The sequence below is a fragment of the Vipera berus genome (assembly GCF_964194415.1).
Source record: "Vipera berus genome assembly, chromosome: 6".
Lineage (NCBI taxonomy): Eukaryota > Metazoa > Chordata > Lepidosauria > Squamata > Viperidae > Vipera > Vipera berus.
In genome coordinates, this window is record NC_138208.1 from 55,434,759 (window position 1) to 55,573,263 (window position 138,505).

Genomic DNA, 138,505 nt, shown 5'->3' on the forward strand with positions numbered 1-138,505 from the left:
CAAGCCTGAGGGAGAGGCAGCTGCAGCTGCAGGACTGTCTGGGCTCGGCAGAAGCCCCAGGAGCCAGCAGGGCTCCACCTGATTGGCTCCACCTGATTGGCGCTTCCAGAAGTAGCTGTGAGTTAGAGGTGAACTGAAGAAAGAGGAGAGGGAGGAGAGGAGAGGCTATAAAAGGAGGTGGTTTGGGCGGGAAAGGGGAAAAAAGACAACAGGGAAAGAGAAGGAGAGGTAAGCAGGCAGGGAGGAAACAGGGACAGAGAAGCAGCAGCAGCTGTTGCTGGAAGAAAAGGTCCCCTGGTTCGTTTTCTCCAGCCAGGAGAATGCAATCAGCACTGATGAAATGAAAAGCCGGCATGTCGGAAAGGAGGTGAGTTTATTTAGTTATGGATCAGCTGGCAGCTTGATTGGGTTACTATAAGGATTTTTGTACAGTTTTTACAGAGTTTTGTAATTCAGAGGCTTGGTTTGTGTGCTTTGGCTATTGGAATATTTTAGTCTGTATTTTATTTATTTATTTATTTATTTATTTATTTTATTGAATTTGTATACCGCCCTATTCCCGTAGGACTCAGGGCGGTTTACAGGACAGTTAAAACCATGAAATACAAAGGCTAGCAATGAGTCCAAAGTGTTGCCTTTCTTGGGTTTAATCCCTTTAAACAAATGTAATTAGTTTTACCCCCTTATCTTGAGTCTGTTTATGGCTTTTAGAAAGTTTTCTTTGAAGGTAAACAGCTTAATTTAAGACTAAAGCTATTTGCAATTGTTGGAGCCTTTCAGTCTTAAATTGCAACATTGTGACATATGACATGCTTGAGGCAGCTTAAAGAAAAAAATTCCTGAGTTTTTATGTTTCTTCATTTTGTGAACCTTTCTTGCTTTGCACTTGATTCATGTGTCTTTAAGGGTACAGGGAAGGGATTGGTGTGTGTGTGTGTGTGTGAGTGTGTGTGTGTGTGTGTGTGTGTGTGTGTGTGTTACACTGTGATAAGAGGGAAAGAGGCAGAAGGACCGACCAGCTAGCTCAGGGGTCTACAAACTTAGCAACTTTAAGACCTCTGTACTTCAACTCCCAGAATTCCTCAACCAGCCATGATGGCTGAGGAATTCTGGGAGTTGAAGTTCACAAGTCTTAAAAGTGCCAAGTTTGAAGACCCCTGAACTAGCTGGTAGTGGTGCATATTAATAAACATGGATAAATTCATCATACATTTGTCAGTGCAAAGGGAAAGTGATTCAGCAAAGGACCAGCCACAGAAGAAATTAAAACTGGTATGTTTTTCCTTTTTTTCTACAGTTTGTAATATTTTATTAGATTATAGAATAAAATACAAAAATACAAAAGCAAATATTAGGACACAATGGGAAGGAAAAAGGGGAAGAAAGTGAGGGGGAGAAGGGAAAAAGAACAGACTTCCTCTGTTGCAGTAGAAGGAAGTATTAACATTGTACCCCAACTTTTTACTTTTCCATAATATTATAGTCTAGCCATTTCTATAACAACAAATGAATCTAATGAATACTAAAACCCAAAATCCCCCCCTTTTTTAAGTCATCAAGTTTTTGACACCTTGCTAATCAGTGGTGGTACTCAAATATTGTCATGTAATCTATGAAAAGGTTGAAAAGCTCTGGACTATATATTCTGGATCCAAAGCCGTTGCACGTGGTGGCAGCACACTATAAGACTTCCAAGGTCCCTTCCAATTCTATTCTATTCTATTCTATTCTATTCTATTCTATTCTATTCTATTCTATTCTATTCTATTCTATTCTATTCTATTCTATTCTATTCTATTCTATTCTATTCTATTCTATTCTCAACAATGCATCACTCTTCCCAGATTCCTTCTTACTAAATCTCCTGATACGCATTTTCTAGAATTAAGTAGCTTCCCTAATTAGAATTTTATCTCATAATTACTAAGATTACATAATTTTAAAATGTTATTACCATCTAGTTCCACAAAAGGACTACGTGTAACACTTGTTGATGCCATTTTCACACCATAAACTTCTTCTTAGATCTAGCAAAACAGAGAAACACAATAGCAAGAAGCACTGAAATCACATTTTATTCAATTTGCAAATCAATAATTGTATAATCTGTAATGATACATTTGGTATCCTGAAAATTAAATGGTCCTACATGTGTGTGCATGTGTGTCACACAATTATACTTTATAACAAGAATTGTTGCACCAAAAATTAATTTTTGTTTTCCTTTTTTCTGATGCTTGAATGCTTATTGGTGACTTGCCAATAGTGTATATCGAGCTAAAGTGTAGGGTGGTATCAGTGGAGAGAGTTTTGACAAAAAAAATGTAAAAGTATGTGGCTCCACCTGTCTTATTGTAGGGAACAACTTCAAGCTTGAATAGATGTCAAAACTAATGTTCATCTGTGCTCTGGAATCTTGTCTTGTCAACCAGACTTTGGAAGCCAGCATTGGTTGCTCCTAAATTATGAAATATATTAGCTCCAAAGCTACAATTTTAGAATACATTTTGTCTACAACTGTAACAGACCTTTAGAAGAGGTATTGCTATGCTCTTAGTAAACATATTCTTTTAAATTATCATCAGTGTTACAAGGCTGCCTGCAATTTTCTTGCAGAGCCAGTTTGGTGCTAGTTCCAGTCCCACCTTAGGCATGAAGCCAAGTGGGTGATCTTGGGCCAGTCACTTTCTCTTATCCCTAGGCAATGGCACACTGCTACCAGAAAACCCTAGAGACTGATTTAGAAAGTCTCTGAGAATTGAATACAATTGCATGGAAGGGGCAAAACCCCATCTTTACTATGAGTCTAGTTTTAGAGGTATAGTCAGTGACCAACCAAAATTAGAATGGTATTGAACAAAGAGACATGCTCAAAGCTGCAGCCATTGCAGCATCGACGTGGTCACACAATTGTGATTTGGACACTAGGCAACTAGCTTGCACTTACAATGGCTTCAGTATATTGTGTCATGGGGCTGCCATTTGCAACCTTCCCTGCCTGCTTCCAACAAAGAGAGGGGAAACCGTTGGAAGTTGCAAATTTTGATAACATGACATCGTACCTAAAAACCACATGGGATTTGCCTAATCCATTAGAACTGGAACTCATAAATCATTGCGGTCATGTGATATTGTGCTTTATGACTGTTTTGCTAAGCAACAGAGTTCCCAGTCCTAATTACCATCATTGACTGACCACTGTAGTTTAAATTGATTCAGTTTTGTTTAGTGACTCAGCAAAGTGGAAGGATTTAATAAAATGACTAAAAATGGTTCCATCCAGAAATCCCGCATACACGGAATGTCTTTCTCCCAGACTGATTTGACCTAGCTCAGGGGTAGGCAACCTCGGCTCTTTTATGACTTGTGGACTTCAACTCCCAGAATTCCTGAGCCAGCCAAGCTGGCTCAGGAATTCTGGGAGTTGAAGTCCACGAGACATAAAAGAGCCAAGGTTGCCTACTACCAATGACCTAGCCGATTCCAGTACTTCTGGGTGAAGTTTTTATATTGCCGTAGGAGGGGGCAACTCTGTCGGCCTGACAAGTTAACCTCTGCCTTCCTAACCCCGAAAAGGCAGTGATGGGCACAGCGGAGAGGGGGAGGCGACGTCTGCAGCTGCTCCATCTTCCGGCACCTGCAGAGCTCAAAACAGCCCGAGGGACACCCCCCCCCACACACACACACACACTCACCTTAACCAGCAGAGCTTCCCCGGGCGATGGCAACCACCAGCAGCCCCAGGCGAGCTACACGCTCCGGCTCAGCCGAGGCACTTGTGCTCTCGTCCCGGTCAGACTGGACTTCCCGCTGGGAAACCGTTGAGCCCGGCTTCTGGGCACGAGGCGAGCATTCCCACCGAACTCTGGCTGGGATGGCGGCCGTTCTCGGGTACCCACCGGCAGAAAAGCCCTTTGGCGCACGGGCAGGTGGGGATTCTCCGCCCGAGGGACCTTCGCCTGCTTCGGCCACAGAATGGGGAAGGCGCAGGATCTCTCCCTCTCTCTCCCCCCCCCTCCCATCCCCGCCTTCTACTTGGGCCGCCTGCGTTTTAAGTCGGTTCCTGTGGGTCTGGACTGCGGTCTCCGAAGCTGATCGATAAATCTCGGCACTTTCCGCCCGAGCTTGACTCTGCCCGCGAAACAGGGCGGAACTCCGCAGTTCAGCTGCCCGTTCTGGCGCCTTCGTCCCCAATTCTTAGCGCGTCTGAATAGGAAAGAGCTCGTGGCCCGTGTTTCAACCAGTCCTTGGATTTCTTCAGTGCCAGGACGTTGCCAGGAAGAGATTTTTCCCCCCCTGTAACTCATATTTGAATATGCCTTTATTTATTTATTTTTATTTTATTTTTATTCCATTTATATCCCGCCCTTCTCCGAAGACCCAGGGCGGCTTACAAGCTTAGCAGTAACCTTCATTCTATGTATATGCCTGCTTATTAGGGCTTTCACACACACCCCAAGCGACATTATTACAAAGTCAGCTTAATTGCCCCCAACAATCTGGGTCCTCATTTTACCTACCTCGGAAGGATGGAAGGCTGAGTCAACCTTGAGCCTGGTGGGATGCGAATAAATAAAATATGCCTTTATTTATTTATTTTTATTTTATTTTTATTACATTTATATCCCGCCCTTCTCCGAAGACTCAGGGCGGCTTACAAGCTTAGCAGTAGCCTTCATTCTATGTATATGCCTGTTTGTTAGGGCTTTCACACCCCCCCCCAAGCGGCATTATTACAAAGTCAGCTTATGATTAATCGTACAGTTTTGAGATCCCTTCTTTCCTTCCTGTCGGAACGTGATAGATAAATTTAGCCGAGGGCTATAGTGTGTATCGTAGATGCGACTAGATCCTTTTCTTTCGGTTGCTCTTGACAGATTTGTGCTCCGAAGAGAAGAGTAAATATGACCGTCCTTGAGATCCCAGAAAACGCGGGCTTCATCAAGTGTTCGTTCTCATCGAATTCGCGCCACCCCAGCAGTTAAATTCGCTTCATCGGAGCCCAAAGAGGGACCAGGGAGAACCTCAGTTCCATTGAACTCTATGGCAGTTGCTTCCATTGACGCATAAGGTTGAGCTAATAATGCCAAGTACACACCGTAGTTTTCAGCGTGCCTTCTAGAAAACAAGGGAGAGGTTGACAATTGAAGTAAAATCAATTAGGAAATCGATTTGGAAATAGTGGGTATTGCTTTGAGAAAACAATAAAGACTGTGGCAATTCTACCACACGGATTGCAAGCTTTGTGGCCTGAAATTTATGCTACACTTTACTAAATAAACTTGTAAAGCTTTGTACTAAGAGTTTACCCTCCAATATTTTGGAATTATAAGCAAGCACTTAAAATAAAATCCCACAAGTAAAATCCATCACAAGAGAGAAGCTGTGGTTTGCCATCCAGGCTAACACCTGAGATTTACTACAGCCCCCTATATTCTCTTTCTGTTCACTTTCTGGGAAAAGTCTGTTTGTGTGTGTGTGTGTTCATTTCTTTATTGTTTCTTTTCTAAAAAATTGTCCCAGGTGGCACCAAAGAGGTACCATTTGCCATTTCAAAACGTCTCAATAGATTGGTATTCACAGGTTCCCTCCTTGGTTGAGAAGGCATCTTTTGTAACTAGAAAACTTATTTTACCTCTGTGCCTGAGTGGCTTGGCTGGTTTATATGGCTCCCCCCCCCCGCAATTCTAAACAATTCCAAATCCCACTGTGCAGATTCAGTCCATTATGGCCCTTAAATCACAGTGCATAGCGGCACTAAGCCGATTGTGACTTTCTTTGCGTCTGTTTATCAGGTTTTCAGGCAGCCCAGCTTCTAAACGACTCTGGGTAGCCTCACAAAATTAAAAAAGGAACCAAGACAATGCCTGTATCCCAAGTAAAATCCATCCTCAACCCAAAAGTTTCACCACCACCCTTAATCAGAGGGTGGCAAGGCAGGGTAGAGGATGCAGGGGAAGGCTATTCCAGAGGGCAGGGGCCCTCCCGCAGCCCCCCCCCCCGCCATCGCAAGGACTCAAGCAAACTGATCGACAACACAGGGTCGTGAGTAAAGCCAGGGCGACGAAGTGCTACGTGTTAAAGCTGGGTTGCGCCTCTTGGTGCTGAATGCCAGCAAATAAATTCGGCCCTTCCTGAGACGTCCGCCCTGAGCAAGCAAACTTTGCTCCGCGCTCTCCGCCCCTGCGGCCGCTGTCCGGCACCTGCCTTGGCTCTGCGGCGGACGAGACGATGGCCAGCGGCGAGTACAAATTGTTGCTCGAAGGAGCCCGGCAACTGGTGCTCGTTTGCACCCAAGGCGAGCAGTATCTCTTGGAGGCCGGCATGCAGCAGCTGGCCCTGCGGGAAAACGCCAGCGTGGTGGTGGGCAAGTAAGTGCATCTTAGGAGAGGGGAGATGTGTGCCTGGCTCGGGGCAGAGAGGCAGGCATTCCGACGGCCGCGGCCAGCTCCCCTGGTCTTTCAGCTGACAGGCGAATGAGAGAAACTGTTGCCTGAAGCATTAAAGCCGGTGGAGTCTCCCCCCCCCCCACGCTGGCAGTAAATCCAGCGATTAAGAACGTTTGGTTATTGCTTTACTTCATTAACTCTCTTGGAACGAAAGTTTATTTATTTATTTATTTGTTTGTTTGTTTGTTTTTATATACCGCCCTTCTCCCGAAGGACTCGGGGCGGTGTACAGAGCAAGGTAAATATACAATAAAACAATGGTAAAAACAAATGAAACCCCAAAATCTATCAGGCCAGGCCGGCTTGCTGGAATAGGTAGGTTTTTAAGTCACGCCGGAAGGTGCGAAGGTCGGGGGCCATCCGGATTTCGGCAGGCAAGCAGTTCCAAAGGGTTGGCGCACCCACTGAGAATGCTCTCCCCCTGGGGGCCACCAGCCGGCATTCTTTGACCGGTGGCACCCTGAGGAGGCCTTCTCTGTGGGAGCGCACAGGACGGAGGGGTGTTGACGCTGGCAGTAGGTGCTCCCGTAGGTAATCCGGACCCATGCCATGTAGGGCTTTGTATGTCATCACTAGCACCTTGAATTTCACTCGGAAGGCAACTGGAAGCCAGTGCAGCTCACGGAGGAGAGGTGTGATATGGGAGTATCGGGAAGCCCCCAAAAGTGTTCGTGCAGCTGCACTCTGCACCAGTTGAAGCTTCCGAGTGGCTCTCAACGGCAGCCCCATGTAGAGAGCGTTGCAGTAGTCAAGGCGAGAGGTCACAAGTGCATGGGTGACTGTACGTAAGGCATCCAGGTCCAGATAGGGTCGTAGTTGGCGCACCAGGCGAACCCGAGTGAAGGCCCCCCTGGTCACAGCTCCTATGTGATCTTCTAAGGAGAGCTGTGAATCTAGGAGGACACCCAGGTTGCGGGCCCTATCAACAGGGGGTAATAGCTCACCCCCGATGTTAAGGGATGGAATACTCTGAGTATCCTGGCATGCCGGTATGTATAGCCATTCAGTCTTGTCCGGGTTGAGTTGAAGCCTAGTTTAGGATAGAACAAATCCACTCCAGAAAAGAGAGTAGGCCTAGCTCAGGATTGAACTGTGGCGTCCTTGGTGCTGTCTGAGCTTGGTCGTTTTCTTGCAGACGTTTCATCAATATGTCTTCAAGCAAACAACCAAGCTCAAAGAGCACGGAGAGCTCCATGGGCATGAACGCCATGGCTTGCATTAACCATGGGAGTTTGCCACGAAGCACGTTTTGTGAAGCCCAGCTAGCATGCTACTGCAGAACCAAGAAACCTACACCACACTGCATGCATATACAGTCCTACTTTTCTACTATAAATGAGTTCATGAGCCAATCAAGATGTGGCCACACATGGAGGAGACTTTGCATTGACTTTCACTTTCATAGTATACAATTATTATTTTTTAATCCCATTTATATCCCACCCTTCTCCGAAGACTCAGGGCGGCTTACAATCTAAGAAGCACAAATCAATGTGCTTAGCAATAGCCTTCATTCTACGTATATGCCTGCTTATTAGGGCTTTCGGGGGGGGGCAAGCGGCATTTTTACAAAGTCAGCTTATTGCCCCCAACAATCTGGGTCCTCATTTTACCTACCTCAGAAGGATGGAAGGCTGAGTCAACCTTGAGCCTGGTGGGATGCGAACCTGCACTAATTGCAGGCAGCTGGTGTTACTTAAGGAGGCATTAGCCCACTGCTCCACCAAGAATTACCCCGCTGATTTTGGTAATTTACTCTTTCCTAATATGGGAGCATATTATTCCTGCTGAAATGGATTGATGGACATCTGGGGCTAGCAGTAAAGAGTTTGAGTACAGGCAGTCCTTGATTTACGACCACAATTGAGTCCAAAATTTCTGTTGTTAAGTGAGACATTTGTTAATGAGCTTTGCCCCACTTTATGACCTTTCTTGCCACAGTTGTTAAGTGAACCACTGCAGTTGATAAGTTAGTAAGGCGGTTGTTAAGTGAATCTGGCTTCCCATTGACTTTGTGTCTCAGAAGGTCGCAAAAGGTGATAGCATAACTGTGGGACACAGCAATGGTCATAAATATGAACCAATTGCCAAGCATCTGAATTTTGATCACACGATCATGGGGATGCTGCAAAGGTCGTAACTGAGAAAAACGTGCATAAGTCACATTTTTCAGTGCCGTTGTAATTTTGAATGGTCGCTAAACAAACTGTTGTAAGTCGAGGAATACCTGTATCTCTTACTTTTTCTGAAAAGAAAAAAGAGAGGGGAAGTGATTGGAGGGATACAGAGGAGGAGTGTGAGAACATTTTCTAGACTTTTTGCAAAAATGAGAAAGAGCAATTTCTCCAGACCAGACTCATCTGTAAGCAAGCCCCAATCTAGCCCCCAGTTTAGTCTTCTTTTCATACTGGTAGATCGTAAAATAGTGCTTAAAACCACATGATAAAGGAGGAGATCTTCAGCACTTGAGAAGAAAGGCTTACATTAGGAAGAGACAGATAATTCCATGAAATTTAACCTCACGTTGTGGTTTGTTTTCAGAGATGGGTATATAAAGGCAGTTGGTGATGCAAGGGCCATTCGTGAGCAATTCTCTGGAGCAACTTTTGACAAAATAATTGATTGTTCGGGAAAGTGCATTTTACCAGGTTGGTATGGATTTAAAGGTTCACTGCAGCAAGCACAAATTTATGTATTTATAGAGGGACGAGTCATGCCTTTATTTTACGCCTTGCTTTTCCCTTGAAATGAAAAGGACCGAGTAAAGGAGACAGAACATTCTGAAAGAAAGATGGTTCTGACAAATGGTATGTGTCTGTTGAGCATTTCAGGACCTTTAATGTATTAATATGTAATATCAGAATCAGAAGCTTCATCTAGTGCGGAATGTGGCAGCAAGGGTCAGGCCCAGCCCAAGGATGACACAGAACAATTCAACCAAAGTTCAAGGTTTTTTTTTATTTGCTTACATGATATAGAGCAGGGGTGTCAAACTCAGTTTCATTGAGGGCCGCATTAGCATTGCAGTTGCCCTCAAGGGGCCAGGTGGGTGTGGCCTGGGTGGGCGTAGCCTACTGGGTAGGCGTGGCTAGAGTGCGTATGGTCTACTGGGTGGGCGTGGCCAGTTCTACATCGTTCACATCAAGGGTGCCTATGGGTGCCTAGGCAGGAGTGGGAGAGATCTGAGGGTCTCTGGTGGAAGGAGGGTCTCTGGGCCAGGGCCAAGGCAGTGGGGGCCATTCCCTCACTGTTTCCAGGATGGCTTCGCGGGCTGCATGAAACCACTTCGCGGGCCGGATCCGGGCCCCGGGCCTTGTATTTGACGTGTCTGATATAGAGGGAATCTTGCCAGACTAAACCTATAGTATTCTAACCCTAATGGAAATATCCTGTGAGATTCTAGGGAGTGGTTATTCTAAATCTCTTCCTCAGTCTCCAGTCTAGCGGCAGGTTGTGTTGCCTCTTATCTTGCCCCTCTTCTTGGAATGTACTCCCTCCTTCCAGGAAAACTGCCTCTTAAATGTATGTAGTCCATTACACCATTTCCCCTTTCACAGACACATTCCATCACATGCTGGTGGTGTTGGTTTTTAGGACATGTGATACCACTGCTTCAGGAGCTGTAGTGGTTTCTAGTGTTTTTCCAGCTACAATTCAAGCATTCATGTCTTGGGACTAGGCTACTCGTCTCATTTTTTCCTATTACATTCTATTATTAATTCTGTTGTAATTGCAGCCTTCTCTACCTGATGTTCCCCAGAGATCTTCAGAGGCTACATTTCTCACAATCCCTCAGCTGGCACCAGAGTTACAAAACTGTCTGGAAGATCTTAGACCAGGCATTTTATCCCAACTTGACAGAACTGACAGAACTCTGGTCAAGATTGTATCCTGCCTTGAGAGCTCCTTTGTGTTCCTGGAGGTTTTCCTGGTCAAAGAATGAGTAGCACAAAGACAACCTTCAGCTGCCTAATATGCACACATTAAGCAAGCAGCATGCAATTAAATCAAGAAGCTTCAGACCCAAAACACTAGCAAAGCCTGAAAAAGAATATATAAAAATTGCCCTGAAGAATATAAAGATTTAATATGGTTTAATATTTTCATCCATGGATAGCTGAATGCGTATTTACAAGAATGATGCTATAGAAAATTTTCAAATAAATAAATTTTAAATGAATGAATGAATGAACAAATGAATGAACAAATGAAGTGAATGAATGAATGAATGAATAAATGAATGAATGAATGAATGATGGGTCCATTGTCCCACAATCCCACTTCTCAGCAGCTGGAATTCAGATAAAAGTGAAATACAGTATTTAGGCCAGTCACTAGTTCTCAGCCCAGTCTATCTCGAAGTATTGTTGTGAAGATAAATTTGGAGTGGGAAATACTATACATACACTACCCTGAGCTCCTGTAGAAAGATGGGATTTAAATCTAGGAAGTAAACGGATAAATCAAATTACAATTACACTTTTCATTAGACTCTATAGAAGTTACATGAATATTCTCAAAGACAAGAGATATTTAATCTCTTTCTAGACAATTTGCTACAAAGTTACATGCAAACAACGGTTTCTCTCCTCTCTATTTCACATTCTCAGTTTCTAAACATGCAATGCAAGGCATTTGCTAACTGCATGATTCATTATTAAAGTTTGGTAATATTCTCTCTCTTGTGTACTACTAATAATGGCTAACTTTGAAAACTCCAGAATTCATATTTACTTTATATTTACTTTATTTCTAATTAGGTCTAGTAGATGCACATACACATCCTGTGTGGGCTGGTGACAGGGTTCATGAATTTGCAATGAAGGTAAGTTACAACATTTAGAAAAGATTTGGGTTTCTTTCTGTTAGACTGTATGTGCCTGAAGTGCTTTTCTGTTTGCTTTGTAACCTTGGATGCAGTCGTTGAAATAGGATCTACACTGACTTCAGGTCCCTGGGATACTGGCAAGAACAGAATAATGAATGACTTAACTTATTCATTTTATAAGTTTGATAAAAATGTGGTTCTTGCCTCTGAAAGTTTATTATTGTAAGTTCATCAATAATTTTTTTCTAATGTTGCATTTGAAAAAGCTGTTTTAGTCCACAAATAAAAATTGCTAAAATTTAAAGACATGACCAATGTTGCGCAATAGTTATTTTTCTGCCAAAAGTAAGTAGACATCAACTCCTTGTTTTTAAGAGAGGTTTTGGATCACAGGAATAGATATAACAATCCAAGTTCTGCAGGGCATTTAATGGTTTACATATATATACTGTAATCACGTACATGTATATTACTCCAACAGAATTTAAATACCTGTGTGTACCTAAAGCAATGCTTTCAACTGGAACTGAAAGACAATTACCATTTGGGTTTAATCATGGGATTTCCTAAGTCAATATCTCAGCTATCCTTTGACATTGTTCCTTTTGGTTGTTCCAAATAATTTGATATGCAGTTCTCAAATAATATATAGGCAAGTTATAGAATTCCTAACTGCATCTCTACCCAATACCCTGCTTAGCTGGTGCAACTTGTATCTCTCTTATTACTTGGCCAAGTACCAGCATACTGTCATTAATCCTACAGAAGTTATAATTCTTCAGTAATTTTAATTTAGCTCATCCATATCAGATTTTCTTCCCCTGAAGATCCTCAGCACGGCTAGAGGGGGGATACCATCTATAAATACTATATTTTTTCCCCTCAGAAACCTGAAACATTGTCTTGGTAAAGGCATTATTAATTTTATTTATTTTTGAAAAAACTTTCAACTGGAAGAGTATATAATTTTAAAAAGTTGTCAGGTTCCAATATATTATCTGCATTAGTTCACAGTTGGATCTTCTGATTTAAGAGGACAGTATGCCAAATACCTCTGGACATCCCTTAAGTTTTTCCTTACTCTGTTTGGATGCAGAGTTGGGGGTTCAACAATGTAAATGTCATATTATCTGCGAGGAAGCTTAATAAATATAATTTTTCCTTGAATTTGATTGTTAGTGCACAATACAATTGCTAAGGCTTCTAAAGCCAAATTAAATGGAAGAACTGATTGAGCATCTTTGTTTAGTGCCTCACAAAATTACAAGTATGTTTATTTATTTATTTAATTAAATTTCTATACCGCCCTATTCCCGAAGGACTCAGGGCAGTTTACAGGGCAGCATAAAATACAATATAAAAATAATATAGAATTAAAATACATTAAATTAATTAAGCCCAATTAAAACAACATTTAAAAAGCTAAAACCCCTTCAGTCCAGGCCTGATAGATCAAAAAACCAGGTTTTCAGGTCCCGGCAAAATGAACGCAGATCGGGGCGGTCCTAAGTTCCACGGGTAAATCATTCCAGAGGGCAGGCGCGCCCACAGAGAACGCTCTTCCCCTAGGAATAACCCGCCGGCATTCCTTAACCGGCGGTATGCTGAGAAGGCCGTCCCTGTGGGAGCGCACGGGACAAAGGGAGCTTGATGCCAGCAGCAGGTGTTCCCTCAGATAACCCGGACCCAAGCCATTAAGGGCTTTATAGATCATCACCAGCACCTTGAATCTCACCCAAAGGGCAACCGGAAGCCAATGCAGCTCGCGGAGTACAGGTGTTACATGGGAGTATCGGGAAGCCCCCATCACAACTCGCGTAGCCGCATTCTGCACCAGTTGAAGCCTCCGAGTGGTCCTCAAGGGCAGCCCCATGTAGAGAGCGTTACAGTAGTCTAAACGGGAGGTCACGAGCGCATGAGTGACTGTGCGTAGGGCATCTCGGTCCAGATAGGGTCGCAACTGGCGCACCAGGCGAACCTGGGCAAAAGCCCCCCTGGTCACGGCTCCTATATGATCTTCCAAACTGAGCCGTGAATCCAGGAGGACGCCCAAGTTGCGATCCCTATCAACAGGGGGTAACACCTCACCCCCCATAGTTAACGATGGACAAAACTGGTTTTCCCAAGATGCCAGTATGCACAGCCACTCAGTCTTGGCAGGATTGAGTCGGAGCCTGTTTCTCCCCATCCAGACCTGAATCGCCTCCAGGCAACAGGACATCACGTCGAGGGCATCACTGAGTTGGTTTGGGGTGGAAAGAAAAAGTTGGGTATCATCAGCGTACTGATGATACCCCACCCCGAAGCCACGAATGATCTCACCCAGCGGCTTCATATAGATGTTGAACAGGAAGGGAGAGAGGACCGACCCCTGAGGAACTCCACAAACGAGAGGCCTCGGGGCGGACCTCTGCCCTCCCATCAACACCGACTGCGAACAGCCCAGGAGGTAGGAGGAGAACCACCGTAAAACAGTGCCACCCACTCCCAACCCCCCGAGACGTCGCAGCAGGATACCATGGTCGATGGTATCAAAAGCCGCTGAGAGATCTAAAAGGACTAGGACAGAGGAGCAGCCCCTGTCCCGAGCCTGCCAGAGATCATTCATCAGCGCGACCAGCCAGGAGGGGCACGGGTCCAATAAACAGGTGGTAGAGCTCAGCCTCCCCATAATCCTGTCCACCTCCTCGGGAGTCAATTGTTAATTTCTAAGGCTTATTTGCACAGTTGTACATATATAAATCTGATCAATCATATTAGCAAAATGATTGCAGAATAGGGCTTGAACTTATACGTTTTAAGTCTCCCCTGGAAAACTGAATGCTTTGAAAAAGCCAGTGAACATGTAGCTGAGTCATATTAACCATGCAACCTTCATTGGTAGCCATACAATACTTGATATTTTCCTAATAGAGAATATGTTTCTTTTGTTGTCTCAACAATATATTTAAGATGATTGCCAATGTTTTGTATATAATTTATAATTCAAATTTCTTTTTGCTGACAAAGAGTTAAATGGGAGGCTAGGATAGCTATTTCGAGCTTTTAACTCTTTTAACTCTTTGTCAGCAAAAAGAAATTCGAATACACAATGTATCGCAGTAGCGACTTGAGCCATGCTTAACGCTCCTAGGTTGGAGCTGCAAGCCAAAAGAAATCATAATAATAGAACTGCAATATAGCAACTTCAAAAAACCTAAGGTGCATCGATCAAACCTGTCTGACCGGAAAAAACTTACACATAATTTACAATCTAAATTAAGGAGTAAAATTGGTCTATAGGAGATTACCTCCTATGGATCTATTCCCAGTTTAGGAATTAAAGTTATTTTAGAACCTTTCCAAGAGAAACTTCCTGGTGTAGTACTCTGATCTTTGTCCCAGGCACATGTTTCATGGATGATTCTGTTTTTAAGCTGGCAGGAGCTTCCTACATGGATATTCATCAAGCTGGAGGAGGAATACATTTCACTGTGGAGAAGACTCAGAAAGCCCAAGAAGATGAACTCCTCAAAAGTTTTAAAATCCGTCTGTTACGGATGCTCCGAGCAGGCACCACTTTGGTTGAATGCAAAAGTGGATATGGTTTAAATCTAGAAACAGAAATTAAGATGCTCAGGGTCATTGAACAGGCTAAAAAGGAACTGGACATTGGTATTTCTTCTACCTACTGTGGAGCCCATGCAGTACCTAAGTAATTATATGTTCTTTTGAGGTAGAGTTGGGCACAGACGATTTTTCAGAATTTTCCACTAAATTTTAGGGCAAACATATTCTATGGTTGCATCATCTTGACTTTTTAGGTGAAGGACTGATTATCTGACAATTTCTAAAGTCACAACTGAGCCATGGTGCCACGGTGGTTAGAATGCAGTATTGCAGGCTAACTCTGCCAACTGCTAGCAATTCGATCCTGACTGGCTCAAGGTTGACTCAGCCTTCCATGCTTCCAAAGTTGGTAAAATGAGGACCCAAATTATTGGGGGCAATATGCTGACTCTGTAAACTGCTCAGAGAATTCTGTAAAGCACTATGGTATACACTAAGCGCTATTTCTATTGCTACTACTTGTGAAAGTAGTGTCACTCTTGAAAAAACACAATGAAGGGAAGGAGTTTTTTCATAATGTCTTTCTGCAGGAAATAATGGAAAGTGGGAAGCCAGGGAGTTACAGACTGAGGGGGAGATGATTAGACAATGAAAGACAGGATATTTATAATAACCTCTGGCCACCTTATAATCAAACAATTCTTACTTCATTGATTTTTAGGCATAAAGGAATGAGGAGCATACACCGATTTTGCAGATTTGTTTTATTTTCTCCTTAACAGAGGAAAAAATGCTACAGAAGCTGCTGATGATATTATCAACACCCATCTTCCTAAACTGAAGGAACTTGACCTTAATGGTGAAATACATGTTGACAATATAGATGTCTTCTGTGAAAAGGGTGTGTTTGATCTGAGTTCTACCAAAAGAATTCTTCAGGCTGGAAAAGCTATAGGGTTACAAATGAACTTTCATGGGGATGAGCTGCATCCAATGAGAAGTGCTGAGGTATGCCTTTACCAAGATGCGTTTCCTTTTGATTCTGTTCTGAGATAAGAGCAAAGACAAACATATCATGCTAATGTGTAGGACAACATTTTGGTAATAAGTAACCGAGAAATGTAGCAGCAGCATATGAGGTTAATCTTTTAGAAAGCTGAACTTTCTAACCTTTGCTGATCACTTTTCAAACATTGAGTTTGCTTATCTTTTCCTTATGATATAAAATTAAAGGATGAATTCTCCTTTTATCTTTTTCATTGTATTAACAATATACAGTTTAATAGTTGCTGCATCATACTTTGTTCCAAAGATTATCATTACTATTCTGATAATTTATATAATACAATATATTCCAATATAAGTTTCAACTAAACAGTATTTGAAAGGTGATGGTGATATCCCAAACATATTTGATCTATTTAACGAATTAAAGCAAAAAATAAAGATATGGATTATAATTTAATGTCATCTCTTTCTTCTGGTAGTTATTCATGCTTTACTTAGGGAAAAATAACTCTCAAGCAAACATTGAAATGTAAAAAAAGAAGCACATTTCATAGTGATCTCTAAAGGCATCTGAAAACTTCTGCATTAATTTCAATCATAATATACCAAGGCCTATTTGTAGATATCATGATAAATTGTAGTTTTGAACAATGGGAATTTGACTGCATGCTCCTTTCTCCCCTTCCTTATTTTCATCTGACCAAGAGGAATCTATATATGTTTCCATTTTTAAGTGTTATGCCTTTATTATAATATTATTATAATATAGTATTACTATTATTATCATTCTTATCTCCTTTACTACCCCGTCTTATTGTATCATTATTATGATTTTTATTACCCTGTTGCTTTGCATGAACACTGATAGATTCTGCATCGGAGACAAATTCCGTGTGTATCGAATCATATTTTGGCTAAATAAAGTCTATTCTATTCTATTCTATTCTATTCTATTCTATTCTATTCTATTCTATTCTATTCTATTCTATTCTATTCTATTCTATTCTATTCTATTCTATTCTATTCTATTCTATTCCCTTAGATTGGCGGTTAGTAGGTAGCATATTCCACCACATCTGAGGCATCAGGCTAGATGAGTGGCCTTGGGATAGCTGCAGTATGTGCTCTCTGTTATCTGAGGAGAATGGTTATTCTAAAAAGAGTGGTGGAGCCAGTCAGTGTCAGATGTTTGAATTTTATTTTACATTTCATTGATGCTTCTTTGTCACCTTACATTTGACACCATAGCTTGGAGCTGAACTGGGAGCACGAGCTATAAGTCATCTAGAAGAAATTAGTGATGAAGGAATTGTTGCCATGGCCCAGGCAAAATGTGCAGCTGTCCTATTGCCAACCACTGCCTACATCCTGAGGTAAATGCAATGCTATAATCTGGACATTAGGCTATATATTAGACTATATATAAATATTTTATATTGGGGAAGTTTGTATAAGGAGTACCTCTCATGGAACTCACTGGGTGTTACAAATGAGTTGTAAGGATTATGCTACATAGCTTCAGTTTCAACTTAAATATTGACTTTGCACAACTTGAAAGAGGGTAAGATTACTTTAAACAAAGCCCACTTTAGAATATATTTATTTTTTAATTAGTTTATTTAAAATATTTGTATGGCCACCCATATTAGAACACAACTCTAGAGAGCTCACAATAACAATAAAACTATTGACATATGAAACAAGGATTCATTATTTTTATTTTTTATTATTATTATTTTTATAATGTCAACAAATTATTCAGTAAGGATGATTTAGGCTGAAATAGTGGGCTAGTAAAGTTAACTATTTGTCCCATGTGAACAGGAATGTCCATGTGAGTGAAGTATTCACACAAAGAGGACCCAAGATCGAGGGGAAATCCATGCTTACTATCCACTACAGTATAAAGTACTGTCTGATGGTCATATAGAGATGTTGGAGATAAGAATTCCATTGTTTCCATTGAGAGTTTCAATTAAGCTCTGGTGAATTGTTCTTCCTAGCACCTAGATCTCTCTCTCTCTCTCTTTCTCTCTCTCTCTTTCTCTCTCTCTCTTTCTCTCTCTCTCTTTCTCTCTCTCTCTTTCTCTCCCTCCCTCTCTCTCTCTCTCTCTCTCTCTCTCTGTGTATGTACTTATTTCTGACAGTTTAAATAGTTTGAAATGGAATCCATACTCATGTGAGACTTAAATGAGTATTACTTCCAAGCATCCATGCACAGGATTTAATTATAAATCATTTTTTAATTTTCTAGTTCTGAAGTTTCTAATTAAAACTTTGCCAGGTTTAAAAGACCTGGTAATATAACCTTACCATCTTGAACCTTTATCATCCCATTGCAGAAAGAAATCAGCTTTTTTCCTTTGTAATTTTAGAACATTTCAAATTATATACAGCAAATGAGCTAATGCATTTTATTTTGTTTTTCCATTTTTTTCTTTTAGATTGAAACAGCCTCAAGCGAGAAAAATGTTGAAAGAGGGAATGATTGTGGCTCTTGGCAGTGATTTTAATCCAAATGCTTACTGTTGTTCTATGGTAATGCTGCTATACTGGTGGTTATTGGAATCATAATGATTGTTTATTCACTGTTCCTTTTCTTCTTATACTCTCAGAATGAAGATATAAAAATATTTTGTTTGATTTTTATATTGGTGATCTATGAATTTAATTATGAGCTGAATTCTTTTATGTTGGTGATCTATGAATTTAATTATGAACTGATTGCTGAGGTTTTATATGCTGATAGTATGAAGTAGCCTCATGCAGAAAGCAGTTTTCCACAAGTTTTTCCAGAAGAAAATTTCTTTTGAACACTTGAAATCCATGCAGATAGACTTGAGTTTCTCAAGTGTAATTCATGGGTCATATAGAGATTATTATTCTCTCTTTTGTAGCCTCTGGATCTCCCAAGATTACATTGCCAAAGTGTGGTTTCAAACAATTATGTAACAGCAATGCAATTTTTCCTGAGGCAGTGAGCTACAAAAAAGATAATTAATAAAACAGAATGGGGTTGCCTTTACCCTTTTGTTTCTTCCAACCCACCCATTGTATGAATCAGAATGCCTAATTCCATGAAATATACTTTAAAATGCCTGACATTGCTTATGGTTTGAATCATGCCATAGTTTGGAATTCATATCAAACTGAGCTTGGAGGCCTTCAGAAGTGACTGATGTAACTGTTGATCTGTTTAGTAAATTCTGACAGCCCTTTTGGTTTTTTTCATTAGCTAATGGTCATGCATTTAGCTTGTATAAACATGAAGATGTCCATGAAAGAAGCCTTAGCTGCTGCTACCATTAATGCTGCTTATGCTCTTGGGAGATCTCACAGTCAGGGATCTATTGAAAAAGGCAAACAAGGAGATTTTATTATCATTAACTCTTCAAGGTAAGAGTGTAAAGTCTTCACTAATGTTGACATTATTAGAAATTAGTAAGACTGCGCTACCTGGGAAAGTATTATAAGTAATAATGCTATTACTAATAATAAAAGTTGAAGTTTCATTTGAGTCACGCTTGGTTCATAGTGACTTCCTAGATATTCATGCCTTATTTTAAATAAGAAGGCACTTAAGCATACCATCCTGTGCCTGTTTATCTTTTTTGATCATATAGACTATCTAGTATTTCTTATTCTGTTCTCTGCATAAAATATAATTATCTGCTTCTTTCAGGTGGGAACATTTAATCTATCAGTTTGGTGGCCATCAAGAATTGATTGAATATGTAATTATTAAAGGAAACATTGTTTACAAAAATGACAGTATTCTGCAATACTAGGTATATTCTACAAGAATAAATACCAGAGTTGCCAGATCTCCGAAGTGCACACAGAACAGTGATTAGTAAGATCTCACAATTATGGAAAACCTGAATATTATGCTTGTTTACCATACACAAGTCCAGGATTTAATTGTTTTTCATTCCTATTTTTAATGAAAAATAATGGTTGATTTCATTTTAGCATGTTCCTTTTTCTCAGCAAATTATGAAATAAATATGTATAGCTCTTAAATCTCCTCAGTTTCTTTTAATTCCAGTTCATCAGTATGATTTGTCTTTACAGTCAGAATACAATAAAGAAGATTCAAATAACTGCACATTTGCTATCTTGTCTTCATGAAGTTGATTTATATTTCTTGTGAATAGCACAACTTATTATTTAATGGGGGGACACTGAAGAGAAGTTTATAATGTAGCATTGAAGGGGTATATACACACATGTGGAAATCTTGTTTTATGTTCGGTTTCTTTTTGTGGTAATCCATAGGAATCCAATTTCATAGCAAATGAATGTTCATTCGTAACTGGTAATTTAATCCAGAAGTTTCAGTGATTGACCACAGAAGTTTTTCTGTTTGGATTAGAACATTGTCTTGGTATGGCTTCATATTTTCTGATTTATACCACAACCCCCAACTTTGCTTCATATTCCTGGTTTCCAGGTTCACTCAGTAGCTGCACATCCACACAATGAGTTAGATATGATTTATTCCAGTCCATAGGGTGACACAATCTAAGACAGCATACATTGTTTTTTGTCTATGTAGCCAGTCTACACCTTAGCCATGAGGCCAACATGTCGTACTGTCCTACCCACCTTATTGTGGGTCAGCTTAAGGTGCAGCAACTAACTGATTTCCCAATCAGCAATTAACACAACCAACTCTTACTTTCCACTGTGTATGCTGAGACTGAGTGAGGAGGCAGGATGGAGAGATAGCTAGCACAGTAGCTTCAGCCACCTGTCAGATATATTATGCTTTGCTTTAGAAACCCGTGGAGTAATAATCTCTGTCAACACCACTACACTAGAAAACGTGATAAGCTAGAACCTGTAGCAGCACCAACGAACTACAGAAAGTGCTTAAGTTCAGGTCACTCAATTAGTGTTACTGCCACTACTCCTCTTTTAAAATCATGTCAGTCCAAACAAAACAAAATAACCATAGAGGGGAAAACACAGCGACTAGAGAAAAGCATGACTGGAGAAAAACCAACATGCTTGCAGCAGCCAAAAGCACCTAAAAGAATATGGGCAAATTCCAAATCTTCCACAGAATCATGAGTCATCACCAAAATGTCACATTTAGGTTTGTATAGGAAAAGATGAAAAACAGTACTTCCACAATAAATTAGAAAAATCCAAAGTCAGCTGGTGTTAGCTGTGTTAACTAGAGATAGGAAGAAGGCTATATCAGGCAAAGAAGTCCATCAACAGCTATTTATTTATTAATTAAACAAACCTATATATTCTCAGATTGGGGGTAAGAAGACATGTATAAATACTTAGTCTTATAAAACTTTTAAGATGTGGTGGCTTATAGCCTTCAAATTTGGATTGCTACCAAATTGTATTTTACTATACTTCTACAATATCTCTCATTGCTTCCGCATATTATACACAATTCTAGAGCTGGATTAATTTGGTAAAAATATGAATTTAGTATTCATTTCTGAAAAGATTTAAGGATTAATTTCTGTAAAAACTGTAACATTAAATATATTTATTTTAATATACTGGAACAGTTTGCTTCATATTAACTGTCTTAATTTTGGCTTGACATTGATTTTATTAACTTTGCCATGAAACGTAATTACTACACAGGATTGCATTCTAGTCCAATCTCCATTAATTTTGTAATAAATTAAATCTATGTATTCTCTTTTTAAAATTTGTGAAATAATAAAATTATTTCAACAACTTTTCTATCAGTAATTTTGGTTTTGAAAATAATCCCCCCCCCAAATACCATTTAAAATAAACTATGGAAATTTTACAACACATAAAATGATCCAGCATATGAAATACTGAGATTCAGTTCTGATGGTTTTCACTGTTCATCATGTTCTTCAGAATCACTGTGGTGATGGTGGTGACAAGAAGTACTTTTACTGGCTGCTAGAGAAAATGCAGTTGGGGAAATGGGTCTGGATTCTGGAATATGTTCCCTTCTGTATTTCTCAATGTATGGTTCAGCTACTTCCCAAACCTAGATGTAGAAAAATAAAAAAAGCGATTTAGAAGAAAAGGCAAAGTCTGATCCTGAAACTCTGCAAAATATTGGAGCATATGTCAAAATAACTAATAAGCAGGAGACATGCTAAAATTAGGAACAGGCAACTGATGCCCTACAGGTGTTTTCCCCTACAGGTGTCCGCTACTGGCCATAAAGCTAAGTCTTATGGGGTCTGACATTCAGAATATTTAGAGGGCAAGTTTGTTTTATCATTCATTCATTCATTCATTCATTCATTCATTCATTCATTCATTCATTCATTATGATTTTATTAATGTAACTGATTGAAGCCAGTTTGCCCACATCACCCGGTCAAGATAAAAAAAAACCTCCTCCCAATTTTTTCTTTTTTATTCAGAAATTCCATATGTCTGCCTACCACCAATTTTACCTCTTTAGTAACAAGTGAAAGAATACTTCCTTATGTGCCCACATTTTACAGATTCCATTTTTCCTTTTCTTGTTTAAATATTTGTTTTTATTGGCTTGCTAATTATTTTCTGCCAATTATTTCTTGTTTTGTTTTGTTTGTTTTCCAATATTTACCATTAATGAGCTGACCTGGGAAACTTTTGGGAAACAAATAAATATAGGTATTTGAAATAAATATGCTATTTTTTTTCCTCACAGTAGCTGCTACAACCTTGCTTATGCTGACTGGGAATTCTGAGAATTATAGTTCTTTTAAATATTTTCCATAGAGCTGTGAATACTAAATCTTGTAAGGAATTATCAACAATTGCTAGGTACACAAAATTATTTGCATGGGTGTATATGCATAACAACAACTTGCCTTCTGATCTACAAGCAATCGGTGAGTTGCTTCAATGTCAGGGGCCATAAAACGATCTTTTATCCAAGGCCTGAAAAACATCAAATTACAATCCTAAATTTAGTCCTGTTAGTATGGTTTTGTTAATATTTGGCCAATGTTCCCAAAAGCTATAATCTGTGGGAATAGTTGTTTGATATACCTGACAACAGACCGCACAAGGTCATAGACTTTCTCCAATGGGGTTGTAGTCCTGAGGGGGCGTAGAAACTCTATGCCCTGACATGCTGCAAGCAGTTCTATAGCCAGCACTAATGAATAAAAGCAATAGGAAACTGCTTGGTTAGCTGAAAAGTGTTCAAGATATAACACTCAACGATTGCAGTCACAGAACCCAGTTGGCACTTTGAGATGTGAATGAGAGTGGACTTCTGAAGAAATTATACAAATATTTTGTCATTTGCCAAAAAATGCAAGAAGTTGATCTGTAGGTTAAATATCAAGGGAAAAGTAAAAGTCAAATTAAACAGTATATTTATTAGGCCAATTCAAGCCCACAAGTTAACGTGCATTGTGCAAACATTAGGCAAAATTATAAACAATGAATAAACGAGGGCAAGCACCACAGTCATAATATTGGTAAACGATGTAATCATGAAATCAAATCTTTATTATGGTCACAGACCACATAAAATGATTTAATAATATCCAATACCATTAATAATACATCTGCACCAAGCTGTTCATAATACAGAAATGCCAAAATAAGATACCCACAGAATAATAATAATAATAATAATAATAATAATAATAATAATAATAATAATAATAATAATAATAATAATAATAAAAGGATAGGGCTTTTTCACTTGAGCTACCTTAGCCTCCAATGAAGTATACTATGACAATCTATCCAAGATCAGCAACTAAAAACATATTTTTAGTCTGATATATTTCACAGTCTTAAACCTTACACATTGGGGCTGCTTACAATACATTTCAAAGCACTGAGCTGTCTGAAGGAGCCTAAATATGCCCCTCATAATGGTTCTGTACTTTAAAAAGTCTTGCTGTGCCACCTAGATGCCAAGCGTTTTTCATCTCTCCTCAAGCTCATTAGAGATGTTAAAGAATTTAGCTACAGATGTTGCTGGGAACAAAGGCTAGTTTTTAATTCCGGCAGATTCATGGCAAAATGAATGCCAGCATGAACACAGTCTCATTGATATTCATGCTTCCAAACCTGACTCTCTGTTGAAAATACAGTATATGAACTTATCAGGAACCTTTGCTTTTTCTTTAGCTTTGTAGCAAAAATACCTCCACAAAGTCACAGCAGCAGTGGGCTCATCTCGGGGGACTGATTCTCTTTTGTAGTATTTCCTGAAGCAGCTCTAAGAAGAGACTGCTGTTAATATGTGGGACTGTGATAGGCAGGTCTTTGACCGGTACATAAAATTCTTCATATATCATAAAAATAAAAGAAGTTAAAACAATTAAAAAGAAGTAAAAGAAAAGGAGAGGAAGGAAATGTAAAAGTGTCAAAGAAATACAATTTTATCAGACAATGTTGTAGCAGCGAGGCAAAATTTGACTACTTTATGAGTAATAGTGATCTTATGATCTGCTAGAATATAGGAGACACACCAATGATATTGTGAAAAGAAAAGAAAAGGCCAAGAGTCCAGGTGGCCTTACACATTTTAAAAGGAAGTAAATTCTCTGTAGATTTTAAAAAGACCAATGAATTTTGTCTGGATAGTTGATTAAAAATAAACCCTGTAAATCAAGGAATGAGAAGAATCAAACCGACACTGATTCAGCCATTCCTATCGCTAACAGTGCCACTGCCTATCTTGGAATCCTGCTTTTGTTCAGCCTCATAGGAATCTAACACACAAATGTACCTCGTGAAGCTTTGCTGGGATGCCCTGTGTCTTCCTAGGAGACTGCCACTTAGCTTTACCTTGTTCCACATGCTCAACGACTTTAAGTGCTTTTCTTGCAGCCCATCCTCCCATGGAGACGTGATCCTCTGTTGCGGCACTGGTTGAAAGAGAGTCCACAGAAGAGGGGTGGCACAAAGCTTTATTCTCTGAAACTGCAAAAGCCCAGAAGAAATAAATGCTGGCCTCAAAAGCAAATAATAATGGAAACAATGTCCCATTATAAAGAACAGTCAGCTATTAAAGGTCTTTGGAATAATAGTATTGTATCCAAAACTTTAGGCAGTGGTCATATTCTACATTTCAATGTATCCTGAAGTGAACAGAAGCCAACATTAAGTTCTTCCTAGTCTAAAGTTGAGTTTGGTATCTTTCTTCATCAAAGCTGAATGTCTACTTAACTATATACATGTAACTGTTTACATACTCAAAATAAATAATAAAAAAAGAATCTGCAATACTATATTGGCGAATATCTGTAGCTCGGGTGTAGGATGAGGGTGAAGGTTCGTTCTCCGAGCTGGAGGATTGGTTTCCGAACTTTTTGTTACGAGGCTAGGTAACATCTTCAGCAGCGTTTAGTGGATGTCTGTGTCAGTGTTCTTCTGTTTATAAGGGCTTCAGGTGTGGGAGTGTCAAGTGAGGGTCTTGTGATGGGCCAGGTGTGAGTCATCAGAGAGAGGCTTGTGATGGGGTGGTACTTCATGTATATAGATAGATATTGTGCAGACCTTCCATAAACTTTGTATCTTTTTTTCCCTTTGCTAATAGTCATAGCTGATTCGAAAGTAAGCTTCAGATTGTTGCCTTGATGAAATAGCCCAACCGTGGTGGGATATTAGCTTCCTCAATATTTCTATATAACTGAGTGTATTTTTTCATCTACCTACACAATATTTCCTATGCTCAGGAAGGCTTTCAATCTTACTGTGTGGAAAACACAGTGATGTATTACTCATATATATCTGGGAATAAGCCTTATTTATCCTAAGATGATATTGCATATAGAGAATCATGCTGTCAATGTACAGAAGTATTGGCACAGTGCCAGATTGTAATTGATAGCCTTAGATGCAAAGAGTTATGCACAAGAAATTATAAAAAAAATTGTATGTGCTACAGTACTACCATAAAACAGACGGAATGCACTGTTATCAATACTCCCAATTTCAGGTGAGAAGTTCATATTTTCCCAAGTCCTCAAATGCCTGTGAGCCTAAGTACTCACCCAAGGCAGCTGCTGTGCAATGTGCAATCATGAAACCAGAATTTAGACCTCCTTCTGTAACCAAAAATGGTGGTAATTCACTGAGTGATGGATTACAGAGTCGTTCGATTCGCCTTTCACTAATTGCAGCAAGTTCATGGACACCAATTGCAAGGTAATCTAAAGCCTGCAAGTTAAACAGTTTTAGAGGTAGGAATTTTAGCTATCCTCCCTCCCTCCTAATTTCAATATTAGTAAATACATGTTAGAGAAAGAAATTTTAGACACCTACCTTGGCTGGATATTCACCATGGAAATTTCCTCCAGAAATTGTCTCCTTCCGGTCAGCAAAAACCATCTTTACCAAAAAAAATTAAGAATTAATACGATGGGTTTAAAAATGAGTCCTTTGATCAGATTAGACTCCACAATTTTAATATATTAATTCATTTCATAGTATAGATGGGACTTAGCAAATCTTTTTAAAGTGATTTGAGTGAGAGGTAAGCATATACCCTTTTGATGCATAGAAAATGTACGATAAAGTCAATAGGCGTGAATGTTTCTGCACAAATATGGAATTGAAGATTGGTTGCTAAATATAGTAAGAGAGTTATAATAATGAAACTAAAAAAATGAAGGAGCATAAAAGGAATATTTAGTAAATGGTTCAGTTCTGACCAAGGAGTCAGACCACGGTACATGATGTTCCCTTAAATGTTTAATGTATTTGTGAATAAATATATAAGGATAGCTTATTGTGACATCAGAGGTATGTTAATTGGGAAGTTAATGAACATGCACTTTGAGATGTCATTCCCTTTGCTGTGAAACAGAATGGATTGCAATGAATGTTAGATAGATTGTGTGATGAAAGAAAGAGCCAGGAATTATAATTTAACATGTATGAGACAAAGGTTTGGAAGAGAAAACAGAGATAAGAATTGCAAGCTATACTTATATTAGGGAAAAAATAGAATATGCATAAATTTGTGAGCTTTATATTTATAGAGATGCAGAAATGAATGGAAAATGTTTAAGATATGGAAATGATGGTAGAAAGATAGTGGATATTATGTAGCTTCTTGTGTGGAATAAATGGTTGTTGAAAGAAGTCAAAATGTTTGTATAGAGAAGTGTACTCTGCCATATTGTTGCATGAAGTTGAATATTATGAAATGTATAGGTAACTTGAATGAAATGGGATTGGAATACTTAAGAAGTACACAAACATTCAGGTAAACCAAGAGATAGAGTCAAGAATGAAAGGGTGATGAATGAACGCAGTACAAAAAAGAGTAACCAGTACAAAAGAAGTACATTGAGATAGTTTGATCCTGTACTGTACAGAGAATAAATGTGAATCAAATCACAAAATAGGGATATGAAAGAAGAATGAATGGCTTGAAAGAAAAAGAGACTTGGAAAACCGAGGTTGGATAGAGTTGGTAAAATCCTCAGAAAGGGAGATGTGAGAACTATAAATAACAAGGCAACATATAATCAGTGTATGGATGAGATTGAAAAAAGACCAGTTTGTATAGATAGAAATACAGGTAGAAGTATAGTAGACAATTTTGGAATAAATAAGATTTAGTTAGGTTTATCATTTTTTGTCTACAATTTATTTTGCTTCTTAATCTAATCTAATCTAATCTAATCTAATCTAATCTAATCTCTCACAATCCAAATTTACTTCTTATTAACAGAACTCTTAAAGTAAAAAATAAAATAAAAAAGGATACAGGATTGTCTGTTGCACTGTTGAGCTCTGTGGTAATTATGTTCTTTACAAAGGCAATTGTGTCATTCACAACACCATGAACCTACAAGAAAAAGGTAGAAGTTAGTTATTTTTTGGTAAACCATTATTCATTTTAGAGTTAACCTTCCCAACCTGTCACCCTCTGTATGTGTTGAACTGTAACTTTGTACATTCTCAGCCAATATAAGCAGAGGCTTCAGTTCAAAATTCTGTTAAAACAAGTCCACTCTTTCCATCTTTGTTGATTAAACAGAACATTAGCTTCATAATAATGCCTGACACTTTGTAGACAATACAAGTATGCAGCTTATATTCACAGCATACTTTACCGGATTGATGTTTGGTTGAATCACAAGTGTGGGCAGAACATATGGAGTTAAGGAAAGGTAGACATTGTGATCACTCAGTAAACAAAGCTTTCAAAATATCTCTGCGTAAGTTTCCTATGCAATATGCTGCATGTGTTTAATAAGTTTAACTATAACTATATTGCATGCAGCAATTCTTAATTTGTTATAAATAATCTATTCACAGGTGACAATTTTTCACTATTGTTAAATTATTCTCTAAAATTATTTAACTAATTGAATTATTCAACTAATTGAATTATTCAACCAAGAATTTTATTCTTTGTAATGATCATTCCATATAGATTCTACTTCTGTAACAAATATAATCTCTGTTTGGAAAACATTTTTTCGTACAGTATAATCTATTTGAAGTCAAAGAAGTTCCTGGTGACTTTGATAAAGATGCCCATAAAATGTTGGCAGCAATAGGAAATGGTTTATTACTATCTTCTTCCAGGCTGTTTTTTGCAAGTACTAAAACCCTGATATTCAGGATAGGACCTACATATTATGTTATATCCAATCAAAATGACCTTACTAATAAGACAAGTAAACTTGTCTGAATTTCAGACAAGTTTGACTAGATACTATAACTTGCTCAGACTGTGAGTATTTAGAGGCCCACATGCTGAAGTAAGTCTCTTTCAAGTAAAGATTGAGTGAAATTTTCCTGAGAACAACCATTTGAAAATGATCTCCTGTTGTCTTCTTTATCTAAGAAGTCAATTTCTGCAATTAGCCTGCAGCCCTAGGATTTCTTGTTGATTTCTAATCTACTTGCTTGCCTGTCTAATTTTTCTGACTTCAGTCAAAGGTAACTGGATGCTGCCACTTAGCTGCATGCAGGTAGTACTACTTATTAAGTGTCATTCTTAAATACAATTGTTGAAATTGCTATTTTTTTAATTAATGTCATTAGTTTTACTTGTGAATTGCACTTGCTTATAAAATTAACTTTGGTTAACTTGGAAAGTAGATTAAGATTCTGGCTACATATTGTAAATCTGAAAGAATTTCTGAAGGTTTACCTGAGGACAACAACGTAATGTGTATGCATCTTGCACTCTATCACAAAATCTATGTGATTCTGTAAAAGAAACAAAGCAAATAATGTTTGTTTTAGAGAACCTGCATTAATATTTTGGTGAAATCTTCACAGTGTGGTGTTAAAATATGGGATTTGCGTCAAAATATTTTCTATATGAGTTATGTGGCAACTGTTTTCACTTCTGTAACTCTGGATTCACATAGTAACAGTATATTGAATTTTGATGCAAATAATATTTTATTATTTTACAATGAAATGTACATGTCATGTGTTTACAGGTAAGTTCTATATTCAGATTAATTTTATATTATAACATGTTTAATGAATTCTAAATATTCTATATGTGTGATTTTTTTTAGCAACAAATAGTAGTCATGGCTCAAAATACTATTTTAAATTAAGCAGAAATGTCATTTTTAGTTTTTTAATAAAAGATTGCACTAATTGGACAAATAAAGTATATATCAACTGCCAATAATTACTCACCTGCTATTTCAGAAGGATGATGATCAGAATCTAAGAGAGACCTGAATCGAAAAGCTACCTCAATCTGCCCCTGATGTGGTCGCAGTGCATGAATATCTGATTTAAAGTAAGGATAAAGAGGTAAAATATTTGCAGAAAATAAATGAAGGAGGATTGAAATCTCACCAAATTGACTTTATGGGCATCTTTGAAAATTGAGAAAAACATGGAGATATGGGGGGGGGGAAATATGCCTGTGCTAGGCCTCCCAGGGCTTCTCCTGGGACTCCTGAGGCAACTCTTGCTTGTTTAATGACCCAATGAGTTCATTTAATGACTGCATCAAGGAAAGCAGGGATGGGGGGGGTCATAAGGTGAAAATGTGGGCTCTTCCCTTAATGGCTGTCATGTCTTCTGACCATAATGAGTAGCCTCCATTATGGTTGTGAGCCAAGAACTACCTTTATAGCAAGAATGTCAATGGACCTCAAATCATGACTTATACAACAAAAAAAGATATTTAGAATTTAGCGGATTTCACTAGATTTATATAGATAAGGAATGTCAAAACAACATTTTTGGATATGTGATAAGGATAATGCATCTTTAAAATACATGTTTTTACAGTGCCCTATACTTACAAAGTTTTGGGAGAAAGTAATGTGTTACGTTAACATGATTATTATTATATGACAAAAACTAAAATTCTCAGAGGATAATATTTCCTGAACTACATGAGATTTGAAACCAACAGTGCAAATGAATTCTCTGTGCCCTTACTACTGCAATACTGGAAAGATAAATTTATGACCTCTTCCACTCAGTGATTATATTTGCCATACATGAGCTGATAGACGTAAACTTTGTATGGACAAATATAATGAAATATCAGATTCATTTATAAAGAATACAGTAGGTTAAGAAATAGTCATATAAATGTATCAGAAATATATACATTTTGAATAATATTTGCATTAGACAAATATATATAGAATTGAATCTCTTTATTGATATAATGACATATCATACAAAAGCTTACAGGTAGTCCTCAAGTTACAATCATTTGTTTAGTGACCATTTGAAGTCACAATGGCACTGAAAAGAGTAATTTACAACCATTTTTCACACTTATGACGGTTGCAACATCCCCATGATCACTTGATCAAAATTTGGATGCTTGGCAACTGGCATGTATTTATGATGGTTGCAGTGTCCTGGGGTCATGTGATTACCTCTTGCAACCTTCTGACAAGCAAATTCAATGGGGAAACTAGATTCACTTAACAACTGTGCTATTAATTTAACAACTGCAGTGATCCACTTAACAACTGTGGCAAAAAACGTCATAAAATGGGACAACACTCACTTGTCTGACTTAGTAATAGAAATTTTGGGGGGTCAGTAGTGGTCATAAGTCAAGGACTACCTGTAATATGTTTTTGTCATATTTTTTCACTTTTTCATTATAGCACTTTTTATGTGTTTTTTGAATCTCATTGACAATGTATGCCCCTACCAATATTATTTTCCTATTTGTTCTTTTCTTTCTTGTTATTAATTTAAACAGCAATGAATAAACAAAAAAAACAATAAAGATAAAGAAGTAACAGTTTCCCTTTACTTGTGAAAGCAAAGCTTTCTTGTTTCATTTTGTATAAACTTAAGACTATATTTATGGGGAACGCAGTACAGGAAAAATAATTTAAAGTTGTAATCAATTAAAATCTAGCAGTGTGGTATAAAACATTTGGTGATCATTCAGTGTATTCCTATTTCTTTCAATGAATGGGACCTAATATAAAATGGTGTAATGTATGGAGTGCTTTTGTTTGGGATCCAAACAGTATTCTTTTTTAAAAAAATGATTATTTACTTCCATTTTACTTCCATTCTCCACCCACAGCAATCAGCTAACATCTATGCCCAGGAATATAATGCATAGAACATAACCTATTCTGACTGAGTTGTTTGGTCTCCCAAGCAACTGTTACTGTTAAAAGTATGTTCCTAAATATTTTCTGCAAAGTTTTGGATTATTCTAAAGTTACTGGTTATGTGATGATGCTAGTTTGGCTGCCACAGTGAGAATTTGTATTGTTGAAAATGTATGCCACAAATTTGCAAACTAATGTATATATTTTGTATAAAATCTGTAATACTGTTGTCCATTATTTGTGGCAAGCTCAGGTGACTTATAGATATGACCAGAAATATGTTTTAGAATTGCTGAGGGATTTTTCTGCAATAGGTCTCTGAATAAAGAATATTACTGCATAGGGAAAGTGAGCAAATTACCATAGAGGGCAAGTGAGACAGACCGACATACAGACAGACCTTAGTCTATACTATGCTTTAAAAATACCAACCCGTATCAAAGGCTTTTGTTGTGCCCTTTAGAACTTCCAGTGTGAGGGCAGCCACAATGTCAGCTTGTCTAGCAATTGCACTGGCCCTTTCCACTGCTTCGCATCCCAGAGAAGTTATCATTTGTGTTCCATTTATAAGAGCCAGACCCTTCAAAGAAATGCCAAGGGTTATATATTCAGTGAGTCTTTCTGTTCAAAGACATTTGTATGTCCTTCCTATATTTTCCTGGCTCAAACCACACAAGATGTTTCCTCTTGTGCTTCAGCCCAAAGCAATATCAGGAAATAGCCTGGGTGGGGAAAGAAGCTATTTAAGTTCTTCATTCCAACATTTGTTCAACTTGAAATTACCTTTCTGGCAGTCATATCTCATGGTTGGCTACAGTTTACCTTCCTAGCAGTCCTGTCATCTAGAAAACTCCATGAAGACATGAAGCTTCAGTCTGAATGTCTTGAGAGTTTTACTTATAATTAATTTAAGACCTCTTGTCAAAGCTGACTCGCTTTCTGCATCAACCTTCAGCTCGCAGTTTGCCAAACACAAACGGGATGGGGGTCGGTAAATTCCTAGGGTGGGGAATGCATGAGAGCCTTCTGCTGTTGAAGAGGCGATAACCACTAAGGCCAAGTTCTTGGATCTACCAGCTGGAGCAGAATGTTTTTCCAAAACAAAAGTACTGAGTGTAATTGGTGGACAATGAAGTATGGGCAGCCCAGGGGTGAAAAGGGGATTTTACCTAGGTGGGTTTTCCCGGAAAAACCTCAGAACTGACTTTGCTTCTGCTGTGCCTAAATGGATCTTTCAGTAAAGTTTTACTCTTGGTAGTTCCTATGTGCCAGGAGTTTTCTTGGGGGGGGGGATGTGCCAAATGGGATGGTTGACACCTCTTTTCTGTAAGTGTCTATGCAAGGAAGCAGTAAATGCAAAACACTCAAGTATATTCCATTCAACTACACAAGGAAAACTTTCATTATATAAAGCAAAGTTCAATTAATCCTGTGCTGAGTACTCAGCTGCAATCTAGCCACAGCTAAATAAGAATATGTAAAAGAAACCTATGTTGACCTTGGGCATATGAATGAGCTATAAGGGGAGGAAAAGATTGTACAGTCTTAAAAAAGAAGGAAAGTGGGAGAATGAAACTGTTTCCCTATGCCCAAGTCAACTTTACATTTTTTTTCTGCAAAAGATACAGGCCTCTTTGATTCACTAAAACAATTCAGTGCTGCATTATGTACCTATATGATAAATTATCTGCCAATCGAAACTGTGATATTGGGAAACAAACATGCATTTTATTACCTCTTTTGGCTTCAAAGTAATTGGTTTGAGTCCATGAGCTTCCAGCACCTATAAGGCAGTACCAAGAAAGTTTATTAAGTGAGAAAAGCTTTTCAAATGAAGTCCTCAGTAATCTACATCCAAATATTTTGAAATATCTAGCAGCTGTGCATTCTAGAACAAAAATGAAGAAGAGGTCTTAACTTTGCATTGAAGTTTTAGTTTTAATTGAACTGTTGTTTGGAATTTCTAGATTTTTTTTACTGTATATAACCATTTAACACATTTGTATTGTGTTAAATGTTCCAGTTCCAATGTTTTTCTTCAGATTGCCTTGACTTAGTGAAATGCTTCTCCTCAGGCAGTAGGTGGCTTCTAATTGTGTTTGCTTCAGCTGAAGCACACACTTTCCCATGACCAGGAACCCTGGAATATTAATGTTTGCAGTTACACAGAGACTTTTATTCATATTCAAGCAAGCTAGAGTACAGGTAGTCCTTGACATAGGACATAATCAAAACCAGAATTTTGGTTTAAACTGTTGTGCTTATAAGTTAGGCACCACATGACTGGACTCAATTTTGGACCATTTTATGGCAATTGTTAAGCGAATCATGCAGTTGTTAAATGAATCCATTCTTCTAAATGGATATTTTTTTGCTGGAAACTGGCAAAAATGTTGGAAAGTAGGGAAAAAATTGCAAATTACAGTCACATGACTGCTCAATGGGGCAATCAGTCATAAATGTGAGCACTTTACCAAGGGCCCAAAATGCAATCCTGTGACCACAGGAGAAGGGGCACAAGGTTTCACAACAGACTTTAAAGAACCCTTTCTGAGGTCATCATAACTTTGAATGGTGGTTAAAAGACCAGTCATAAATTGAGGACTACCTGTAGAAGCCCTTTATATGTAGCAATTACTTAAAACAGGCAACTTAGTAATTTGGGAGAACAGGGCTGTCTTATGCATCTCCATGTCTCTTATACTTCACCTTATTCGGTCTATAGATCCAATTAATATAAAACAGTCTGGGTTTTTTAAAAAATATACTATGAAAGCATGCCATATATACTTTATACAGTATATAAAGGTCTTCCTAGATAGATTAAAAAAATTCTAATACTGTCAAACAAGATTTTCCAGAAATTTTGAACTGAAGTGGCATTTTCTGAAATTATACTAATTTCTAAAAAGATGTTATAAAGAAAATCAATGGGGAAAAATCTTAAAAATACTTGAAAGGCTAGAAATATATTAGTTAGAATATATGAAGATGAGAGCCAGTTTGATGTAATGATTAAAGGCACAAGGCCAAAAACCAAAAGACAGAGTTCTAGGCCTACCTCAGGCATGAAACCAGCTGGATAATTTTGGCCAATCATTCACTCTCAAGCTACTTCTGAAAAACTAAGAAAACTGTGTTTATCCAGGCAGTTTCCAGGAGTCAAAACTGATTTGAAGGTACACTACATGTAGGTAAATATGTATTTAGAGTATATTTTATTTTAAAAAATATGCTTAATTTGTTGTTCTGGACAGTTTGCTTGGCATCTTAAGATGTTTGATTAAAAAATTTAAAAAGTTCCCATTCTATGATGGCTTTTATTTATCAAATGTGTCTCTTTGCTGCTAGCAGGACATAGATTTGTATAACTATATTGTATTGTGTGAAGGAGAAAATAATAGATGGAAATAAGTTCAACTACTTGCTTGATTTTCTGTCCTAGGAACAACCTTCTCACAGGCTTTGGACAGTAATGGTTAATTAAAATCTAACACATGAGGTGGAAGGTCCAGGCTGAGAAAAGCTTTATTAAAAACTAGAGGTCAAAACTGATTCTTCTTCATGGCCATCCCATAGGCATTCATGGATGCACTGGAAAATGCAGAAAGCATTTAAAATGCCCCTGCAGACTTCATGAATTGAATACCATCTTGCTCACTTTACCTCCAGCCTGCTTGTTGTAGTGTCTTGCTTGAAGGTGAGACCTGAGGTCATGAAGTCTTACCTGTGATCTGTTGGGGTAATAAAGATATTTCCCAAATATTTCCTTTGGATTTCTCCTTAGAAGCAACATACTTGCCTTCGTTTTTTAAAAGAAGATTAGCGCATGTATCATTTACATTAGAAAATATCTCTCTTACATATTTTGCATCAGCCCATCCACTCTTTGGGGACCACATCTTTCCTTCGCCAATGAGTCCCAGGGCAAGGTGGGAAAGAGGTGCTAAGTCTCCACTGGCTCCAACAGTCCCTTGCTCTGGAATGTAGGGCAGGCAGGATGCTATGGAGGAAAATTACTTTGGTTAGGGCTTCTCTTTGTTTGAGATACATCTTTAGCAGAGCATTTTAATTATAGTTCCCACTGAATAGGAAGGCAAACCAAAATTACCCTGTTGCCTTTCAACAGGGAAAATAGCTTTCTCTATTCACTACCACTATCCTAGGTTACAGGGGTATCCACCATACATAGTGAAATAATCAAGATGGCAGCACCCCCTTTTTTAAAAAGTGCAATATTGATCATAGCCACCATCTCAACTTTTTAAATCTTTCTGTGCGATCAACCCTGCCAAAGTTCCCCAAAGCACTTCAGGTGCTACTATTGCCTGTCTTCCCCACAATTCATCAGTAAACCCAATAAAAGGTTAATTGTTACTTGGGTGAGAGGAACATGTTTGCATGCATTTTTCAGGTGGCAGATGGAAAAGAGGGACGGCTTCTTGTGTTTTTAAAGTATACTGAAAATGAGATCCTTGACAGAGCCATGATGACTGAATTGATAATAGTTGCTGTTATTATATTTCCTTTCAGCAAAATATAATAAATGCCACTACATCATGATGATCTTGCTTGGGTGGGAAATGAAACTTTTGCTAGAAAACAGCCAAGCTCCAAGAGCCGAACAATTGAACCCTGTGCTCCATATATTCTCTACTTGAAAGATGTTAACTACCACTACGTTGAGCATTGCAGGATATAAATAATATTGATGTTGGCAAACATGGTCCAACTCTAGTATTCTATCATTTTATTCAATGTGCAATCAACTACTTTTAAAGGCATAGAGAAGAGAGAAAGATTGTGCTCCCTTTTTCATAGGAGATAAGATTCACTTATCATGTTACCATTAAATGCTTCAATGACTTGCTGAAGAGTTTCTAGTGAAAGTCCACTGTATCCTTTGGCTAGGACATTTATCCTCAGAGCTAAGAGCATACGGCATCTCTCTGGAATCAAAGGCTTCCCAACTCCTGAAACGAAAATGTTCACTTCAAGATTATCAAGATGAAAATGAGTGTAAAAAATGGTTATGAAATAATTAGAAATGAATCATTACCTGCAGAATGTGACCGGACTAAGTTCACTTGCAGCTCCCTCAGAGAGAAAAGAGTGGAAAATAGTCAGTTCAAACTATATTATGAAATTAAATTTAATGCAAAAAGTTAAAAAAAATTAAAACTATGGAAATTATTTCACTAAATTAAAAATAACTTTGGCTCAAGCTGATCATTTAGAAATTGTCTACGTTTTCTAGTGTTTGCTTTTACAGCAGGGGTGTCAAACTGCCGGCCCATGGACTGGTTGCATCATGCAGAGGCCATTCTCTCTCCAGCTCCAGCAATGGGGAAAAAGTCGCAATACATTGCAACACGTCATGTGATGTGGCAAGTTTGACACCCATGTTTTACAGAGTTTAGAAATAAATAAAAGTGACATACTGTAGCTTACTGTTTGGAATAACAGTCCGTGCAAACTTCCCAAAGCCTGTTGTGATACCGTAGACAACTGAAAGAATCAGATGTTATTATTATTATTATTATTATTATTATTATTATTATTATTATTATTATTATTATTATTATTATTATTATTATTATTATTGAAAGAGACTTAGTCATGTTTATAGCAATGATTGTTTAGGTAGGACTGGCCTTTTGGGCTCTGTACTCCAGGGCTGTCTCAAATATCACTTAGAAAATGGTCAGTGATAATGGCAGCAATAAAGAAGCAGATAGTGGACATGCTGGGGTCACTACAATCAGTACTGTTCATTGTAGCAATCTTATTGCTTTCTTCCTTTCAAAATGCTTTATAATCAGGGCAGACTCCTTGGGCATGTACCTATTTACTTGCTGCAGTCCTTTTGCCTGCAGTCCTGAATCATGCGGGACCCATAATAGGGCATCTGAGGAGATGATGTCACAGGTGAAACATTGTTTTCATGATACCTTTTTCATATCAGTGGGTTATTGTATTGATGGTCACTTTCTACCTTTCATTCTGTCCCAATGATTGCAACATAGCGGATTGGTCTTAATATTTTTTTATTATTTTATATTAAGAATATGTTTTCTCTTTTTCTACAGAAAGTGGTGTTTATTCCCAGCTGAATGTATGTGGCATTAGAGCAGCAGATGCAAACTCAGTTCTAGTTCTACTACCGAATTGCCACGATTTGGGTGTGTAATACTGTAGGTGCATTTTGCTTGTTTCAGAATAAGGTTGGCAAGGGGATTTTGTTTGCTCTCAAGTTCTAGGGATACAAAGTAAGAAGCAGAAGAAGGGAAATATCAGCCTGTGCTGCCAGAAGATAATTTTATAAAATGAAAGCAATGGTTACCTCTTTGTTCGCTTATAATACTTTCAATAACATCTCTGGATTTTTTGACTCTAATTTCAGCTTCAGGAGTAAGCTGGAAAAATAAAGATCTTACTTATTTTGTGTTTCAGTTACAGGTAAAGGGCAAAAACATCAAAATCTCTCCAGTTCTTTACCTTGATTTTATACAGCCTCTTTCCTAAATTGACCAAATCTTCTGTTGTCAAACTATTTCCATCTAAATAAAGATACTGAACAAAAGAACTGTGTGAGTGTGAATAACATGACATCAATAATGACAACCAATTGTAATCTGTGGAACTATTGCTGATTGCTTGGGCATAATCAAAGGCACTGAAGTGGAACATCAGAGTTTCTCTTTCATTTCTCTTTCTTTAATTTTTATATTGCTCTTCCTTCTGGAGGACCACAATACAGTTTATAAGAAAAAAATAAAAATAATCTTAAATTAAACCATTGTACTAGTAGGAACTTGTTGTTGTTAGCTGCGAAGTCGTGTCCGACCCATCGCGACCCTATGGACAACATTCCTCCAGGCCTTCCTGTCTTCTACCATCTTCTGGAGTCCATTTAAGCTCACGCCTACTGCTTCAGTGACTCCATCCAGCCACCTCATTCTCTGTCGTCCCCTTCTTCTATTGCCCTCGATCTTTCCCAGCATTAGGCTCTTCTCCAGTGAAGTAGGAACTATTTTTATGCAATTAAAAAAAAAACACCTTTATATCCAAAAGGCAGGCTTTCAGACTATTAAACTCTTAAAGTGCAATACTTCTTTCCAGTGTCTTTTTTAGGACTATGCACAGTGGTGGGATTCAGCTGGTTTGCAGAACCAGTAGCTAATTTTTTGTTGCCCAGGCCCAGAATGGACTTCCGGAAGCAGCATCCACACAGAGAACTGGTTGTTCACATATTTGAATCCCACCACTGACTATGCAATCAACCAATTTACCAGACTTGAGAGTATTAGGAATGTAGTTTCTTCTATTTACTCAGAAGTAATTCCCAGTGTGTTTGGCAGACCAGAACCTAGACATGTACACAGAAGCATGTCATACTGTTGCTGTGGTGTTGTATTATTAGAGCACTAAGGGTTTTTTTAGACAGTGTTAGAAAATTAAGAAAAACAAGGAAGCTTGCATATTTATCATCTAAATCATAGTGTAAAAGAAGAAAAAAACAAGGGATCAGGAGAGAACAGGAAGCAAACATATTTGGATTTATATTCCAAATTATGGAATATACATTATGGAGAAGGCTTTAATTTCAGTTCCCACTAGTGTATGGTAATGGCCATTCTGGTTGTGATGCTACACATCGTGTGGACATGAAATTGCTGAAGGCTGTGCTAACTCTTCATAAGTCACCTTTCCTCCATACCTGTTCCGGTTCTCTATATTTACTGTATCTGAAATAACATATAAGAAAAATAAACATGACAAGCTGATGGTTTACATTTTAGAATATTTTGGAGCATTTATTTTACTTTTGTTCATTTAAACTTCTTTTTAGGCTACTTCTATCAGCAAGAGAAAGAACACAGTTATGTACTAAACAAAATCTTTTCAACCTAGAAATCTTCAAAAAAAGATACATCTGAGAAATTTTTTCAAAGGATACAAATAAATACCTTCTGGCTGAGAAGGAATGTAATCTGGGGACATTACATCTCCTTGTATCACTGGAGGGAAAGGGAAATTAATTACGACTACATAGATTTTCTTCATTTTTATGTCCAGATAAGTCATGCCTTGGTTACCTTTCTTTGATTAGAAGCATACCCTGCATTTTCAGGATCAAGCACACTATATCCACTGGGTATTGTGTGGCATATAAATTTAAATCATCATCACCATCACCATCTTGCTAAATCATCCAAACCTTATTATGCCATTTCCCCATGTCTCTTTATGCTTTCTTTTTTTCCTAATTCCGTTATTTATTTATTTAAAAGATTTGTATGGCCATCCATCTTAGAGCACAACTCTGAGCAGGTTGCAACAACAATTAAATTAAAAAAGCACAACCCCCCCCAGCCAATTTACATTCTCCTATCTCTACCCCAGAAGAACCTGAGGAAAAATCAGTTCCTTGTGCTATTTTAAAAGCAGACAGACATATATAACAATTTTGTCAGAAAGATATGTGCAAATATTTATTATTTGCACATACAGTATCTTTCCCATATTGGTGATAATGAGCATTATGGAAATAGCAGTCCAATTTATACTGTTAACAATAATTACAGAAGGCTGATGCGAAGCATAAGCTTAGAAACCAGATACCTACATCAGAAACTGATTGTCAAAAACTTGATAGTGGATTAGTAATAGGGAGAAATGATAAAGGACAAACAGCACAGAGACAATTGCTTTTCAGCTGAGATACAATTGCAGCTAAAATTTGGGATGTTATGATTAATGTGACATCGAAAACAGCAATTTAGATTTAATATATTTTCTTTCAGTGTATAAATAAGGAAAATACATGCTTTGTAATATCCCTTCTAAAAATGCTTTTAAGATATTTGAAAGTAACTGTGACTAAAATATTGTATATTTAAACATAAACATGTTCCTGATGTTGGCTTCTTTGGAGAATAGCTTATATTGTTTCCTGCCATTTTTTCCCTTTCTGACCATTTCAATTTAGTTCCCTTTGATTTACACAAGATATTTTCAGACCTGTAACGTGCCGTTTGCTTACCAACTTGCACAAACTCATTGTCCTCTAGGACATCCTCCAAGGCATCATCCTGGTCCAGCAATCCAAGTCCTTTGCAGCATTGTACATAGAATGTCACTTCTTCCACTGAAGCAAACCCTCCATTATCAGGCTTGTTTTTGACGTAACGCCTCAGAGCTTCTTTTCCCAGCCATCCCACTGTGCTTGCCCCACTTTGACAAGGGACAGTGAGCCATTCCCCTCGGACATGCACTGTGTACCTTGGCATACTTGTCTTCGGTTTGCTGTTGCCCTGTTACTAGAAAGCTTCAGTTGAAGGCTGAGCACCACTGCCTTCAGTCTAAGGCTGAGCGCCACTCTGATCTACATTCTGCAGCACAAGCCACCTGACTGGCTTCTACTGTCCCAATCAGAAGACTAAAAAGCCACCCACCCACCTGGAGGTTCTGGGGCTCTGCAAATAAATCAACCCATGTACATAACGGAGTCTGATGAAAAACCCAAATAAAGCAAGTCTTTGTAAATTAAATAAGCACCTCTAGTTGTCCAAATTAGCTCTGAAGCCTGTTTTGTTTCATTTTTGTTCTTGAAAGAACTGCTTCCTAAACTCAAATGATTCCATATATTTTAAAAAAACAATGTTAATTTCTGTATTATCATAATCAATTATGTCGCTCAATAGTCTTTTTACTAGTATATATTCAGTGTTACATAGTACATATCATGTTCCTTTCTCTCTAACTCGCTTTTCTACCCATTGGTAAAAATAAGTGATTCCAAATATTTGACTGAGTTTATCTGAATTCAAACTTTTTCCTGATGAATTTGATTTTCTATTAATTAAAACATCCCACACAAGTTAAATTTCTTTTTCCATGTACCCTCTTTCAAAAGACTTACCTCCTTGAACAGCTAATGTTATTCTTATATAATAGACAGGGTTCCCAACCCTAGGGGTGCAAGACAATATTCCAGGGGGTGTGAAAACCTGGGGTTAGAAGTTTCAAAATTATAGTGTATATGCATAATTCATTGCCGTTATTTTGAACTTTTGTAAGGGGTGCAAGAATATATCAGAAGCGTTCTAGTGGTGCGGGGTATAGAAAAGGTTGAGAACGTTGCACTAGAGAAATGCAATTACATCACTGAGTCTCCAGATGTATTCAAGCTCAAAAAGATCTGAGACAATAACTTTCTATAAAAATATGTCTGATATGAAGTATGTTCAAGGAAAGCACATATGCAGAACCCAAAAGTTATTTAGTTGACACAGGACTTTCTTTTTTGTCGTGCAAACAACCCTGAAGTTTTAGTCCCTAGCATTCCCCTTTAAAAACAAATTGGGTTAATAGTTGTTTTGAACTCCGATTGCACCAGGCAGAGTAAACATTACTCAACTCAACCATATTTTTGTGTACTACAAAATAACACTCTTTTGGTCTGTTGATAAAAGGAAGCAATAATGTGCGTTCTGACTTGATCTTCATTGGTTCTGTTCTTCTGCCAGGGATATATCAACCTTTAACCTGAATTGGAATTGAGGAACATCATCTCCCATCTAGGCACTTTAATTTTTTCTTTTTCTATTATGTCGATCATCAAATGAAACTGCACAAGCTCATATTATGTTGGTGATAAAAATATATGCTTGCACAATCATGAACCAATAGTTTTGTATGAATAAATTAGCCTGTCTTCCCAAATTCACTATAAAACTTTTAGAAGTTGTTCTAAAATGAGTAGAGTTAAAAGAACATATTCTTTCAACTAAGTTGTAATTTTCTGTATGGGCACATTTTTAAAGAATATAAAAGATTTCTCTAATGACAAAATCAGTATTGATCATGAGGTAACTAGGGTAAAGCAACAACCTTTAGACTTCAGCCCTCACAGAAGTCATATGTATAGTAATAGACCTATTAGCATTAATCATTAATCTAAATGTGAATACAGAACATTTAAGTAGAATCTGTTATAGATTTCTCTGTTGTATTATTTCATATTGAAATGCAGGTCAAATTAGAAGCAAAAAGCCATACAAGTATAAATATGGCTATGGGGAAATAGACTGAAATTTCACTACAGTACATGGAAACTGCAATTCTCTATACAGGCACCCAGTCTTCTGGGTATACTTGGAAGTGGCATGGGAAGGCTCTCAACTAATTTCTCTTTACTCCGTTTTCTCTAAAACATCTTTCTTCCCTCATTGCAGGCAGTAGCACCCTTTTTCTCTAGGCAAAATTATTCAGCATGTTTCTAAAAAAACTAATCGTGTTCCATAAACAATATGGAGAAATGAAAAGGGTCAGATATAAATCTTCTAGAATTAAAATATAGTTGTAAAAACATTCAAAACTACTAGGGAATTGTGGCTGCATCTCGAGTATCACAATAGACCAGGGGTAGGCAACCTCGGCTCTTTTATGACTCATGGACTTCAACTTCCAGAATTCCTGAGTCAGCTGAGTCAGGAATTCTGGGAGTTGAAGTCCAAGAGTCATAAAAGAGCCGAGGTTGCCTACCCCTGCAATAGACCAATGGATCTGTGCAGTATATATATTTGGGGGACAATCTGTCTCCTATCGTTTCTATTCAACCTAAACTAGGGGTAGGCAACCTTGGCTCTTTTATGACTCGTGGACTTCAACTCCCAGAATTCCTGAGCCAGTACAGCCAGCTAGGAATTCTGGGAGTTCAAATCCACGAGTCATAAATGAGCCAAGGTTGCCTACTCCTGAACAGATCTATCAGAGGGCATGCACTGAGCCCCTCCTATCAAAACCATGATATCTTGTTAGACTCTGCAGTTATGGCTCCCCAGCAATACAGGTAGTCCTCAACTTACAACCACAAATGAGCCCAAAATTTCTGTTAAGTGAGACATTTGTTAAGTGAGTTTTGCCTCATTTTACGACCTCTCTTTGCCAGTTGTTAAGGGAATCACTGCAGTTGTTAAGTTAGTAATAAGGCTCTTGATTGAATATGGCTTCCCCATTGACTTTGCTGGTCAGAAGATCGCCAGAGGTGATGAGAGTACCCAGGACGCTGCAGCTCTCAAAAATATGAACTACTTGCCAAGCATCTGAATTTTGATCATGTGGCCATGGGGATGCTTCAACAGTCGTAAGTGTGAAGAATGTTCGTCATTTTTTTCAATGCCATTGTAACTTTGAACAGTTGCTAAACAAACTGTTCTAAGTTGAGGACTACCTGTGGTACTTTACAAAACAGCATCCCTCCGAAGATTCAGATGGCCCTGACTCTGTTAGCCTTTCGCAGCCTAGCTGTTCCCTCAGGTGTATGAGTCAGGTGGTTAGATAAGCTCTACTGCATTTATAGATGAACAAGGTAGTTGTTTTATCCTGGGTGCCGGAGTTATGTACCGTGGGCTTTGTGTTTTAGTCCTTGTACGTCACCCAGAGCCACCACAGCAAGTCACCATACCATATAAATCTTATAAATAAAAATAAACTGGTTAATTATTTCTGTCTTTATATTTTAAAAGGCAAAGATTTGACTCACGAGTCAGACATGAAAGCTATACCAACGTGGTTAAAGAAAGAGTATAAGCCAGAGATTCATCTGTTCATTGTTTATTTCAATTTTCTGATGAAGTCAATGATTGCGTTATTAAGTATACCAAAATAAAAATAGACTGCAGGTAGAAGAACTCAAAAAGCTATGATTAATACGGTTTCAATAAAGTCCATTAGTACCTATATTTGTTGTGGTAAAAGTACAACTAGTGTAGCAAAATGTAGAAAAATATAGGGGGAGGGTTTCCTCCAGGTTTGCAGAATGTGCATGTAACACAAGTGCAAAACTCTAGAAAATCTAGAAAGAGCTTCTTTGTTCCAGGTTCAGAATACGAAGTAATAAAGCAAGTGAGATCTACCATGATTCAATTTGTATTTTTTTAGCAATAGTGTTGAAAATAGCAAAATTCTCTTATACAGGGTCAGCACTGTGAACTCTGCAGAGGTTAGGCTGTTTGTCCCTCCAGGCCCAGATCTTTGGATACCAACATTGCAGTCACTGGATGCATAGATACTTTGTGCTGCTGGAAAGCACTGATGGCTTGTTCACGCGATTTTTCAAATTTATAGAGATCCCTATAAAAAATTCCACATAACAAAAAAATTTTTTTAGTGCTTTTGTTTTCATTAGTGTTCTACATAATAAAAGCTGTAATCTGAACTAAGTAGGATGACATAGTTTATCTACTCCAACTATCTAGTTTTGAGAAAAGTTCTGCATGATAAATAGATTTGCATGAACCTCTTTTAGAACTTACCTAGTTACATTTCTGCCTAATATAATTTACATTATGTAAAACATGTATATACCATCTGCTACTTTAAAAACTCCAAAGTTGGAGTGATAGATAAAACAAAACAAGGCCTCAGCTAGTGTAAACCAGCCAATATTTTCAAAATGCCTCATTATATAGAAGATTGCTCTGCCTGTTAGACTGCTAGCTTCAATCAAATGAGATTAACAAGACGATATTCATTAATCTCCAGTAACAACAAGCCAAAATCTCACAGCCAAATTTAACAAGATCTGTGTTCTCCTATGCGGTCTTATGATAACTGCTATTCTTTAGATTTTAAGTTTTAAAATGACATTATAAAACAGTGATGCCAGCTTCATGAAAAAGGTTTTTGTTAATTCTTGCTCCTCCAACATCCAGGTTGTGAAATTTGTATTGTATCATATATGAAAGAAAAAGAAATAGACTAAACAGAAATTAGTACAAATTCCACAGTAATACGATTAATAAGTAAGTTGCATTTTTGCATTTTCTTTATAGTATTGGTGATTTTGAAAAAGTCAAGAAAAAAATAATGAAATATAAATCAATGATCAGGAAAATGGCTAAAACATTTTGACATTTGTCTTACTTGAACAGTGGGCGAGTAAATTTCATGCGGCCTTGTTCAGTAGCCATCTTTAGAGCTAGAGGGATGGCATCTTCCCACTTGGCTTGAATGCAGAGGCGAAGCCATCTGAAAGGTAGCGAAATGAAGTTCATTTTCCTTTTTATTGGATTCCTTTGTACTACTATAAACCACTTAACAATTTTATATATATATATATCCTTTTAATATATAACAAAAGTAATAATCCAGGTTCTACAATATGTTGTAAATTAAGCAAATTAAGAATAGTTACTCATATAATTTATCTTTTTCAGATATCCAGTTATTAAACAAATTTAACTGGTGCATAAGAAAAGCTATTAAAAATGATAATTTGCCTCTAGCAGCAGTAGAGTTTAGTAGAAGTGCATTGCACACAAGACGCACAAGCTGTCTTGGCAAGATATCCCTTTCATAGTCATATTTTTAAATTTTTTATACCCTAAAGCTTTATCACACACTGGACATCTGCTTTCAACTTTTCCTTTTAAGAAAATGTCAGTTTGCTCTATTCTATAACATGCATCAAATCAATCTGACAGAGATAGCTTTTCAGTGCATTGTGGACAACTGAACAAATCTGCAAGACTCTTGCACATAACATATAGACAACAATTAATCAAATAGACTATTTAGCATTTTAAAATTTAGCAGCACCCTCTACAGATTAGACAATTTTAACGAAAATTGCAATGTAACATTCTTGGCTTAAAAAATGTAGGTGATTATAGACTGGCTGTCAGGCCCAGTAGGTCACTCCCTTCCCTTTTCCTCTCATTTGGAACGTTCATTTTGATCTCTTTAAAACCCTCCTTGCTTGTTGAAGACCAGAACAGGAAATTGTGGTTTAATGCCAACTGATTAAAATTTGAATTGAAGAGACTGGAAACAAAGCACTGAAGTCATGAGGATGAAACAAAGAAAAAAAAAATATAGTCCTGATATAGTAATGGCTTATTTAGCCAAAAGCTTAACAGTCTAACAATGCTTGTTGGCATCAAAGTAAATATATTAAGTCTGCAAACTTAGGTTTCCAACTAGGCAACTGGTATTATCAGGTATAATTCATTATTTAAAGGAGCCTAACAGAGAAGTAATAAGGGACGCGGTGGCTCAGTGGGTTAGGATGCTGAGCTTGTCGATCAGAAGGTCGGCAGTTTGGCGGGTCGAATCCCGAGTGCCGCGTAACAGAGTGAGCGTCTGTTACTCATCCCAGCTTCTGCCAACCTAGCAGTTCGAAAGCACGTAAAAATGCAAGTAGAAAAATAGGGACCACTCTGGTGGGAAGGTAACAGCGTTCCGTGCGCCTTTGGCGTCTAGTCATGCCGGCCACATGACCACGGAGACGTCCTCGGACAAGCGCTGGCTCTTCGGCTTTGAAACGGAGATGAGCACCGGCCCCTAGAGTCAGAAAACGACTAGCACACATGTGCGGGGGAACCTTTACCTTTACCTTTAACAGAGAAGTAAAAAACAAAAGTTTCATTTTTCACCTTCTTTAAAATTCTGAGGGTACACGATCCTCTCACACACACATTCTTGAACAGCTGCTTATTTCTATGAATTTGTTTCCATGTATAATTTCTAATCTCCATCGTGAGAGATTTAGGGGGTACATGCAATAGGACTAAGTAGAAAAACGTGATTTGCAATCTTTTCAATATATTAATTTCTGGATTTTTAACCAACCTGAATCTGATTTCCGAATTGTTTGTTGCATTGAAGTCATAGATTTCCTGCATTCGTCTCACATGGCTCACTGGAAGAGGGTTCTATGAATTTTGAAACAGTGTGTGTATGTGGGAAAGAGAAGGACAGACAAGGAGGAAAAGGAAAGGGGAACAAAATCACAATCATTTATCTTTAGTTCTAAGTAACGATGCCAGTTTCCAAGCAGTTTTTATAGAAATTCACCCACTCTATTGTAAAAAAGTACAGTTCAGAGCAGATAATAGTAATATTATATAACTTCAGTTTACCTTTGATCTATATTCATTAAATAGAAATAAGGAAGTTAAGTAACCAATTCCTAGCATTATTTCTTTTGGCATCCAATCTATTTCTAAGGCAAGTCCCTTAGCTTTGCTTGTTCTGATAGTTATCTAGCATAACTAGACCCTTCTAAACTAACATCTAGTATAATAAAAAAAAAACAGTCGGTTAATTTGTAATGTAAATCCTTGCTTTATGCTTACACAAATAAGGAAGAAGCAAACATGAAATATTTGAATGAAAGGCTTGCCTGAGTTAATCATTCTGCATGTTTGTGAATGAAAGAATATCACATTGAGCTATCATTTCCCACTATTTATACATTGGCATAATAGTAATAATAATAATAATAATAATAATAATAATAATAATAATAATAATACATTGTGCAACTCCATGTTGTGCGCCACTCACCCGTTCCTTAACCAGAGGCTCTACTCATCATGCCTTGATCATCACTTCAATGGGTTACTGTATTGTGCTATATATGGGGATGCCCTTGAAGAGCATCTGGAAATTGCAGTTGGTACAGAATATATTGGCATGGGTTTTATAGTGCAGATTACTCCTCAGTTCTGTGAATGGTATTGGTTCCAAGTCCAATTTAAGGTGCTGCTTATGACGTATAAAGGCCTACACTGGCCTGACCCTAACAGCCTTTAGGAAGGCCCTGAAGACATGAACTATGTTGAGCTGATGTAGAATGAATTCTGCTGCTGATCGTGATTTTCTGTTTTTTTTTAATTTATTGTTGATAATTTATGTTTTGTATATTAGTTTTTAACTTTTTACCTGTTGTGACCTTTCCCAATCATTTAGATGAGATGGGTGGCCAAACAATTTGAATAAACATTCAATTTTCCAAATTAATGAAATACTGTCTCAGCCCGTGAGGTTTATGCCATATTCCTTGAAAAAAATCCTTCCTTTGAATGTCTGGCTGAATACATATATGTTTAAATGACAAATGGCTGGCAACAATTTACCTCCAACAGCAAGAGTGCGAGGAACTCAATCACTTGGTGCGAAGACATCTCTTTTATATCAGCTGAGCTGAAAGGGCCAAGATCACTTTCAGTGGCCTAAAGGAAGCCAAATTGGGAAGAAATGTGAAATACACCCAGGGTAGGGATGTGCAAAGCAGGTCATAGTTTCTAAAATACCAGGACCTACATACAGAAGGATTTCATTTACTAAACCTCACTTTGGTAAATAAGGATCAAACACCAAGGACTTCAGTTTTCTTTTAAGACAAGAAATATTTTTGTCTTACATACTTACAGAATTATAGAGATAACAAATATCTAAAAAATCAAGATTAGAATATACTTCCTACTGAATGTGTAACTTACTCCAATTGCAATAATGAAAATTAAAGCTTTGCTTTCACATAATTATGAACAACTTGATAACATAGAATTACAGCAAGTACATATTTCTATTGAGTATATCCATGCAATGTCTGTCACATACCATGCTATCACCAAGAAAAAATATATGAAGAGATAATGTTCAAAACAGTCTAAGACAACAGTTAATGAAACAATATTTCAGTAAAAAGGCAAGAGCCTTGGTGGAGCAGTGGGCTAATGCCTCCTTAAGTAACACCAGCTGCCTGCAATTAGTGCAGGTTCGAGTCCCACCAGGCTCAAGGTTGACTCAGCCTTCCATCCTTCCGAGGTAGGTAAAATGAGGACCCAGATTGTTGGGGCAATTAAGCTGACTTTGTAATAATGCCGCTTGGGGTGTGTGTGAAAGCCCTAATAAGCAGGCATATACATAGAATGAAGGCTACTGCTAAGCTTGTAAGTCGCCCTGAGTCTTTGGAGAAGGGTGGGATATAAATGGGATTAAAAAATAATAATTGTATACTATGAAAGTGAAAGTCAATGCAAAGTGGAACACTAAAATAATACCTGACAAACATAAAACATTCCTTGCATTAGACCAGGGCTTTTCAACCAGTGGTATGGGTACCACCTGTGGTACATTGGCACCTGGCAGGTGGTATGTGACCATCCAAGAAGTGGTAGCAAGAAAAGTGGTAGCAGGGGAAGGGAATGAGTTAAACCGGTGGCAGCACCGCACAAGCCTGAGCGAGAGACGGCTGGAGCTGCAGGGCTGTCAGGGCTCAGTGGAAGCGCCAGGATCAGCACCAGGCTCCAGCTGGAAGTCAGTGCTGATCCTGGCGCTTCTGCTGAGCCCAGAAAAAGTGCCGATCAGCTAGAATGTTGCAGCATCTCCAGGGCCTTGTGATTTACATTCACAGGCTTGGCAACTGATTCATATTTATGACAGTCACAGTGTCCCAGGGTCATGTGAAGTGACCAAAACCTGCTGCAACCACCCAACAGACGGGGGAATAACCCCCCACCCCAGCCCCACTGCCAATCCTCAACAGAAATACTGACAACAATGAAAACATCAGACAGGAGGAAGAGCACCACCGGGCTGTGGCTTGGGGAGCACTTTTTCCAGTGCCATTGTAACTTCGAACAGTCACTAAGTGAACTGTTGCAAGTTGAGGAGTACCTGTACGTCATCACTTTTTTTCCTTTTTTTTTGGTCATCAAGTTTTTGACACTTTGCTAGGCAACTGGTGGTACTCGGATGTTGCCATATCCTAAAAGTGGTACAATGGGCGAAAAGGTTGAAAAGCCCTGCATTAGAAGACTCACTTTGATCCATCTTTGGCTCAAGACAACACAAACATTTGATAGTGTAGTATCATATCTGAGGATGGGGAAAAAAGAAAAGGATTTGTTTACAAATGTAAAAGTATGCGTGCATGTCCATCTACATGAGGTTACATGTTTATTTTTGGCACATCTAAAATTCTACATGCCTTTGTAACAGATTCTGTAATATAAAGAACTTTGCTTACAAATATGTAGAATTTAAAATAGTTCAAAAATATTTTATAGCTATTTGATAATCTTGATTTTTAAATAATATTGATAATATTGATTTTTAATAATTTGTTATTTTTATACAAAACTATTCTATATATAGATTTGGATCATGTAAAAAAATAATGTGGCCCACATTCACCTAGCAATCAACTAAATTTTCATATCAACTAATAAACAAAAGATCCAGAACAGATAATGTAGATTTAAAAAACAACTTATTAAGCAATAGCTTTAAAAATACAACTTAAAGCTCTACCTATAACAAAGAGATGGTGAGAAATACTAGAGGAATATTCTTACTCAGGTTTTACTGGTGGCATACCAGGAGTATGCATCCATGCATTCCAGTCAACTTTGTTAAGAACATCAACCTAGAAAAAAATGACTTCTCCGATTAGCCAAAATATGGACCGTGAACCAAAATTGTTTTAAAGTCATATCAATGTAACATACCCCACTTTTTAAAATAAGTCACAAAAACTGAATATGTAAGAAATCATCTAGTCTTCAGATTGTCAGATTTCAGTCATAATGAATAGAATACAATTTATTCATTAACAACTAAAGCATGGGTTGGCTCTGCTAGATGCATGCAGGCCTAAATATCTAAATAAGATACATTTTATGCACATAAACATATTTCTTCAAAAGCAGTACTATTCTGATCTCCGTCAAATTTTCCCACTTTCCTTCAAAATGACCTATAGGTCATAGGATGACCCTGTTTTAATAAATTCATTGCCTATATATGCACTACTAAAACTCTCATGTCAGTAACTTTTAAATGGGTGAAATGGGGCATCTTAGGATAAAACCTTTTCATCCATGGTATCTCAAATGGGGTAACTTACAGAATGCTGGGACCCCTAATTCCAAAGGAATGCAGTTTGGAAAAGTTATGACAGCTTCAGAGCTATGAGGCTGCTACAGTAACGTAATCCTCATTTTCAACATTCTATATCAGTTTCCCAGCCATTTGTGCAGTCCCTCACGCCCTCATCTATCCAGAAGCAAGCACTTAGCTGCCTTCGAGGGAGGGAGGAAGTTTTCTGTTTCTCTCTTCAAATAGGGAAGAAAGGAGGATAGGGAGGAAAGATGGAAGAAAGGAGCAGAGAAGTAGGAAGGTGGAGGAAGGGAGAGAGATTTCCAGTACTTTCCATCAGTCTTACACAAGGAAACTCAATAGGAAAGATGGCTGGAAGTCTTAAGTTACTCCTGCTCCCACTGTTTTTTTTGTTTTTGCTTGACCATGGTCATTCTGTTTCTCTGTTTAGGTAAGGAAATCTCTTGGAAAGAATGTCTGAACAGGTCATAAGATTAATCTGTAGTTGAGTTTAAAAGACTAAAAAATCACTCGTGGCTACTAGGTGAAAAATAATAATGGTCACTGGTTTGAGATGGGCACCTATACAAATTGAATAAATAAAAAGCAAACTAGACAGTTTATTTGAAAAGACTGTGTAAAAAGAGTTTAATTTCAATCCATTCCATTATTTTAGTTTAAACTGTAAGTAAAATCTTGAATTACAAGCACCAAACCTTATCCTTGAAATAGGAGTAGAGGAAATTCTTCCAGTCTTCAGTCACTATACTCCTGTATGCAAACTGTTGGATGTATGCCCTCAAGAAGCCAATGAAGATATCTGCGAGAGTATGACATATATTAATAAATAGTAAAATGTCTAAGTTAAAGAAAGTCATGTATTTTTAAAATAAATTAATACCTGGTCCACCAAGAAGCTGTTCCAGATGAAGCAGTAAAGCAAAGCCTTTCTCATATGGAACAGAAGAATATGCAACATCAGGATCTACCTCCTTCAGATTAGGGATCAAATTAGTCACCTCATTTGTGCTTCCAAGGGTATTAATCTAGAAAACAGTTAGTAGCACACTTTACATCTTTGCTCTGCAAGCTGCCTTGATTACCAGTATGCTTTTGGGTATAATTCTTTTTTTAAGTATATTTAGTTTTATCACAGATGATAAAATACAAAACAGAAAAACATACAAACAAAACAAAAACCTATGTCCAGCACTAAGAAGCAGCAAAAAAGAAAGAATATTGGTTTACAAAAAAGGAGAAAAGTTGAGCCAAATATGAAACAAATTTGGGTACAATTCAAGGTGTTGGTAATGCTCAATAAAGCCCCACATGATGCAGGGCTAAGATATTTGAGGTACTGCTTTTTCCCTTTTACATCAAGCCATCACATCAGATCTGCCAAGATAACCATGCTATGGGTCCCATCTACTAAGGAATGTTATCTGATGGGACCCAGGAAGAGTGTTTTGGTGCTGAGGGATCTAGGACTAGTCCCTCTCTCAGTCCAACCCACCTCACAGAGTTGTTGTGTGGGTTAAATAGGAGGAGGAAGGAGTATTATGTATATTTGCTGCCTTAAGTTACCTATAAAGTACTAAAGACAGGATAAAAATTTAATAAATAAATAAATAAAAATAATTCCCATGGACTGGTCTTTACTCTTCTGGCATTTAGAAAGGCCCTGAAGACATGGCTGTGCCTCTATACTTAAGGGACCAGTGCAAGTGGTGAGTGTCTTCAATGGTTTTGCTGAATCAGTTGTATTGCTTGCATTTACCTACTGATTGCGACTGTTTTGTGTCTGAGTTTCTGACAGTAATTTTTAATATAGTTGTATGCTGTTTTTATTTACACTTTTATTGTTTTTGCTATTGTTTTTAATTGTTGTGAGCTGCCTAGTGTTGGATATGTGAAATGAGCAACTATAAAAATTGATTAAAATCTATCAATCAGTCAGGTTCTTTTCTGGCTCGTGAAGCTTTGGGCACTGTTACGTCTTACCCTGCCCATACCTAGATAAGACACAGATTATTTTTACAGAGAGAGGTAACTTGTATAAGCTTAAAATGTTTTAACTAAAATGATTTTAAATTTTGTTCCTCAAAATACACTTCCTTTTTTTTCATAAGTTTTTTATTGTTTTCCCCCCCTCTACATACATATGTTAATTTTTCAACCAGCGTGTGGTCTGGGTTCATAAAACGCTAATACATGATCAAGTCCTACTCTTTGGTTCTCTCCTCTAGCCATTTGTAGAATAAATTCCAGCTTTGGTAATATTCTGTTTCTTCTTTGTCTTTCAGTCTCATAATTAGTCTGTCCATCTCAGCACATTCTAGTATTTTTTTTAATTACTTCTTCCTCTGAAGGTATTCGTTCATTCTTCCAACATTGCGCATAGCTTATTCTTGCTGCAGTTGTAATATGTAGAACCAAATATAAGTTTTGCTTATTAATCTTTTCTGGTACTATACCTAATAAAAAAAATTCAGGATTAAATACTACATGTTCTCCTAATATTTTTTCTAACCAAGCATGTATTTTTTCCCAATAGGCCTTTACTTTGTCACATGCCCACCAGATATGATAATACGTACCTAAATTATGTTTACATTTCGAACATTTACCTGATACATTTTTAAACATTTTTGCTAATCTTGCTGGTGGCAAGTGCCATCTATAAAACATTTTATATACATTTTCTTTATACGCAGTTGATATTGTCACTTTCCATCTCTAAAATTAACAAAAAATTATACATTTTCTTAATTTCTCATCAGAAGTTAATAATAACTTATCAAATACAGTTTGTTCGTTATAAAATCTGTGCAGTTTCACATCTTTTTCATATCTATTTTGTATTTGTAACAATACCCATCATGACATGTTGATGCCCTGATTTTCCAGCTCTTGTTTCGATTTTAATGTCCCATCAGTGTTCCAAATATCTCTATTTGCCCAAGTTTTTTCAAAATCTAACATATTTGGGTGTGCGAAAGCTTCCGTCGTTGATAACCACCCTGGAATTTTTACGTATATTTTCGTTTTAATTTTTTCCCATACTGTTATCAAAGCATTTCTAATACAGTGATTTTGAAAATACTTGTAGATTTTGTTTTTCCCATACCACAAAAAAGCGTGCCACCCCAATTGTAAGTCATGTCCCTCCAAATGTAACAACCTTTTATTCCTAAGCATTATCCATTCTTTCACCCATGTTAATACAGGTGCTTGATAATACGACGCCCACTCGGGTAGGCCAAAGCCTGCATTTTCCTTAGCATCTTGCAAGGTTTTCATCTTTATTCTAGCTTTCGTTCCTTGCCATACAAACTTCAAAATTAATTTCAACTCTTGGAAGAATTTTTCCCCAAGTTTTATCGGAATTGTTTGAAATAAAAATAAAATCTTAGGCAATATATTCATTTTAACTGTGGCAATTCTTCCTAGTAATGACAACTGTAAATTCTTCCACTTTTCCAAGGTTATTTGTTTCAATAACCTTGTATAATTATCTTCTTTTATTGTTGAGCATTTGGCTGTTAAATATATACCCAAATATTTAACATTTTTCACTATCTGTACCTCTGTTACTTCTGATAATCGGCTTTTTTGCTTATCCGTAAGATTCTTAACTATTATCTTAGTTTTTTCTTTATTTATTTTTAGTCCCGCTATTTCTCCATATTGTTCTATCTTCCCCCACAATTTTGGTATCATCTCTGAGGGTTCTTCCAAAATAAATACTAAATCATCAGCAAATGCTTGTAGCTTATGTTTCACCCTTTATCCCCAACCCTCTAATTTCTGTATCTTGTCTTATATTTCGATTTAAAACTTCCAAAGTGAAAATGAATAACAGAGGGGATAAAGGGCATCCTTGCCTTGTGCCTTTCCTTATTTCAAAGCTCTCAGTACAATCTCCATTCACAATCAGTTTGGCTGTTTGTTTATTATATATTGTTTTTACCATATTTATAAAATTCTGTCCAAAGTCCATTATTTGTAATTGATGAATCATAAATTGTCATGAAAGATTATCAAATGCCTTTTGAGCATCTAAAAATATGAATGCCATTTGTTTCCCTGGATGTAGCTCATAGTATTCCAATACATCTATTATTACTCTTAAGTTATTTTTAATTTGTCTCTTTGGTAAAAAGCCATTTTGATCTGGGTGTATAAATTCAACTAATTTTTTCAATCTCTCTGCCATTACTGAAGTAAACATTTTATAATCGACATTGAGCAATGAAATCGGTCTATAGTTCATTGGCTTCCGGTTACCCTCTGAGTGCGATTCAAGGTGCTGGTAATAACCTTTAAAGCCCTACATGGCTTAGGCCTGGGGTACTTGCGAGACTACCTGCTGCCACTGTCAACCTTCCATCGGCCCGGTTCGCACCCACAGTCGGCCTCCTCAGGGTGCCGTCGGCCAGGCAAAGCCGGCTGGCGACCCCCAGGGGGAGAGCCTTCTCTGTGGGTGCGCCAACCCTCTGGAATGAACTGCCCCCGGAGCTGCAGACGGCCCGTGACCTTCGGTCCTTCCACCGTGACCTGAAGACCTGGTTGTTCCAACAAGCGGGCCTGGACTGACTACGTTTTTTAATTAGGCTTTTTACTGGGTTAAATTGTCTCATAATTTTGCATTTATTGTTTAATTCTCTTTTAAATTTTTTACTCTATGTTTTTTAAATTTTTATTGTTGTGAGCCGCCCTGAGTCCTCAGGGAGAAGGGCGGCATATAAATTTAATAAAATCAAAATCAAAAATCAAATCTGGGTCAAATCTGAATCTTCTTTTGGTATTAAAGTAATATTTGCTTCAATCCATGTCATTGGCATTTTAGCTTCTAACAAAAGTCCATTGCAAACATCTTTCAACAGTTCACTTAATATCTCTTGAAAGTTCTTATATAACTCCGCCAGGAGTCCATCTGGACCTGGTGTTTCCCCATTTTTTGTCTCTTTATGGCCTCTGTTATTTCTATCATTGTAACCCCTTCGTCTAACATATTTTTAAATGTCTCTGAAATCTTTGAAAGATTAATTTCTTCCAAATATTTTACAGTTTTCTCTCTTGAAATCTCCTCTTTATCATACAGTTCCTTATAGAATTCTTTATCTTTTTTATTTCTTCATTTTCATATTGTAAATAACCTTTCCCATCGAGTAAATTATGTATCTTTTTTTTCTTTCTGTTTTTTAAGTTTATAAGCTAACCATCTTCCCGGCTTGTTGGCATTTTCAAAAAAAATTTGTTTCGCTCTTTTGATCTGTTCTGCCACTTTTTCTGAGTCTAACAGATTTATGTTTTATTATGTCTATTTCTCTTTTTAAAGTCTTTTTTTGTGGATTTCTTTGCAGTTCTAATTCTAACTTTCCAAATTCTTCTTTTAATAATACATATTGCTGTTTTCTCTGTTTATTTTTCCTTGCCATATACGTTATAGCTATACCTCTAAAATACGCTTTAGCTGTATCCCATACATTTTGTGCTATTGTATTTTCTTTTTTATTTTCTTTGAAGAAGAGTTCCATTTTTTTGTTAACTCCATACATTCTTTTTTAAAAAAAATATGGAATGATTTAAAGTCCATCTTGGCCCTTTTTGTATTCCTTTCCAGGTCATTTTCAAAGGATTATGATCTGCCCATATGCCTGTTTCTATTTCAATGTCCTGAACGTTCATTCTCACGTCAGCAGTCATCCAAATCATATCAATCCTTGACCAGGATTTTTGGCTATTTGAATAAAAAGTATATTGCAATTTTTGTGAATTAACTTCTCTCCAAACATCTTGAATTCCAATTTCCTTCGTCATATCAAAAAATGTCTTAGGTAATCTTCCTCTTCCGTAATCTTCCTCTTCTACTTTTCCTTGTTTTGTTACTTTTATAGTCAATTATTCCATCTATTATTGCATTGAAATCTCCTAATAGGCAAATATTTTGATACTCCATTTCTATTATTTTTCTATGTAAGTTTTTGTAAAATTTTTCTTGATTATTATTCGGTGCATAAATTGCCACTAATAATATTTGCTTTTGATGCAGTTAAATTTCTACCATTAAAATTCTTCCTTCTTCATTTGAATATACCATTTTAGAATCTACTGTCTCTTTAATGTATATAGTGACTCTTTTTTTCTGTTGCGCTGATGCATAATAAAGTTTTCCAATTTTTGGATATTCCAATATTTTATTATGCTGTTCTTTTATGTGCGTTTCTTGCAAACAAATTATATGCAAATTCAGTTTCCATAATTTCCTAAAAATCTTTTTTCTTTTAATTGGGGAATTCAGTCCATTTATGTTTACTGAGAAGATTCCATTTTCTTTCTCCATTTCCATTTATTTATATTTCGATCTAGTAGATCTAGTAGTCCTTTGTTCTCTGGCAAGTCCTTCATCCTCGCCCTTTTGGTCATCTTCCTCTTTCTCTTCTTCTGTTTGTGCAGTTGCTTCTTGGGTCCTCTCTTCTCTTTGTTTCTGCTCCTTATTCTTCCCCTTGGCTTAGTTTCACTCCTTCATCTAAAATTGACCTATTCCTCACTTAAAAATCTTCTGCTTTCCAAATTGAGTCCAGTCTATATCTTGTATTGTTCCAGTTTATTAAGATGCCATCCAGCATCAACCATCTAAAATTTATACCATTGGCAATCAGCTTCGTGGTCAAAAAGTGGTACTGTCTTTGTATATCTCTAAGTCTCTTGGGTTTCTGCTTTAAGACCACAATTTATTTTTATATTGTATTGGTTCATCTCTAACTTTCCGTAGTACTTCATCTCTTGTTGTCTTCTTTGTAAACCGTACATGTACTTCTCTTGGCAGTTTATTTCTTCTTGCGTAGCTTGAATTGAAGTGAAATGTCTCATCTACCTCTAGCTAAATTTCTCCTCGATCCACCTTCAGAGCCTCCTCCAGGATGTCAATAATCACCCCCACTATGTTTTCTTCTCTATCCTCAGGGATATTTTGGAATCTTAAATAATGTTCTGCTTTTTCCATCTTTAGTCTTGATTGCATTCTCTAATTTTTCATTTTCTTGTAGTAACATTTCTATCTTTTTATCATTCTCATGTTTTTTCTTCAATTTTGTGTATCTTCTGTTGATTTTTTATTATCATTTGATTCTGAGCTTCAAATTTTCCCTTTATATCCAAAATTTCTTCATTTAATTTCTCCAGTTTACTTTGTGTTTTCCTGTGATTTTCTTGCATTTCCAGGTGGTTTTTCTCCAATGATTCTTTAACAAAGTTCTTGAAGAAATTTTAATGAAGTCTGTGTTTCACTTTGAGCAGTGCTTATCTTTTCACGTTGCAACATTGCTTCAATAGAGCCCTGTGTTGTAGGACTGGATTATGAAGTTTTCTTCATAAGTCTAGTAATATGTGGCTGTCTGATACACAATCCCAGGAAAGGAGAAAACTGCTTTAGGTATTGCAAGCAAGTGAAGATAATTTCTGGAATTTTGCATGTTCCTATTATTATTATGCTTATCTTCAGATTACCTGGAAGATTCAGATGACTCAGGATTGCTGGCCTTTCATAAGGTGCTAAAGACTTGTTCTTCTCCTGCAGACACCAGGCTACGTGTTCTGTTGATATATGTATTGAATTCCCCAAGATGCTTGGGAAGTTTTAACTGTTTTTAGGTGGATTTGTTTTATTCTATTATTTGTTAGCTATCCAGATTCATGTGTCAAGGGAGTAGTACTGTACATTTAAATACTCCATAAACAAATAATTCACTTACTGTGTTTTGTAACTCTCGCCAGCCTCCTAGAGCCTGGAAGTGCCTGAACTGTTCTCCAAACAGTCGACCACCAATTCTGCGTTCTAGATAAACGGTATGCCCCTCATTTAGCCTAAAATATGAAGCAGATAAGTATTTCTCTTGATAGACCCTTAAACAAACAAAAATAATTCAAATATTTAGATTTCACCTACCAAAAATGTTCCCAAGTCTTGTTTGTTACCAAATTTCCTGTCCAGCTATGAGAAATTTCATGTGCAATAACCTGAAATGTATAAAAATGTATTGTGACTTCTTTTAACTCAAAGAGACAACAAATGAAAGCAAAATTGCATTTTCTTCGACTTGTTAGTGTCTATAGCACTGAGTATAGAATTACATGAAGGAGAACGCCATCCACTGGATGCAGCCAGAAGAGGGAGAACTTATGTTTTTCCAATGCCCATATAATCTCCTAAATTTCTTAATTGTATTTCAATTGTAAATTTCTATATGAAATTCTACAGAATAATTTTTTTGCCATTTTTCTTATTAATATGCGCTGAATAGTTTTAAACTAAATAGGTAATAATTTCTATTATCTGAAGCTATTTATGTAAGATTCAAGCCATTTAGATTTCATAGTATAGTGTATCCTCATAAATGAGTAAATCTAGATTTATACTTACATTGGATAGTGATCTATCACCAGCCTGTAGAAACAAAAAAAACTGGGTAATTAAGTCTCTAAATTCATACCAGACAAGTAAGTCCTACAATATTATGGTCTAATTTGGACAAAAAAAGTTTCCAAGTAGTCCTCAACTTACAACAGTTTATTTAGAAACTGTTTGAAGTTAGAACGGCACTGAAAAAAGTGAATTATGAATGTTTTTCAATTTACAAACATTGCAGAGTCCCCAAGTCACATGATCAAAATTCAAATACTTGGCAACTGATTCATGTTTATGAAGATTACAGTATCCCAGGGTCATGTGATCATCTTTTGCAACCTTCTGACAAGCAAGGGGGAAGCCAGGTTCACTTTACAACCATGCTACTAACTTAACAACTGCAGTGATTCACTTAACTGTGGCAAGAAAGGCAGTAAGATGCCTTATTAAAAGACAAGACAGTGTGAAAATTCCACAAATGAAATGGGGTCAAAGTGATTCAGTATTTTTTTCTAGGAGATGCAATCCATAATAAAGTCAAACTTACTAATAAAGTAGGAGTTACAAAAGTGAGGCAGGGATTCTCCATACCACCATATGGGAATGATGGGGGCAACACCAGCAAGTCATATTGACCCCAGACATAAGGACCTGCCAGATCTTCTGCTATTTTCAGCATGGCTTCAGTCTGAAATAAGAATGAGCAAACCAGTGTTTAATGTTTGAACATGTGATTATGCAGAAGACAAATAAATATACAACCATATATAGCTATTATCACTATGCAAGTCACCCACCTCACCAAATTCATAAGCTGACTTGTCCACCAGTTCCTTTTCAGCCCACACCAAAGTTCTAGGGCCAATTACTCTGGAGAACAAAATTCAGTTAGATAAATGAAGAACACTGTTCGGCTTTCATTACTATGCAAGGTAATATTAAATTGCATTAACTAGAACAAATTAGTTGCAGTGAATAACACTGAAATACAACAGTTGCTAGGTAATTGTTCCAGTTATTTTTGTTCCTAATAGGCTAGACCAGAGGTAGGCAACCTTGGCTCTTTTATGACTCATGGACTTCAGCTCCCAGAATTCCTGAGCCGAATTCTGGGAGTTGAAGTCCATGAGTCATAAAAGAGCCAAGGTTGCCTACCCCTGGGCTAGACTGTTTCTTGACTAATCTTCCACTCATGTATTGATCACCGTGGAAAGAATAGTCGTATGCCTCACCTTCTCTCTCACCTCTAGCCCTTGTGCATGTGGATGCCTCTTATTGGTATTGATAGTTCCCTGCTGCCATTTACAATGAGAAAATGAAATCTGATTCGTCCCAGACAGCTGAACTGGTAACCAGGTGGCCGGTAGGTACAAGTTCCTTGCCTGAGATGTATCCAGCAGAGAAATCAGGCAGCCTTTTTCCAGGGATCAAGAGCTACAAACAGCAACTGAGGATGTAGGATGCTTGCCCCCCCCCTCCCCCAACCAGCATTCAACTGTATTACCTGCTTTCCAATGCGCCAACCACCAAAGCAATCAGATAACTGGGTATTGGAACCTAACACAGAGGAAGAAAAGAAATAAGTTAATTCTTAGAAAACAAAGACATAATTATTACAGACCTGTATGTTTGACAGCTTAAATTTAGAAGGCTGTTTTTTTTGAAGACAAGTCATTCATATAGTATTATACAATATGTCATGTAGATAATCTTACATTTTGAATGAAACGAAATATCTTCCTAGTTTGGTCTTCTGGATCAAGCAAGTCTCCATCTCTCTTGGCACTCATAAGAGCTACCAGCTCACTTGGAACAGATATCTGGTTAAATACAAAACATGTCTGTAATTTCTATCCAGTGTAACACTTTTCCTCTTAATTATGGAAACTATGGAAACTAGTCAAGGAGAGAAGCAACCTAGAACTAAGGAGAAACTTCCTGACAGTTAGAACAATTAACCAGTGGAACAACCTGCCTCCAGAAGTGGTGAATGCTCCAACACTGGAAGTTTTTAAGAAGAGACTGGACAGCCATTTGCCTGAAATTGTATAGGGTTTCCTGCCTTAGCAGGGGGTTGGACTAGATGACCTCCAAGGTCCCTTCCAACTTTATTATTATTATTATTATTATTATTATTATTATTATTATTATTATTATTATTATTATTATTTATTATTATTATTATTATTATTATTATTATTATTATTATTATTATTATTATTATTATTATTATTATTATGAATGGAAGAGGTTTCGTTTTTATTTTCTTTTGGCAAATTATTCCGACAGCTAATTAAAATGCTAAATTTGCAACAACACAACACAGAAACCTGTTCTTCTGTTATGCATTATGTATATGCTCCTCTCTCCTCCCAGATGCTCCCAAGTCTTGCTGTGTTTTTGAGCTTTGATTTACAATACATCCTCAACAGTTCATTGAAGCAAGATTAGATATAATTAGTACCTCAATTATGTATCACTAAATGTTTCAGTTCATTGTCTCTAGCATTTAACAAGGAAACGAAGTACCGTATTTTCCGGCGTATAAGACGACTTTTTAACCCATGAAAATCATCTCAAAAGTTGGGGGGTCGTCTTATACGCCCAGTCGTCTTATACTGTTGTGACTCAGGGCCAGCCGGTGGGTCCGACAGCCGGGTCCGATGTATCGGAGGACTCAGATGTGGGGGAGGAGGGAAACGAACCGGCTGATGATGATTTGGAGGCTTTGCAGAGTCCTCAGCCGGGGACCTCTTCTCAGCTGTGTGAGCCCGAGAGTGCGGAGGATGATGACCCACAGCTGGCCCTGTTCAAGGACGCCCGACGTAGGAGGCAGACGAGCAGGGACAAACAAAGAAAGACTATGGGACTCCTCGGGAGGAGGCACAGGGAGACCACGCCCTGAGCTCTCTATAAAAGAAGTGTTTGGGGAGGGGCTAGTTGCTGAAAGCAACTTTTTCGTTTGAGAAGACAAGCTCTTGTGTTTTGTTATCTGCGCAATTAAACCTTGGCAGAAGCCTTTTAGCCTTGGACGCTTTCCAGACTCGTCTCTTAATTAGGGGTTGGGAGAAGAGGGCTGGTTCAGAACAGTTTGCTTTCAGCCACCCACCCCTTAATACTACGATGGAGCAGCTTCTTGCCGAGAATGCCCAGCTCAACCAGCAACTCACCTTGCTGGCCACTCAGGTGGCACAACTGCAGGCTCAGGTACATGCTGCCCCCCCACCCAGGAGGAAATGTCAGTTAGCTATGCCGGATAAGTTTGCTGGTAAACCAGAACTGTTTCCTGCCTTCCTGGGACAATGCCAGCTTTATATCAGCGTGAGAGCAGCTGATTTCCCCACTGACCGTGATAAGGTGGGATTCGTGTTGAGCCTTCTGTCGGGAGATGCAGCTCGTTGGGGCACGCCTCTGTTGGCACAGCCTAGCCCTTTGTTGGATAACTTTGGGGGGTTTTGTGACCATATGCGCCTCATGTACGAGGACCCGATTAAGGCGCAGACCGCCACCCGACGTCTGAAAGCTTTGAGGCAGGGTCAGCGCCCCCTACAGGCCTATATCAGCGATTTCCGGCTGCTTAGCCAGGATTCCGCCTGGAATGAGGCTGCGCTCGTGGATGCCTTTCAGGATGGCTTGTCAGAGGAGATGTTGGATGAGCTGGCCCGCGTGGACATTCCCTCAGATCTGAATGGGCTGATCCATCTTTGTCTGCGGATCGATGCCCGGCTGCAGCAGCGTAAGAGTCGCCGTGCCACCCCACAGACCCCTGCCGCCCCTGTTGTGCGTGAGCCCCCAGTCCAGAGGGAGGAGCCAATGGAGCTGGGTGCCGCCAGGTCCCGTCTATCGGTGACGGAAATGGACAGACGACGATCGGAGGGGTTGTGTTTTTACTGTGGGGACCCTGGACATATGGCTGCTTCTTGCCCAAAGAAGCGTCAGCGGGCGTCAGTGACCAAGCCAGCTCCGAGAAAGTCCCCTGCTTTGCTATCGGGAAACGGCCCGAGCCCGATCTAGACGGTGTGAAAGATCGGGCGACCCACAACGATCACGCCGAGCGACGCCGTTCCGACGGTGCCTGTGAACCTCCACGGCATTTGATTTTGGAGGCACGACTGATCCTTCCTGGCAAGCCAGAGGGGATTCCGGTCCATGCCTTAATTGACTCTGGGGCTACCACTAACTTTATGGATTCGGCCTTTGTGGCCAAATGGGCTGTTCCCCAGTGTCCGGTGGATCCGCCCATGCTTGTGGAGACCATCGATGGTCGAGTGCTCCTGTCCGGGCCTATCACGGCCGCCACGCAACCCGTGTGTATGGCCATCAGTACCCATGTGGAGGCCATTCAGTTTTACGTCACTTCGGATCTGCACTTCCCCGTGGTCTTGGGACTGGCGTGGCTCCGGGCGCATGATCCACAGATCTATTGGTCTCAGAACTTGGTCACCTTCCCAAGTTTGCAGTGCGTGGACCACACCCGCCATATCTGTGCCGGCCAGGTGGAGGGTTCCTCAGGGGTTTCCTTGCCTCCCGTACTGTCCGACTTTGCTGACGTGTTCAGCGAGTCAGAGGCGGACCAATTACCCCCGCACAGGCCCTACGACTGCTCCATTGACCTAGTCCCTGATGCGCCTCTCCCAGTGGGGCGTTTGTACTCCATGTCGGAGCCCGAGTTGGCCGCATTGCGGGACTTCCTGACAAAGAACTTGGCTCGTGGATTCATCCGGCCCTCGTCCTCGCCAGTGTCTGCGCCCGTGCTCTTCGTCAAAAAGAAGTCGGGCGAGTTACGGCTTTGCTGTGACTACCGGAAACTCAACGCTATCACGGTGCGTAACCGCTACCCGCTGCCCCTCATCCCCGAGCTCTTGGACCGACTCCGGGAGGCTAAGATCTTCACGAAACTGGACCTGCGTGGAGCTTACAACCTCGTCAGGGTTCGGCCGGGTGATGAGTGGAAGACAGCGTTTGGTACTCGCTATGGACATTTCGAGTACACGGTGATGCCGTTTGGCCTGACCAACGCCCCCGCTGTGTTTCAGCATTTTATGAACGACATCTTTCGGGATCTGTTGGACCAGTTTGTTGTGATTTACCTGGACGACATCCTGATTTACTCCCCGTCGCGTGAAGCGCATCATCAGCATCTCCGTCAGGTCCTGCAGCGCCTCCGGAAACATCGGCTGTTTGCCAAGTTGGAGAAGTGCCAGTTCTACCAGGTGACCATTGATTTCTTGGGCCACCGCATTTCTCCCGAGGGCATCGCCATGGATCCAAGTAAAGTTGAGTCGTTGCAGAGTTGGCAACCCCCGCGTCGCGTGAAGGATGTTCAGCGACTTCTTGGATTTGCCAACTACTATCGGACATTCATCCCTGGCTTTGCTGCCTTGACAGCCCCCCTCACCCGGCTCCTGCAGAAGAAGACTCGGTTCCAGTGGAACGCCCCCGAACAACAGGCGTTCCAAGCTTTGAAGGACGCCTTCATGAAGGAGCCCATCTTGAAGCATCCTGACCCGCAACGGCCGTTTGTCGTGGAGGCGGACGCCTCCGACATTGCCATTGGGGCCGTGTTACTCCAGGCAGCGACGCCCAACGGTACCCTTTTCCCTTGCGCGTATCACTCTCGGAAATTGAATCCCTCGGAGCGCAACTATACCATCTGGGAGAAGGAGCTGCTGGCCATCAAGGCGGCGTTCGAGGCTTGGAGGCATCATCTGGAGGGGGCGCGGCATCAAATCGAGGTCCGGACGGACCACAAGAATCTGGAAAGTCTGCAGACCGCTCGGAATTTGAACCAACGCCAGATCCGGTGGTCCCTCTTCTTTGCGAGGTTTGACTTTCGGGTGCGGTATATACCAAGCGGGCACAACCAGAGAGCGGATGCTCTGTCCAGGAAGCCCGAGTACACCCGAGTGGAAGACAAGCTTCCGCCCAGGACAGTGATCCCCGTCGAGTCTTTTGCTGCGGTACGGGAGCCGGTGGATATACGGGCTCGGATCCGGGAGGCGCAGCAGCAGGAGGCGTGGGTGGCTCAGCGGAAGGAAGAGGTGGGGCCAGATTCGCCTTGGTCGGTCACGGATGGACTCCTGTATTATCGTGACCGGCTCTATGTTCCAGGAGGGCCACTCAGGGGTCTCGTCCTCAGCCAATGTCATGATAACCCGGCTGCGGGGCATTTTGGCCTGTTCAAGACTCTGAACCTGGTCTCCCGTACTTTCTGGTGGCCCCGAGTCCGACACGATGTCCAGTCTTATGTCACCTCCTGCGTCCCATGCAGGCAGGCCAAGTCAGCGACAGGGGCCCCGCCTGGTTTACTGCAGCCTTTGCCAACGCCCAAGAGACCCTGGGGGGCTGTGTCCATGGACTTTCTGACGGATCTACCCCCATCCTCCGGCTTCACGACAGTGTTTGTGGTGGTGGACATGTTGACCAAGATGGCGCACTTCATCCCCTGTCGCGGCTTACCGTCAGCTCGCGCCACTAGTCGCATGTTCATCCAACAGGTGTTCCGGCTGCACGGCCTTCCCGACAGGGTCGTCTCCGATAGGGGGGCCCAGTTTACAGCCCGCTTCTGGCAGGAGTTGATGCGGGCGTTGGACATTAAGGTTTGCCTCTCGTCCGCGCATCATCCTCAGACCGACGGGGGTACCGAGAAGGTCATCGGCATCTTAGAGCAGTATCTGCGCTGCTATGTTAACCTGCAGCAGGACAACTGGGTGGACTATTTGGCCATAGCCGAGTTTGCCTTTAATAACTCGCAACACACCTCCACGCAGATGACACCGTTCTTGGCCAACGTGGGTTATCACCCCAGGTTCTTCCCTCTTTCTCCCGTGGACTCACCGGAGCCGGCAGCGAACGAATTCATGGCGGAGTTACAGGCGATCCATCGGTTGGTGCGACGGCAGCTGGAGAAGGCCAAGGCCGACTACAAGAGGTTCGCCGATCGGTCGAGAAGGGATACGCCTCCACTATCGGTGGGGGATCGGGTCTGGCTGTCCACCAGGAACCTACCATCCACTCGGCCGGCGAGGAAGCTGGACCACCGTTACCTTGGACCGTTCCCAGTCGAGGCCGTCATCAACCCGGTCGCCTATCGTTTAACTCTGCCACGTTCCCTGCGCGTGCACCCCGTCTTCCATCGGTCCTTGTTGGTCCCCGAACAACCGGCCTGTCCACTTCGCCAAGCGGAACCTCCCCCATCAGGAACTCGTGATGGAGGCAGCACCCCCGAGTACGAGGTCGCCAGCATCAGGGATTCCCGCTGGCTGAAAGGTCGCTTCCAGTACCTGATCGAGTGGAAAGGGTACGGGCCGGAGGACTTCACATGGGAAGACGCGACCGCCGTTCATGCCCCTGCGTTGGTGACTGCTTTTCACGAACAGTTCCCATCCCGACCGCATCCGGATCGGCAGACCCGAGGGAAGGGCCCTGCGGTGCGGGATAGTGTTGTGACTCAGGGCCAGCCGGTGGGTCCGACAGCCGGGTCCGATGTATCGGAGGACTCAGATGTGGGGGAGGAGGGAAACGAACCGGCTGATGATGATTTGGAGGCTTTGCAGAGTCCTCAGCCGGGGACCTCTTCTCAGCTGTGTGAGCCCGAGAGTGCGGAGGATGATGACCCACAGCTGGCCCTGTTCAAGGACGCCCGACGTAGGAGGCAGACGAGCAGGGACAAACAAAGAAAGACTATGGGACTCCTCGGGAGGAGGCACAGGGAGACCACGCCCTGAGCTCTCTATAAAAGAAGTGTTTGGGGAGGGGCTAGTTGCTGAAAGCAACTTTTTCGTTTGAGAAGACAAGCTCTTGTGTTTTGTTATCTGCGCAATTAAACCTTGGCAGAAGCCTTTTAGCCTTGGACGCTTTCCAGACTCGTCTCTTAATTAGGGGTTGGGAGAAGAGGGCTGGTTCAGAACATATACGCCGGAAAATAGTACATAAATCAATCGAGCGCCCCCGTTCTTGCAAAGCAACTTCAAGCCTCCTTAGTCCAGTCCCCCCTCCAACGTGACTCTCCCTTCCCACCCCCAAGAGCCTCTCAGCCCCTTCCCCTCCCCCTTGCAAACGCCAGACCCCGGGAGCTCTTGCGTCTATTCCAAAGGGTGGGTGGAAGGAAAAGCCCCTTTCGGCTCCGGCTTGGCTGCAAGTCAGCGAACCCGGGAAGGCACGCCCTCCCCTCTCACTGTGGAGGAAGCAGGGCAGGCTGGCGTCTGGCGGGAGCCGGCAGGGCAGTCCTGCGCACGGCTCCTAAGGAGTCCTCGGGGAGCCATGGCAGGCGCCTCACGCTCTTCCCTCTTGAAGCAGCATTGGCGGAGCCGTCCGGCGTCGGGTGGGAGCCTACGGGACTGCCCTGCCGGCTCCCACCCGACACCGGATGGTTCCGCCGATGCTGCCTCAAGAGGGAAGAGCGTGAGGCGCCTGCCATGGCTCCCCGAGGACTCCTTAGGAGCCGGGGAGTGTGCGCGTGCGCAGGACTACCCTGCTGGCTCCCGCCAGACGCCAGCCTGCCCTGCTTCCTCCACAGTGAGAGGGGAGGGCGTGCCTTCCCGGGCTCGCTGATTTTTCGGCGTATAAGACGAAAAATCTTGAAAATCATCTCAAAGGTTGGGGGGGTCGTCTTATACGCCCAGTCGTCTTATACGCCTGAAAATACGGTATACAATTTTAATTCAAATAAATTTTTTTAAGTGTAACCATTACAAAAAATAAAAAGAGCTGTTCCAGTAGACAAATCCTACTGGATTTGTCCATACATTTAGCATGTACAAATAAAGGCTTGACATATATAGAAGTTATCTCATACATTAAAATCTATATTTAGGGATGGAATGTCTTGCCAAATGGGTAGAAATATGGCCACTGTAGCAAATGTGGCAAGAAAACAGTTGAATTGCAATTACAGAGAGTGCTGGAGGAAACTGATTATCTGTACCTACTGTATAGCAGTCTGGTTTCAGACTTGGCTTTTGTCAGGATTGATTATCTATCTATCTATCTATCTATCTATCTATCTATCTATCTATCTATCTATCTCTAATCTAATCTATTCTATTCTATTCTATTCTATTCTATTCTATTCTATTCTATTCTATTCTATTCTATTCTAATCTATTTTAGGAATCACCCATTTTGCTCACATTCTTTGTGGATGATCTGAGAAGGGATTCAGAGAAAGAAACACAATGATTCTCATCTTTCAGGATTTCTCAGTGGCTTTCAATGTTAACCACAGTATTGTCTGAACTGCTTGTAAGGTCTGAGAGTTGGTATTATGTAACAGTATTTCTGCTTTCTATTTGAAACATGTTTCAGACAACAGTGGTACAGGGAGAAGTTTGGGTCCTTCATCCATCTGTTATAGAATGCTCCAGGGCTTGTTTCACCTATACCATTTAATATTTACATGAATATGCTAAGAAAGGTCATCTATAATTTGAGATGCACTATCATCAATATGCTAATGATACCCAGTTGTACTCTTCCCCTTGAGCTAGAGGCAGATGTAGTAGAAGTCCTTATGCATGAAGGCTGCTGGATCAGGATACAGAAAAACATACTCAAACTCAAATTCACCTCAGGCAAGCAGAGTGACTATTAATTTAGAAACCTGTCAATTTTAGGACTATACAATTTATGATTCCCAGGGGCAAAGTCTGGGGATCCTGTTTGACTAGAACCAGGAGAAGCCTTTGACCAGCTTTGGCTAGTACTCTAGATGTGACAAAATACGGAACAGGATACTCTGAGGATAGTTATCATCTAACTATCATATCTAAAATAGGACTAAAACTCAGTCTTCCAGTTTCTAGACTGATAACCACTACACCAAACTGGCTTTTATCTCCTTATTAGATTACTGTAATTTGCTCTGCATGGTTTGCCTTTGAAAACCACTTGGAAACTTCACTTAGTTCAGCAATTTGTGTGCTTACTGGCCAATCCCAGTACTGCCGTTATATAATACCTGCCAGGGATGCACTGATTGCAATGTTTTTCTTAGAGCTATTCAAGTGCTAGTTGCTATCTTTAAACCTTGAGGCTTTTAAATCTTGGGGCCTGGCAAATGTTAATACATGATAACATGTAAGTTTAATCAAAAGGAGCAAACAGGGCAATGTGTAATATTGGGCTTTCAACTGTTAAGAGAGCTGAAGAATTTAAGTGACGTTTGAGATGTCTTGTTGATATGATTTGTTGACTGACATTTTTATGTGTAACTTTTATTACTTGTCAAATAACTACGAAATTGTCTTCTTTTGTTCCCTTTTATTAATATTAGGCCATTCAGTATAAATTCCCTACTCATCCTTGAGCACATATGCTCAAAAACATTCATGCAAAATGCAAACAATACTGCATTTAATTATGCTGTTTATTTTTCTTTAAAACTCACTTTTTTTAAAATAAATTACCCCAAATTGAGTAAAACTGTTTTTCTTTCAGTATGTCACATGAACCCATTAGTTAATTATAATAGGGATATTTAAATCAGGAGTTTCTGATAAGCAATTTTGGTAATAAAGGGGGAAAAACGATATTCACTGCTTTAAAGCTTAGCTCTTTAAAACTATAGAACACTGGCAATTTCTAACTCCAATAACGGGCAGGGCCAACATATCACAGACTTTCATATAGGTAATCCTTTATGTAATTGCAATGCAGGAAACAAATTATCAACAGGATAAGTTGATAAGAACATCTATACGTTGCAAATTATCTGCTAATGACATCTTTTTTGAGTTTTTATGCCATTTAATGCACTTACAGCACTTTTTAGTTCCTCTTCTCCTTTTCTAAGCTCTTACCACAACTTTTTTTTATGTTTGTGGTTGATTTGTTCATTCTTCAAATCAAAATACTGTCTCGTAGCAAACTTGGATCTAAACCAGTCTTTCTCTATCTCAGAATCTTTAAAACCTGTGGACTTTAACTCCCAAAATTTCACCAGCCAGCATTTTACCATAAGTGAAATGGGTCTTTAAGATCTTAAAGTTGCCGAAATTGAGAAACACTGGTCTCAACCATATAAGTAATGTATAGCAAAGTAACTATCCAGACTTTACAAACAGAAGGTCAAAATTTGGTACCTGCCAAGACTAACAGGGACCATTTGAATATTTTCAGTGTTTAACTATTTATTTCCTCAAATACTGTAAGTCCATCTGGCAGAATCTATGCAATTTTGAAACATGTTATATAACAATTCTGTTGAGCCAACCTAGTACAAAAGAGGCATTTCTGCAACATGAAGTCTTGGGGAATAATTTAAAAAAAGATGCTTCAGCGTATACAGGAATATGAAGCCACATCTTTACCCAGGATCAAACAGTTGATCTCTGCTGCTGCCACATGATCCAGGGAAAAGATCTGGATGCTTCAAAGAGCCACAGACTGTTTCATAATCCCTTGTTCCCCAAAGCACCCTTTCAGCACTGAAGAGTACTATTACTTACCTCCGCATAATATGTGAACTTTGCAGAGGGAGTATCTTGGCAGGGGAGAAGAGCTCTGCAATGAGTAGCCTAATGAAGAGAAAAGGGCACATATTAGTTTCTGTATAGGTAGTGCAGCAAACCACTAAGGGTATTGCTAATACTGCAGGTAGTCCTTGGGTTACATCTATTCATTCAATGACTGTTCAAAGTTATGATAGCGCCCAATGAATGGAATTTAAAACCAAGTCCTTGGGAGTTCCAGCTGTCATGGCATCCCTGCTGTCACATGATCACAATTGACAAAATTCCCTGCTGACTTCCCACAAGCAAGGTCAATGGGGAAACCACTGGGAAATTGGAAGTCACAATAACATAAAGTCCTTGCTTATTCAGACAGCAACCAGAACTGCCAGAACTACAAAGTTTATAGGTTAAAAAAGCAAGATAGTCATATTAGTGTATCATAGTTTACACACATATTTGAATGTTTGCATTAGATAATTAACATCTATATATAGGTCTAACAATATGAAACTTTATTATACTTTATATCTTATTTTTTCTGTCTTTTTTGATAATTGTGTTTTGTTCCTTTTGCTTTATTTTTGTTAATTTAAAAACAATATAAAACATATCCATATTAAAAAAGGACTACTGGAACTGCTGCAGCTAAGTGCTATGGTCACATACTTTGCACTTCACCACTGCATTGCTTAGCAATGAAAAATCCAGTTCTAATTGCTTCTGTAACCTGAGGACTACCTGTAAAGTGTTTATTCTATACAATGCCAGCACAGTATCCAATTCTTGCATAATCATATCCAGTCACAATTCATTCAGGCTCACGTCCTCATCTCAATTACACACCTACAGTTTATTGCATCTCATTCAGTAGACTCCTTTCTAAACTTTATGTTCTTAGGCAATCTGAAATTTGGCAGGCACATGGGTAAAGTCACAAAAATGCATGTCAACATTTGTATGTACCTGAGTTATATGCAAAGTCTCCAAAATGACAGTGCTGTGAAGTGTCCAATCTGAAGTTGTACAGCATATATGTGCATACAAATCAGGATTATTTATAATTTAAATTAAATTTATTATTTAAATTATTTATAATTTAATACAACATATATAAAGCCATAGAATCCATCTAAGAATGTTAAACCAACCACTAAACTAAGTAGGACAATGAAGTATGCCTTCACCCTCAACCCTGCCCGTCTACTGTATATTAGGATGCATTAATAACATATTGTATGAACTTTTAAGAAATAAGGCATTCTTAGGCTTATCACACAGTAAGATCAGTAGTATTTACTTATGAGACATATTGCTAAAGCAATGTACTCACCTGGCACTGACTAAAAAGAAATGGATGTCTTTTTCCTGATGTCTGCTCGGGAGTAAACCACTGGAGTGCTGAAGACCTTGGAGAAGTTTCAAAAGAGATCTCCACAACCACATCTTGGCCCCTGCAAATATTCAAATATTTAAACTGGAAATATTGTTTAAGTTTTCTAAACCATCCCTCAAACCTCAACTGTAACAAACATGAATATCTGTTGAAAGACCTAAGTGGTCCACCCACAAAACAATAGTGTAAGTAAACTCCATATGCACAACAAAATGAACCTGTCAAATACCAAGTTTAATCTTATATCATCAGATCCCCAAGAAATTCTCAGAACCGATATCCAAAATATTTTAATGGTTATTGACAAACAAGAGAATATGAACACTTTGTTATACCTGAATATATGTGCAAAGAGCCACAATGCATAATGTGCTAGACTTTAACTTACTCTTGATGTATTATTCTTATAGTGTACACCTGCAATGTTGATTTTTAAAATTCATAGTACTTTTTGGATTAAAGAAGAAAACATGCTCCAGAAATCACCAGATTGAAAGTTTCCGAGGACTATTAAGTCTTTCTATAGTATGTTCTAATTAGCTGCAATGCACTTTCTGTATTGTTATGTCTTTGGTGTACAAAACCTGTTAAATAAATCTGAGGTACCATAACAAGTAAATGTTATAACAATAATGAAAAGATTCTGGACATGAACCACCATCTCTCTGGTGGCACAGCTTTATACTGGGATGATGTACCAGATTTCTTTAGAGGGTGAGGTTGAAGACTTTTGACATCCTATTCTTCTGAAGCAGGATTACCAAGGAGAAATAGGAATAATTAGCAAATGGGTGGTGTTCAGAGAACAAGTTTCCCTGACTTTAAAACTGAAAGAGAAACTTATGAAAATGAATTTGTCCAGCAGTGCATTCCTCCTGATATTATTCACCCTGCTGCTGATTTGGGAGATTTTTTCCTCCATTGCTTTCTCTCTTAGAAGCAGGGAACCAGCCCAGTTTTCAGAAAGCAGTCTTCTAAGTCTGTCTATAATTTTAAAGTGGCAAGGTCTAACCACTTTGCCACCCTCATCGCGTCCGCAGATAATCGCCCGGCCGCCCTGTTTAGAGTAACTCGCTCCCTCCTTAATCAGGAGGTGAGGGAAGAGCACTTGCAGGGTCGTGCCGAGGAGTTTAGTCGATATCTGTCGCACAAAATCGCTCGGATCCGGACCAGTCTGGACTCCGACTGGGCAGTCTGACGATGAGGATACGGGCAGTCTTGTCGATGTTATCTGGGAGGAGTTCGATCCTGTGACTCCTGAAGACGTGGACAGGATCATGGGGAAGCTGAGCTCCACCACGTGTTTGTTGGACCCGTGTCCCTCCTGGCTGATTTATGCGGCCCAGGATGGGACACGAGGCTGGCTCCAGGCAGTGATAACTGCTTCTTTGAGTGAGGGTAGTTTTCCCGCCACCTTGAAGGAGGCGGTGGTGAGACCCCTCCTCAAGAAGCCTGCCTTGGACCAAGCAATATTAAACAACTTTCGTCCGGTCTCCAACCTTCGCTTCCTGGCGAAGGTTGTTGAGAGCATGGTGGCACAGCAGCTCCCTTTGTTCTTGGATGAAGCTGATTATCTAGACCCGTACCAATCGGGCTTCAGGCCTGGGTACAGCACGGAGACGGCATTGGTCGCGCTGGTGAATGATCTCTGGCGGGCTCGGGACAGGGGCTGCTCCTCTGTCCTAGTCCTTTTAGACCTCTCAGCGGCTTTTGATACCATCAACCATGGCATCTTGCTGCGACGTCTCAGGGGGTTGGGAGTGGCAGGCACAGTTTTTCAGTGGTTCTCCTCCTACCTTCTGGGACGTTCGCAGTCGGTGTTGGCAGGGGGGCAGAGGTCGACCTTGAGGCCTCTCATTTGTGGAGTTCCTCAGGGATCGGTCCTCTCGCCTCTCCTGTTCAACATCTATATGAAGCCGCTGGGTGAGATCATTCGTGGTTTTGGAGTTGGGTATCATCAGTATGCAGTATACCACCCCAGTGATGCCCTCGACGTGATGTCCCGTTGCCTGGAGGCGGTCCGGGTCTGGATGGGGAGGAACAGGCTTCGGCTCAACCCTGACAAGACTGAGTGACTGTTCGTGCCGGCATCCCGGGAAATTCAGATTATTCCATCTCTTGCCATGGGGGGTGAGCTATTACCCCCCGTAGATAGGGCGCGCAACTTGGGGGTCCTACTAGACTCACAGCTCTCTTTAGAAGAGCATATTGGAGCTGTGACTAGGGGGGCCTTTGCCCAGGTTCGCCTGGTGCGCCAGTTGCGGCCCTATCTGGACCGGGATGCCTTGCGTACAGTCACTCATGCGCTCGTGACCTCTTGTCTGGACTACTGTAATGCTCTCTACATGGGGCTGCCCTTGAAGACCACTCGGAGGCTCCAACTGGTGCAGAATGCAGCCGCACGAGTTGTGTTGGGGGTCTCCCGATACTCCCATGTTACACCTTTGCTCCACGAGCTGCATTGGCTGCCGGTTGCCCACCGGGTGAGATTCAAGGTGTTGGTAATGACTTACAAAGCCCTACATGGCATGGGTCCGGATTACCTACGGCAACACCTGCGGCCAGCATCAACTTCCCTCCGTCCAGTGCGCTCCCACAGAGAGGGCCTCCTCAGGGTACCTCCGATCAAAGAATGTCGATTGGTGGCCCCTAGGGGGAGGGCGTTCTCTGTGGGCGCGCCAGACCCTGTGGAACCGCTTGCCGGTCGAGCTCCGGATGGCCCCCAACCTTCGCTCCTTCCGGCGGGATCTAAAAACTTATTTATTCAAGCAATCCGACCTGGTTTGATGGGTTAAGGGTTGGGGTTTTAATATGGTTTTTAATTACTGTTTATATTCGGGCATAATATTTGTTTTTTAACTTTTGTACTTCGTTTTTTATATTTATTGCCCTGTACACCGCCCTGAGTCCTTCGGGAGAAGGGCAATATAAAAATTTAATAAATAAATAAATAAAGTGAATTCCTTTTCAAAAACCTTTATAGATTTGTCTTTTCCTTCTCTACTTTTCAAAAGATGTTTTAAGCTTTATTTCTGGAAACTTGGCTTTTATTTATTTGTTAAATTAGCTGCCTATCTCACTGTAGGATTACCCTAATAGGCTTTTTTTTTGAATGAAGAAAAATTTCCTCCTAATAAAAGATCAAAAGTACTGTAGAGTCTTTGGAAACATGTGCTAGACTGTAAAACGAAGAGAGAAGATTGTGGAATAGAAAGCCAAGAATGTCTTGGAGATTTTAATAATTATAAAACTGGCTTTTTGATTTATCCGGCCTGGACTGAGGGGGGTTTTAGTTTTAAATTTTAACATTGTTTTATTGTTGGGCTATTATTAATTTAATTCTTTTTAATTCTATTTTTATCTTAATTTATATTGTCTTTTAAATATTGCCCTGTAAACCGCCCTGAGTCCTTCGGGAATAGGGCGGTATAGAAAACTAAATAAATAAATAAATAAAGATAACATAAAATCTTCACAATAATATTTACAGTAGTAATTATTTTACTCATTTTCACCCCACCTTTATTATTTTTATAAATAACTCAAGGCAGCAAACATATGTAATACACCCTCTTCCTATTTTCCCCACAGCAACCATGCTGGGAGGTTGGTTGGGCTGAGAATGTATGACTGGTTCAAAGTCACCCAGCCAGTTTTTATGCTTAAGACATGATTAGAGCTCACATTCTCCTGGTTTCTAACCTGGTACTTTAACCACAAGACCAAACTGGCTCTCAGCAGTTATAATACTGAAGTATTATACCAGTATAATCATTTATTCAGCAAGGGCAGCATCATATATAATGACCCAAGTCCTAAGACCAAGCTATTAGCAAGATAACTTTATTATGAAGATTAAAACTGCATACTTCCTCAAGTGGAAAGGAAATGTGATTTCAAGTGGTGCTCCTTTGAAGCTGTGTTGTTGTCCGAGAACAAATTGAGCCACTTGATTGTTAACAACCACTTTCTGTATTGTTAAGTCTTTGGTGTCCAAAACCTGTTAAATAAATCTGAGTTACCATAACAAATAAATGTTCTAACAAAAATGAAAAGATACTTTTTTACTTATTAAAGTATTATTACTAAAGTATTTATTTTAGCACAGAAGATAGTTCAAAATATTTCATTACTGTATATTTCTTGATTTTTTAAAAAAAACAACCAGATATATGCAATGTTAGGTCAGCTCAAGTCTTAAGACTGGTATAAGCCTTTGTTATAAGGCTGCATAACCTTTCCTCCTCTCTGGCCCATTTTTTCCTTTTTTATATAAAAAGAGAATAAAACATTTAATTAGTGAAATTTCAAAAATTTTAATGTAAGAAAAATTGCAAAGAGGAACATAATTTCACAATACAACCATTATTATTTTTTGGAAACTCTGTTTTGGCCAAAATACCAAACATTTTTGTGGGTCAAGTCACATTTTGGAAGAAAAGTCAGCATTTTATATAGAATCTAGCAACATGAGTAAATGTCTCTGTATGCAAATGTGTCTGTATTTTTGCATTTCCTACGGTTTTGTGCCATGTTTCTCTCAGAAACTGTCAGTCTGTTCCAAGAAAAATGGAGAGGAATTGTGTTTTCAGCTTAGAAAAAGACCCACCCAATTCTCCACAGAGAATAAGGCTATTCTGCACAGGAGGAGGAGGAGGATCACACACCCCATTTCTCCATTAAGAACTATACTTTGACCTAGCAGAAAGTCCTGGAAGGATTATGCTTTTGCAAGCACAACATCTGCTATCAGGGAGATAAAATGCCAGAAGACCTAAAATTTTATTAGTGCTAGCTCAGCACATTCACAACATTCATTTTTTTTTATATTATCCTTTAATGGCATGGTGTGTGAGCCACCATGCGTGGTCATCCTCTCTCCTCCACAACCCTCTTTTACTACACATGATCGAAGGACTTCTTTACGTTTACACAATAAGTAGCAGTGACACCACGTCCCCCCATGTAAGGAACATCATTTTAATTCAATTGCTTAAAATAGAAGCCAAAGAACACCCTACACCACCCAATCACTCCAAGGCATGCTTACTTAAGGAGCAAAATCTCTTATCAGCGATCACTCAAGACCGCTTCCCGGCATATCAAGAAGAGAATTAAGCAGGAGGGAATGGGGGGGGGGGTCGTCCTTTATTTCCCTTCCTTTTGTTTCACTTTAGAACTCCGAATTCCCGGGAATTCTGAGTGCTGAAGCCCAACAAAGCGCGAAAGAACCTTTCACACACACACCCTCACCAATTCGAGCCCCCAGCGCCCTCACGGAAGGACCGGCGTTACCAGGGAATTCGGGTTGTCCTGTTCCGACCGCACGGTGAGGGCCGCGGTGCCCCGTAGCGATCGGCTCTCGAAGTCAACGCGGCAGCGCAGGTAGAGATGGTGAGTGCGACAGGCATCAGGAGCAGCGAAGGAACTCGGGTCTACCTCAACCATGGCTCCAAGACACAAGTACGCACTGGGCGGCTTAGGGCGACGCTCGCTATTTATGAAAGTCGTAGGACCGCCTTGTGGGCTGAGGGTCCCACCTCATTGTGGGTGGTCTCAAGGAGGACTCTGGGAGTTATAGTTCTTTACGAGGCCCAGAGCTCACGCAACGTTGGGAAATAGACTGCTACTCCCATGATGCACAACAGTCAAATAGTTTCTGGATATTGATCAAATAACCTATTAACCTCTTACAAGTGCGAAACTTCGAGGAAAGCAGATTAAAAGAAGAGAAAGCGACCTTTTAGTCAGTACTTCCTCGTTAGTATAGTGGTAAGTATCCCCGCCTGTCACGCGGGAGACCGGGGTTCGATTCCCCGACGGGGAGATACGGGTTTTTTTTGTATTTCTTTCAAAATCTTAATAGAAACCGAGGTAGATTTCCAGATGGAAAGCAACAGCCAGTTGGCTACCTAATTTACTATCTTTCATTATTTATCTCAATAAACCTAAAAATGGCACCTGATGCTATTCTTCCAAGGATCGGTACATCTTTAAGTCAGCCAATTAAATGTGTAAAGAGGAGTATCACAAAAAAACGTTTAATTATTGCTTAAAAAATAATGTAAGGAACTAACTGGGACTGTTTTAACTGTGGAACACCTTCATAGACTCGAAATCTGACGGTGGATCAGATTTTAGCCTTGAATTCAAAATACACAATCTGGTCTTTGCTGAAAGCCTTTGTGTTTATCTGCCATGTTTGTTTTGTCTTGGTTTCCAGTACATCATTTAACGGTTTTAAACCCTTTGAAGTGAAGAAACTGTGGTGGAGTCTACCAAACATTAGCAATTGCTGCTGCTGCTGCCACTGCTTACTGAAACAGCATAGATCAATGTTTCTCAATCTTGGCAGCTGGAAGACAAGGTAGAATTCTTTATTGGCCAAGTGTGATTGGGCACACAAGGAATTTGTCTCTGGTGCATAAACTCTCAATGTACATAAAAACAACAGAGTGATAAGTCATAGATCATAAATCATAAGATGCAAACAATTGATAAATCGTAATATACCAATAGGAGAAGGTAGTAGGAAATAAGAGGTGAAAAAGATGAGAAGATAAGATGAGAAGATGACAAGGATAATATACAGCCTACTACATGGTAAATATCTTCAGGCATAAGACAGTGTCGACTTTAAAAATTCCCCAACCAACAGAATTAAAGTTTACACATCTTCCGATTGCCAAGTCTGAGAAACACTGGCATGGATAAACTGAAGACTGTGATCAGAGATCTATATTCACAAGACTATTAGACCCACTATAAAATGGCCTTCTTTTTTTTTATTGACAAGTTTTACAATACATTTTATCAAAACAAAACCCCTCCCGCCCCCTTCCCCCTCCCCAACCCTCCCCAGCCCCTCCCTCCCTTTCCCCTCCCCCCCCCCCCGACTTCCCAGAGCTAAATACAGGGTATAAAAATACAAACAATCATTATCTTATGCAAACAATCCTAGACTATTAAAACTATCGCACTTTAACTCATATAGATAAACTCCAAATGTATAAATATCACATCAATAATTATTCAAATACTAAATAATACTTTTTAGTCCCATATTTACTCCGTAGTATCTCTCTGTTACAAATAGTCTTTCATGTGCACTAAAGTCTTTACCATATCCTCGATATTAAAAACTTTACAGTCCATTCTTCTATAATCAGTAGTTCTACCTCTTTACTAAAAATCTTACTGCCATAGTTAAATTCAACATCCACTTGATATCCGCCACAATAGTGTCAATAAAAATACCCAATAAAAACAATTACAGGCAAAACAATTTACATCAATCATTAAAAACTATTCTTCTTTCCAGCTGGGCTTTAAATTTCCATACTAAAACCAGGTTTATGCAATCTTTCCTTCTCCTAATATATTATACAGCTTCAAGTACCATACACTACTTTCCAAACTTAAAATTTTTCTTATGCTTTCTATTACATGTTTTATTATTGCCCATAAAAATATTACAAGTTAGCTTTCATCTATAATTTTCCCCAAACTTGCACCAAAACATATCACAAAGTATATACCTTGAACTCATTATCCACCTTCTTATCACACAATAAACATTAAGTTTTCATAGTTATCTTAAAATTAAAACAACATAAAATATTACAACACATAGTTATTTTATAAGGGTGAAAAATATATCCCCAGCAACAATCTTCAGGCTTGGCTCATTCGTCTAGAAGCAGCACGCCTCTTCCAATTTCTGGCCTCCTCCAATGATACTGAAATTTGATCCACTCCTGTAACTTTCTCATCTGACTGCATTATTCCTTCAGCACCTTGTAGCTTCTCTCTGTGTCGTTGAGACTCTCTCTCACCTTTCTTCTTTGTAGATTCCAAAAGTGGTATGGGGGCTGCTTTTAAAACATTACTGTAAAAATCACGTGCCTGAATCACCGTAGTAAGTCGATGCCTCGTCCCTTCATAGGTCACCACCATGCCCACTGGTATCTCCCATCTAAACTTGATATCACGTCATCTCAATTCTTGTGTCAAAAAAGCAAATTCCTTCCTTTTTCTTAAAATTCTTGGAGGGATCTCTTTTAAAATCAAGACTTTTTGCTCAGCAATTACAAATTCAATATTATAGGAGGTGGTTTATTTTACAAAGAGAGTGATTAGAAATGAAGTTATAAAATGGCCTTCTGAGCCAGCCTCATGCTCTGCTTCTAGAACAGTTTGTGCTATTGCTCTTTTTCTGCCTGCCAAAGATTTTTGACCACCAGTAAACTTTGTGCACCAGTTGATGGTGTTTGCTTTTTGGCTGCCTTGTACTTTCCCCACTCTCCAATGGCTTAGGCTTATTGACCAGTCGTTCATAATTACATCTACAAATTTATATGTCCATTCTATAATTACTACAAAGCTATTGTACCGATCAGTTACATCCATGGTAGGCACAAACCTTTTGAACATGAGATTTTAATGGGTGGGAATAGGGAGAACAGGGGAAGGAAGGAACGAGAACCAAAAGTTATTGTATATTGTGCAACAATAATGTAGATATTTCTATAGAAGCACTAGTTCTAAGAGGTCTTATCTTTCCGTTTTCTTCTACGTGTACATGCGTTACGCTGTGCACAAAAGATATGTTGTACATAAAGTGTTCAACTCCAGGAGGTTTGACACTCACTCTTGTCATAAAGGGAGCAAGTAAGCTTATATATAAACTGTCTATGTGGGACAATTGATTCCTAATCTGAATTTTGTACTTTGTCTTCTTCTGGAAGTCTAAGGATGAATCTGGATTCACATAACATGTTAAACTATAATATTGTTTATTTACTTTTCATTTAGCATATTGTAGCAAGCCTGATCTTGTAACTTTTAAACAAAGTTTGTGTGACTCTAACCTATTATGGCTGATTTGGCAAATGAGATTAAGCAAACTATGGTGTCTCATAATGTATGAACCCAGCCAGGGTTTTTTTCCTCTGGCACCTTTTTTTGATGGCTTTCGAAAGCCAATAGGAATTGCTACTGAGCGTGCCAAAAGACCCGGCCGGCAAACATTGCACATCCAAGTTGTCTGCAACGAAGGCGAGTTGGCAGGAACTTTGCACCCCTCCCTGCTGCCCAACTACACCATCTCCTAGTTGTAAGTAAGAGAGGACCGGGAGTGGGAGGTGGGGAGCAGCACTTAATTCTGCCCTGCCGAAAAAGCGGAGTCCATGTGCATTCCTGCTTTGTGCTCACCCGTGTCAGCCAGGCTCTCCATGCCACACTGCAGCATGGAGAGCCTGGCACCGAAGCACGGGAAACATGTGTGTGCCAGCCTCATGCTCACCTCGTGTCAGCCAGGCTGACCACAAGTAAGAAGGAAAAAATGTAGTGGCAAAGAAACCCCCTCCTCAAATAACTCACATTTGTCAAGTCTACCCTGCCCTCTGCGAAACCCTTGGCCCAATGGGGAGGCGAAGCCTGGCGGACACGATTTCCCTCTCCACCTTTATTTAATGGTAGTCCTGAAGATACCTGGAGGAGACGGGAGCGGCAACGCCACGGTCCTGTGGGAGCCGCGAAGCCCACTCTACACGATGGGGCTGCGCGGAGCGGGCGGCAGGGCAGAGGCAGCGCTGGTGGGGTGGCTGCGGGCGCTGGGCATGGAGGTAGCATGCATGGGGTGCGGCAGGCAGCTGACCTTCTACAGGCCAGGCCAGCTGGTGGCCTACCCAATGCTAGACCTGCGCCGCTGCCTCCTCACCCTGCACACCTACGTGGCCGCCCTGGAGTGCCTGGCCACGTAGGTGCCTTGTAAAGAAATAGAAACAAAATGTTTATCTTATGTATTAATAACAATTTCTTTGCAATTCATTATCTTGTCAGTAACATGACTCCAATTAAATACATATATGTTGAAGGCAGCATATGCACTTGTATTAGGCATCTATTATTTCCCACTGCTAGTCCTTCCAAAAGGAACTCAATATATGTCATACTATATATGCAGAAGTTGTCTCCACTATTAAACTGCAACACATCATTTTCCAAGTAGACAAAAAAATAATATTCCATCTTTACTATACCCACCTTCAGTATATAAACATGTGGGAGCTATCCCACAATTTTTCACCCCTATGGCAGCCTACTATGCTGTCTTCATGATAAATTTGATAAAACAGAACTTAGTGTTCTACGTTCATCATGAATTACGTCTGATGAAAATAACTATTTTGGCAGGGATGAATTAATAGCATGCATTTTGGGTTATAAGAGCATCTCATGCACTTGAACCAATGTGATCATATCTTTAAAATGGTATGTACAAGCCATTAATAATGTGGTTGCTAATATAGATAGGTCCGGCTTATGAGCTGTTTGTATTTAAGGAGATGCTCACAACAAATTCTAGTTTATTTGGTGAATGCCTGAAAGATGCATTACTTCATCTAAGCCAAAAACAGATGAAAAGACTAGAGGCAATTATGAATTAAATTTGGCTCAAATCTCAAAGATTTGCCAGATGAGAATTGGACAAAACTGGAATTTACTATGAACATTGGCCTTAAATACAATAAATTAAATTTATGTTAAGAAATATATATATATATATATATATATATATATATATATATATATATATATATATATATATATATATATATATATATATATATATATATATATATATATATATATATATATATATATATATATATATATATATATATATATATATATATATATATATATATATATATATATATATATATATATATATATATATATATATATATATATATATATATAATTATATAAATAAAAGATAAAGAAGATGAGAGTTCCGGCACCTTTTTTTAAATAAAAAAAACACTGATTAATCCTGTAAATGCTTAATACAGTTCTTAATTCCTAAGTTAGCTATAATAACGGACCAGTTGAATATATACTGGTCCAGCAGAGTACTGAACTCTTGTAGTAGGAATGATCAGTCTAAGATTAGAGGACTGGTTATATCAATCAATTTTTCTCTATAAATCTCTGCTTTTTCAATAGCCACAATTATCAGCAATTAAAAGCTAATTTGAACATTTTGTCAGAGTGTACCGTATATACTTGAGTATAAGCCGACTCGAGTATAAGCCGAGACCCCCAGTTTCACCCCCAAAAACTGGGAAAAGTTGTTGACTCGAGTATAAGCCGATCCGCCGTTCTGCAAGCCTCTGCCGCCAGCAGAGGCTCGATCCGCCATTTTGCAAGCCTGAATACACAGGAATACCCTGTGTGGCCGCGGCTCTCGGGGAAGCCCTGGCTGTCCGCTTCCTCGCTCCACGCTGCCATTCGGGGCCCGCGCATTCCCCGGGCAAATCGCGGCGCCCAGCAGGCGAGGAAACACGCCCGCTCCAGTCGCCCCCCCTTCCCTCAGGAGACGCGAAGCAAGTGACCGCCCGGAGCTTACCGAGGACTTGCGCGCGGCCGAGGCTTCGGTGCTTCCAGGATCGCGCGCACCTCTCCCAAGCCGCCGCCGTCCGGAGACCTGCCAAAGTTTGGGGAGGTTTGGGCGCCTCCCTAAACCTCCCCAAACGTCGGCAGGTCTGCATTCCTCCTGCCGACGTTTGGGGAGGTTTGGGCGCCTCCCCAAACCTCCCCAAACGTCAGCAGGTCTCCGTTCCTCCGCGCAGACCTGCCGACGTTTGGGGAGGTTTGGGCGCCTCCCCAAACCTCCCCAAACGTCGGCAGGTCTCCGTTCCTCCTGCCGACGTTTGGGGAGGTTTGGGCGCCTCCCCAAACCTCCCCAGGTCTCCGTTCCTCCGCGCAGACCTGCCAACGTTTGGGGAGGTTTGGGCGCCTCCCCAAACCTCCCCAGGTCTCCGTTCCTCCGCGCAGACCTGCCGACGTTTGGGGAGGTTTGGGCGCCTCCCCAAACCTCCCCAAACGTCGGCAGGTCTCCGTTCCTCCTGCCGACGTTTGGGGAGGTTTGGGCGCCTCCCCAAACCTCCCCAGGTCTCCGTTCCTCCGCGCAGACCTGCCGACGTTTGGGGAGGTTTGGGCGCCTCCCCAAACCTCCCCAAACGTCGGCAGGTCTCCGTTCCTCCTGCCGACGTTTGGGGAGGTTTGGGCGCCTCCCCAAACCTCCCCAGGTCTCCGTTCCTCCGCGCAGACCTGCCGACGTTTGGGGAGGTTTGGGCGCCTCCCCAAACGTCGGCAGGTCTGCGCGACGTTTGGGGAGGTTTGGGGAGGCACCCAAACCTCCCCAAACATCGGCAGGTCTGCGCGGAGGAACGGAGACCTGGGGAGGTTTGGGGAGGTGCCCAAACCTCCCCAAACGTCAGCAGGAGGAACGGAGACCTGGGGAGGTTTGGGGAGGTGCCCAAACCTCCCCAAACATTGGCAGGAGGAACGGAGACCTGCCGACGTTTGGGGAGGTTTGGGGAGGCGCCCAAACCTCCCCAAACGTCGGCAGGTCTGCGCGGAGGAACGGAGACCTGGGGAGGTTTGGGGAGGCGCCCAAACCTCCCCAAACGTCGGCAGGAGGAACGGAGACCTGCCGACGTTTGGGGAGGTTTGGGGAGGCGCCCAAACCTCCCCAAACGTCGGCAGGTCTGCGCGGAGGAACGGAGACCTGGGGAGGTTTGGGGAGGTGCCCAAACCTCCCCAAACATCGGCAGGAGGAACGGAGACCTGCCGACGTTTGGGGAGGTTTGGGGAGGCGCCCAAACCTCCCCAAACGTCGGCAGGTCTGCGCGGAGGAACGGAGACCTGGGGAGGTTTGGGGAGGCGCCCAAACCTCCCCAAACGTCGGCAGGAGGAACGGAGACCTGCCGACGTTTGGGGAGGTTTGGGGAGGCGCCCAAACCTCCCCAAACGTCGGCAGGAGGAACGGAGACCTGCCGACGTTTGGGGAGGTTTGGGGAGGCGCCCAAACCTCCCCAAACGTCGGCAGGTCTCTGTTCCTCTGCGCCCTGCCTGCCTGCTTCTTTCCGCTGCGGAAAGAAGCAGGCAGGCAGGGCGCGGAGGAACGGAGACCTGCCGACGTTTGGGGAGGTTTGGGGAGGTGTGCGCGCACCTCCCCAAACCTCCCCAAACTTCGGCAGGTCTCGGACGGCGGTGGCTTGGGAGAGGTGCGCGCGATCCCGGAAGCACCAAAGCCTCGGCCGCGCACAAGTCCTCGGTAAGTTTTTTTGTTGACTGGAGTATAAGCCGAAGTGGAATTTTTCAGCCCAAAAAGTGGGCTGAAAAATTCGGCTTATACTCAAGTATATACGGTACTCTGTTTTCAGATTCATTGGGTATATTTATGTAGTCATTAGGTGAGTTTTATATGTTTTATAAAAAATAGGAAAGGTGATTAGAAATGACACTTATGCTTTGTCCTTGTATTTATTCATGGATAAAGGTAAAAGTAAAGGTTGGTTTCCCTGCACATGTGTGCTAGTCGTTTCTGACTCTAGGGGCCGGTGCTCATCTCTGTTTCAAAGCCGAAGAGCCAGCGTTTGTCCGAGGACATCTCCGTGGTCATGTGGCCAGCATGACTAGACACCAAAGGTGCACGGAACACTGTTACCTTCCCACCGTAGTGGTCCCTATTTTTCTACTTGCATTTTTACGTGCTTTCGAACTGCTAGGTTGGCAGAAGCTTGGATGAGTAACAGGCGCTCACTCTGCTATGCGGCACTCGGGATTCGACCCACCAAACTCAGCGTCCTAACCCACTGAGCCACCGCGTCCCTATTCATGGATAGAAAGGTTTAAAAAGTAGTGTTCACTGTTTTTTTACTTATCATTTAACTTATATGCCATCCATTCTTACCTAGAGGCAATTCTAGGTGGCCTACAACCAATAAAAACAACAGAAGAAAACATTAACATATTAAAATAATAAATATTAACACTAAAATTGACTTAAGAATTAACAAAGTTGGCAAGGAAGGGAGCAAGATGCACACTGAGAGGATGTGGAAAATAACTGGAAGTAGTGAGGAAATTTAAAAATAAATATATATATGCTTTTAGTATTATCATGTAATCATATTTTATAATAATCATTTTATAATCAATTGCCTGAGTAGATGCTTTGAGCATATGGGGAAAAATACAAGCCTCAACTGGAGGTGGGGGAGAACAGGAGTTACAATAGGGGCCAAGTGTGAGTCACCATCTAGGAATTGTTTTAAAGTACCTTCTGGTGCCTGGTACCCCTACTTGATCTGACAGGTGTAGAAGATGGGAGACATCTCTCCTCTAGAATTGATAAGCATGTACATATATGGTCTAAGTAAACAGAATAGTAGGGGAGGGATCTTATTAGTATAATGTAAGCAAACAGGGGCGGAGATAATGTATTCTATTTAGGCACTTCTGATAGATTGTAACCTCCAAAGCCTAAGCCAATGGGGCCATGGGGGAGGGAATGGGCGTCACGATAGGATGTATAATAACATGTGATTTTGGAATTTGGGGTGCGGTTCAGTGCTTGGCTACATTGCATTGTTTGCCTTCCTGAATCCACCACACTTTGCAAACCGTTACTTTTTAGACTTTGTTGTGAAGTCTAATAAATTTCTTTTCTATTTGTAACTCAAACAGAGTGGATTTCAATTTGTGTCTATTTTTGTGTCTAACAATTTTGGTGCCGAAACCCGGGACTCAACAGGATTTCGCTTGGGACTCCCTAACTTGGAGGACGACATGGAAGGCATGCCCTGTCGAGTTCGACACTCCAGCTTTGGTGAGTGCTGAGCGAACCCTAGAGCCCTACGAACCTAAATAGAAGTTGCAAATAGAAACGAAAGGAGAGGGAACCAGGAATAGAGATTGCTGGCCTCAGGAAAAACCGGGTAACTTCGTGCACGGACCTAGGTGAGTAAAATCTGGGGTGGCCAGATGAAAACCACCTAGATGGTTGGGGGAGCAGTGGCGTAGCGTGGGTTGTCAGCACCCGGGGCAATTTGCGCCCCCTAACCCGGTGACGTCATGGCACCGGCGAAAAGACGCGCCCCGCAGCGGCGTAGACTTTCCAAGAAGAGTCGCGCGCATGCGGGATGCTTCCGGGTCCCTCTCGAGGGCGGCTGGGCGGGGCTCTGACCTGCAAGAGCTGCTGCATTCAAGCTCGCACGTGAGCCCCGCTAAATAAAGCCACGCATGCGCACGAAGCTAGGCCAGCCGGCTGGCGGGTCCGTCTTCGCTCGGCCAAGCCTGCCGGGGCGCCTGTGGGGCGCTTGCGGTTGGCCTGAGCCTGGGCGGAGAGTTGGGCGCTTCTATTTATTTTATTCAGTTTATGTGGCCGCCCATCTCACCTGCCGGACTCGTTTCGCTTTGCAAGAAAGAGCAGCTCGAGAGCGGAGCCAAGCCGACTCTGTGCAGCCCTTGGGGCTCCCTGAGCAGCTCAGTGCGAGCGCGCCCCCCCAGATGTTACGCCCGGTGCGGCCCGCCCCCCCTGCACCCCCCACGCTACGCCACTGTGGGGGAGGACTGGGTAGGACTGTTTGAATCTGAGATCTGTGAGAGGAGTGCATGAGACGTCCCAAGTACCACAGGGGTAGCAAGACGAAGTGAGAGCTGATCCTTCGGTATTTGCCATACACTCACAAGAGGATTGGTGGAGAAAAAGGGGAAGCAGGAGCTTGGTGAAGCAGAAGGTGGTCTCATTAGATTGGTAAGGATAAGATTTATTTTATTTATTTATTTATTTAATTGATTTTATATACTGCCCTATTCCCGAAGGACTCAGGGCGGTTTACAGGGTGAATTAAAACAATACAAATAAATACAATTAAAATAGAATTAAATTAAGACTAGCCCACAATTAAAACAAATTAAAATTTAAAATTTAAAGTTAAATTAAAACCCCCTCAGTCCAGGCCAGAAAGATCAAATAACCAAGTTTTTAGGTCCCGGCGAAATGAGCGAAGGTCCAGGGCAGTCCGAAGTTCCACTGGCAGTTCATTCCATAGGGCAGGCGCGCCCACAGAGAATGCCCTCCCCCTTGGAATCACCCGCCGGTGATTCCCTAACCGGCGGAACCCTAAGGAGGCCCTCCCTGTGGGAGGGCACAGGACGATGGGAGGCTGTTTCTGGCAGCAGGTGCTCCCTGAGATAATCTGGACCCATGCCATTTAGGGCTTTATAGGTCATCACCAGCACCTTGAATCTCACCCGGAGGGGAATTGGAAGCCAATGCAGCTCACAGAGAAGAGGTGTTACTTGAGAGTATCGGGAAACTCCCATTACTACTCACACGGCTGCATTCTGCACCAGCTGAAGCCTCCGAGTGGTCCTCAAGGGCAGCCCCATGTAGAGAGCGTTGCAGTAGTCTAACTGGGAGGTCACGAGCGCATGAGTGACTGTGTGTAGGGCATCTCGGTCCAAATAGGGTCGCAACTGGTGCACCAGGCGAACCTGGGCAAAAGGCCCCCTGGTCACGGCTCCTATATGATCTTCCAAACTAAGCCGTGAATCCAGGAGGACGCCCAAGATAACAGTACGGTAAAGCAGTATGGGCAATTCTCGGAGTGTTCCCGGAAAAGAAATGTGTAAAGAAAATTAGGAAAACTCTCAAACTAAATGTAGATAAAGAGAATCCTTTGGGACTCTTATTAATGGGTTGACTGTGTGTGTTGGGGGCCTCACAGGCAGGGAAAGATCAGTCATGGGCAATAAGGCCGGTAAGGGGATAAAGTGTCCCCTGGAAAGTCCCTTAGGGCAAGGTTGGCAAAGGTACCATGATTCAATATTGTTATTTTGAGTGGCCAAGAAATCCTATTAAAAGCACTAGTGCATTTTGCTCAAAATATGGAAGTTTTAAAAATTGGCTATGACAAGCATTAAACATATATGTTAATAAAAGAAGTTTATATACCTGTTAGATTCCAGGTAGTGAATAGTTCATTTATGTTAGAGGAGTGTGGAGGTAGTGTATGTGTGTCTATCTGTGTTGTGTCTAATAACAATAAACAAAAAGGCCTTATTTAAAAACAAACAAACAAAAAGAGATTTGGAACAAGGAGCTCATTGGCTTGTGAACAGTTCCCTGAAATTATAACAATAGTGATTGGTTTGCCTGGAGAAAGTATGAAATTTTTGTATGTGAAATTGTATATGCAGGCAGTTGGAATGGACGTGAATGAGTTAATTTGCTGATGTGTAAATGTGTGTGTGTTAGCCCTCAAACCCACCTACCACCCCCCACCCCGTCCCAGGAACAGTAAACTGCATATTTTATTGTTGTAAAAAAAAAAAGAAAAGCAATAGCAAATGTTTGTATGAGATGAGTTCCATGGAGGATGTGTGTGAGAATTTATGGAAAATGCATGTGCAAGAGAGCAAACTATTTTTTTTTAGTGGTGAGATTTTTGTAAAGTTTCTTTTACCTTCCCCCCCCTTTAGTCTCTTTCTCCTCCCCCCCCCCGTTACTTTAAGAGTGAGAGAAAGAGAGAAAGAAGAAGTGTGGGGGGGTTGGTCATTTTAACTTTTTTTTCCTTTGCTTAGAATTCCGGTCTGAGGAAGGAGGGTGGATGTGAAATTTAATGCCCACTCTTGCAGTTTCAGCTTGCAATTTTTTTTACTGGAAAGAGGAGAGATTAATTGTTGGACAATCTTTTTTTGGAAACTGAGTTTTAGTTAGACATATATATTTATATATATATATATATCGGGACGCGGTGGCTCAGTGGGTTAAGATGCTGAGCTTGTCGATCAGAAGGTCGGCAGTTTGGCGGGTCGAATCCCAAGTGCCGCATAACAGAGTGAGCGCCTGTTACTCGTCCCAGCTTCTGCCAACCTAGCAGTTCGAAAGCACGTAAAAATGCAAGTAGAAAAATAGGGACCACTACGGTGGGAAGGTAACAGCGTTCCGTGCGCCTTTGGTGTCTAGTCATGCCGGCCACATGACCACGGAGACGTCCTCGGACAAGCGCTGGCTCTTCGGCTTTGAAACGGGGATGAGCACCGGCCCCTAGAGTCGGAAACGACTAGCACGCATGTGCAGGGGAACCTTTACCTTTTATTTATATATATATATATATATATATATATATATATATATATATATATATATATATATATATATATATATATATATATATATATATATATATATATATATATATATATATATATATAATTTTATTTGTATACCGCCCTTCTCCCGGAGGACTCAGGGCGGTGAACAGGGCAATACATATTAAAAAACAAGATACAAAAATTAAAAACGATTAAACAAATGCCCATGAATAAGTTAAAACACATTAAAAATAGATTAAAACAAATTAATACAACCCAACCCCATCCCATCAGGCCAGGCCAGCTTGTTCAAAAAGGTAGGTTTTGAGATCGCGCCGGAAGGAGCGGAGGTCAGGCGCCATCCGGAGCTCGACCGGAAGATGGTTCCATAAATCCGGCGCGCCCACAGAGAACGCCCTCCCCCTGGGGGCCACCAGTCAACATTCTTTGACCGGTGGCACCCTGAGGAGGCCCTCTCTGTGGGAGCGTACTGGGCAGAGGGAATTTGACGCCGGCCGCAGGTGCTCCCCAAGGTATTCCGGACCCATGCCATGTAGGGCTTTGTAGGTCATTACCAACACCTTGAATCTCACCCGGAAGACAACTGGAAGCCAATGCAGCTCGCGGAGCAGAGGTGTAACATGGGAGTGTCGGGAAACTCCCAACACAACTCTCGCGGCTGCATTCTGTACCAGCTGGAGCCTGGTACACCCAAAAGAAATTACTCTGAATTGTTTTGCTTAGATTTGTAGATGTTTTGGCCTACTTGATGGAAGTTTGTTTCCATCTGATTGGAATCTGATTAAATTGGAATTTGACTAACTTTATATTGAGGCAGGACATAAAGTGAGACAGGACATAAATTGAAGGCAGGACATAAAAGTGAGGCATAAAGAAAACGTGTGTATTAGTTAGAAAAGAACAAGGAAATGGAAAATGCCAAACCACGACTTCATCTGTCTCTCACACCTATTTAGTCAAGCATAGAGCTGTGATACATCTAACCACATATGTCTCGTTTGTAGCTAACCACAAACATGGTGCTGGAAACTTAAGCGCTTCTACAAGGAACCTGTGACCTCGATCAGTAAAAGGTTGCAAGATATTTAGCTAAATTCAGCATAGCAACAAAGGGGAGTTGGTGGCTGTAATTCAAGTAACCAGTCAATGCTCATAAGTTACATTTCCGTGTTTTGCTAGTTGCTTTTCCCTGCTTTTTGCTCTGAACCTTTTGCGCAAAATAAAACAAACTTCTTTTGATTCCGGGGTCTGAGTCTCTTGATTCTGCAACAATATTAAAAGCAATATTAGAGTTTGATATAGGACTATTTCAGTAACTCAGAATATCTCATTAAGCTTTTTGTGGAGTTGCAGGACACACTGATGGAGGGTGATATCTGGGAGAATTGGGGGACTTGTGGTTCTGCCCTTGTTTGGAACAGGGAAGGAGTTAAGAAGATTTTTAGGATTGTGAATGGCTATGCTGTTTTGATTAAAGATTTGTATGCAAAACTGTTAGGAAAAGAGGCAGCCAAGTAGTATTTTTGTCTAAAATTGACATTTGAGGAAGTCTTGGTGGTTAGCATTTCTTATTAAGTGTGGGTAATTTTAAATCAGAAAGCAGAAAGGAAGTAACCACTTGTTCATAGCAAAGTAGTTGGGAAAACAAAAAGCAAAAGACAAAGAGAGAGACATAATGAAGGTGCGATAGTAGATGCAGAGGAAGAAAATGTGAGCGGAAGCTGGGAGAATTTCCCTCCCTTGGTCAGCACTAGCCTGTGGGTTTTATGCCTTACAGCAAGCTCTGAGGTTGTTAATACCAGAGAAGGAGAACATATACACTGACTCCAAGTATGCTTATGGAGTCTTGAATACTTTGGAGAAGGGAAATGAAGAAGATTGATTAATAGTAAAGGGAAAGAGTTGGCTAATGTAAAGTTGATAGAAGATGAAGAAAAGACAGAAGTTAGGCCAGAGTGGCAGAAGAGAAGGGAAGGAATGGATAATAGAAGGATGAAACAGGAAAGTTGCTTTTAAGTTGGTTTGCACAGACTTGTGAATTGCATGCATTAAAATTGCTGGAAGCAAGGAGACACTCCACTAACGGGGTTGGCTCAAACGTGTGAATTGTATGCCTTAACACAAGCCTTAGAAGGAACAAGAATGTACTATAGAAATATGGAAAGAGAGAAACATGGGAAGTAGAAGAAAGTAAGAGGTGGATGTTGCAAGATGGAAGACGGATGTTGGAAAGAAAGCAAGCAAGCAATAGCTAGGACACAGAAGCAGCCACTGAAGTGGGGGTCGCAAGGGATGATTGATACTTTTCTAAAACAGGATGGTTGCATTTATACTTTAGTTAAACAAATCTGTGATAAATATATGATATGTAAACAAGTACATAAAAAGCTCTATAACATCTAGTGGTGAGGCTATTTCAATGCATTCAAGTTGAATTTAAATTACTTCAAGCGGGGGAAATTCCACAGTATGGACCTAATGACATGTTTATAAAGGATTAGATACAGGGGCTGTTTTCTGCTTTGTCTTTTCTCAGGAAACAAGGATTGATAATCCAGACACCTCCATTGGAGTTTGCTGTCCACATGTTTCAGCCTAGTGATTGGGTCCTGATAAAAAACTGGCATGAAGAAAAACTTACTCCAGCCTGGGATGGTCTGTTAGGTACACACCTGTCCGGCCACCTGATTGGCCCAACCGCACGGCGGGAATCCCTGGACACTGGGTTGGGTGGCCAGGGCGAGCGCGGGAAACCTGAGCCTGTGGGTTGGCCAGCGCCTGGCGCGCCGGGCATACTTATACAGGCGACAGGGCAGGTAAGGCCAGTTCGGCCACGTGTACCATCAATAAACAGTTAAATGCAGTCCGGCTCCGCGTGTTCACTCGCCAACCGACTAGATACAACAGTGGCGATGAGGATGGGATCGGCACGGCAGAGACAGAAGCGCGAGACGAACAGACGCGTAGCGGGAAATTCAAAGAGCCGTCAGCCGCGATAACTCCGAAACAAACTGAGAGAGAATGGCGCAAGTCGGCTCAATCAGAGAATTCGACCCCAGGTACCCCGAAGACTGGGAGGAATATGTGGGACAGGTCGAGGGGTACATGCTGGTGAACGGAATCACGGACGATCGGAAGAAAGCCGCTGCGCTGCTAACGATCAGCGGGACGCCGGTTTACCGGGTCGCCGTGGGACTATGCCAACCAGCAGCGGTAGCCAGCGTTTCTTACGCCGAACTCCTCGGAAAACTTCATGAGCACTTCACCCCGAAGAGGTCCGAACTATTTTGGAGGAGAATCTTTGAAAAGCGGAACCAGAGACAGGGTGAATCCATAACGCAGTTCGTGGCAGCAGTGAGAGAAGCCGCACTTCGCTGCAAATATGATAACCTAGAGGTGCGCATTTGAGACCGCGTAGTCCTGGGCTTACGTGACGAACAACTCCAAAACAGGATCATATCTAAGCCCACGGGGAATCTACAAGAGGTCCTCGACGAACTGCTCACCTACGAAAGCACCGGGCAACGCGACCCCCCACAACAGCAATGGCGCAACCGCATCCATCCACCAAGAGTGCCTTGTGGACGGTGGGGTGGAGGACTACCCATGGGAGGCTGACATCAACGAAGTCACCCGACGGTTCGGAAAGGCCACAGTAAAACTCCAGCGAGCAGACGACACCGATCGGAGCAGAAGACCACAACCCCAGCAAGCAAGACCACTGAGGGAAGGCCCGAGCAGGCCCAGGGAAGCAGAACCCAAATGTGGAAGCTGCGGCGGCAACCACCCCCGCGCGACTTGCCGGTTCAGGAACGCCAAGTGCAGGAATTGTGGAAAAACCGGCCACATTCAGAGCATCTGCCGAAGCAGACCGCGAGAAAACCTGAACATCGACGCCTGGGCCGCAGGTAAGGTAACCCCTCGGAACGGTGGCAAAGGGTCCCTCAGGCCGCGGGCGAAAACTCAGAACCAGGGGAGGGTCGAGGCCATCAACCAAGTACTCAGGCCCAAACTCCAAATCGAGGTCTGTTTACAGGGCACCCCGTGCAAAATGGAGGTAGATTCCGGAGCGGCAGTGTCCATAATCTCCAGAGAGACACTGGCCCGCATCGAGGCCAAAAGCGGTCGCCGGGTCCCCATAAGGAACACACACATACAGTTAGCCGACTTCCAAAAGTCACCCATAAAGGTACACGGGACAGTCACCATAGAAGTCAGCTTCAAGGGGTTCCAGGGACCCTTCGAGCTATTAGTCACCGAGGGCCGAAGGACCAGCCTGATCGGCCTCAACTGGTTCGATTCGCTGGGCATATGGGTCGGGGGAATTAATTCCATCCAAACCCATAACCTACAGTCCGTTTGTGAGAAATACGCGGACGTATTCGATGACTCCCTAGGGAAATACAAAGGGCCACCTATCAGCTTCAAATTAGACCCCTCCGTGCAGCCCATACGATTAAAGGCGAGGAGAGTACCATTTGCACTTAAACAAAAAATAGAAAACGAGCTGGACAAACTAGTAGGTCAGGGAGTGTTAGAACCGGTGGACGGGGGGCCCTGGGAAACGCCTATCGTCACCCCACTTAAACCTAACGGGGACGTGAGAATTTGTGCGGACTATAAAGCCACGCTAAACCGGGGATTAAAACAGCATGCCTACCCAGTTCCGACGGTGAAGCTACTATCCAGGACGGCGCCATCTTCGCTAAACTCAATTTGGCGCAGGCATATTTGCAACTAACAGTCACCAGGGAAGCAGCAGATGCTCAGACGATAGTTACCCACAAGGGGGCGTTCCGAGTTAACAGGCTGCAATTTGGAATAGCTACAGCCCCAGGTATCTTCCAAGAAGTGATGGAGAAGACATTAAAAGGTATACCTGGGGTGTGCCCCTATTTTGACGACATGTTAATTGCAGGGAAAAATGAGGGGTGTTAGCTGAAAGGCTGGAAAGGGTCCTAGAAAGGTTTAGGAAGGCTGGGTTAAAATTAAAAAAAGGGAAGTGTTCCATTGGAGTAACTTCCACTGAATTTTTGGGATACAGAATAGATGCACAGGGCATACACCCCACAGAAGGGAAGATAAGAGCAATCAAGGCAGCCCCTGAGCCCAAAAACAAGGCAGAGTTACAGGCTTTCCTAGGCCTGGTAAATTTCTACCATGCATTCATCCCTCTCAAGGCTGCCATAGCTGAGCCACTGCACAGGCTATTGGACAGCAAAACACCCTGGCACTGGCAGAAGCAACACAAGGAAAGCTTCCAAACCCTTAAGGACATACTTTCCAGTAGACCCACAGTAACCCACTTCATAGAGGGCAAACCAATTTGTTTGGCATGTGATGTTTCACCATACGGAGTAGGAGCAGTGATCAGCCATCGGGATAGTAACGGGGATCAAAGGCCCATAGCGTACTATTCCAGGACACTGACCAAGGCGGAGCGCAACTACGCCCAAATAGACCGAGAGGCACTAGCTATAGTGGCAGGTGTAAGGAAATTCCACGATTATCTATACGGGAGGGAATTCACAATACTCACTGACCACAAACCACTATTAGGGTTGTTCACCACGGACAAACAAACCCCGCAAATAATGTCACCAAGAATGTTAAGGTGGTCCATATTCCTGTCGGCCTACACATTTTCCTTACAATATAGACCAGGGAAGGACATGGGCCACGCAGATGCACTCAGTAGGTTACCCCTCCCAGACACCGACACCGACCCAGCCCCAGCGAGCCAAATTCTCACAATAGAAGAACTCCCAGAATGCCCATTGACGGCCAAAGACATCGCCAACGCCACCAGTAAGGACCAAGTGCTAAGCAGGGTGGCAACATGGGTCCTAGGGGGGTGGAACCAGGGAAGCCAGGAACCACAATTCCAGGCTTACCTAAGGAGAAGGGATGAAATATCCGCCCACCGCGGCTGCCTACTGTGGGGGAACAGGGTAATAATCCCAGAAAAACTGCGGGAGAGGGTCATCAGCGACCTACATGAGGGACACCAGGGGATAGTACGCATGAAGGCCTTAGCCAGGAGTCACCTTTGGTGGCCTGGGTTGGACAAGGCCATCGAAGAAAGGGTAGCGGGGTGTTACCTCTGCCAGAGGTCTAGGCCAGAACAAGACCATGCACCTGTCCACAGGTGGGAGGCCACACACAACCCCTGGTCACGCATACATATTGACTACGCAGGGCCATTTCAGGGAAAAACCTTCTTAATAGTGGTCGATAGCTACTCCCGGTGGTTAGAGGTAGTGCCTGTCAAACACACAACATCGGCCAAGACCATACAGGTGCTGAGGGGACTCTTCGCCACCCATGGGTTACCTGATGTGATCGTGTCTGACAATGGGCCCCAATTCACATCCAATGAATTTCAGGACTTCCTCAAGGCCAACTGGATTAGGCACGCGATGTCGGCCCCCTTCCATCCCTCCAGCAACGGTTTGGCAGAAAGGAACGTAAGAACCACCAAAGACGCCCTACGTCGGATCATCACCGGTGATTGGCCTCAGAGACTGGCTCAGTTCCTGCTGGCACAGCACACCACCCCGTGCTCAGCAACTGGGAAAAGCCCGGCAGAAATGAGGTGGGGCAAGAAACTCACGACCAAACTAGACAGACTCCACCCTGACAAGTCAACAGCAGAGATGGAACAAGAATGCACAGCCAGGACTCTGAACGTGGGGGACTTAGTGTGGGCCAGGAACTACAGTCAAGGGGACAAGTGGTTACCGGGGGTGGTGGTGGACAAGCTGGGCCCACTCTCATACATTATTGAGGGGGAAGGGGATCGCCAGGTCAGGAGGCACATCGACCAACTAAGGAAGAGGGCTCCAGAAATCACCACTCATAAGCAAACCCAGCAGCCACTAGACACTTCACACTGGGGAACAGCCACATTCCCAATCACCCCACAACAGGCCAACACAAGGGTTGAGACCAGGGCGCCAGAGGTGGAGGGACCCAGGGACGTCTCAACCGACCCAAGGACACCAGAGCCAAACACGACCAGTGGGCAAGGGGGTCACACGGGATCCTCACTGTCAACCGGGCAGGATCAGGGGAGGAATCAGCCAGGGCCGCCAGGACCGACCCAGGGGAAGGGGGCTGAACCAGCCAGGCCTACGGGGAGATACCCTAGCAGGGCACACAAGGCCCCAGCATACTTAAAAGATTACATAAGGCAATAACAGATCCAATTGGGGGGAAAGGGGTGTTAGGTACACACCTGTCCGGCCACCTGATTGGCCCAACCGCGCGGCGGGAATCCCTGGACACTGGGTTGGGTGGCCAGGGCGAGCGCGGGAAACCTGAGCCTGCGGGTTGGCCAGCGCCCGGCGCGCCGGGCATATTTATACAGGCGACAGGGCAGGTAAGGCCAGTTCGGTCACGTGTACCGTCAATAAACAGTTAAACGCAGTCCGGCTCCGTGTGTTCATTCGCCAACCGACTAGACACAACATGGTCCCTACCAAGTCCTCCTAACAACTGAAACAGCAGTTTGAAAGAAAGAAAAAGGGTGGAGCCAAAAGAGTGGAAAATAATTCCTGGAGAAGAACCACTGTGAATAAAAATTACCGTATATACTTGAGTATAAGCCGACTCGAGTATAAGCCGAGACCCCCAATTTCACCCCCAAAAACTGGGAAAAGTTGTTGACTCGAGTATAAGCCGATCCGCCGTTCTGCATGCCTCGGAGGCTGGATCCGCGCTCTGCAAGCCTCTGGGATCCTGGGAGGCCTAATGCAAGCACCAGCCCGCCTGCCTCAGGTCTCCCCCACCCCCAGATACTGGGCTTCAGCACAGCTGGCTGTCTTGCCAAAGAGAAACATCTGGGAAGGAAAACCCTGTCTTACCTCTTTCCCAATTCTGCCTCTGCCCTTCCTCCTACCAAGGTGTTCTGGGACTAGTTCCCTAGCCTTTTGGAGCTTTTGGTGTTCGCCCATCAGCTGTCTACGGGGAGGCAACAAAGCTGCCTCTCTAGGCTTTGAGAAAAGGCCCCTTGCACAAAAGGCAGCTTCAGGACGAGCTTCCAAAAACCCTTTCCTTCCTTAACGCCCTCCCCACCTTCCCCCAGAAAGCCATATTTCTTTTTTTTATTGAAAATTTTTATTGAAGTTACAATATTATCCCCTCCCCAACCCACCCCAGAACCCCTCCCCCTCCCCCATATTTCTTCAATAACAAAAACATAAAAAGCTGGTTGGGATGTACTCGCTGATTTCCCCCCCCCCTTTTTTTAGATGCTAAAACTAAACTCTCCCTCTGCCTTCCAACCAATATCCCTTTTTAAAATCTTACCTTGGCTCCAGATGGAAGAGTAGAGGAACTAAGCTAGTAAGGAGAGAATTTTTTTCTGCAACTTTTTACTCCTGAAGTAGTAGTAGTAGTAATAGTAGTAGTAGGAATAATAATAATAAATCCCTAAAAGTTGTGCCAGAAAATGGAGGACGCTGGGTCTTTGCAAGTTTTAGCTGTCTGTCAGACTGCCTGAAAAGGGCGGCCTTCAGGCAGCCAGGCAGACAGCTAAAGCTTGCAAAGACCCAGCGTCCTCCATTTTCTGGCATAACCTTCGGAGATTACTTTAAAAAAAAACAACAAAAAAAACCTTCAGAGGAAAAACAGCTGCAGAAACATTTTGTCTCCTTGCTGGCTTGGTTCATCTACTCTTCAGCCAGGAGGGAGTCCAAGGCCTAGAGAAGGAGAGCTTTGCAGCATCCCTATGGACAGCTGATGGGCAGACAGCTGAAAGAAGCAGGCAGGCAGGGCGCAGAGGAACGGAGACCTGCAGGTCTCGGACTGCGGTGGCTTGGGAGAGGTGCGCGCGATCCCGGAAGCACCAAAGCCTCGGCCGCGCACAAGTCCTCGGTAAGTTTTTTTTGTTGACTGGAGTATAAGCCGAAGTGGAATTTTTCAGCCCAAAAAGTGGGCTGAAAAATTCGGCTTATACTCAAGTATATACGGTACCAAAAACTGATGTGATCATTGTGGGATGAATAGCCTGGGTTTTGTTTGTGATTTTTCTCATTGCAGGAGTAGCAGTTTTCTGGCTTTGGATGTGCTGGCCTATGCTGTACCATCCAAAGGATTCCAGAAGAAGCTGTGGACTTCAGCATTCTACAAACCCTTACATAATATGTTGGTTCTGTGATTGCAACTGTATCACTGAATGCTGTTGTTGTTATCACTGTTGTGGTTGTGGACCAGTCTGTCCCTATGAAGAACCTTGTGACATAGTAATAGTGGAAGATTGCTTATAAATGTGTAAAGGTCTGACACTAAAAGAGCCTCTTTATGCCACATACCCAATTATGGGAGAAATTGAAATTGAGACAGCGGAAACACAACCTGACCTAAATTCAGTTATATTGGGAGATAAGGTAAAGGTAAAGGTAAAGGTTCCCCCGCACATGTGTGCTAGTCGTTTCCGACTCTAGGGGCCGGTGCTCATCTCCATTTCATAGCTGAAGAGCCAGCGCTTGTCCGAGGACATCTCCGTGGTCATGTGGCCGGCATGACTAGACGCCAAAGGCGCACGGAACGCTGTTACCTTCCCACCGTAGTGGTCCCTATTTTTCTACTTGCATTTTTACATGATTTCGAACTGCTAGGTGGGCAGAAGCTGGGACGAGTAACAGGCGCCAGAATTTTTCTATTACTAATAAAAACTGGAGGAAAATTGGGATTAACAGTCTATGAAGACAAAGGGAGGGATAAGAAAGAAAAAAGGTCAATAACTACCGGTATTTCTTCAAAACAGTTTTGGAAAGATGATGAATGGCCTCCAGAGAGAGTAATACAGGTATATGGACCAGCTACATGGGCTGAGGATGGATCCTGGGATTACAGAACACCAATCTATATGTTAAATCGTATTATCTGTCTACAGGCTGTAGTAGAAATAATCACTAATGAAACATCACTAGCTTTGAATCGATTGGCAAAACAAAATAATCAAATGAGGACAGCAATATATCAAAATAGGTTAGCATAAGATTATTTGCTGGCAGAAGAAGGAGGTATGTTTGGAAAATTTAACTTAACTAACTGTTGTTTGCAAATAGATGATAATGGAAACGTTATAGAAGAAATTACTAATAGAATGCGAAAATTAGCACATGTCCCTGTACAAACTAGGACTGGAATATTGGATGATAATGGCTTTTTAGGGGGAATTTTTAGAAACTGGAAGCAAGCTTTATTTATGCTTGTAATAAACATTATGGGATTAATGTTTTTACCTTGTCTCATCCCTCTCATTAAGAATATCATTCAGAATACTGTGGAAGGAATAATACAAATTAATCAGAAGGAATCACTAGGGAGAAAAATGTATAACCTTACACAAATCAATGAAGAAACTAATTTTGTAGAATATGAAAAGAAATTAGAAATACAAAGAAATTTGGAAAGATTTTAATGTTTTATTTTTAAAGAATGGGTAAAAAGAAAAAGGGTGGATTTGTGGAAAATAACTGGAAGTAGCGAGGAAATTTAAAAATAAAAATATATATGCTTTTAGTATTATCATGTAATCATATTTTATATTTTATAATAATCATTTTATAATCAATTGCCTGAGTAGATGCTTTGAGCATATGGGGAAAAATACAAGCCTCAAGCAGAGGAGAACAGGAGTTAAAAAATGGGCCAAGTGTGAGTCACCATCTAGGAATTGTTTTAAAGTACCTTCTGGTGCCTGGTACCCCTACTTGATCTGACAGGTGTAGAAGATGGGAGACATCTCTCCTTTAGAATTGATAAGCACGTACATATATGGTCTGAGTAAACAGGATAGTAGGGGAGGGATCTTATTAGTATAATGTAAGCAAACGGGCGGAGATAATGTATTCTGTTTAGGTGCTTCTGATAGATTGTAACCTCCAAAGCCTAAGCCAATGAGGCCATGAGGGAGGGAATGGGCGTCGCGATAGGATGTATAATATGTGATTTTGGAATTTGGGGTGCGGTTCAGTGCTTGGCTACATTGCATTGTTTGCCTTCCTGAATCCACCACGCTTTGCAAACCGTTACTTTTTCGACTTTGATGTGAAGTCTAATAAATTTCTTTTCTATTTGTAACTCAAACAGAGTGGATTTCAATTTGTGTCTATTTTTGTGTCTAACAAGGAGACACTGAGACACTTATCTTAGTCCAATAACCACCTCTAGTATGTTACCTCTATCTGGGCCCCAGGCCAATATGTTAATCTTATATTTTTATACAATTCTCAGGGTATTTACCCACTCCACTAGATTTGTTAGGTAGGCCTCAGAAAGGTGCCTTCTTGATGGTTGCCCCTATCTTATGGAACAATCTTCCTTTTGACATAGAGTTGGCCCCAATCCTGTTTGCCTTTAAAAAGACTGTCAAGACCTGACTTTCCCCCCAGTCTTTGGATTTGCTAGAGCCCAGATTGAATGACAGTGTTATTGCTGATTGGATCCCAATTTGATTGTTTTATTGTTTAATTATTGTTTGTAGGTTTGTGCATTGTGGTTTCATATTATTTTTGGAATTTTTCTGAATTTTTTGACAGTTACGTAGAGTCACCTATTATAAATCAGCTTCCGGTTCCAGTTTTTGGCATGACCAGACACGTGAGGAAACGTTCCCCACATCGTCTGGATTTCTTCATCGGGGGGGGTCCCTGTAAAGGGGTCAAAAGTCGCCTTGGAGGGGTGACGAGCAGGGAAGAAGTCTCTCCAGTCAGTGGTAGAAGGGCGGCGGCCCTCCCGTTGGCTTGGAGCTACTCTCTGAACTGACGAAGAAAGGATCGGCCACTCCCATGGCCCATCATTTAGCCGTGTCCAGCCAAAGCCAAAATTACAACAAAGCACTTGAAAGCACTTGAAAACTGGGTGAGAATTGCCTTTCTTAATTGCCTACTTTTGCCTGTCAAAAGCTCCTTGAATTTGCTTCCCCCAGCGAGGAGAGAGGGAAGGAAGATTTTTTCCCCCACCCTCCTTAAGGGCGGCTTTTGATCACATTGGGAGAAAAAAGAAAACCTTGAACAGAATAATACTATTTAATTCCTTACTTACTTCCGTTCTATTTTTGGCAATCCAAAATTCCTATCCTTACAGAAACTGGCTATTCTGTCTATTTGATTAAAAAAAGAGAGAAAAAGAGAAAATAATTACTTAAAAGTTACTTAAAAGTACTCAAAACTGATAAATTTACTCTGTCTGAAAAAGTTTTCAAGTATGCTGGGGACATCTTGTGGCCTTTTTGGCAAATAAACTTGTTTATTTTGGAACTGCCCTTGACATTATCAGCTAAAGATAAAAACCTGAAAGAGCTGGAGGTGAACTCAAGGCTTGTGGAGGTGAACATTTACTGACTTTTGTTTAAAAATTAGCCTCCACTAAGGACTATTTACCATTACTTCAAAATGGAGACTGATCAGCCACAATCCTTGCTTGACTATAAGGTCATATTAGAAACAATCCATAAAGTTTCTGAGATGTTTATCTCCAGGCTGGAAAATTTAGGTGCCAACTCCAATTTACAAGCTGTAACCCGGACTTCAACTAAAGAATTTACAACTCAGAATATAACAAAACTGGAACAAATTACTACTGAGACAGAGGAAGATAAGGTACAACAAGATATTGAAAAAGATAATGCAAAAAAATTGACTCTATCCAAAGAACTGACAACGCTAAAAGTACAAGGAACTATCACTATGGCAAATAACCTTAAGGACCAACAAACAATGGGAAAACCTAATACTCAACTTTTGACTTCATCGAAAGAGCCTATAACTTTAGAAGTATACTATGTGCAAGATAGTGATGCTAACATAGAGGACGTAGAAAATCAACAAAGACAGTTTTCTGAAAGCCTGGATAGCCAAGCACTCATTACAAAACTGGATAAGACTCTCTACCTAAAGCAGATAAACCCAGATGGAAGAGGAATCCAAACCAAACTGAAGATAAAGTTTTTAGAGCAAATATAGAGACTAGAAGTAACAGGGCAACAACATTATGATTACAAATGGCTTGTTTTTTGTGGATCACTGATGGCTAGATGGCCTCCTTTGATTCAAATAATACCTATTGGAGTGAAGGGAGACCTATCTGGCAATTTAAAGGCCTTGGTCTGGAAACCTGATTGGCAAAAAAAGAAAGCCCGAGTTAAATTTAAAAAGTGAGTTCTTAGAGAACCATTAAACATTATCCTTGAACTATCAGGATTTAAAATAGAAAATGTTTATGAGATAGAATTAGAATGTGTTTATGTATCTATTAGGCTTATTTCACATTACTGTATAATTTGTGCACTGATATAATGGAAATTTGGTTTATAGATCCCAGGTTTGATGTTAAAAGACATTTGATTATTCCATTTAAGAATTGAGAATTAGCTAAAATTTAAAACAGAATCTGGTTGTGTATAAATAGTTGTAGATTGATAAACATAGGTTGTGGTCCTCTCAGTAACGTGTCATGTATTAGGATGTGAAACAGACAATGTTTATTAGGTAGAACATAGCCACTCAGCCACTGTGTACATGTTAGATGCTATAGTTTTTGCTATAATGGAATAAGGGAAATTTGGGTTGTGAATATTATTCGGGATGTTAAAGGCCAAATTTGAATAATATAATTAAAATCAAAATTAGGTAAAATTTAATAAAAGGACATATATATATCTCAATGAAATTGAATTGACAATTTTTTTAACTGACCATGCTATTTCTAGAAATTTATTACTTTAAACTGGTTGTATGAAATGTTAAGGGAAATTGAGAAGGACGTTTTGATAATGTAACCTGAATTATGCACTGAAAACTCTGTTATTGAATTTCTGATTACCATGATGCTTTCTAAATATGTAGATTTTAATTGAAAAACCAATAAAACTTGTTTTTTAAAAAAATAAATAAATCAATAAATACTTTCAGTTCTAAACCAATTCCTGAGAATCATTTTGTTTAAATACCAAGGAAAGCTTTATACTCACCTGATTTAATATTGTTTTTTCAGCATATTGAACAGCATATTCAAGGACATAGCCTAAAGGAATAAAACTTGTCTTTATACAGGTAGTCCTCAACCTATGACCACAATAGAGCTCAAAATTTTTGTTGCTAAGTGAGATATTTTTAAGTGAATTTTGTCCCATTTTATTTCTTGCCATAGTTGTTAAGTGAATTACTGCAGTTGTTACGTTAGTAACACGGTTACTAAGTGAATCTGGCTTCCCCATTGACTTTCCTTGTCAGAAGGTCGCGAAAGGTGATCACATGACTCTGGGACACTGTCATCATCATGATTATGAACCACTTGCCAAGCATTTGAATTTTGATCACATGACAATGGGGATGCTACAATGGTTGTAAGTGTGAAAAACCATCATAAGGCACTTTTTCCAATGCTGTTGTAACTTTGAACATCACTAAATGAAATGTTGTAAGTCAAGGACTACATGTACTGGCACACATCCTACCTTAGTATAGGATGTAAAGTATAAGTAACAAGTGGCATTATTTCTGATGAATAATGGACAACAAAAAAGCCAAAGAATACTAAAAACAAATCAAGATGTTTTTCATTGGCTGTAGAAGGTATTTCAATTGTGTCATCCTAGATATTCTGTGGAATGTCTTGGGAAGACGAGAATCCCAAAACATCTTATTGTCTTCATGCAAAACCACATACAAGATAGAAAGCCACTGTCTAGACAGAACATGACATGACAAACAGCATGGGTCCAAGTCAACAAAGGAATGAGATAAAGCTTTAGACTCTTCCCTTATTTATTTAACCAGATGCTGAATATATATTTGACTGAGAGAAGATGAGTGTAAATTTAAAATCAGAGGAAGAAACTTCAATACATTGTGCTATGTTGATGACACTACTGTCATAGTTGAAAATGCAGAACATCTCCTAATGAAAGACAAGCAGATCAGTTAAAACATGGAACTATGATTTAGAATCAATGAAGGAGAATATTTGTAGCTCAGGGTTGAAATGAGGGGTCCTTAGTACTCTCTGAGCTTGGTTGTTTTCTTGCAGAAGTTTCATTACCCAAACTAGGTAAGATGATGTTACCTAGTTTGGATAATGAAACATCTGCAAGAAAACAACCAAGCTCAGGGAGCACCAAGGACGCCTTATGATTTAGTATAAAGAAGACCAAATTCATGGCAACAGGTCCAGCAACAGCCTTGGAAATTATATTGAAGGTATTAGGGTTTAGGTTTAGGTTTATTAAAATTTATATGCCGCCCTTCTCCCTGAGTACTCAGGGCGGCTCACAACAATAAAAAGTTAAAAGATATAAATACAAAAATTAAAAGAGGATTAAACAATATAAGAAATAAGAACAATTTAAACCAATAAAAAACCACATTTAAAAACTATGATCAGTCTAGGTAATGGATAGCTTCTGCCTTTTAAAATCAGTTATCAACAGTAAAGAAACCATCAGTCAAGAAATATGTCATAGACAAGCTCTTGGTAAAAGAGCAGTGAAGACCTTAAAAGGTGATAAGGCAGATGACCAGGTGCTGTGACATGCCTAAACCTGCAAAGATCAGAGCTATACAGGTAATTGTTTTCTCTATGAAATGAAAATTGGTCTTTAAAGGATAGAAACACACACACACGTCTCTGTATTTGTGTCTATAAAATATATTCCTATTACATGGAATTTGTGGGAAATCTTGGTGTAAAGCTACTTCACCCACTGCGGTGCACCAAGGATAGGCATGCAAATGCCAAGTGGAATGAACCAGTAATCCAAGCTGTCAGGACTGCATTATGTCTAGCATATATAGATTCCCCTGATACTGTATGCCATAAGCTAAATAAATAAATAAATAATAAATGTGGGAGATCATTTCATTTTCATCGTTCTACTAGTATTGACACAAAAATGCCCAACCACTGAAATCATTTTTTTAAAAGAATTCAGAAATGGCAGTATGTGCTATGCCTTCAGCTCTACTTGCTAGAATACATGCATTAACACTGGCACCTCTAAAGGAACCTGAATGGAACAATTCCTTTAAATGTTGTTCAGTTTAATTGCTGATGAAATGTTATGCCAGACAGGGCTTGCAATGCTACTTGTCAAGATATGGAAGACTTGCAGCAATAGGCCAATTAAACTAAAAAGCAGGGCCAACATTCTTGTGAAATCATATATGGATTACAAAAAGGGCCCGCCAGGCTATAGAAGGTGAGACCTATTAAATTATATATACTAATCTATTTGCTTTATGAGATTTTCCTGTTCATTAAAATGTGCCTAAATGTCTTTGCCACAGAATGCTTACAATTGCATTTAGACAGCAGCAATACATTATGCAAGCAAAACATTCAAGAATATTCTACCACTGAGGTCACTTGATTGGCAAAACATTCTAATGTCTCTTTTTGGGTAACATAAATTGGCTACTGAAATGGAAGAGTTTGTTCATTTTTTAATGTCGGCAATGAATAATATTTTAAGGGCACATTGTAAATATTTAAAATCTAAATCATTACCCTAAAATGTTCTCTAAAACCAAACAGAATTCACAGCTGAATATTACGAAGAAATGTTCAGACTAAAAACACTGCCTCCTCTGCCTTTAGTACGAATTTCAACAAGTCTAACAAGGCAGCCTCTGAATTTGACTACCACCCTAATCCCGCATCCATAGAGCAAAGAGGATGGAAATAGAGGGAAATGTTCAGTGAACACTCATCATGTGCTGAGAGTGACAGGCAAATTTGTCTCATCTTTGCTAGTTGCATAACTGACCCACATTAGGATGGATCTTCCTTACTTAGTATATTTAGTGCAGATCTTTTCTGAGATGATGGTGAAAGCTGACATTGAAAGGAAGGAGTATCGCTAACTCAGCTGGTGCCCTGAGGACATTTTCAGTCACAGCATCTCAAAAGAACAACTAATTTGGAATAACTTGAAAGGATAGAATAGTTAGCATTTTTATGTATTTTGCAATATTGGTATTTTTTAATGTATTTGAATGTATTCCTGCTGCCAAGAAAATGCTCTTGTGAGATTTTCTGCTTCAGCCTCACCTTTAACATAAGAGAGGTGCCATTTGGTTCTTCCTTCAGCTAGAAGAATGAATGCTAATTTTTTGTGTACCAAGACAGTTGTTAAGATAACTTTTTTTTCCCCCTGGAGTCTGATTAAGACCCAAATCTAAATGTGAATTATATTATTATTTTTTTCTTTGTAAGCTACCGAGCATCTTTTTGATTGCAGTGGCACAGAAATAGGTTTGATTAATTAATTATTTAAAGTTGGTCATATTTCAGGGGAGATTAAAAAGGGAGGGTGGAATTCAATACCACAATGATATGGTTTCTTTACCATCTTCCTCAAAACATCTGGCAGAATTAATATACAGTGGTACATTTTGTTGATTTCCTCAATATGAGTTGCTGATCTTTCCATTTTCAGTTAAAAATAATTTAGCATTTTGTTCTACCTTGGATAACCCTTGGATAACAATGCTGTCATTAATAAAAATAATAATAATAAGTATTTAAAAAAAATAGAAACAAGCTTCCATTCTTATGATCACAGAAGAATGAAAAAATGACCAGAAACATTCTCTGAATGGTCACCATTAAATTGTTGTTAAAAACTGATTCTTTCATGTGAATGTGTATATCTAATATCTATATCTAATACATATTATTTATGTATATTTTCTTTTTATTGGTTTATATTTTCACTTATGTATATCAAAACTAATGTTAAAAAGAAAAAAGTGGAATCTGTAAGGATGCAAATTGCCTACACACTCACATAACACTTATGCCAAGTTTAGTGTTATGTGCAAAATAACCGTCCTAGATAATTCCTACAATCAATAGAATTTTGCATTTGAAATTATTTTTTCTAACATTAGGCAAGTATTAGAACATTTTTTTAATGGAGAAATCGGTGTAGTTGTTATTGCTGCGATTGTAAAAAAAAATCCGGATGTGAAATCCTGCTGTTTTACTGTAAGCATAGCAGGCTTTATTACATGAGAGCAAGGCAAATACTTGGGGCAGGAATAGCAGTCTTATAGCCATTCTTTCTCTGTTCCTTATTCTCTTTTGGGGGAAGACAATGTTCTGTGTACTTCTTGGCCAGTTTCTCTTAAACTACCTTGCAGCCCTTTGGGATGGTGGATTTCACTGTTCTGTCATTAGTGCTAAAATTAAGTAAAATATAGGACCAATTTGTTTTGGAATATATTGTTCTTCCTTTCAGGAAACAAAATGTTTTGAATGGATCCCACCTGCAAAATCATCCAAATATCAAGTCAAGAGATGCTAATCTAGCTCCTGTCCATACCTGCCTTATATTTTAAAATTATTTATCTTTCTTCTAAGAGATATTAATTGATATGCAGTTATTAACATTAAAGATGCTATTGATGGCTTGGCCTTCAAAAGCAGACCATAGACGAATCGCAAAAGATAGCATTTGCATAGGGACATCAGATCTGAACTGCAAAAATTTTGATAATCTAATGATGGACAGTGAAGAGATATGTGTTGAGCCTAACTGTCTGCTACTATCCAGAGATCCCGCTGCTGGCTTGCTTCCAACAGATTTTATAGATACTTATGCATGGCAGCATATTGCGCTGAGCTTTTCAAATCAGAATAAGATCTATGTTGAGCACAGATCCAAATTTCAACCTCTGTCACTAATCTGAGATCTTTTTCAAGTCCCTTAATGATTTTAAATATTGGGGGGGAAATGTACCCTAAATGTAAATTAATAATTATAATTTATTGGAACTAATCCATGTGAAGGATTTGAAACCAGATAAATATTAATAAGAGTATGATTTTTTTCGTAAACCTATAATTTGAACTTCACATGTATGCTTGTTTAGAGAGATACAGTATGTATATGCACAGACAGGTTCCCCTCCCTAAGGAAGCTATTACAGAAGGTCTGTGCAAATGTGCTTCCTCTTCCTTTTATTCCCTAATTTTAAGGTCAGAGGATCTGGAAAATCCTCTGCCCACTGATTTGATCTGATGATTGCAATTGTGGCAGCTGTTCCTGTTGCCCCCACCTCAACGTCCTCTACTCCACTTCCTTTCTCCACCTTTCCTCTCCTATTCAACTATTAACTCCGTAAATACTGAAGACTGATTCTACTGTTCTACTTGTATGGAAGGAAAGAGGGAGCATGCAGAAAGAATAAAACTTTATTAATGAAATCATTTTTCCCGTGCTGAATGTCTTAAAAGTATGTTTGACTCCCACTCCTATCATTTCAAAATATGTTGTTTGGCACTGTGGAAGCTGATGTCCAATACATGTAAATGGCATAACTGTAACTTTGTTAACTTGAATAGAGATTATTCTACTGTTATCCCACATTTTCTGATCTATACAGCACATTTTTAGTATACCTGTGAAATGCAGAAAGTTTTGTTTTATTTATGCATTGTGAAGTGTAAATGTTAATAAAGAAGCAGTGATTAAAGTGAGCTGAAGACTACTCCAAACACACTCACTTTTTTATATTGGGTAGGTAGAATTCTTGATACAACATAGCATTAAATAATTAATTGTTAGGAATAAAACAAAAACCAGCAAATGCTTGCTATTAGAACTGCTTTCAAATGCTTAGCTGGAAATTATTATTTTCCCCCAACTGAAAGTCGCCAGTGCACATGTAAAAGTACCCAGCGTTGTACAAATGAAGTCCATTTGCACACAGAACTCTCCACTTCCCTCACTTAGCTGCAATATGGAGGATGAGGGCAGCAGGGGAGCGGAGCATGAGAACCAGTGTAGCACAAGACCAGCAGCCAAAGCAGAGAGAAACAGAAGAGGGCGCTATGACCACATCAGTCTAAGGGAAGAGAGGCCTAGGGCTGATCTGCATACCAAGCCGAGACAATACTGTACAGTTCATACTAACCCCTCCATGTTCTAAACTCAGGAAACTTGTATTTTCTTTTTCAAATCCAGAACTAAATAAACCTTCGCTGCTGCTTTGCTTCTGGATTGTTTGTATTCTGGAAATATGTGGAAACTGTACTATATTGCTATAATACTCAAAGTATTGGGTTAGATATTTTTTCCTGTTTTGCCATCGGGCTTTGTCTAAATTTATTTATTTATTTATTTATTTTTATTTTATTAAATTTATATACCGCCCTTTCCCGTAGGACTCAGGGTGGTTTACAGGGCATAAAAAACGTCAATACAAAAATTAAGAACAATTAAAAAGATTAAACTAAATCCCTAAAAAATATAAAACATATAAAATTAAAACTCAGCCTGGGCCGGAAAGCTCGAAGAGCCAGGTCTTCTGGTCTCAGCGAAATGATTGAAGGTCGGGGGCAGTCCTAAGCTCCACGGGCAGCTGGTTCCAAAGGGCAGGCGCACCCACACAGAAGACCCTCCCCCTGGGTGTTACCCGCCGGCAATCTTTTACCGGCGGCACCCTGAGAAGGCCCTCCCTGTGGGAGCGCACAGGACAAAGGGAACTTGATGCCGGCAGCAGGTGTTCCCTCAGATATCCTGGACCCAAGCCATTTAGGGCTTTATAGGTCATCACCAGCACCTTGAATCTCACCCGGAGGGCAACCGGAAGCTAATGCAGCTCACGGAGCAGAGGTGTTACATGGGAGTAACGGGAAACCCCCATCACAACTCGCGCGGCTGCATTTTGCACCAGCTGAAGCCTCTGAGTGGTCCTCAAGGGCAGCCCCATAGTTTGTGTGGAATATGTTCCACACCACCATCCTGTAGTGGTTTTGTTATACTTTGAGCTACTGCACAGTACCACAAACTTTGCTGTGAATACAAAGAACACATCTGTTGAGATATGAGAGTTGATGTTATTAATCAGAACAGAAGCCAAGTGATCAGCAATAGCATGGGAACCAATGAAGCTACAGAAAAAGCAAACAATTTATCAGATCCCTTTGCCTTCACCTTACACTGAAGAATCAGTATCTTTAAAACTTTATGTAATGTATTGGGTTTTATATATGTTGTAAGTGTTTGCTGGAGTTGCAGTGTTTGCTAATTCAATTGCTAATACTAGTTCACATGTGCAGCATATTCATAATAATGACAGCTGTCACAGGCCGCTCCACGCGGCCGCACTGACAGCTGTCAAAGGAATCGCGCATGCGCAGTCGCGGCCCGCGGCCTGTCAAGACTGTCTACACGCGGCCGTTTGACAGCTGTCAAACGCCGTGCATGCGCCCTGCCCGCGAGCTGTCAAAACCGTGGGCTGTCAAAACAGCGGCAGCCGCTAACTGTCAAAACCGACGCATGCGCCCCAGCCGCAAGCCCTGACAGCAGCTAGCTGTCAAAATACCGGCTGCCCGCCAAAGCCAGCTGACGGGATTCCCCCAGCTAACGCGCTTGCGCTATCACTGGGGGAAATGTCAAAACTGCCAGCTGACCATTGGCACACGATCCCTCGGCGGGAAGAATTCCCGCACCTGATTTGCTGTCCCGTTTGACAGCTGCCTATATAAGGCATGTTGTACCATTCTGTTCTTGTCCGGGCTAAGTTAAAATAAAGGTTGTTAAATGAAGACGCGTCTCCCTCGTCCTTCCTGCCGCTAAACCACCTGGCGACGAAGGTGGGATCCCGGTACTAGCTGAAGTCACGGCCCAGAGGCGTAGCTGTCCCAGTCGAAATCGCTGAAGTCACGAGCTAAGTCACCGACTGGGCAAGCGAGCTATTCTGGTGCCACAGTACCGCGGACCCAGCATGGCAAATCTAGGGCACGTGAGGGAGTTCGACGTCCGCCACCCCGAAGGCTGGGAGTCGCACTGGGGCCAAGTCGAGGGGTACCTCCTCGTGAACAAAATCATGGAGGACCGCCACAAGGCCGCCGCGCTCCTATGCCTCAGCGGGCCGGCAGTATATGACATCGCCGTCGGCCTCTGCAGCCCAGACCCGGTCGCCACAGTACCGTACGCCGAGCTCACAGATCGCCTCAGCAAGCACTTCATGCCGAGGCGGTCGGAGCTGTACTGGCGACTCTTCTTCGCTCGCCGAAGACAGCAACCCGGTGAGCCCTCCACCGCTTTCATCGCTGCCGTCAGGCATGCCGCAGGTAGGACTGACTTTCCCCGCCCTCCCCAGGGGTCTATAGGGTCCGTATTTTCCCTAACCAAATCCCCCGTAAATCACCTCACCAGGGCAAAAGTCAGAGCCTGGGTCAAAATTCAGGGAATCCCCTGCGAAATGGAGGTCGACTCAGGGTCCTCCGTTTCCATCCTGTCAGGGGACACGCTCCAGAGGATAGCAAGCAAATCCAATCACCGCATCCCCATCCAACCCTCCAAGGTTATGCTGGCAGACTTCCAGGGCGCCCCAATAGATTTAAAGGGACAAGCCAACCTGAAGGTCGACTTTAAAAAAATTTCAGGAAACCTAACAGCCCAAATAACTAAACAACCCAGAACCAGTCTCATCGGACTGGACTGGTTCGAGGCATTAGGCATTCGTCTCAAAGGGACAAATCGTATCCACGCCCATTCGCTGGAAAACATCTGCAAAAACTTTGCAGATGTATTCGATGGGTCACTGAGCAAATACAGTGGCCCCCCCATCGACCTCAAGCTCAAGCCCGAGTTAGGACCAATCAGAATAAAGGCTAGGAAAGTCCCTTTCGCCTTAAAACAAAAGATAGATAAAGAGCTAGACCGCTTACTCAAGTTAGGAGTCCTAGAGCCCACTGACAGCGGAACATGGGAAACCCCCATCGTGACGCCTGTCAAACCAAACGGGGAAGTGAGAATCTGCGCGGATTATAAAGCGACCCTGAACCGCGCGCTCAACCCCCACGCGTACCCAGTCCCCTCAGTGAGAGACGTTCTCTCAGAAATTGGCTCCGGCTCCATTTTCGCCAAATTGGACCTAGCACATGCTTTCCTGCAACTCCCAGTAACCAGGGAGACTGCAGATGCCCAGACTATAGTGACTCATAGAGGGGCGTTCAAAGTGAACCGCCTCCAGTTCGGCATCTCCGTGGCAAGTGGAATATTCCAGGAAGTCATGGAACGAACCCTTAAAGGCATCCCAGGAGTCTGCCCTTACTTCGATGACGTCCTCATCGCGGGCGACTCCACCCATACCTTAGCAACCAGACTGCACGAAGTCCTCACCAGGTTCCGGGCAGCTGGGTTAAAACTCAAACGGGAGAAATGCTCCATCGGGGTTCCTTCTACAGACTTTCTTGGTTATAGGATAGACGGCAAAGGTATTCACCCCACCAATTCCAAAATACAAGCAATTAAAGCCGCACCCCCCCCCCCGAAAAATAAAACGGAGCTCCAGGCATTCCTGGGGCTCCTGAATTTTTACCACTCCTTCTTACCAGGCAAAGCCACAATAGCGGAGCCGCTCCATGGACTGTTAGATAAAGGAGCCCCCTGGCAATGGACCACATTGCACAATGACAGTTTTAACCAGCTGAAACAATTGCTCTCCAGCGATACCACCATATCGCATTACAACGAAACCAAACCCCTTTGCATCGCCTGCGATGCGTCCCCATATGGCATTGGGGCAGTCCTCAGCCACTCCCTAAACGACGGCACCCAAGCTCCAATAGCATATTACTCCAGGACCCTTTCAAAGGCCGAACGTAACTATGCTCAAATAGATAAGGAAGCCCTGGCCATAGTAGCTGGAATCAAAAAATTCCATGATTATCTCTACGGCAGACCCTTCACAATTTACACGGATCACAAACCCCTCCTAGGAATATTCACATGGGACCGTCAAACACCCCAAATTTTGTCCCCTCGCATGCTGCGATGGACCACATTTCTATCCGCATATTCCTATCAGCTGATTTACAAGCCCGGCAAAGAAATATCCCATGCAGACGGCCTCAGCAGGCTCCCTCTGCCTCAAATAGACCCAGCCCCAGCCCCAGCCGGCCACATCCTGGCCATACAAGAACTCTCAAAATGCCCAGTGACAGCCAAGGACATTGCCCACGCCACAAGCAGGGATCCCACCCTCAGCAGGGTACTATCCTGGGCCTCATCAGGCTGGCAATCTTCTTGCCCCAGCCCCTCCATCCAGCCATATTTTACCAAGCGCCACGAGCTCACCACCCACTTAGGCTGCATTCTCTGGGGATGCAGGGTGATAGTTCCACCGTGCCATAGAACCAAGGTTCTCCAGACCCTTCACGACGGCCACCCGGGCATCACTAAAATGAAAGCCTTGGCACGTAGTTATGTTTGGTGGCCCTCCCTAGACAAGGACATAGAACAACATGTAGCCGGCTGCTACCTCTGCCAGCAAACCAGACCAGCCCCACCCCATGCTCCGATACATAAATGGGAAATCACAAAAAACCCCTGGTCCCGCATCCACCTCGACTTTGCCGGCCCCTTCCAGGGTCAAACCTTCCTGATCATCGTAGACAGCTACTCCAAATGGCTGGAGGTTCTCCCGGTTTCATGCACCACCACAAGTGCCACCATCCAAGCCTTAAGGGGGGTTTTCGCCACCCATGGTCTTCCCGACGTAATAATTACTGACAACGGGCCTCAATTTACCTCCCGTGATTTTCAGATCTTCACAAGGAGCAACTGTATTAGGCATGCGACATCGGCCCCCTTCCACCCGTCGAGTAACGGCCTCGCAGAGGTCATGGTGAAGACCACTAAGGACTCCCTCCACAGACTTGTTGTCGGGAACTGGCACCTCCGACTCGCCCGCTTTCTCCTCACACACCACACCACACCCGTGTCCACCACCGGAAAATCCCCCGCAGAACTCAGATGGGGTCGCCGGCTGGTGACTCGTCTTGACAGACTGCACCCTGACAGACCAGCAGCAGAAAAGCTGGACGGCCTGCCACCAAAGACATTCACTCAGGGACAAAATGTCTGGGCTCGCAATTATGGGGGAAGGGATAGATGGACCCAGGGGGTAGTCCTCGATCAGACCGGCCCCCTGTCCTACACCATCAACGTTGGCGGGGGACTCACACTGCGAAGGCATGCCGATCAACTTCGGCCCAGAGCACCCACCAACATCGCGCCAGAGCCAACTTCGGAAAATCCCGACCCCCCCAGCACCATTTACCCGGAGGACATCCCAACTCCCACCGATCTCCAATCAGACACCCCCGAGGAGGCTCCCGCGGCAAACGTGGAACCACCACTTCGCAGATCCACATGACCAAAGAAACCTCCAGCGTACCTGACGGACTTTGAATGGGCCGGAAGCTCGCCAACACACTCCAATACCAGTTGAATGTATAGTTCAAAAGTTATGTGTTCAAACCAAGGGGGGGGGAAAGGGGTGCAGCATATTCATAATAATGACAGCTGTCACAGGCCGCTCCACACGGCCGCACCGACAGCTGTCAAAGGAATCGCGCATGCGCAGTCGCACCCCGCGGCCTGTCAAGACCGTCTACACGCGGCCGTTTGACAGCTGCCTATATAAGGCATGTTGTACCGTTCTGTTCTTGTCCGGGCTAAGTTAAAATAAAGGCTGTTAAATGAAGACACGTCTCCCTCGTCCTTCCTGCCGCTAAACCAACATGTATACTTGTAACGGTTACTAGTCGGCCCAAACTAGTTGTCTCCAGCTGGCTAAGTAGGTCTTTGGGCGGGAAACCTTAGCTTCAAAACTATTGGTCGCCGCCTATTGGCCAACTGTATAAATAGCTGTGCAGCAGCTCCCTTGTTGCTTCTGTTTGTTGTGACCTTCAATAAAACATGTTGCTGTTTTGAACCTTCCATCTCGCTCAATGCCTGTAAAGAAACAGCTACACCACACTTTACTTAATTTATTGATTGGTGTATATGATTTATATAGCTGCCTGTCTCACAAGTGACTGAGCAGCTTGCAAGAATTAAAGCACTCAGTACAAAGCTCAAAAGTAAACAACAACCTCACTCATTGAGGAAACACATCATTATCAACAGAAGTTATCTAACCACCCAACCCAAATGCCTGAGAAAACCACTAGATCTTTATAAAAGTGCCTTATAAAAGCTAAAATAGAATATATATTTTTAAACATGACAAAGTGGAAGTTGTGGTATGGGTTTCTGTGGATTTTTTTTTATTAGGTTGTAGGTGATGAGAAGAATGTTGGTTTCTTGGAGGCTTTGGAGCCTGCCTGTTTGCTGCATCCTGGTACAGCTGGATTGCTAAGAGTTGGATCCTGGGTAGGATGACCTGGACTGTTGGTCTTGGAGTTCCCTTAGGGCCATGGGCTGTAAAGGAAGAGAGCTGTGCATATTCTCACAGCGTGAGTTGTATAGAGAGCTTTCTGGATAAGACTTGGTGGACTGTGCTCCCCAGTGCTGCCCTGTTTTGTGGTGATGAATGGCCAGAGGCTGGATAGACAGTGGGCAAAACACTGCAAGCCTTGGTGGCAAAGATATTGCTAATGGGAGCTCTTTTCCTGGTGGTAGTGGCTGGACTTTGGAAGGCCACTCCAGGTGCAGGAGCAGTGGCACTCATTTGTCTGGCAACAGTACCCTACAGTTACATGTAGCTAACGTTGCTTTCTGGTGGTGCCTAGCTGATTTATGCAATAGAAAGGCACCAGTAGTTTCTATGATCTCTTCAATGAAGGACTTAGCACATTTTAGAAGATGACTGCTTCTCATTTTTGGGAACCAGAGGAGTATGAACTGAATCAAGTTTTAGCAGCAGCAGAAGATCCCTTTGCTAGAGCCACCTTATTGTCTTCATCTTCAGGTGTGCAAAAGAGATAGTGTGGCAACCATATTTTGGTTGGTTGGACTTTGCTGTCAGGATTTCATCATCTGATGGTCCAGTGGCTACAGATAGATAGGGGTTGTGGATAGTGAATGGCTTTCCCTATGTAAGGGACTGATTCCTTTCTCTGGATGAGATGGGTGGGGGGCAGGAGTGGGTGGGGGGCAGGAGTGGGGCCTATATGTTGAATGGAGAGCAACCCCTAGCCAGTGGGGTTAGAGTGGCTGAGGGGTAATGGCAGCTGGGTGAGTTGGTAAAGGTAACTGTTCACTGGTGCTGAGAGCAAGTGTTAAAGTGCCAATGGCTCAGATAACACCACCACCACTATGTGCATAATGGTGAGATGTAAGAATTCCCCTTTTTGGGGTACCAGGAGGCCTGGGTTGGGGAAAATTGGGATCCAAGTGGTGGCTTGATGTGGGTCGCTACATACTAGTGGGACAGGTATGGGGATATATGGTGGGAAACGGAGGCTGCCCTCAGGGAATGCAATCTTGGTGTTTTATTTGCTGTCACATTTCAAATCCTTGGATTCAGCCCCATTTCCTGGTCAGCTGACATGGGATATATTTGTTACTTTTTTAAAGTTAGTAAGCCACTCTATGAAAGATCTAGATACTGATTCTTTCAAAATAAATTGAAATTGTGCCTTCATTCCATCTAGCCAAAAATAATTTACCATCTATCAGTGATTGTGGTTTACAGATTCTTTTTGAAAAAGTTAAATATTCATCTTGTTTGTCTGTCTAGTGCTTCTAGGCAGTAGATATTGCTCCTGTCCTACCCACAGAATAAGTGCTTCTAACATTAGCAAAGACCAATGTGAGCCAAACAAAGATGTCTGTATAATTATATCTTTACATGCAGTACCATTTATTCCAGGAACAAAGTCCCGTTGGGCTTGTTTTAAGGGAGCTAAAAATGATGGACTCTTACAACAAATATTTTAGAAGTGCTTCTCTCGACATGATGGTTATGTAGGATACTATTCCATGAAAATTTTGCTGTGTTTCAGTTCACAGAAAGGAGAATTTAAGAAACATACAGACATAACAAAAGTGTAGCCATACTTAGACAAAACTGCAGGATTTCTGGTGGGTTCTGAATAAGAGGAAATAAAAGGGTAAAATCTACCAACTTGCTTGGTTAAAATGTGCAAGTATTTATGTAATTATTTATATAAATACTTTTATATAGTATATAGGGACGCGGTGGCTCAGTGGGTTAGGACGCTGAGCTTGTCGATCGGAAGGTCGGCAGTTTGGCGGGTCGAATCCCGAGTGCCGCGTAACAGAGTGAGCGCCTGTTACTCGTCCCAGCTTCTGCCAACCTAGCAGTTTGAAAGCACGTAAAAATGCAAGTAGAAAAATAGGGACCACTACGGTGGGAAGGTAACAGCGTTCCGTGCGCCTTTGGCGTCTAGTCATGCCGGCCACATGACCACGGAGACGTCCTCGGACAAGCGCTGGCTCTTCGGCTTTGAAACGGAGATGAGCACCGGCCCCTAGAGTCGGAAACGACTAGCACACATGTGCGGGGGAACCTTTACCTTTTTACCTTATATAGTATATAAATACTATTTACTATATATAAGCATATAAATACTGTGGTTAGAAAAAGTATAAGCATTTATATAAATAATACCTATACTGTTAAAAATGATAATAAGTATTGACAGTTTCAGCATTGTTTTATCAGCATGGGCAGTTTATCTTTCCTTTTAAAAGTTGATATTTTAATCAATGACTACAAAAAATCATTTTAAAATTTATTTACTTCTGCTATTTATGTCATGTGGTTCTTTATATTGAAATGTAGCATTGTGATAACTAAAACAGTATATGAATCACAATTTTTACCTTAATGTATTATGCTTTGTCGCATAGTCAGCTAGATGTTCAAACTAGATTTGGCATTTTTGTCCACCTATCAAGTCCTTCACAAGAACTTAGGACAGGCAGAGGTGGATGTTTTATGGTGTTAAAGTTATCGTTGCAGGATGTAAGCTGTTCTGAGTAAAGATGCCTTTTGCAATTGACTGATGGTGAATTTGTCAATGCCAATGGTGTTCATTATTATTATTTATTACATTTCTATGCTGCCCATGTCCCCTACAAGGTGACTCTGGGTGGCAGTTTATGAATTTAACACTATTTAATACCTGCATTAATAACTAATAATAGTGTAGTTTTCTTATCAGAAAACCAACCACAGTTATGTTGATAGACTTTTTTCCACCTATTTCCTAATGATATTTAGACATGACATAAAGATCATCTCTTTCCTTGCTCTTCTTTAACATCTAAATAAAACTGTGGGGGGAGGCAGCCTGGGATTATTATGAGTATGCTGATGGTACTTACTTACACATTTCTGCCCTGGGCCATCAGAATCCAAAAATCTTTGCACAAATGTAAATGATTGGCATCATTCATTAACAATGAACAATGGATTTCACTTTCTGTGTTTTGAATGCTGCACTTTTTTCTTCTTCTCACTGACCTCTTCTTGTGGGTAGAAGTAGCAATGAGGCAGTAATGATGAGTTGGCCCCAAGTTCTCATTTTCTTCCTAATTCATATATTTGCATACCTGCCTGTGGTTTCCTCTTACCATCACTGTAGATTTTCAAGAAGAGATTGGACAGCCATTTGTCAAAATGGTGTGGGATCTCCTGCCTGAGCAGAAGGTTGGACTAGAAGACCTCCAAGGTCTCTTCCAACTCTGTTATTCTGTTATGTATCTTCATGGGAGACAATCAGTTTCAATATGATTAGCACATAATCTTTCATCAAAAGTGGAATTTATACAAATGTACTTTAACATGATATTTTAAATAACTAACTGGGGATTGTGTACCCTTACCCTTCATCACATGTAAAACTTCTACATTTTAGAATGATCAAAGACATCTCATGTTGCAGTCTGAGGCAAAACTGAAAATGACTCTGATCTCCCAGTTCCAAGTGGGTTATATCAAAAGGCCAATCAAGTATTTTGACTTTTTGGACAGAACATGTCAGAGGCTCCCCTCCTCTTTATTGGAAATTAAAAATACAGGGAGGGTAAGACAAACACTTATCCATTTGCTGTTCTGTCATAGCTCAATACATGGATGGGCTATTAACTAAAAATGCCAGGGCTTCTCATCAGACTCTCAGAATAAGGACTATCCTGCAATTTCCTATAAGCAGAAACTGTCTGGAGCAAATGTGGGCAATCTCTTATATTCTCCTTTATCCAGAGGGGTCCTGTTGGATCAAGTTTGCCCCCGATCTATTGGTCACAGCAGCATCTCTACTCTTCCAGAGACATATAATTTACTATTTTCCAAATCCAAAGTTGAATTTCTATTTCTATCCATTTCCACAGGATTTGAGACTTACTCATTTTGTATAATTCAAAGAACTTTTAGTCTATATTGGTGTGCTTGATTTAACTGATGAACTCTGTTGGAAGGTAGAAAATGAACTTTGGCTGCAGTGTACTCCTCATATTTTTTGAAGCCTACCTTTCAAAATGCCAGAAGACTTCATTACTGAAAATATGGATGACCTATGCAATTTTCCTCATTTTGCTGTCTTTAGTTTCCTGTCTCACTTTTTGTTCTCCATCTGAAGAGGATTTGGCTTATTCCTACATTATTCTTTATATTTTATCTTTTTTGTTCAACTAAATGCAGGGATTTTTTTTCTCATAGAATGCTCAGAACAGCGTTCTGGCACCGTTTGTTTGGTTTTTTTGCAAAAAAAAAATCCCCCTCTATTGGCTTTCGAAAGCCTATTGCAGGGATAGGCAATCTTGGCTCTTTTTTATGACTCGTGGACTTCAACTCCCAGAAATCCTGAGCCAGCCACGCTGAGGGGAAAGAGAGAGGTTTTCAAGCTGAGCCATGTTGACTCAGGAATACTGGTAGTTGAAGTCCTTGAGTCATAAAAGAGTCAAGGTTGCCTACCCTGCACTAGAGGAGGATATTAAAATTATTTACAAGGTTACTTCTATTATGCTTTGGGCTCATGTGGCAACCAATGGCAGAGAAATTGTGGATGGATGGAAGAATAGATCCAACTGAATATCAACATCTCCTAGAATTTAGTATCCCACAATTAGTGAAGAAAATGAAGCTGAAAGAAGATTAGAGTTTTTGGCAATTCAACAATCTGAAACATACTTTTAAATCAACTATAATAGTGCTTATATGAAATAAAGATAAAGTTTCTGGATTGACCGTCAAAATTCACAGATTTGAAGAGTTCAAGTATGCAGCACCCGCAAGGAGATTTAAGAAAATTTCTGAACTAAAAAAGTTCTGAAAGGAAGAGTGGGGAAAATTCCAAAATGCAAAAAATGAAAACAAATAAAAAAGACATATAGGTAGCTCCAAGAATCATTTAGAAGCTGTCAAAGGTGGTATTACAAAGTAACACCTGAAAGTTGTCCAAACCTCTGGACCTGCCATATTCATTTTTTTTTATTCTACAAACACATATGCACATATTTTAATACATATATAATAATTCACATATTTGTATAGTCAAATTATATGCAGTAAAATAACAGTCAAATTTGCAGCAATATGTCATGTTTTTCTTTGTTCCATGTAGAATTGTATCAATTTCTGTTGATATAGGGATTTGCTGAAATAATTTGACCAGGAGTGCTTAAACTTTTGTATGCAACTGAGTGTGATTGCAGAATTAGACATCTGTCCAAGAAAAATCCAAGATTTAACAATTAAAATTAGTTTAGAGGGAATCAGGTACTGCCTTGGAAATTTCACCCAGGCTATTCTGGGAGGACAATATTGTTTCATTCGTGTCCATTCATTATCCTTGAACAGATCACCCCAAGAGACACTAAAATTATTAGGTTTAACTCTAACTCATCCAATTAAATCTAAAATATATTCAATTTATTGTAGCCATGATAACTTATCAAAAAAAGAAAAATTAAGTTGTAGAACAGCACACATTTGCTTTAATATGACCATAAAATTTCATGTGCAGCAAATTATTAGCTTTCCACCTGGTCTGGAATTTCCTTGGATTAGTACTCTAAAGCACAGGCTAAGCTAATATTTAATTCTACTAAAGATTCAAAAGAGATTGCCTTAATTAGGAATACAAATAAATTTCAGAGGTGGGCTACAGCCTATTCAGCTAGTAAGAAATAGAAGAAAAAACATGTGTATATTTGACACCATTTTTTTAAAAAAATGGCTGGTCGCATTTGAATGTGTATGTGCATCTCTTCTAATGCAATTTCATACTTGTATAGAAATAGTTAACATTTCATTGCTTGATCTAGCAAGGAAACATGCTATCTGCTTCATTTAAAAAGTAGTTTTACATGCTAACATTATCAAAAATTATTTCTATGAAATTTGATTAGGAGAAACTATTTCACACATGGTCACTAAATTCTTGAAATCAGTGTAAGCCTTAAATAAATAACTTCAAGCAAGTTGGGATATTTTTGCTGTTGTAAAATTATGTAGTAATATATTTGTGGGCCTTAAATTGGTCACTTTTCTTATTATCTGCTATTAGAACCTAACAGTACATTTTTCATCATAAAATAAAATAGTGGTAGTATAGTAAGACACCAAAGAAATGCAGTGTTGTGTCATCATTAGGAGTTGAATACTGGCTGTGCAGGAGAAGAATCTATGGAAAATCGTTGGGAGTGACGGTGGTAGTGTTGAAATTCCATGCGTTTTTCTTAGTATAATTTATACTTTATATGTAGGCTACAGAATATGGATCAGTGTTGCACTCCATGTTTTAAAGTGTGGCTGAATATAATTACGAGTAGCCTATTGTACCTAAATATCACTGAGCCTTTGTGCTTCTGCACATCGACATTTTACCTTCAAGCAAGAACACACCAAATTCTGAACTGACTTTTCATGTGCTAATAGTAACTGTCATTGTGGATTTGGAATAGTAACATTGCTGATTCATAATTTGCTGCATTGTGATTTATATTGGGGTAGGTTGCTGTTAGTTCCCCTAATAAAATCATTTCCTGGTTAACAAATTAATTTGTGCCCATTATATTTTGTCAGTTCTTAAAAATAATCCTTAATGTAGCTAAATTTTCTGAAATTACTTGTGGAATTAAAAGCTGATTAATTTAACCTTGATTATTTTAGTTGGCAGTTTATAAATTTAAATTTAAGTTGTCAAATATTATGAATGTCAATTAGCTTGATGATGATTTGTTTTCTGTTTTCTCTCTTTTCTTCCTAATTTTACAAGTTGCTGTATTTTGTTCTTTCTTATATGTTATCTGCTGTGGTGCAGAATAACTATTTACTGCTTTAGGCAACTTTAAATCATTCTTTTTTTCTGGATAGATAATAGCAATGAAAAGAAAATAAGTTAAAATCATTTAACCAACTACATTCTCACCATCTGTTTCTATCTGTGTTTTCAAGCTGGAAAGTTTCAAAGAACTGGGACAACCTCAACTGTAATTATACAATGCATCAAGCTAGAAAGTGGTTTGTTTTGTTGCTCTTTGTATGCAGTGAAAATCCAGATTATTATGGTTTATAAATCATGATTCATGGTTTGACTTTATAAAAACTCAAGTTTTGTGGCTTATTGAATAGATTATGATTAAAGATTAATGGCTTAGCATGTTTCTGCTAAGTGTCAACCTTAAAAATTGTTCTGGTCTTTCTGAGTTTACTCCAAATATGACTCCATTTGAAATATTGGTGAATCAGTATGAAATTGATCCAGTCCTATAAAATTTACTTTTCTAAACACATTGTGCAGAGCATCTGAAGATCACTGTGATCTCTACTATCAGGTCCCATTTCTTTTCATTGCCTACCCTTCTGCCTAATATCCACTCTTGCCTAAGAGTTCTGAAGATTTTTTTTCACTGTTAAGCAGGTTAGTTTATTCTGAAGAAATTACCCTGTTGTCACTTATGTAATAGACTAAAACAACTGCTCTTTACATCCTGTACATATGTTAGTGACAACTTGACAAAAATGTTGTTCAGCTTGCCCTATGTAGTCATTTGGATAGCATGCTGATATGATGTTTATGATGGTCTTTGACAGGGCTTTTTTTCTCATCGAAGGCTCAGAATGGAGTTCCGGCACCTTTTTTGGATGGAACCTTGTAGGGTAGGCAAGGTGGGTTGTATGACATGTGTGAGTTCCAGCACCTTTTTCTTTTACAAAAAAAGCACTGGTCTTTGACCATAATAAAGGTTGATTTGATTTGATGTTAAAAATTAGAAACTTATTTATGATTCTTTGACTCATGGGCCATTGCTAAAATTATTTTATTTTGATAGAAATAAATGATATGTGTACACCTTCTAACTGTGAACTTCTTTTGTATTAAGATAAAATAAAAACCTTTGTGATCTAAGTTTAATGTATTATTTAAAATTGTTATTTTGTCATATATTTATATTGTTCTGCATTTATTTTTGGTTTTGGTATAATTTAAGCTCTTTGTTTCTGATTACTTAATGATCTGTAAATTAAAAGCAATGGAAAAAAATAAAAAGAGAGTAAGTCCTACTCTGTGAAATTTCCTTCTGAGTAAATGTGCATGGAGATGAATCTGCCTCAGCTATGTGCTTCAAGAGATGTCTTTTTCTGCTTTGGAAATTACTTTATGGATTTTGTACTGTGCTGAATTGTGATAGTTTGAGTGGTAAGATGAAGAAGAGAACAACTTGGAAACTGAGCCAACGGTTACCTTAAGCACTGGTTGCAATTAGGAGGAATACTATCTCTGTTTTATGTGTTAAGTATGACATTCAAACTGTAATTGTATTGTTATGATTCTTAATTCTGGCTGCTCTTTTCCATGTGCAGAAGGTACAAGTTATATATGGAAATGTCATACCTTGATAAATACTACTGATTTTGGAGAGAAAAGGGAGATGTGATCAGTGGCGTAGCGTGGGGGGTGCAGAGGGGGCCAGCTGCACCGGGCGCAACATCTGGGGGGGCGCATTAGATGCATTTTACTTTAATTACATCAGTATTTTCATAACAAACAATACATGTGCTTAGGGGGTAAGGGTTTCTTTAACTAATCTAGTGGAAGAGACTCGAGTGCTAAAATCCACGGGTTAGGGGGCACAAATTACTTGCCTTGCCCCGGGTGCTGACAACCCACGCTACGCCACTGGATGTGATGGTCAAAATTTTCAGCCTGTAACTGATAAATCTATACAATATTGCTCTGCTGTTGGACAGATAAATCCCACTCTTTCCTGTTAATTCACTCAACCAATGAAAAATAACTGTTCAGTTTTTCCATGGTCTTTTTCATGATAAAACATTGGAATGTAGTCACTCTGAAACAGATTGAGACTGTATTTCTGTGAGAAAATTTTATTAGGAAATAATGAATATTTTGCTCGCAAATACATTTAACTGCACAGATTTATAAATTGAGAAATGTACAGAGGGAAAACTAATGAACGAATATTTTGATAGGAACATTCCTAAGAATTCTACAAGGAGAAGGATATCCTTGCAGGAAGGAGAAAGGTGGAGTTCTGCCTATGCTGCATTTTTTTCAAGAATTGTACAGTCCTTTGTAGGACACAGGAAGAGGATACGGAAGTTTCTACAGGAAGAAAGAGAAAAGTTCAAACATAAACAGTAGCCAAAAATTACCAGCAGGTCGTTATATTTCCTCTTGCTTGATAAGTATTTCAATATAAACCAATATATTTCTCTTACAAAGTTAGCACGTTAAAATATATTTGCTAAATGTGCTAAAGAAGAACACGTGTAAATAATGTTCATACTGCATGTGCCAGATTGTAGTGCCTACTTTGGATTCCACTGTCAGCTGCAAAAAATGTAAGAAGATTTTAAAAAATGAAGCCTGTATTTGGGGAGACAGAGCATGATATAAGCCTGCAGAAATTATGCTTGTACATGGGGTAGAAGCATTATCACTTTGTGACCATTTGTCTCTCTTTTCGTAAGTGGCACTGGAGTATTACAGTATATTCCTGTGCTCTGTTCTTGTGTGTCTCAGCCAGGAGTACACAGTTAGTCATAATCAATCCATTCATCAATAATTTTCAGTGTTCCTAAAATGGTATGTTACTAGATAGAAAAGGTTTGTCACTGCTAAATCTTGGGCTTTTCAGATTACTAAATTCTGGATGATACTTAAGACCTGCAGCAATACAATATCTATTAACTATTATCTATTATCATATCTATTAACCACCAAAAATTTCCTGGAACTACAGTTTTCAAAGTGTGGTTCTCAACAAAATGTTTCCCCAGAAGAACCCAGGCACAAAAGAGCTGAAATAACAATAGTAAAAAATAGCTATATGAATTGTTCCATTCTGTTTCTCCCCAGTTCAATATATTTTCTTTTTTCCTTTCTCTCTAAGGTAGGATAAAGAATCCACAGACCTCAAAGTATCCCAAGGTCACACTATTGCAATTCATAATGGCTGGATTTTTCCAATGCAATTTTGGGCTGTTTTGAAGTTTTTATGAAGTTTTAAGAGTTGGAATGATAGCAGCTGGCCCATGAGAGGTTTCCTGAACTGCTTCCCTTCATTAACACAACTCCCCCCACCAAAGCCGCAGATTTTTCTATTGTATCACTGCAGACCTGAGAGCAGCCCTCAAGCCCTTCAGAAGTTATCCATTTTTGCTCTAAAGAGCTTCTTTTGGACATGCTTAATGGAAGGTGACTTCAGCAATGCTGGATTTATGGTCCTCCAGTTTTTAGAAACATAATCTTTTTGCAACCAATTGGAGGGAAGTCAAGTCAATAATGGTAAATTAAGGACACTAATTATTGCTTCTGCCTACAACTTACAACTGACTATGGCCTATATATCCTGGAACCAGAAATTTATAGTTTGTTAGCCAATATTAGAAGCAAAACAGAGAAATTTGTGAGTGAGCTTGACTCACTCTCTTTTGGACAGTTAGCTGATAGCAAGATGAGACATAAATTACTATCTTTTCCTGATAATGCCATATTTATGTAGTGTAAGCCAAAGGTCAGAAAACAGGGAATAGGAACAGAAAGAAGTTTTGTTTTCTTTCAGAAAGTATTCTGAATCTGCAAATATAGAAATACCCAGTGCTTTTTTTGTAAAAGAAAAAGGTGCCGGAACTCACACGTGTCATACAACCCGCCTTGCCTACCCTACAAGGTTCCATCCAAAAAAGGTGCCGGAACTCCGTTCTGAGTGTTCTATGAGAAAAAAAGCCCTGGAAATACCTATCTACTTCTTGTTATTTATTTTTTTATTTACAAAGTTTATATAGCTGCCCATTTTATAACCAACTCTGGATAGCTCCCAATCAAAAGTTAAAACAGCACAAAAGTCATATTAAGAGTATAAATCTAAACAAATTAACAACAACAAAAAGCTGGCCCCAGGTCACTTCCTCTTATCCTAGTGCTTGGGGGAAAGGCAGGTCTTCAAAGCTTTATGGAAGGATAGGAGGATAGGGGACTGCCAAATTTCAAGGGACAGAGCATTCCCCATGGAAAAAAGCTCCTAGCTCCCATCAGGTGGCAATATTTAAGGGAAGGGATTAGGAGCATGTCCACTCTATTTGGCTTAACAGGGAAAGATTATTCCACAAATAACCTGGCCCTGTGACATATAGGACTTTAAAAGTGATGACGAATCTTGAATTGCATCTGAAAAACAACTAGAACCCAGTACAGCTTGCAGAACAGAAGTATTACATGGGTGGATCTAGGGTCCCCCATTACTGTGCACCCAACTGGTTTCCAGACCATTTATAATTGGTTAATTCTTTAAAGAAGAGTGTAATCCTATAACCCTTGACTGGAAATAACCATAATTGGAGACCAATTGAATGAATGAACTGAGATATTGTGGTACTGGAATAGCATTGCTATGATGAGTGAGCTCATCCAGTTAGTGGCTTACACAGTTAACACTAGTTAAATAAACCTTGGATTAGGGCAATGTAAGAACACAAATCTTTTAAGATGATAATGTTGTGATAATTCCATAGTTTAAATCTGAATTTTGCAAAGAAATATATTATTTTGTCTATTCTTAAACTCCTGCCATTCAGTTTCATTAGATGATTCTTAGTATTACAAAAGAAATAGAAATGATCTTTCACTCACTGTTTTATGCACTCTGTATTTATGTGAACCACTATTATATTTCCCCACCGCTTACATTTTCTAAACTAGAAATCCCTAGTGCTATATCAGAGAGGAAGTGGAATGAATGGATGCATGTATTTGTGTTTATTCTACCCCTGATTTTTTTGCTCTAACCCTACCTATTGCTGGCATGTAGCTTTGGCCACATTTCCCTGGAGGAAACATATTTATCCAAGGAGAAAACAACAACAGTTGCTGTCTTATTCCACGACTCCTGAGTTTACTTAGATTGTTTACTGAAGGACTTGAAAAAATAGTTTGAAAGTTGGTATTAATGGCTACCTTTGGATGACATAACAAGTCAAAGTTAGAGCTTAGCTGCAAATACTTTGTACTTGCTACCTAGTTCCTTCTGCACCCTTGCGTGGATAATGAGCTGTCCGTTGTACTGTAAAATTGGCTTGCCATATTGTACAAAGGAGAAATAAAGGTAACTTCCAGATGGAACTAAAACAAATACAGGTTTCTTTACTTTGCTTCATTTTCACAACCAGAAAATTCATATGCAGATTATGAAGAAACAGTCAGGTACAATAGTCATCTGATAATAAGGGAGAAGCCAATGGCACAAGTTATTAACAGCTAAACTATTAATTTGTCTTATCAATCCTCTGTGTGTAATGTTCCCTACATTTCCTCTGCATGCTTCTTCTTCTTCAGTAAGTCTTACTTTTCTTTTTCTCCAATTATGTAATCTTTAATCTTTTCTACAAATTTATCAAAATTTATTAAACTAATCTGTAGTTTCCCAATTTTGACTCCATTTTTTAAAATCAAGTATTTAAAACTGGCTATTTTCCAGCTGTATCCTGCAAATATTATGTTTAGGGACAGGAGTAGTTATGTTGAAAGACCTATACACATTTCACATATGGAATTTTTTTTTGAAAAAAAAAATCTTGGATGACTTTATTTGCTTATTTTTGAAATTAAGGTCTTTAATTTACATGTTGTTTCTACCATTTATTCCATTATCTCAGATTGAGAAAATATATACTGTACATCTTCTAAGAGATAATACGTATAAATAATTTGCCATTTCTACAGTCTTCAGTTCACTTTTAGTACTGCTTTAACACTCTTATTAGCATATTATTGGCTTCTATTTCTTTTAAAAATATTGTTGGATTAAATATTTTAAATTCTTATGGAGTATTCTCTACATTCTACCTTGCCCAGGATTAATTTGTTCCCCTTCTACTAATTTGTACAATATTTCCATTTTTTAACGAAAGAAACTCATGCAGGCACCTTCCTGGACTTCCTGACTTGTCGCCTACCCTGCAGTGTGGATTCAAGCTGAACTTCAATTATAGTGCAAATCACATTCCTCAAAATATGTTGGCCCGCTTAACTTTATTTTTTAGCATACCCTTCATTTTTGAAGTGATGTTCAACTATCTTGGCAATTGTCCACTTATGTATGCAGTATATTCTCTTTGGTAGCTTTGCCATCAAAGTTTCCAACTAGTAGTTTTCTGCTTATTTGATTACTGTATAGCAGGGATGTCAAACTCGATTTCATTGAGGGCCCCATCAGCATTGTGGTTGACCTTGGGGGGGGGCAGGGTGTCTGGCTGGAGTGGGCATGGCCACCTCAACATTGCTTGTGTCGGGGGGCACCTGTGGTGGCCTGGGAGGGACTGGGGGGATCCATTGTCTCCAGCCAAGGAAGGCGAGACCAGGGCGAGCACCATACCCTTGTCCACCAGAGGAGCCTTGCTGTCCCTCTTAGGCCATGCAGTGGACCACCAGTGATGCAGGCTGCCCAGAGCCCTGGGGAATGGAGGTCAAGCGGCCAGACCAGCCTTTCCCAAGGGGGCACCCAGCTGCGCTTACCTCCTCCTCAAGGTTGCTGCTGATTGGCTTGCTCTCCTTGGCCAAGTTGCTCATGGTGTGCGCGGGAGGGCAAAATGTATGGGTCAAAGGGAGGCCCACTCCCACTCCCTGCGAGGAGACCTGGCTTGGTAACCAAAGCATCCTCAGTGATAGGATGGGAGACCACCAGGAAAGGTCAGGAGGAGGGGACCAGGGGATGGCAAAAGGCCAGCAGGGCTGCTTGTGGCCAAAGTGCTAAGGCAGGACTTCCATCAGACCATTCCTCCCTCTCATTATAATCTATCTTCCTTCCTTTCCTCCTTTTCTTCTTTTTCCTTTCCTCTTCATTCTCCTTTCCTTCTTCTTCCTTCCCCTCTTTCCTTCTGTTTGTTTGTCTTTCCTCTTTCCCTTTCTCCTTTCCTGTCCCTTCTTGGATGCTCAAATACAAAAGGGGAAACATTTTTTTATGCCTCCCTGCCTTGTGATCAAATGCCACGTTTGCTAGTAGTCTGTAGCCACTTAAAAGACCGAGAACAAACCAGGCTCAGTTTATCCCTTGCTTGCATTTAGTGGGGGCGTCCACAGACAACAGTACAGCAAAACTGTCAAAATGGTGGCTGTGATAGTTTATCAGAGCTCCTCTGTTTTTTATGTGCAACAGCTTTAGCTTTTAGGAACAGAGGTAAGTTAGTTGCTTTTCTATTAATACATAATCCTTAAAAGTGCTCTTCTGTAGGGACCCTGCCATGGTCTAATTGATACTGGAAATATAGCAAAGGGAAATATTTTCCCCCACTCTGCTTTGTCCTGATTTCCCCACTGGAAATGGCTGTTTGCAACACACAAGGAGGAGATACTTTCCTAAGAGTTCACAATTCAAGAATACCAATGTTAACTTGGATTGCCAATAAAATCCTGTCTGTGACAAAAGAGAACACAAAATTGCTTTCTCCTTTGACCCCAAGTCTCAACGTGTTGGATCGCGGGATTGCAGGAATGACGAGACAGCCAGGGCGTGACTGTTAGCAGACCTTTATTCAGCTAGGTGGTTTTCGCTTGGGTAAAGGGGTTTACCTGGTGTGCTTTTATACCTGCCCAGGTGAATGCCAGCCAATGGATTCAAACCTGGGCTTCCCGCCACTGCAGGTAACCAATCTCTTTAAATCCCAGCTTCCCACCGGTACGGTTATAGCCCGGAGCTGTCAACCCTGTTTGAACCAGGCTTTCCCGCCAATTGCGGTTGTAGCCTGGAGCTGTCCAGCTCTGCGCCTCCTGCTGTGCTGTCAGCTCGTGTATGCTAGCTGCATACACTACACCCCTTCCCCCATAAGTGAGGATGCTACCATTTCCTTCTCCCCCTTGTAACTATATACACTTATTCACGCTTTACACATTTTCTGTTTCCATCCCCCTGCCTTCCCTCTCAAGACCGCACATAGTCTGAGAGGTAAGCTGGGGCCTTGTGCGTCCTGTTGGACTGCCTCAGGTTCGCCCCTTCCGTTGGAGTGGTGCTGGGGCTTGAGTCCCTTCTGTTGTCATCAGTCGTTTTATGCTGGTTGAGGGGGTTGCTACATGCAGGTGCTGGTGATTCAGTCCCAAGGGAGTTTATGTATCTGTCATTGCGGGGCCGGGTGAGTTGTGGAATTATTGGTGTTGTTGGGTCGGCTGTTACCCTGATTCCACTGTCCTGTCCCAGCCTAGACCAGGCTTGACCAGGTGACCCCCATGTCCTTTCTGATGTTTTGAGGTGGCTCCTGTCCTCCTGACTCCTCCTGATGATTGCCACCAGGAATTTTCTCCGGTGCCCTTGGTCTCAGCTGGTCTAGATGTCTTCTCCACTGGAGTCCCCCCTCCACCCTTACGACGTATGAGAGAGGCCGAGTTTTGTCCACCACCTACCCAGGTACTCATGGGTGACCTGTGCTGTAGTTCCTTGCCCATATGGCATCTCCCAGGGTGAAACTTCTGTTAAGAGTTGGGGTTTCGATGTCTGCTGCCACTTTGTCTGGGTGCAGTCTGTCTAGAGTGGTTATGAGATGCCTACTCCAACGGAGCTCGGCTGGGCTCTTGCCAGTTGCGGTGCAAGGTGTGGAGTGTTGGTGGAACAGGAATGTGGCTAGCCGATGCTTCCAGTCCCCCTGGATGATGTGTTTGAGGGTGTCCTTCATGGTGCGCACAAAACGTTCCGCCAACCCATTACTGGCTGGGTGGAATGGAGCAGAGGTGATGTGCCTAATCCCCAAGGTCCTCAGGAACACCTGGAAATCCGATGAGGTAAATTGTGTCCCGTTATCGGATACCATTACATAGGGGAGACCATGAGTTACAAAGAGTCCCTTTAGCACCTGGATGGTCCCAGTCATAGTCATATTCCCCACAGGCACCACCTCTAGCCACTTAGAGTGACTGTCTACCACCACTAGAAATGAATGGCCCTGGAATGGTCTGGCATAGTCAATACGCACTCTGGACTAGGGTGTGTGTGTCTCCTCCCATTTGTGGACTGGAGCGTGGGGTTGCTCAGGTTGTGACCTCTGGCAAGTGTAGCACCCCGCCACTAACTCCTCTATTTCTTTATCTAGGCCTGGCCACCAGAGGTAGCTTCTAGCCAGGGCCTTCATCCTTACAATCCCTGGGTGGCCGTCATGCAGCGAGAGCAGAAACCTTTTCCTTAACCCCTGGGGTATGATTACCCAGCCTCCCCACAATAGGCAGCCCTTGTGGGTAGACAGTTCGTGTCTTCTGGAGAAAAATGCTGAGAACTCCTGACCTGGTGATTTGTCCTGCCACTCTGTGCTTACCCATGAGTGGACCCGGCTCAGTACCTTGTCTTTGGGTGTCTCTGACGCAACATCCCTGGCACTGATGGGACATTCTGGCAGATCATGAATGGCCATTATTTGAACTGCAGGCACTGGGTCAGGTTCTGTGTCTTTTAGGAGAAGCCTGCTGAGGCCGTCAGCATGGCCCATTTCCTTGCTGGGCTTATGAACTAATTTGCATGAGTATGCTGATAGGAAGATGGACCAATGCAGCATTCTGGGTGACAGAATCTGTGGCGTTTGCTTGTCAGTGGTGAACAGACCAAGCAATGGCTTGTGGTCTGTGAAAATGGTGAAATCCCTCCCATATAGGTAGTCGTGGAATTTCTTAACTCCAGCAACTACTGCCAGAGCCTCCTTGTCTATTTGTGCATAGTTCCTTTCAGCTGCTGACAGGGTCCTGGAGTAATATGCAATGGGGGCCTGAGTTCCATCCTTTTCTAGGTGACTAAGCACAGCCCCTACTCCATAGGGGGATGCATCGCACGCAATGCAGACAGGTTTGTTCTCCACAAAATGTGTGATTGTCGCATTGCTTGCCAATTGGTCTTTCAGTGCTTTGAACGCAACTGTATGTGCCTGAGACCAGTTCCATGGTGTCTGTTTATCTAATAGTCTATGTAGGGACTCTGCAATTGATGCCTTATGGGGCAAGAAGGCATGGTAGAAATTGAGCAGTCCCAGGAAGGCTTGCAATTCTGCCTTATTTTTGGGAGGTGGAGCTTCCTTAATCGCTCTCACCTTGGATGCTGCTGGGTGGACCCCTTTAGCATCAATTCTGAACCCCAGGAATTCAGTTTCAGTCACCCCAATTCTGCATTTGTCCTGCTTTAGTTTTAATCCAGCAGCCCTGAACCTGCCTAGGACAGCCTACAGCCATTCTGCCAGAACGTCCTCAGAGTCTCCAGCGATGAGGACATCGTCGAAATATGGGCAAACCCCTGGTATATCTTTAAGGGTTCGCTCCATCACCTCCTGGAAAATCCCAGGAGCTACACTAACGCCAAATTGCAGCCAGTCTACCTGGAATGCCTCCTTGTGGGTAACAATGGTTTGTGCCTCTGCAGTTTCTGGGTCGACCGGTAATTGTTGATAAGCCTGAGCTAGATCCAATTTTGCGAATATGGAACCACCTTGCAGGGAGGCGAGGATGCTGCTGACTGTGGGTACTGGATATGAGTGTGCGCTTAAAGCTTTATTGATTGTCCCCTTGTAGTCCACGCAGATCCTCACTTCCCCATTCGCCTTGAGAGGTGTGACTATGGGGGTCTCCCACTTGGCTCCCTCTACCGGGGTTAATACCCCCTGGTCTACCAGCTTGTCGAGCTCCCGTTCTATTTTATGCTTAAGCGCGAACGGTTTGATTCGAATGGGCTGAACCTGCGGATCTAGCTTAAAGGTTATGGGAGGTCCCGTGTACCTTCCTAGCTTCCCATCAAAGATGTCTGCGAACTGTTCGCAGACCGTTTCTAATTTGCGGCCGCCCCGGGTCTGATGTATCCCGATGATTCGGATGCCCAGTGCCTTGAACCACCCTAGGCCCACGAGGCTGGTGCGTTGTCCCTCTACCACTAGGACATCCAAAAAACCCCAGAACCCCTTGTACTGCACCTCTACTGTGGCCTCCCCCCCAGACGTTTATTGGTGTATTCTGGAAATCAGTGAGGGTGAGTCTGGATGCCCTCAAGGGGGCCCGCCGGCCGCTCTGACTGCAAACTGCCTTAAACATTTTGCTGGAGATAACGGATATGGCTGAGTAGGAGTCCAGTTCCATCCTACACGGGACTCCTTGCAACCTCACCACCAGCTTTAGTTTGGGGGTGATGGATTGCTTCCCCCCATTTGGCAGACGACCGCCTTGCCCTTTGTATGACTGATGGAAAGTGCTCGGCCTGGTCCCCCAGTACCTGTTGCTGCCTGGAACTCCACCTCGACCTCATGTAGGTTGTCCCGGTTCTTGCTTCGGCAAACGGACGCGATGTGTCCGGTCTTGCCGCACGCCCGGCACTTGGCTGACTTGAAACGGCAGGTAGACCGGGGGTGATGTCCTCCGCAGCTTGAGCACTGGGTAGACCAGGGACTGCTAGCTCCACAGCCGGAACAATGGGTAGACTGGGGATGACTGGTTCCGCAGCCAACGTGCTGGGTAGACCGGGGGTGATTGGCTCTGCAGCCGGAATACTGGGTAGACCAGGGGTTGCTGGCTCCGCACCTGCAGTCTGGGCATCTTTGTTCCGCCGATGTCGGTCGCAGACCTCTCATGGTGCCTCGCTTAGTGATAGCCGGCAACGTTCCTCGGTTGATTGCGTCGACTTCCGTCGCTGATCCCTCGTCCCCGCTGCAACTGCTCACCTGGTGCAGAGCTCCGCTGGGGCTGCTGCTGTGAGTCTCCTTCTGCTCCGGCCCCTCTGCGATGTCCCAGGCTAGAAACTCTTCTTGGACCTCCCGCAGCGTTAGCTTCACCTTGGCAAACAGCTTTTGCCGCAGCTTCTTGTCTTGCAGCCCGCAAACAATGCGGTCCCTCAGCCTCACCTCGAGATTTTCAAAGTTGCACTGGCAGGCTGCCTGCCGGAGTGCAGCTATGTACTTTTTAGCTGATTCACCTGGCTGCTGGTTCCTTTTTTCGAACTTGTACCACCATGCGATCTTGGATATGTCAGGACGGAAATACTGATTTAGGGTGTCCAGCAGGTCTTTGTAGGAGACAGACTCGATGTCCTCTGGCGAACACAACCCTACTGCAAGTTGGTAAGTGTCCTTACTGCAGCTACACAGTAGCGCTGCTGCTTTCTGGCTGTCCTCCTCGACCTTGTTTGCCCTTAGATAGAGCTCCAGCTGCCCCACGAACGCCTCCCAATCTTCCGGCTGCTCGCTGTTGAATAGGGGAAGCTGGCTGAGCTGTGCCATGCTGGGGTCCTGGGCGGTCCTGCTTTGACGTCGATGAAAATTTCTCGGTGCACGTGGCCGATCGCGGATTTCTTCCGATGTTTATTGCCTCTCGGAACAGGATCCCACCCTCGTCGCCAGTGTTGGATCGTGGGATCGCAGGAATGACGAGACAGCCAGGGCGTGAGTGTGTTGTTGTTAGTTGCGAAGTCGTGTCCGACCCATCGCGACCCTATGGACAATGTTCCTCCAGGCCTTCCTGTCCTCTACCATCTTCCGGAGTCCATTTAAGCTCACGCCTACTGCTTCAGTGACTCCATCCAGCCACCTCATTCTCTGTCGTCCCCTTCTTCTATTGCCCTCAATCTTTCCCAGCATTAGGCTCTTCTCCAGTGAGTCCTTCCTTCTCATTAGATGGCCAAAGTATTTGAGTGTTAGCTTCAGGATCTGGCCTTCTAAAGAGCAGTCAGGGTTGATCTCCTCTAGGACTGACCGGTTTGATCGCCTTGCAGTCCAAGGGACTCGCAGGAGTCTTCTCCAGCACCATAGTTCAAAGGCTTCAATTCTTTGGTGCTCAGCCTTTCTTATGGTCCAGCTTTCACTGCCATACATTGCAACTGGGAAGACCATAGCCTTGACTATACGCACTTTTGTTGACAGGGTGATGTCTCTGCTTTTTAGTGTGCTGTCTAGATTTGCCATGGCTTTCCTCCCCAGGAGCAAGCGTCTTTTAATTTCTTGGCTACAGTCCCCATCTGCAGTGATCTTGGAGCCCAGGAAAATAAAATCTGTCACTACCTCCATTTCTTCCCCATCTATTTGCCAGGAATTGAGAGGGCCAGATGCCATGATCTTGGTTTTCTTAATGTTTAGTTTCAACCCACATTTTGCACTCTCCTTCTTCACTCGCAACAAGAGGCTCTTTAGTTCCTCTTCACTTTCTGCCATTAGAGTGGTATCATCTGCATATCTTAGGTTGTTGATGTTTCTTCCGGCAATCTTAATTCCAACTTTTGATTCATCTAGCCCTGCCTTTCTCATGATGTGCTCTGCATATAAGTTAAATAGGCAAGGCGACAGTATGCAGCCTTGCCGGACTCCTTTCCCAATTTTGAACCAATCAGTGGTTCCGTGTCCAGTTCTCACTGTTGCTTCTTGGCCTACATATAGGTTTCTCAAGAGACAAATAAGATGGTCTGGTATGCCCATCTCTTTACGAACTTGCCAGAGTTTGTTATGATCCACACAATCAAAGGCTTTAGCATAGTCAATGAAGCAGAAGTAGATGTTTTTCTGGAACTCTCTAGCTTTCTCCATGATCCAGCGTATGTTAGCAATTTGATCTCTAGTTCCTCTGCCTCTTCGAAATCCTGCCTGTACTTCTGGTAGTTCTCGATCCACATACTGCTGGAGTCTAGCTTGTAGAATTTTAAGCATAACTTTACTAGCATGAGAAATGAGTGCAATGGTGCGATAGTTTGAACATTCTTTGGCACTGCCTTTCTTTGGAATTGGAATGTAAACTGATCTTTTCCAATCCTGTGGCCACTGTTGAGTTTTCCAAATTTGCTGGCAAATTGAGTGTAGCACTTTTACTGCATCGTCTTTTAAGATTTTGAATAGCTCAGCTGGAATACTGTCACCTCCACTAGCTTTGTTGTTGCTCAGCTTTTCTAAGGCCCACTTCACTTCACATTCTAGGATGTCTGGCTCGAGGTCAGTGACCACCTCATTGTGATTATCAGGGACATTAAGCTCATTCTTGTATAGTTCTTCTGTGTAATTTTGCCACCTCTTCTTAATCTCTTCTGCCTCTGTTAGGTCCCTGCCATTTTGGACCTTTATCATGCCCATTTTTGCATGGAACGTTCCCTTCATCTCTCCAATTTTCTTGAAAAGCTCTCTGGTCCTCCCTATTCTATTGTTTTTTTCTATTTCTTTGCATTGTTCATTTAAGAAGGCATTCTTATCTCTTCTAGCTATTCTTTGGAATTCTGCATTTAATGTAGCAGACCTTTATTCAGCTAGGTGGTTTTCGCTTGGGTAAATGGGTTTACCTGGCGTGCTTTTATACCTGCCCAGGTGAATGCCAGCCAATGGATTCAAACCTGGGCTTCCTGCCACTGCAGGTAACCAATCTCTTTAAACCCCGGCTTCCCGCTGGTATGGTTATAGCCCGGAGCTGTCAACCCTGTTTGAACCAGGCTTTCCCGCCAATTGCGGTTGTAGCCTGGAGCTGTCCAGCTCCGTGCCTCCTGCTGTGCTGTCATCTCGTGTATGCTAGCTGCATACACTACACAATGGATCCAGAATTGAAGCAGAACTGCGTGAACTGGGGCATCTCCAGCCAAGTTACCCTGCCTTGCTTTTCCTTCCTTCCATACTTCCTTCCTTCCTTCCTTCCTTCCTTCCTCCCTCCCACCTTTTTCCCTCCCTCCCTCCTCCCTCTGTTCCTTTCTTCCTCCCTCCCTCCCTCCTCCCTCTGTTCTTTCCTTCCTTCCTCCGTTCCTTCCTTCCTTCTCCTCTTCATCTCTTACCTTCCTCCGCGCTCAGGAAGGGGTGATGGGAGGGGGAAGGATTGCCAGCGCTGCTGGTCTCCATGCTTCCGCCGCATGAGGGTGGGCAGGGCTGGTCCTGGTGAAAGGGAAGCCTCATGGCTGCAAGGTTAGGGCAGCGAGGGGGCCATGGAGGTGCTGATGGGAGGGGTGTGTGCTGATCTACAACCTAGTTGCGTCCATCAAAGCCAGAACGCACTCAGCCTTAGATCCATGGGGCAGCCCTGGAACCAGGAG

At 41.2% G+C, this 138,505-nt stretch overlaps 3 protein-coding genes and 1 long non-coding RNA gene across 4 annotated transcripts; 2 read left to right on the plus strand and 2 right to left on the minus strand.

Annotated features, from left to right (window-relative positions):
- Positions 1-6,231: 6,231 nt before the first annotated feature.
- AMDHD1 (amidohydrolase domain containing 1) lies at positions 6,232-19,622 on the plus strand (the record flags this gene model as incomplete). Its single annotated transcript, XM_081330259.1, has 9 exons — positions 6,232-6,371; positions 8,991-9,097; positions 11,210-11,274; positions 14,694-14,971; positions 15,609-15,834; positions 17,083-17,207; positions 18,279-18,372; positions 19,070-19,230; positions 19,517-19,622. 9 exons carry the CDS (start codon positions 6,232-6,234, stop codon positions 19,620-19,622), a joined length of 1,302 nt encoding a protein of 433 aa, XP_081186385.1.
- A 2,054-nt stretch (positions 19,623-21,676) lies between these two features.
- On the minus strand, positions 21,677-40,691 carry HAL (histidine ammonia-lyase; the record flags this gene model as incomplete). The annotated part of the gene is made up of 20 exons (XM_081332013.1): positions 40,396-40,691; positions 39,310-39,370; positions 39,070-39,097; positions 37,848-37,922; positions 37,693-37,765; positions 36,791-36,857; positions 36,409-36,446; positions 36,197-36,322; positions 35,213-35,352; positions 33,085-33,132; positions 31,782-31,929; positions 29,437-29,532; positions 28,931-28,989; positions 27,533-27,613; positions 26,080-26,145; positions 25,809-25,974; positions 24,601-24,735; positions 22,837-22,945; positions 22,656-22,725; positions 21,677-21,835 (listed from the first exon to the last, which is right to left on the minus strand). Exons 1-20 carry the CDS (start codon positions 40,640-40,642, stop codon positions 21,677-21,679), a joined length of 1,992 nt encoding a protein of 663 aa, XP_081188139.1. The 5' UTR covers positions 40,643-40,691.
- Positions 40,692-43,954: 3,263 nt separating this feature from the next.
- LTA4H (leukotriene A4 hydrolase) lies at positions 43,955-77,801 on the minus strand. The gene is made up of 19 exons (XM_081331713.1): positions 77,578-77,801; positions 76,152-76,282; positions 72,220-72,340; positions 70,884-70,952; positions 61,152-61,256; positions 60,941-60,993; positions 60,234-60,306; positions 59,984-60,124; positions 59,452-59,475; positions 58,978-59,048; positions 58,784-58,895; positions 51,928-52,072; positions 51,743-51,846; positions 50,504-50,574; positions 49,970-50,024; positions 48,278-48,373; positions 46,989-47,071; positions 45,282-45,386; positions 43,955-44,489 (listed from the first exon to the last, which is right to left on the minus strand). The coding sequence occupies exons 1-19, from the start codon at positions 77,728-77,730 to the stop codon at positions 44,360-44,362; spliced, it is 1,842 nt and encodes a 613-aa protein (XP_081187839.1). The 5' UTR covers positions 77,731-77,801; the 3' UTR covers positions 43,955-44,359.
- A 185-nt stretch (positions 77,802-77,986) lies between these two features.
- LOC308670505 lies at positions 77,987-93,004 on the plus strand. Its single transcript, XR_014027019.1, has 3 exons — positions 77,987-78,054; positions 86,827-86,968; positions 92,798-93,004. It is a non-coding gene; the product is annotated as an uncharacterized lncRNA (long non-coding RNA).
- Positions 93,005-138,505: the final 45,501 nt, after the last annotated feature.

What these genes read in the sequence shown, in the direction of transcription:
- LTA4H (XM_081331713.1), bottom strand. Translation starts at nt 77,730, where the DNA reads ATGGTTGAGGTAGACCCGAGTTCCTTCGCTGCTCCTGATGCCTGTCGC. An exon ending in AGTTCACATATTATGCGGAG is followed by an intron (nt 61,257 to 70,883) that starts GTAAGTAATAGT and finishes GTATTTAACCAG; the next exon opens with ATATCTGTTCCAAGTGAGCT. An exon ending in CAGCTTATGAATTTGGTGAG is followed by an intron (nt 60,125 to 60,233) that starts GTGGGTGACTTG and finishes TTCTTATTTCAG; the next exon opens with ACTGAAGCCATGCTGAAAAT.